Raw genomic sequence first — 128,692 nt, 5'->3', positions numbered from 1 at the left:
GCTGCTACCTGCCTATTGGACCGTCCTCTCCCATACCTAATCCTTGTAGGTAGTAAGAGAATATTCATAATGCTGTTGAGAATTTGGGATATTTGGGTCCAGTCCTGTTAGCAGTACTGACTTACAGAATCATAGAACCATAGAATGGTTTGGGTTGGAAGGGACCTTTAAGGATCATCTAGTCCAACCCCGCTGCAATGAGCAGGGACAACTTCAACTAGATCAGGTTGCTCAGAGCCCCATCCAACCTGAGCCCGAATGCTTCTAGGGATGGGGCATCTACCACCTCTGCATTACTTTAACTTTAAAAACTCTAGATAAAATTTGAGACCAGTAGGTTTTATTGGTGTCATGAATGATACTAAGTGGAGGACAAAATGTTTGTGAATTTTTTTAAATTGGGTTAAATTTTTTTGCAATCAACAATGTGGTTAGGAATTTGCAAGTGGACTGCAGGGGATGAAGTTCAAATATGCAAGATGAATCAGCTCAGAAGGTGGGAGTAGAGTAAACTTTTACAAGAGTATGGGATCCAAACTTTAGTTTGAATTTAAATGCAGTAAGACAGGAATTGTTGAACTTGATTTCTTCTAAGTGTTCTGGGATAAAAGTAATTCTGATGAAAACTGCAAAAATAATCTCCCTTACCCTTGCTGTGTAAACACACTTTATAGCTTAAAGAAGATGCGAATGCAGCATAGGAAACATACCCATCTGGGTCACGGCAGCAATGAAGACAAGCACAAGTTTCATTTCAGGTAAGGAACCATATGCAAGTAATCTGAGAATGCACACTTTGGTTGTACCAGAGCCCAGACCTCCTAAAGATAACCTGTGGCCATCCGGCATATATCCTGGTTACTAGTTTGTACTGAAACCTTTGTTCTCTCTTCAGTGCTTATCTTACCTGATGGTAAACAAAAGGCAACAGGGTCAGGAGTACCTTCAAATTGCTGGGCAGATACAACAAAGCCTTAGACCGGAGTTGTGATTTCTACTGAGACCAATATACAGCACTAATCTTTTCCTGAGTTGCTGTTTCTGTTGGTGTTATAAGGATTATTTCCAGGAGAGTTAATTGCAGTAATTTATGCAATTATGCAGCCTTCTATTGACTAACTCCATCCCTTGGTTAGACGGTACCATTGGTGTTGTTCTTGCCAGACACATTTTATCTGGCAGTATCATGTAACATATGATCAAAGCAAAATGTATAGCTCCACCTGCTGTAAATACTTTGAATTTATTATTTTTGCATTATTTTTTATGGTTGATAAGTACCCTGGGGAACTGATTTATCATTTTGCCAATATGCTTTTTCTGCTTGTTAAAATAAATAGAGCAGCTAAGTAGATTTATACATTGCAAAGTTCTATTTCTTGGTTCTTGGGCAAAAAAGGAGCATGAAAAAGTGTTTCTCAAGGACATTAGGAACTTTCGTTAATTATTGTATGATAGGTCTTTTGTACCATGCCATTGCAGCTGCTTGTGAAGTGCAGGAATTACACAAGTTGCTCAAGTCAGTGATGGATGAGGAGAGATATTCCCAGTTATGCTTCTGCTAAGTGACAGGTTTCCACAATCAGGAACCACAACATTTTTTTTTAGGCAGTAGTCATCAATGCCGAGTCCCTGCACAGGAAGAGCTAAAGAGTTCATATCCCATTTTTATGCTGATTTAAAAAGGCAGAAAAGCAGTTTAAAGAGGTCAAAAATCCACTAAAGCAGTTAAAAATACTGAAGTTCCTCTTGCACTAGGGAAAACATCCTTGTTTGGAATTACAAAGTCTGGGTCATTGAAGTGTGAAAGCATGCCCCAAAAAGATTCGAAATGGCATCTTAGGGTGGAACAAAACGTATGTGCAACCTAACACTCTTTTAAAATCCCAGCTCCAGTTTTAGGAGTGGAATCTGTTCAAAACAGGCTCGTTTGTTCTTTCTTCCAACTTCCTCCTCCATAATCATACCTGCAGCTTTTTCTCCTAATACATTGCAGGGGTTATTATTAGCATCGTGCTTTAAAGTGTTGGCAACTGCTCTTTGTTCACAGCTATGAACTGAAAAGCCTGGTAGCCAGAGTAAAGACTGTTTGACAGGAAAGTCCCAAGTTAAATTTTCGCAAGTGGACTACAGAATAGACACAACCTTTCTTGGCCCGAAATGTGAATGCAACACTCCAGACCATATGTTCTCAGTAACTGCCAGCTTGTTTCAAAGTGCATTACTGCAGTAACATGTGCCGCAATGGCAAAATAGCATCATGGCTGGTATCAACTGCAGGGAACAACAGTGGTCACCGTTGTCTCATGGGAACGACTCTCTTCAGAGCCCATTTTAGAACCCGATGAGATGCATAGAACCAAAAAGCACAAGGCCTGTTTCCACTGGCAAGATTATACAGTTCTATTGCATGAACAAAGACAATTACTTGTCACACAGTGATTGTATCTGGGTTTTTTAATGGCAATTTTGATCTTCTCTAACCTAATTTTTTTTACTTTTACCCAACAGGAAAAAAACAGAAACACCTCCCCACCCCCCCCCACCCCCCATCCCCCATCCCTTACTGATGATTTTTTTAAAAGGGGAAGGGAGGTAAATCTCTCCATTTTCTTGTCTCACAACAGTTATCCCATGGAGTAAAACACCAGTACTTCCAGTACTAAAGATATGGAGAAAGCTGCAATTTGGTACATTACTGACTCTGTTCTCGATTTTAACTAGTGGGGCTATTCTATTCTTTTCATCCAATGGCCTGTTTGCTTTGGGTTTGTGGTTCATTGTAGGGGTTTTACCAAACACTGAATGCCAAAGCAGTCCAAAATATTATTTTCTTTTGAGATTTTTTTTGAGAGTTCTGTATCATCACTATCATGATTCCATCTTATCTTTAAAAATATTTCTAAGAAATATGTGAAATCAACATAAAAGTAATTTTTTTATTCGGGCTTAAACTCTGAGCTATCATTATACAAGCACGTGACATAAAATACCCATTTCTTACCATAGGGAGAGGGTAGTTGTGATAGAGTAATATGGAACAACACAAATTTTATCCTAACTGTGCTTTTAAATGAAAAACTCCTGTCAACAGGCAGGCTCAAGGAGGAAGTAGTGTGCAGAAAGACACCCTTTTTCATATGAAAATAACTTCCAGAATTCTCCTGGCATTTGTGTGTTTTGTTTTCTGTGATTTAAGTATTCTGCTTGTGTTCTCTTTGAACCTACTTGAATTGGATAAAATTCACTATTTAATCATGGCATGCAGAGGATTAAGGAGGGTTTCTTTCTGCTCTATTTTATGTTAGAAATAATCAAGAATGCCAATTTCCTCAGTATTTCAGCTAAAATTGGAAAAATAGACCCATATGTTCTGACAGCTCCCACTGGATAAGACTGAACAGCTGCTCCTCTTCCTAAGCTTTTGTCACGGGATATAATTATTCTTCCATCCATAAAACACAGAAGGATGTTCCTTCAATGCTATAAAAATACCTAATACTGTAATGTTTAATAACACGGGCATTACAGAATACATACTTTAAATAGCAACAGTGGTATGAGCCAAGAAAACAATTTGATAATACCCTAGGCCTCCAATATCTCTTTTAATCTGAAATAATTTTTCTAAGGCTGGTTTAAATAAACCTTAAGAGTACTCCAGTTAGCTTTATCTTCTCATAATGATTTTGTAGGCATAGTTGTATTACGGAAGATGGCAAGTCCCCAGTAAAGTGCAGATGGCATGAGGGACGCTGGACCTCCAGTGACAGATCTTCCATTGCATACACTCTGCCTTTTCATCACTCACACACAACTTAAAAGGCTGGCCAGAAGTGTCTCTGCATTGCATTTATGACAGTCGCCATCATCATTTTCTTTACTAGGCAACAAGGATAACCTTCGGTCCTTGTGCAAGTATACGTGGTCTTAGGGGTAGGAGACTCCAACCTGGTCACCTGGCCTAACAAATGTAACTGGTTCTGTACCTGCACACCTTGCATGGTTTTGAATCAGGGCAAACAGACCAGCAAAATACAGCACACAACCAAATCTATCCCCCGCGGAAAGAAGGTGCCAGGAGGAGGCAGAATGGGGCTAGCAATGTACATCTGCATTACCTGAAAGATTTTCTTCCACAAGAGTGACCACATTGCCCACATGTGGCTTTATCTTCAGTCTGATGTGGTGATTTGTAAGAGCAGTCAGTCCATAGATCTGACCACTCATTAGCACCATAGGTAGGCCTGTTCTGAGCTTTAAGTGTGTGTATCCCATCATGATGGTAAACTAGGGTAAAATATAGTACTTTTTTTCTTGCGCAAAAAGTAAGAAAACTACTGAAAAGTAATTGAGCTTTTAGACATGTTTGTGAGTGGAGGACAGGGAGGAAGATTTCAGCTTGAAAACTGAATTGTGCATTTAGCAGTTAAAATGACACACCAGAGCAAACTGGAGTCCCTAACCGCAAATATTTTCACCACTTACGTCCATCTTTTGGCATAGTTCTTTTTTCTGTGCTCAGAAAAAGCCCCACCAAATAACAAAACCAGCCCACAACCAAACTCTTTCTTGTTGGTCAGCAATTTCATTTCTCCATAATAGAAATGAAACCCTAAGAAGGGCGGCATCAAGGTAAAAAGGAAGAGACATTAACTTCACGGGGAGTAACAGGAAAATCTTAACAGCTGAACATCGACACTGACATTGCAAAAGATGAGTGCAATGCACTGAAGGACAGGTAGGGTGATTTGAGCCAGATGCAGCTTTTTTCATGGTCACTTCCAGATGCAGCTCTTCAGGAGTGAAGCAGCAATTCTGCACTCCAACGCTATTGTAATCGATGACTAGATATTCAGCAGGACGATTCCTTTCTGGTTTCATAAAAGTGCATCTGGGGAAGTGACCAAATGTGACTGGCATGTGATTACTGCCTTCAGCTCTCCGACAGTCCATGAGGACTTGCACTAGGCCAAAGGACTTTCAAACTCCAAATTTGAATTTACAAGAGCTATCCATTTCATCATTTGTCCTAAGCATCTATCTGCTCCAGGCTGTGGTATGGATCTAAACCACGCAGTAATCAAACCTGGAGGTTTGGTTATTAGCTACGTATCTGTGTGGAGAGTTTGGACTTTCACCAGTTGCAATGATAGTACTGTTGGCAGGTGATGCCATGGGAGGTGGGAATGAAGGAATTCAAATTAACTGAGATTGGAGTTAAAATAAACCGTAAGGTAGCTCCAAATGTGCTAGTTCTTGTAAATTCATTCCAGTCCTATGTGACCTTAGTGACCACTTACTCACACTTTACAACTGAACCTTCTCCCACATCATGCACTGTATGGCAGTCTTGTGTGACAACCTAGTTTAGGTAGAGAATTTGTTCAGGGCTTTTGACATTGCCTTATATTTCCCCAGTTTTCCAAGGACACAGCTTCCAGGGTTTTATGTCAATCGTAATGAAAATAAAAGCTGGAAAATGGCAGCATGTGAGGCACAAGGAAAATTGTGTTCTCATGTTTCAGTGCCATGCATTTCCCCTCAGCTCTTCACTTGTAGTTGAAGGGTTTTCACTGAAAAGTTACCTTACATCAGCTGTTCAAGAAATTTCAGGACAATTTAAAAAAAAAATAATTAGTAGTAGCTAGTTATGCCAGTCAAGTGAGTGCTGGCAAGAAACTGGAGCGAGACCAGTGGTCCAGCTAGCCAACAATCTGCCATAAGCAACGGCAAAAGGTGCTGCGGCTTAGGGAGTACACACGCATCTAAGCACCCCCAGTTGATATGGAGAAATAATGTGAAATGGGGATAATGGACATGGATTGTGATTGTATGTGTCTGCTTAAGGAATGTGGGTATGGTGACTAGTCATGGGTGCGGTGACAACCACAGTTTTGAGGAGACGCCTGCCCCTCTTCCTCTAACAAAGGGGAGACGCCTGCCCTTCTTCCTCTAACAAAGGGGCTATTTAAAAGAGAATAAGAAAAGATGAGAGACATTCAAATGCTATCTAGAGGGAGGGAGTGCTAAGTCTCCTTGCTGGAAAAGATTGGGTGGTCACAATCACCTGAAGAAGATCGGGTGGTCACAAGGACATGAATCACCTGAAGAAGATCGGATGGTCACAAGAACATGAATCACCTACAAACCTGCAAGACCACCACATTCCAGGAAACGAACTGATAAGCTAATTAACATACGAAGCGGGGTTTAGGTAACAAATATGTATAGGCGTTAATTGAATATTCATTTGTTCATTGTATAAATGTGAGATGGTTCGTCACTTCGGGTATGCACGCTTGTGGAGGAGCGATCCCCCGTGCATCTGCGCGCAATAAACATACCTACTTTATAACTTTCGAGTTATAGAGTCTAATTCCGCACGTCACAGTGGTACTTCCTTTTTCCACCTTCTACGCATAGCACCAGCAAGGGCCCAGGGTGCCCGCTCCCTAGTGGAAAAGCAGCTCTTTGCCTTTAGTAGCAAGGCCAATGGAAATGACTGCCCGAGCATATGGAAAGGCAGGATTTTGTTAGCCAGCGATGAGAGAGCTCAGCGGTACTCTGCCCAGACACTGCCAAAAGGATCGCCTTTCCCCTAGCGCCTGCCTAGAACCCTACGACAGGACACCCCCATTCCCTCATGTTCATCTGTCTGTGACCGCGCTTGTCTCAGTGGGAAGAGCGGTGCCCTGGAAGCGGCTTGGCAGCCCCGCACCGCGCAGCTCTGCCCAGCTCAACACCCCTCTCAAAATGGCGGTCGCCGCCCTCGCCTCAGCGTTACCGCGCCACTCCCCGCGTGCGCGGGGGGGGGGCGGGGGGGAGCGGGGAGAGCCGGGGGCCGAGCGCCTCGCCGTCCTCGGGCGGGGGAGGGGAGCACGCACACACGTGAGCCCATGGACCACCCGGCAGCTCCCCGGCGGTTGCTGTATCCTGCTATCGCATTGGCTGCCTTGTGAACCTTTCACCTTTTACCCGTCTTTCGCCACCAATCGCCTGGCTCCTCTCATAGCGTGGGGATGTGGAGCGTGTAAACTGCGCAGGGTGGAATTCTCGGAGCGGGCTTGCGTCGCGTGCGTGGGGCGGCCCCCGTTGGTACGGGCGGGAGGGGGGGGGGAGGCGCTCCGTTTGCGTAGGGCCGGCAGCGCAGGGGGAAGGGAGGGGGAGGAGGCTGTCCCGGGCCCAGGTGAATGGAGGAACCTGACAGTTGGGGGGAGTGAGGCGGCGGCGGCACAATGAGACGCGGCCTGTAGTAGGGGGAAGCGCCGGGCCAGGTCCCATCCGAGCAGGTAGGAGATGGCGGCCCGGGCGCGCCTGCCTCTCGCCCCGGGAGCTGCATGGCGGCCGAGCACGAGTGTCGGAGCCCGCCGCCCGTGCCGGCTTGAGCCCCCGCAGCCCCGGCGCCGCCGCCGAGACGGGCGGCATGGCGGTGGTAGCTCCCTCCCGCCGCTGGGGCCCGTTTAGTTCTGCCCCGCCTGCGGTCCCAGCGGCCGTCCCTGACCCCGCGGCTCCGGGGGCCGCCGGCACCGACCTTCGGGCCCCAGCATCGGCCTCGGCAACTTCCCGCGGGCCCCGCCGCCGGCAGAGCCAGGGCCCGCACGGCGGGGGGGCCGCGCTCCGGCCCCTCGGCTTTGTCTCCTCCGGCTCCGCGCCCCCCGGGCGGCCGCGCTGGAGGCCTGCGAGTGGGCGCTGGGCGGGCCGCGCTGCGCCTCCCGGGGCCGGGGGCCTCGGGAGCCCCTCAGCCGGGGCGTGAGGGGCTCGGGGACAGCAGCGTCGGGCAGTGAAGAGTCCCCGCTCTGAAGCGCTGATGTTGAAGGCGGTATATGAAACTCCTGGCGCTTCTCTCGGCTCGCTTTCCGTCCTCTTCCAGTTTAAGTGAAGGCAGCGCATGGAGCGAAAGAGCGCCGTGGCAGCGTGATTAAGGGAGACCTTGTGCTGTGCGGCCTTATGTTGAAAAACAAAAGGTTAAAGAGACCAATATTTATGCAGTGGGGTTTGTTACTGTGTTAGGTAATCTGAAAGAACCCGAATGGGTGGGAAATGGATTGAAATCGATTGAAAGTGACATCTGAAAAAGAGGGGAGTTTCTTGTGTACTAGCACTAACCAGAAATTACTAATTGTAAAAAATGAATCTCTTAGTAGTGCAGTTACAGTTAACTCCAACTGCTAAAAGTCTGGAGGATGTTCGGCACTTCAGATGATCAGTTATGAGTATTTTTGATGTTTAGGTTTTGAACTCCCAAGTTTTGTGGTGGGCTCAGGTAGTGAAAGTGTATAGATTGGGAGGTGATTACTACATTTAGAGTAACAAAACAAAATGAATTTACGTTGCAAACAGTCATTTTATGCTGTGTTTTACTATGTTTTATGCTTTTTTTTTTTAAATGTAGTAAGTCATTTTGGATACTCTGTTTAAAGTGCAAACAGCATGTGTATATATTCAGTGGGTTGGGTGGTGCTTGCTTTAACAAGCTGATAAAGACACAAGCTGAAATTGATTTCTGTTATGCCATAATTCTTCTACATCCCTAAGAGAGTCTGTCTTTCCCATTGTCTGTCTATAAGATATGTAGTAGTCTATTTAAAAGCTTTGACGATGCTACTAGAAGTTTTCAGCTGGAAGGTGCTTTTATGTGTATAATCACTGGATTGTTATTTTATTATTTATTAATCCATAGGATTATAAAATATGTATATTTTATTCAGAAGTGCTGAACTCTGGCTTGGCTACTGCAGTTCATGAAAGCACCTTGGTGATACCATTCTGTGAATGTGGCAGCTTGGTACTTGGCAGTCAAAAAATGAGTAATGCTCTAATTAATAATTAATTGAGAAGAAAATTACATCAATATACTATTGTATAAATCTTTTCTGGGACTACTAAATACATTTTGAGTATTTTCCGTTTATCTCTCTACTGCTTTAAAAAGGTTGTATTAGACTAAGAGAGAGGTAGATTGGAAATTGACTAAGGCTTTTCACCCAGAGGAAAGAGATACCAGTGGAGGGATCAGACATTACGAAACTTAAGAGTCATGAAGAAAGTAGTTAGGTAGCTGGTTTCAGGTGTTTCCCTGGTTTTGAAGGATTTCTGTATTCTACAGATTCAAAACAAATTAGATACTTCTTTGCACCATGTATAACTGAAAGACATGGTGCAGCAGCGTGTTGGGAATGCCACAGTTCTACGAGGAAGTTGAAACAATTTGTAGGGAAAATCATCAGAGACCATCAGACACAAGAGTATCTTCTCAGACTCGGCAATTATCAAGGTGACTGGTCAGTGGAAGGTGTACCTGCTTCCCCTGCTGTTATACTCATTCATACATATCCTCCATTGGTTGGTGGTAGAGGAAGCAAATAAGCTAGAGAACTATTTTGCCTGACATGGGACTACACTAAGGTTTTTATAGAAGTTATGCTTTTTTTGAGAAGTACCTTGATCGTTTGTACCCTATAAGAAGAAAAAAAGCAGAACCTGTGATTCAGAAAAACTGTTGTCATGGGTTTTATATACTCCATAGAAGTTTCTTATTCCCCACTTGAAAAATTTGTAAAATAAGTTTTGGTTTTTCAGGACATAGTTTGCACAAAGTTGCTTCAGCATAGCTGGTTAGAGTATCACTACTTCACCCGTGTTGAATTTCAGTATGAACTGATTAAATGTGTATTGGTGTGTAACTGAGTGCAAATTACTGGCAAAACCAAATACAGAACCATGCATATCCCTCTTAGAAAAGCAAGGAGCCATTTATTAAAATGGATGTGGTAAACTTGGAGTTGAAATACGCTGATGTATCTTTAGATAAGCTGTAGAATATGATAGCAAGAGTTCAAGAATTATTTTTTTTCTAAAGGATTGTACACTTTATGGATGATGAGCATTATACTAAGTGCTAAGACTACAGAAGAGAGTTTTATTTCAAGGCATGATCTAGTCTATCGGGCAGCAGGTACAACATCAAAACAGTCTTTGAGATAGGTTGTTCCATTCTTCCGTAATGCTCTGTGAGGACGTCCAGGGTTTTTTTCCCCTCACATAGGTGGTACAAACCAGAGAGTATACTGAGCTTGACAGAGTAGCAAGAACTGGCAGAATAGCAAGATGGTTCCTATGTCCTAATGCTTAGCTGTATAACCACTGCCCATATGTATTGCATCACCTTCATATGTACAACAGTAATTTCTTCAGACTGGTAGCACAGAAGTTTGATTTATTTTTTTCCCCCCCAGAAAGTGACTCCCTTAAAGAAAAAAATATAATTGTAGTGTTGTTAAGAACAGGAGCTTGTATATAATTGTGTGCAGTATGCTTTTAGAACACACTACCTTAAAGGCTAAGAATAACTGGAGTAGAGGAGAAAGCATGATCTTTCTTTAAACCAGTCTTTCATGACTTCCATATGTATTGTGGTAAACCAGGAGAGAAGAAACCTGATACACAGTGAAAAGTTCGTTTTTTTAGCTGAAGTTAACTTCAGTCTTTGGTTGGGATTTTAAGGTTCAGTGTTCAAACTGTGTTGATCATTGAGGGGGGCAGTGGATGTAGGAATGTAGTTAAAATAATCATTATAAAAGACTTAATCCACAAGACAAAGCAATGCTCACTTTAATGTATACCATGATACTATATTAGGTGAACTCCTGGGTTTGGTAGTTCTTGCATGCCTTACCTAGTAATGTCATAATTTTTCAAGTTTGAACGTGGAGCAGTGTGTATCAAATCTGCCCGTTATTTCTGCTCTATGTTGCAGACTGCATTACTTGCGTAAATTTTCCCTGACATTTGTCACCTTCAAATTCCTGCACCTTTTGGAGTCATGGAGCAGAGAACTGAAACTAGTATCAAGGAATTTACTTGCATTGTTACGCAGCTGAAGATGTTGAAATCCTCTTCTCTGTTGGGAAGAGAAGGAAGAGCGATATTCCTCCAGCTTCTCCTTGCATAAATACACCTGGATCCAAGAGACTTTAGTATTGCTTGTTGTGGCTTTTACTTAAGTGCAACACATTCATGAATCTGTGATCCTGTTTTGGTTGGCACAGGTGGCATGATCAGTTTCTGCCCATGTTTTGCATCTTCTGTTGTTACCCTTCATAAAGGATCAGTTCCTTTGGGTTCACTGAATAAGTGTGCATTTGTGGCTGGGATGCAGCAGGGTGACTGCTGACTTGAGGGATTGGGTGCTGGAAACAAGAGGTGGTCAAGTTGGGACTGTTTTAGCTGTCATTGGGATTTTTTTGTTTTGTTTTACATTGCTTATCAGTATCCTAGTGTTTTTTCCTTTGTACAAAAAAAAAACCAAACCACCAAAACCCAAAAAAAAACCCCAAACCCCTTACTGTTAATTTTTAAAATGTGGTTTCCGCTACCTTTCTCCTCTTTTGGAATCTGATTCCTGGTAAGTCATCAAGGCATGTAGCAGCCTTTTCCTCAGCAGAGATGCTAAAAAATAGTTGGGTAGTGGTAAAAAAAAAAAAAAAGTTGGTCTCCTTGAAAGTTGAAGAACTTAAGATATTTTTTTAAAAAATCTTTTGGTTTTGAAAACTGACTTGGAGTTTTAGACCTGGCCACTTACTGATGGCATAAATCTCCTTTCCTTAGGAAGTGAGGCAAGTACAGCTTGCTTTTAAAAGTTAATTTGTTTGACTCCATTGAGATGGCTTGGCTATGCAGCAAGCATGTCTGGGCTGGCTAACTTTGCAATTTATGTTTCTCTTTTGTTTGTGATGTCTACTTTGTTTCTGATCTAGATCCAGGTTTCTTACAGGTTTCTTGCAACTCTTAGTGGCTTTTTATGGTGACTTTGGCTCTGTATTTTCTTGTTCAAGGAGAAATGAACAAGGTTTACCTATCTAAAGGTGAAGTTGCTTCACAGTTGATAGTAAAAACTTCTAGAGGTAATCTAGTGGTTAGGCCATTGTCTAGGATTCAGAAGGCCTAACTTCTCTCACTGACTGAGATTTGGCAAGTTAATTCAGGTATCTCTCTTTTCACCCCTTCAAGTGTAACATCTGAATGCCTAAGTCAAAGACAGTTTTCCAATGTTTATATTCTGCCTCTGTATGTTAAGGCATTTGGTTTAGATGTATTTAAGCTGACTTACTAATTGTGGCTTTATGAATTCATAATGTTCGCTGATCATATTGAATCATCTTTAATCAGATTATTAGTGCTTGGGATCAATCTCAAGTAACACTTTTAGTTCCTCACTTAAGCTTTGTGTTTATGAACAGACAAACCTGTCTGCCTTGCTACGTTCGTAGGCAATGCCTAGTAGGTTTTCATTTTCTCAAGAGGGCTTGAAATGAAAGAAAGTGTTTACAATACAACTGAAAGCTTTGGCCTCCCATTTTTTCCAGTGACCCACAACCTTTTGTCATCTTTACACTAAAGTTAAATGCCTATATTGCCAATTTGCTATGTAAAGTTATTAAGAAGTGATACAAGATCCGTGAAAAATGTTGGGAAAGCAAGAGGTGCCCTCCCATCCTCCTCAGTTACTGAAGATGATTTTTTGTTACTCTTGCTAACATAGTGCTGTCTCTATGAGCTTGGAGGCTTTAGAAACCCCAATTAACTGTTGGAGGTAGAGAGTGGGCAAAAAGAAAAAACATTTGAACCTCTGTTTCTGCTGTATATTATATGAGTCCCCAGGAAGATGTGTGTGTATTCTTCATTTATTCTTCTTGCTACTTAGCTTTCCTGTTTCTGTGAGGAAAAATTACCCTAGGAAATCAGTTTTTTCTGTCAGTGTAGTGAACAGCCAGCATGAACGGCAGAGACTATAAGAGGAAAGTGACAGAAGCATGTTACTAAGCCATGGGATCATCCTCTTCTCTCCTCTCTTCCTCATTATTTCCACAGTTACTGTAAGCAAATTATGCATTTTCTGTTAGCTTATGAAAATTAAACAAAATCCTATGGACTACCTTACACTTTTTTACTACTTGTAAAAAAAGTGTGCAGGGGAAGTTTTTTTTTCATTATTTCCAAAAAATATTGAGCTCTGTCAATGTCAGCCTCCTGAGTTGACTGGCTGACTCTAAAAAGCATAGCAAGCTGTAATTGATGGGGCAAGATGCAGCTGTCTGTATACTTTAAAAGATTACAAATGAAAAATTAAGAAATGTATACCCAGGTGTTCAAGTCCATAGGTTCATATGCTGAATAGATCAGTTGATTTGCTTACTGTGTAATCAGAAAGGCTACAATTTAGTAAAATCTTCCTCTGAAGAAGTGTGGGTATACCATTTACTGGGGATTTGAGAGGAAAGAATTTGAGCTGTCACACGTGACAGAGCTCTGGAGGAGGAGGTGTAGGTTTTACGAAGGTAATGGGCAACATAGGCCTGCATTTTTACCTTGAAGTAGTTCATTGAAAAAGGACTGGAAGAATGCCAAAAACATTTATGAACTCCCTGGGTTTTGAAAGACATATGATCACCTTCCAGGAGATGAGTAATTTTCCCTATGGTAATCTTTGCATAGTTAATGCTCTGCAGTTTAGAAGTTGAGAAGTGAAACCTGCTTTGATTAATACTAAATTGTCTGGAAAATGGTCTTCTCAAGACTATGTGTTGCCTAAACTGAATAGAAGGTGGGTTTTCAGTGGCAGAATTCATGATTTGTTAAAACTGTCTGCTGACTGGTTGGTATTGCAGTGGATGAGGGTCTACAAGGAATTACTGGATGATTTTAGGGCATGTAGTGACTGGCATAATGATGAAGCAGGTGCTGATTTCTGGCAAGCAGTTTGAGTAGCATGCCAATAATGCTACTAATGTATACATTGACTGCCAACTACTAACACTTGTTAAAATCTTTTAATGGTTCATCCCGTTGTTTCTATCTGCTGCCACTAGATGTTTCACAGAATGGTTTCTTTTTGCAACATTCAAGTAATTTTGGACTAGACAGTAAGAAGTTTTGCTTCTGGAATTTTTAGGTTTATTATCATTAGTGTAACACAGTTCAGCAACAGTTGGCAATAGAGAAGCTGGTGTCTGGTTTTGAGTGAGTCAAAAACCTGCTGAATCCAGTTTGCTTGTTTTCTTAATGTGGGCAGTGTAGTGGCTGTCAAAATGGATGACAACTGTCTCCTCATGCCAGTTCTAATACTCATCTGATCCCTATCAACTACTTAATTCAGCTTGCTGAACCAGCAGAAAACTTGCCTAGGTCAAGAAAAATCACTTGGTTAGTGTGCTGAACTGTTTTTCTTCCAAAAAGTCAAGACAAATGTCAAAGCTGTTTAGAGGAGGGAAGGAGCAGTGAAGAGTGGGGTTGCTTCATCTAGTGCTAGATTGCCATGGGATTGGATCAGCAGTCTCATGAAATCTAATCCCAAAATACTACTTCCCATTTGATTATCTTTATGAATATTGATTTATCTTCTTGCCTATTAATATATTTTTTCATGTTTTTCTCAAACTTCTAGTTTTTCACTTATTGTTAATAGCTGCTTTTATAAATGTGTGTTACTACAGTAATATTTTGGGTTTGTATATGAAAATTGGCTGTGGCAAGTCCAGGGTATGAACCAAAGTGGGGGGAAGCTTTTGGTGTGTTATGAAAATGAAATAAAAATGCAATTTGATGTAACTACTTTTCTTTAGTGAATACTATTCTGAGGTTTTAACAGCTTTTTAACAAAGGTAACAACCATCAGATAGTGCATCTGACTTAGACTAGCTATTAGCTTGGGAAATTCAGATCCAAAGCTGTATCTGGTTTAAAACCTCTCATTTTTATCTAGTGGTAGTTTGTAGTCGTGACCCCATAATTAGGGAGTTGTGCTTAAGAACCAGCTTAAAACTTTACGACAACTTTTCCAGTTTTCCTCAAACTTAGTGATTATATATTCCGAGATAGTAATATAATCAAATACAAATCAAAACCTGATAGCCTAAAAAGCTTATGGTTTTCTCTCTCCAGTTTTCCATTCTTCTGAAAGTGACGGGGCATTTGGTTTGTTGGTAATTGTATGTTCAAGTTCTCAGGTACACTTTGAGTAGCTTTAAAAGCTCTTGAAAGCAGTGGTTAGGCTTCAGTGATAGAAGGGCAAATCATTGCCCTGATGTAAAAAAACCCAAAGAAACAGACCCCCAGAAATCAAACAAAGTGTTGGTCTGTCTGTGCCCTGTCCTGTCCCCCCTGAAACAACTCAAAACAAAATCGAACTACGCAGTCTGTTTACCACCAACATGGTACAGATTTGTAATCCTCGACTTGAAATCAAAGCTTTAGGACCCCACAGTACCCATAACAGAAGTCTTATAAAAAATTATGTGGAAAGTTCAAAAGTAACAAGTTAGACTAGTTGAGTGAGGCAAGTTACCTTTGTGAATCAGGAAAACTTTCTGATTTTTCTTTTTTTCCCCAACTTGAGGAAGGTTTTGTTTTCCCCACCCCATACATATGCCTTCAGAGTACAACTGGTGGTAGGGTTAGGCTATACTAATTTTCCAGGCCATGTGGTGTTTTTTTTTTCTCAATAGGCTAAGCTCAGTTTTATGGTGAAAATTGTCTGCAGTTTTTGTTAAAACAAGTAACAGTATGGTGATGGTACAGCTAAGATACATTAAATCTTTGAGTAGGAATATCTAAACTGTAAACAATGTACCTTTCAGTGTTAGGAGTTCAGCATTTAAAAGTGTGGGCTAGATTTTTGTATCCCATTGGATTTATAGGATAAGTGATATTTGCAAGTTTCAATTTACAGGCATACTTTTAAGAATATTAGTTGATTTTTATGTAATTTTCATGTGAAATACTAGCCAGCAGTATTTGCCATTGATACTGTGATAGTGGGTTAATGAAAAAGACTAAAGTAGAAAAGTTTAATATAAAATATTCATATTATTTAAAAGTTTGCATTCTAATTAGGGGATATATGATCATGGAGGTACTACTCGAAACAGTACATCCTTTTTCCTGTTAGGCATCTGAGGTGCATAGACTGTATCTGGGGCTGTATGCATTTTAGATAGCATTTCTGCTAGAAAGAAAATACCTTTGTGGAATTTGTTGTTAAGCTTTATTGGTGCAAGTGTTTCAGAAGCTGTATGATGAAGTAGATTAAGGAGACTAATTCATCTAAGAAACAGTTTTATTGTGTGTGATTTCTTTACTTTGTTATGGTCTATCTCTAGATGGGGTCACAAATTACCTGGGAACATTTGTGCCAGCGTAAGAGAGGGTTGGAGGCAGCACGTAAGTTGAACAGTGAGTAAGTGGTGGTCTTGTGTGTATAGTAGTGCCATATTAAAGGCGTGTTAAGCTGTGATCTGAGAGCTTTTATCATACAGCATTCTGTCTCAATGCTGAATGAAAACAAAAGGAAAGTGATAAAATATAAAGCGACTTTCCTGTATTTTGTCTACACCAGAGAGATCATATTTCTTCAGTGACTATTTTAAAGAAGCTTGACTGTACAGCCAAGCACAAATTTTTATGAGCGTGTTTGAAAGAGCTAAAGTGAAATACCGATCTGGTGAAATTATGGTATGTTAAACCTCTGCATATGTTCTGTGTTTAATCCTACTAGAAGAGGAGTAATAAGGTCACTCTCTTCAGTGACAGCTTGCCCATAAGTGTTTAACGAACTTTTACTTTTTGAATGAACTTCATTGCCTTAGTTGATTAATCTCAGTTTCTCTAAGCTCTTGTCTGTGCAGCAAAGCCAGACTTCTAAAAACAATATACCTCTAAAATTTAATTTCAAAACTATTTTTATATTGCAAGTCTTAAGGGCCTAGACTTACAGCCTGGGATTTTTTTTTTATTTTTATTTTTTCCACCAGTTAGTTTTAGTATGTGTTTGACAGATGCTGAAGCAGTTTGAACTGTAAATTATGAAAATGGCTGGTTCTGAATTAATTATATGCAGTTTTGGAGAAAAGGAAAGTTTTGAGTGTTAGAATTGTATCCTGCCTTCAGTAAGTACATGTCAATTTGGTCTTTAAAATGGTGAAAGCTTACTATGCATTTTTCCAGATAGTACTTTTGATTTTTGTTGTGCAAGAAAGATGTAATTAAAGAGAAGTGAGATCTCCTGTTGCTCAAAGTTGAGAAAGCAATGCTGAGGAAGAAGTGGGAAATCTTTCAAATCTCCATTGAAAGTTAGGCGTGTAATCTGTTTAAATCATTCTGAAAGTCATACCAATCAATTATCTGCCTCTTTTGGCATCTTAGTGCATCTGTTCATGCCTACTCAAATATGTCAGCTCATTAGCTGATAAAAGCAAATGATTAGTCAATGCAATTGAAAGCCAGATGTATTTAAATATTTATCTTGCATAATTTAAAGTTTTATAATTATAACTTTAAGATATGTTTGCACTGAGTTGTAAAATCTTTCCAAATACACCATCATATGCATTATAGGCAGGGGGAATTATTCAATATAGTGGAATATACTAATTAATAAGCTAAATGATGTAATTACTTGAATGTTAATAATGGCTGTGACACTACCCTCCTAATTAATCAGATGCCTGTATTTGATAGTTGCAAATCAAAGTAATTAATACCAGTATAGAAGCACTTGTTTCTAAAAATACCTACAAAACCAAAATAAGCTTCTAACTGATACGGTTTCTTTTTTTCTTTTATAACTAACCGTTCTATATGTAAGGTTTCCTGGTATAAATCAAGATTAAATTAAGGGGGTTTAATGCCTTCAATTTAATCAGACTTGCTGTATTGGGCTGTTAATAGTGGAATCATTTATCTTAAAATGCTTGATTATTCCCCTGCTTTTTAACCAAATTATTTAGCACCTTAAGGCTTATAGTGAGGTGTTCTATTTTTTTTTTTTTAAGCGGAAGTAGCTCTACTATTCCAAGATGTTGATTGCATTAATGTTTCTCTGATTTGCTTCTATAAATTCTCCTTTCCTTTGATTCCCTCGTAACTGGATTGTATTCTTTGTCATTTAAGTGCTGGCAGTGTTTCTTCTGATCCTTCCTAAAAGGAAGTATGTATTCATTACAGCTGTTCTGCTCTCCATTCCCTTCTGTGCTGCTTCATGGATGTCTTCAGAGAGTCTGGATTTGGTTGGCCTCTGGAGAACTACATAGTCAGTCTGACCTGCTGGAATTGGTCACATTCAGGGTACTGTGAGGATAAATGAGGGCAAGAAAGTACTCATAATCCAGTACTCATCACTAAGTTGAAGTGTTTGCAGCACTTCCCAGATCAGAAGAATGATGTGTTGATAACTGCAAAATTTTGTCATCTCCCACTGTTTTCATGTCAGTTTCAGGATTTCTGCAGAGTGTACCTGCCAGGCTGTCAATTATATATATATTTTTTTTTTTTTCCCCCAGGTCTTAATGTATACAGAGTAGAAGCTTAGGACACCAGCAGAAAGGGGAGCTAGTCCAGGCTTTGCTAATGCAGCTGTCAGAATGGCTGCAGTTTTTCTGAAATCTCAAAACTAAAAAATTGTAAAATCCCTCATTTTTTGCTAATGATTGCTTGACGTTGGCTGCTTAATGTTGCTACAATGAAGCAACCTGTGAATTGTCTGTTATACTTTTGGTAATAAGATGGTATTTTTGGTATAATGATAAGTGGTTCGACAACTTCATGCAAACTCAACTGATGTGGTAAGAACAGGACAGAATTCTTTCGTTTGTTTCGTGTTTTCTATCTTTTGATACTACTATTATTTGATAACCAGTGCTGTGGAGCTGGTAATTCCAGGTAAAGCAAAGTTTACAGTGTTATTTTTAGAAAAGGGGCTCTACTAAAACTAGTATACTTTTGTTCTGCCCTGAAAATGGGGTTCACAACTGATTGAATTGCAGCACTATATTTTAGTGTTACAGAAGAGAAGAACTCCCTTCAGCTGATGGCTGTGGACCAGAATCCTGTAGGTATGTCTGTCTGTCCAGTGTAATATCGTGTCAGTTACTCAGACACAGTCTGGAATTGAAGGAACCATAGGAATTTCAAGTTGTGCTCAACAGAAGGGCTAATTGGCAGGTGCAGTACTATATCGCTTCTTGAACGCAAACTTGATGTCAGAAACTCTTAATTGTGCCATTCATAGGAATCTTCCTCCTTTAAAACACTTCTCAGCCCTGAGTGGTTTTAGATAATAATGTAGAAAAAGTGGAATTGTTTAGCAATATTACATTATCTTTCCTTCTAACCTGCCTCAATAGTCATTAAATGAGTAATGTCATATGCAGTAAACCACAACTGCTTTGATGTCTAGAACCATCCTTTTGTTTGCATAGCTGGGAATGCTTTTGCTCGTGTGCAGGAGTACCTTTTACTCCACTCTGAGAAATGAAGAGTAATAACTTACCTTGCCCTGCCCCGTGCTCTCCTGCCCTCCCTCCCTTCTTTTTTAATTTATTTAATGATTGCTGTAGTAAAGCAGCTTATTTCAGGTTTTGAAACTTTTTATCATTCATCAAGGAGGAGCAACTTGTATACTTTGTTTTAGCCACATAGTCCGAGTATCCATACTGTATATGTAACGTGCAGTACTAATGTGAAACGTTGGACTAATGCTGCAGTGGACTGAAAAGATTCTAACTGTAATGTAGACTTGGCATTAGGCAGAGATACCTATTAATGTGCATTCGGAGAAATTGCAAGGATGCCTATTTTATCTCCAATTATTCTTGCATTTGTTCTGCTGCTGTAGAAAATGGACAGATTGTTGAATCAGGAATGGGTGTATTTTTTGGTTTGTGTCTATGAATTGAAAGTGTTAGTGTTGCATCATTATTGGAGGTAAGGCACCCTTAATTAATGGGTTATGTCACAACTGTAACATGTTAGGCTGTTTATCTGTTTGACCTCATACTAGCTTTCATAGCTGATCAGAACAAAAAGCTTTCAAAGGAGAAGGAAAAAACATTAGAATTTAAAGTTTCTTAGTCAATGTTAAGACCCCTGTGATCCCACGTGTTGCGGAGAGGAGGCTGTTGTGTTTTGTGGATCTTGAGTGTTTTTATTTTTCAAAGTCAATCGTGTTTCCATATTTACTCTTAAATCTAAGACTTCCATTTAAGGCATCTGTTAAAAATAAAGGTTTTTCTTCAGTGATAACTTCAAGTTACATAGTACCAGATTAAGTCCTCAAATGTTGGCAAACTGTTCCAGCTTTCCTTACCTATGGTTCAGGTCTGAAAAGAGACAAAACAAGCATGTCTCATCATATACTGTTATTTTTTGCCACGTTACCTCAGACAGGGACTTAATCTTTCCCATCACTACCTTTTCACAGAGTAAATTCTTGTGTATATATATGAATCAGTTTCCATATCATGTCCGTTCTTGAAGGTCAACAGCACTACAAATAACCCGAGACATGAAAATGCTACATTCTAGCTTTATACTATTAAAATGTATTTATATCATCTCATCAGTTTTGAACCCCATGCAGCATTGCAAATCTATGTGCTTTATGGGACAATATTGAAAAATGAGGATTGATGCATTAAAATAATAAAAAAAATAATTTCTGTGACCTGCTGAAGTCTTATATTTAACTGTAAAGAATGTAAAGGAGTGATTGTTTTCTATTCTAAATGCATATATTTACATGGAGGGAAATGACACTTTATAAAATGCTGTAACTTTTTACTTTGTTGCTCATTGCATTCAGCTCGGTATGTATGATCTAAGGTAGCTGCTTCTGTGCTGAGGCCTGATGCTTCAGTAGGATGTAACAGCCTCTGCCTTAAAGATGGCAGTTCTTTTTAGCTTGACTCAAATAAAAAGTATTAATTACTACTGTTAAGTGAAAAGTTGTTTTAATTTTTGTAAGTAGAAAATTCAGAATACCAGGAAGCGATGTAAAGTGCTTCACAGTGTGCAGTTTTTCAGCATTGGTCTGTTAATGCTGCAGAAACACATTACACTTGTTGTTTTGAGATAATCATCACACAGATAATTAAAGTTGATTCTCAGCTCTTAAAATAAGAAAAGCCTCAACATAAGAGCCTTTTCTGGCTGCTCAGCACAGGAAGTTATTTAGCTGGATATGTAGGTTAAGGTGCGAATAATTTCATTTTTTAATGACCTTTTCCATTTTGGAATCAATTTGGATCATTTTACAATCAGGCACATACATTCTTTTCATGCATTTCATCTTGCTTGAGACCCCTTGCCGACGCTGTTCCTGTTCCAGAGCATTTTCATTTAGACTCTTAGACATTCTTACATGTTTCAGAAAAAAATTGGTGGGCCTGTGGAAGTGTCTTACCACTGATTCAGGTTTTTCTTCAATGACATGAAAGAATCAGTTAAGTGTGTGTGGGGGGGGTGTTTGTTGTTGTTTGTTTGTTTATTTGTTGGGGTCCATTGTTTCCCATCTATCATTTTTCCCCCACATCCTCTGTTACCTCTCTGGAGGTTGGGTTCTGTGGCATCTGAGCAGCTTTGAATGTCTTCTGGATTTGAGAGCAAAACCAGTCTCTTTATAATACAAATCTTTATGGACTTAATACTGACTTCATCCCAGTTTTACAGCAAGTGAATCCAATCCCAGCAAATTCTTTGCAGGGAGAGAACATGTGCAGACATGTAGTGCAACTTTTGACAAGCCTTTATTTTTTAGGAAGGCTGGTTGAAAGCTACAAAACCCAAAATGTAATTTGAGTAAATAATGTGCTAACCAGTACATAGTACTTCTGTATTTGAAGGCTGCATTAGGATGAGTTAGTTTGCACTGTTAAATACATTATTTTTGGGGATTATTCCTGTCATTTGTACACTGATTCTTGGGTGATACATAAATTGAAATTATGACCAATGATAGGAGACTTGAACTGTCATTTTAAATTTGATGGAAATTCTAGAGAGTGACTTAAACCCCAAGTATCTGCAGGTCTTGCATCACAGAATTGCTGACTTCACAGAAAGCCTTTTGTAATGTAGGACTCTTAGTAACTTTGGATGTTCTGGCACAGAAACAGAAAACTGCGGACAGCCCGCTTCTTGGGGAGCTTGACTTTTTGCCACATGGAGAGAAAGGATTTATGTTTATGCAAATAATGGGATTGAAATCCCCACATGAGGTTATATTCAGGGGGCAGCTGCTGCTTTTGCTTTTCATAAGCAAGAATAATTGATGCTTTGGAATTGTACTTCCCTCACAGCTTGCTCCCGATTGGGGAAGAGAGAAATCCCTGTCCTGATGTCTGCTTAATTGCCTTCCTGTCAAAAGACATAGGTGCCTGAAAAGCTTGAACATAACCTTTAAATAAACTAAGTAATTACAAGTAAATAATTTGGTACCCAAGTAAAGGACTGAATGATAAATAAATTCACAGATACGGTCAGTTATCATTTCTTGTGATATTGATACAATAATAGTGTGGTTACCTACGTAAATTAGGATCTGTGAACTTAGCTATGGCTTTTCTGTGGCTTGGTTTTCAAGCAGCAAATTGGAAAAAAAAGTCAAATTGAATATTATGTGGAATAGCTCTAATTGCTGTTAAATCCATTAAATGTGTTTCAGGGTGTTCTTACAGGGCAAATTTTTTATTTAGAGAGAGGTGTCCCAAGTGTAAATTTTTTCCTGACTTCCATGCAGAAGGCTTAATTCATTGGATGCTAAGAGTATTTTGGTTTGGAGTTAATCTGAGGCAGTAGTGAGTTTGAGCTGTGGCTTCTGACTAATTTTGTTGTTTGTACCATAATAAACCAAAGGAAAATACTTGTAATATAAGGTTGCTGGAATAACTACGTGGAAGAGAAGGATGAGACCTGTTTTATAGTCTCACACACACACCTCCCAACATCTGTGACCAGCTGTAATTACAGAGAGGCAGGATGCCAGCCCAGATGGACTTTTTCCTTCCAATCGTAATGGTAGTTTTTACCTTACCCTTCTGATGCTGCAGGACTTTGGTTCATGCCGGAATTTGTTTGTATTTGCATGAAGAAACTTCATCTGAGCTTGAGTCCAATTGCATAGATGTTATTGCAAGATAAGAACTTCATTTTCAAGTTGCTAACTGTTTGAATAATGGTTTAATTAAATAATAGCATCATTACTGGGATGGAGGGAATAGCTGTTTATTTTAAAACTGTAGAAGATGTTGAAGAGCAAGAATGTTGATAGTGTGTATTTTGGATTCAGCCTATTGCCTGTAGTGTGTCAGTAGTTTTTTTACTGTAAATTTCAGTCCTTTTTCTGCAATCTTAATAGCAACAATTAGGTGTCATATTACCATGATTATTTTAAAATACTGAATTACAAACCCAGGAAATAAAAACTAACTTGTTGATACATTCTTTTGTGTACTCTTTGATATATTTAGATACTTAATTTTTGTATTGGCAAATGTTTAAGTAGCAAGTAGCAGAGATCCTTGAAGATCTTGGCTGAGATTTGTGGAAGTAACTAGTGGTTGCTTGCAGATTTCTAGAGCACTAGAGAGTTACAGAAGTGACTGGCATGTCATTTCTTGGATGCTTCTCTTGATGTCTTTATAGGAACTGATTTATTTTTTTTCTTTTCATGATGCTGCTTTATTCTTTCAGTATTTGATATGGTTGTGGTGTGTCTAGTTAAACACTCCAAATAGCTAGTTATATTGAAACTCTCACCTTCTACCTTTACATAAAATGGGTGAATGTTGACCTTTTAATAGAAACCTTAAAAAAAAAAAACACACCCACCAAAAAAACCTGTGGCATTACTGTTCAATGGAAGACATGTTAGAAATTAATTTTTAGCAATGTCAATGTCATTAACTTTTCCTTTTTGCCCCTCTTGCTTTCTTTTAACAAGATCCCCAGGCACTGTAGAGTAAAATTAGATCTATATATTGGGTTTTAATGTGGTAAAAAAAAATCTGACAGAATTGGACTCCAATGTTATAGTTAATAAATGGTGGAGGGGTTGGTTATGTTATTTGCTGTGGTAAACCCTAGCTGCGTCCATTGTTTGGCTGGGATGGTTGGCAAGCTGCAGATGCCTTTGGCCTGCAGACAGGAAGGATTGGCCGTCTACTGCAACAGGCTTTTGTCTAAGTGGGTGCACCAACACCATTTAGATGCTAATGTGATATAAGTCCACTGTTTTGTATGAGAACTTGACTGCATCTCAGGAATGTGGCCTGTCTGGTTGTATGTTGGCTTCGGCATTGAAAGAGCCTACTGTAATTCATGTCTGCCTATGGATTAAAGCTGCAATCTTCTGTTTTACGGCTTTGATGTGCCAAAGGAAATTGTTGGGGTTGGTGGAGAATTACATACTTTTTTGGCTCTCCCACATCTTGCCTACTGATCTGTGTGCCTTTTGTTTGCTATGTACAATTAGGGAATAAAGTAAATTTGCGATGTGAAGCCATATATGGCATTAGCTTTACTGACAAGAGTTGAACCTTTTTTTTTTTTTCCTGTTCTTGTTTGTTATATGGTGGGGTGACTAAATGCTCTATTGTTCCTTTCTGGTTTTCTTGCCAATATAAAGTGTATTTCTGCATTTTTACTGGAGATGTGACAGTTTTCAGCTGTTAGGGTATTTTCTGGTTCAATGGAATACATACTGTGTTTCATGTTTTAGGGGCAGTGAAAAAATGAATAACCTAGGCATAATAAGAACATATTACAGTAAATTTAAGTTAAACTTGCTGCATCTTAGCAGCAGTTTGCTGTATTCTGTGCAGAAAAGAAAAAAGGATATGTGTATGGTACAAACACAAATTTAAAACTTAGATCCTGGGAATAAAACTTTTGAACATGAATGCAGTACTGGTCGGATTTTCTCTGCTGTGCTACCTACATATTCTTGTTGTAAAAGAAAATAACTGTTTGATTATTTTGGTTTTTGGAAACACATACATTCTTTGAAGGTATTTGTGTGTTTTTTTAATGTGTTGAATGATAAGTTTGTTAAAGATTTCATTACTGTATTAGGTGAAACATGCATGGAGGGAGCATAGGGGAGGAAAACTATAAATCTAGTTGGACTCAGCTAGCAATTACTGTAGCAGATAAAACAAAATATGCAAATACCTCCTGAGCACTTCAGGCTGATCTTTCAGAAACTGTGTGTGTTCCTAGCCAAAAAAGGACATATGATAACTAGATTTTGAAGGCCCATGTGCTGTTGCTACAGAGCTAAATATTAAAATGCAAGAAAGCAGACTACCACATGGCACAATTGATTTTTATGGCAGTTTATGTTAAAATGCTCTCTTTTTATATTGCCTTTTAGGTTACCTAGGGTGAAACAAAATTACAGGCTTGGAGACTCTGGAAAAGCTCAGCATCAGCATTTGAGGTAAAAATGAACATACTGAAGTAATCTTGGGAGTGTCCTCCTTGTTAACTTTATGCAACTGATTGGAGTAGAAATTTTCATCAAGTTCCATTTCGTATTTAAGTTTTCAGTATTGATTTTTTAAAAAAAATGACTTCAGAACTTCTCTCTTTAGATCTGGGAAAGCTCATACTTTAGATGAGTATATAATGTAATTTTTTTTTTTTAATTTAAAGCTTTGAGAACACTGTAGATCTGCTTAAATATGGTATTGGTTTAAGTTGTACTTTTATAGAATGGCTATATTTCCTAACTCCTAAATGCTAAATGGGTTTCTTATGCAAATCATCTTAATTGCACAGTATTATTACTTTTATTAAAAACCCCATATCTTAATGTACTTAGGAATAAGTGATTGTTGCTTTTTCATCAGTTTATTATTTGTGGCTTCAAATTTAAATAGTTTAAAGAAGTTTGAATTCTGATTATTTTAAATGTTTAACTCAAATAAAATGAAAATACATGTGCATGGAAGCCGTACAATTATACAGAACATAGTAAGATTATGTAGAACATAGTACTGTAATTCTCACATGAACCAGTTATTAATATTAATTACAATACCTGTAAATAGGATTTGGGAAGTATGCTTTCCTTGCACTTTTAAACTACCAAAAATTAACCTTTAAATCACACTTTTAAATTCTTATTTTTAAGACTAAACTAAAATAATTCATGGATGGACATAAGTAGTTCATTTTCTGTCAGGAAGTTACAGTCAGTGCAGGCTTGACACATTTAAATGTTTATAAGCAACTGAATTGCCACAATTGACCCTGCTGTTGTAGTTCCCTTTTCAAACTATTTTTTTAGTTGATAGGTTTTGTTGTTCTTCTTGTTTTTAAGAGCCGAAGCTTGCAAATTATGCGATTAATCTACAAGCTGATATCATGATGTCAAAATGCAGTTCAGGAAGCATAAACACAGAGACTGCGGAAATTAAAACGGTAAGACTATGCTGTGTAGTATGGGAGAAGCGGGTTTTTCTGTATCACTTCACTGTATTCTGCTATTTATGTTTAAAGCTTCTTCAGGACCACAGAGTAAAATAACTTACGTGTGTGAGGTTATAGAAATTTACTGTGAATTTCTTCGGAAAGAATAGTGAAAGTAGCTACTCTTTTTTTTTTTTTTTTTTTTTTTATGCGTACATGGTTAGATACAGCAATGGCATAAGCGGCATATGATTAGAAATACATTTAGTTTTTTAGAAGGGGGGGGTGTTTAAATATTGCTTGTGGATTTTATATTCAAATGTGGTTAAGTTGTTGAAATACAGTCAATTAGAAGAAAAACTGGGAAGAGAGGTGATATATGAAGTGTTGGAGTTAGAATTGAATTTATATGTTGTTCCAGGTACGAGATACAAAGTGAATGGTGAGGAAAGTAAATGACAGGTAAATTGTTAAGGCCTTAGTTTCAATAGTATGATTCAGTTTGAATTACAAGTTCAGCAAAACCAGGAAAAGAGGCTCTCTGATTAAGGCTGCATTGAAGAAAAAATGATACCTAAATTGATAACATAGTGAAGACAGAAATTTATCTAATGTCACTGGTCCTCACCTTGTCTTCTGTCTTAGGTGCCATACACTTCCTGATTAATCTTTTGTCCACTGTGTTAAGGAGGTGAAAGAGGAAGAACCTGCATAGCATCAGTTCAGCACCACTGATTAAGTAACTACATAGTTAGGCCTGTTGTACAGGGTCTTATACACATTGTGTTAAAAATTGAAACAGTTTGCGCCAGAATCTGGCTACATGGTCTGTATTTGTTAAAGGACAAGCATCCCCTTTCTAAACTTCTATTCTGAATGTCTCATGCACTGGTGTCACTATAGATATGCTAGAAAAAATGTGAAAACAAGTATCGGTTATTTCTGTACTGGTAAATGCCTTATAGCCCATGTATGTTATGTTGATATATAGTGGTATGTTAATAATGTATAGCAGCGTAACTGTTGGTGTGAACTGTGTCTTGCTGGCTCTGTTGGTAGAGCTAGACTAATTGCAACAAAGTGTTTATTAGGCTTTTGCTTCAAATCCAGGTTTGCTAATACTGATGACTGAACACTAGATGAGGGACTTAAGTGTTGTGCATTTTTCTGAGTCTTAAGTGTCATGTTGTATTCCTTTTCTCTCCTGTATACAGACATTTAGGAGGAGTCTGGCAGGAGTTCCAGCTTTTAACTCTTTATTGCTTGTAGAAATGCTTCAGAAGCAGCTCGTTCAAATGTAGAGCCTCAATGTAATCCTCATTTAATAAGCTCTTTAATGAAACTTCTGAAAAACAGAAAGCAGTCTTTGCTGCTCCGGTGTGCCTTGGTATGCTGTTAGGGACCGCTGTTCTGCTTGTGCTGTTAGACTGGCTCTGTATCAGAAGAATAGAACAAATAAAATACAGTTCAAGATGAGCATTGATAATAAATATTGATGATTGTGCTAGGGAAACCAGGGGAGCTGGTTCTTATAGAAATGCTCGTATTTGAGCTTTGTAAGCATTTATGCATTGTTTGCCCTTCCTGAAAGAGAACACATCTGAAATACGTTTTTTCCCTCACCCCTGACTACTGTTAGGCAATGCATGTGGTGGAGGTCTTTCAAAGATAACAGATAAGGAGTGTCTTATGCAGCTGAATTGTATGTTAAAGATAGCATAATGTAAAAGAAATTTCTGATTCATGTTATTGAGTGATTATAGTTTGACAGTATTTCCTTACTTTAGCCCTTCTGGGCCAAATTATGTTGTTTAGAGACTGAGTTTTGAGTTGGGAGCAGAAATCTCAATGCTCAAAGTATCCTAGATAGCAGCTGCTGAATGAAGGGGAGGGAAAAAACCTTTCCCACGGAAGTGCGACTTTTTCACTTGTTTTTGAGATGTTTGAGTTTTTGGACCTTTTTTTCCAAATAACTTTTTTTAACTTCTCAGAGAACTGAAGTTACAGACAGGAATAGTATTCACAAAATATGCTTTTGTAATGCTTTTGGACTTCTAAGGAAACGTCAAATCCTTTTAAAAAATATACTTTTAAAAGCAGGTATAGAAACCAGACATTGTAGGAATCTTGTATGTTTGCTTTCACTTGGGCAAAACCCATTCTTGCCACTGCGTAGGGAATGTAATTCTTATCATGTAGTGTAAGTAAAAGTCACTTTACTGCAGACTTCTGCAGTAGCTGGTGTGGAACATCATCAGTGAATATTTTATAAGCTAATATTTACATTAATTTTCTTCTCTGTATTTTATATTTGTAATTTTTTACTGTTTTTTATTTGGTCCACCATTACCCAAGTACGAATTTTCTGTTAGATCTTTCAGCAAGTTAATGTTTCGTGCCACACTCAGACGTAAAACTTGTTGTAAAGAACATGATATTCAGACTCTTTAGATGTTAGTATAAGAGAATATTCAAGTAGCAAGAGTGTGTTTGTATTTTTTGTGTAGACTATGGTTTATTTACTTTAGAGTAAGTGGATTATTGTTTGGTTTTTTTCCCACCCCTGGAGGCCAATTTTTATTTTTTTTTTGGCTGATACTGACTGTATTTAGAGAATAAGTTAGACATTGCTGGACAAAGATGAAAACCTACAGCATTAGAAATAATTTGTGTATCATAAGGATTATATTGGCTACAGAATTACAAATCAGAATTAGTGAAAAAAAACCAGATTAAACACATTGCGTATGGCAGTAATAAATTCTTGTGATTAATAGGAGATGTAGTTTTGCATTAACTTGGCATGAATATAACACATACTATGCACACAAATGGTGGTAAAAACCTGAAAATTTTATCAATTTTCAAAATAACTCAGTGGATAAAGGTGGAACATCTTAACAGATGTCTTTATTACTCACACTGGCTGAGAAGGACTAGGTTGGGGTTTTTTCAGCTTTGCTGTTAGCTAGTTTGTTAGCTATGTGCAGTTGACTTCTGTCCACAAATTCTGAACACATGTACTTGTATCTCAAGTGTTTTCAATTTGAAGCCTGTTCTTCAAGTAGATGTGTGTTTTCCCTTTTGATTTCTAGGTAGTCCTGTACTGCTTTTATTTTATTGAAGAACTTGATATTTTCCTTGCTGTTGAAATATAGACTTAGAATCATAAATTACTTCATTATTCTGGCTTACTCCCATAATAACATTGACATTGATATTGTCAGATCTTATATACTTCCAATACAAATAATACAAATGAAGGCCAGGACTAGGAAACTTCAGCACAGCAGGGAGTAGCATTGATGGTTCAGGAGGGGAACTTTTATTTTTTTTTACCTGAGTTAGCATACAGTAGGAGGGAATTTAAGCTTTTTCAAGTGTGTTGTGCCACATGCGAGCTTTACTGTTATTTTGCTAACTAATTGTGCAGAAAAATTCTCTTTTTTTTTTTTTTGTCAGATTGCAAGGTGATAGTGATGTGATTAACAGTGGCAGGCAATGCTGTTCTGCTTGTGCTTACTTTTCAAGTTCCAGTGTTCGTGTGCTTCTCCTTTGCACTTCAAAGGATATTTTTTTTTTTGAGAATGCTTTTTGATCTCTGACATGATTGTACTTTAAGGCAGGTCTTTGCGAGGATACACAGAAACCGAAATTGTAGTTTAGAATATATGTTGTTTCACAGCTCTTCCAGATCAATCTGGAACCGTAAGTATAAATCCCCCTGTTTCTTGCAGTGGAGTAGCTAACCTAGTATCACTTTCATTAAGTGAGTAGCAAGGGAGGTAAGATTATTTGTGAATATTAGTTCCTATGTAAATAAAAAACAAGCAGCCTTCTAAACTAAGCTTGGATTTCTTTCCTTAATTCCCTCCTGGTAATGTGATACAGCTATTTTATGTTCCCAAAGTTGTATTTATGATTTGGAAAAGAAACACAAAATAGGTGGAATAGTAAACAAAGATGAGGCGTTGCTGGTCTAAAGTGATATATAAAACTGAAGTTGCTAGGCTTAGATGCAGGAATGAATGAGGAATTTGCTTTAGCTTTTACTGTACAAAATATTTGTGTTTTTTTTCCTGGTCCCTTCCAGTCTTGAGCGATTACAGTGACACTGATGAGGTCTCAAACTAATAATGTTTCCATATGACTTGCTATATGTAAGTAGAGAAGCATTCCTGAGACTATTTCAGTGAAATACTGTAAATGTGATAAAGACTTTTTGTTCTTCAAAGGATTTTTTTTGTGTGTGTATTACCAACTAGTATGATACTCAATGGGATATAAGAAGAGAAGCTAGGTATATTGTTGGTGAGCTTAAGCTATAAGCTTGGGGAGATGGTTGAGTATGACGCTTTCTCAACGTTTTCTCCCTTCTCCCTGGCTCTCATACGCCTAAGCTGTCAGTTCATACAAAAGCTTCACTGAGGTTAGCAGTGCACAGTTTCCATGTGCTTTCTATCAGTGACTGGGGAAGATTGTGTATCGTGCTAGTGTCATTGCCATGTGACTGATTTAATCTGATTAGTCACATACTGATTAATATCAGTACATTTGATATGCAGATGCTCATAGATCAGAATGTCAATGGTGATCATGTTTGCTACATGCAACTGTATAGTACATGCATCTTTCCTGCCATTTGTCTCCCAGAGATGTCGAGTCCCAGTGGAGGAACAGCCATGAAGCCACTAGTTCCAAAGAGGGAGTGAAGCATAATATCTTCCAGTTGTGCCAGATTTGAACACTCTAAAGTTACTAGTTGAATTGTTAGAACAGAACCTGCGTGTGCTTGTATGCTTTGTTTGAAATGTATAAAAACAATTTAAAAATCTATAGGAGTGTTTTTGTATTACAGCTGACATGAATAACAATGTATTACTGATTTTATGATGTGTGTACACTAGGTTGTTTTCTATTTGCAGCTAATTAAAGCAATATCATATTGATCCATTTTATCTATTTAGATAATCTGAGAGACCCCGGCTGAAATTAGGTTATGTTACAGAACTGAAAAAGTAAATGAGAAGGTTTGCATGAGTTTGGAGACTCATTGAAAAGCAACTGAGAGAAGAAATCAGATAGTGTCAAAAGCATTCTTTCGTATGCCCTGTGAAAATGTACATTCGTTCATCATTATTTTTTAAAAAAAATTTGAATACAACTTTTCTTTCTGGAGTCGTCTCTGCCCAACAGTTTCTGTGAAGCTCAAATTTAAATATCAGACAAGATTTTGGCAATATTAACACAGTTCTTTTAGTAAAGAAATACTGTTTTTGATGGAGGATGAAGTACACTTATTGCTGAGCCAAAGACCAAAAAGTTATGTTTACCCTCTTTCACTAAGTAGCATTTACTACTGCATGTTTTTATTCAAAAGAGAAATAATTCTTTATAATTGAACAGAACAGTGTTACTTCAACTTAACCACGCTGTCCTTCAGGATGCCCCCTACCTCTTTGGTAAAAAAAAAATATGAGACAAAGCTTTATCTCTGACTACTTTATAGAAAGTGGCATTTCTTCTGCAAGAGGAGTGATAATCTAATTCAATATATTCAGTTCTCTTTATTTTGCAAGATATACCCGAGATGGAAAACCAGAGTGATCAGTTTGATCTCTCTTGTCAGAGCTTCCCATAGTTACTTAATATTAGTTAAAATATATATCGGTGTATAGACATGGCCTAAATTATAATTTTTAACTTAAAAATGTGAATATATGACAAAGAGCTACAATGTTATATTAGTTGAAGGCTATGGTAAAAAAGTTTCATCTTGGAACAGAAATAAATTATTATTTTTTTATCCTAAATTGTACTGCTTTATTTGTAATCTCTGAAAGCAATTATTTCTCATAACTATTAGTAATTAATGTTTTCTATTAGATACCGTATCATACTTTTCTCAGATTTTCTTCCTTAGTGCACATTTGCAAAACTTAACCAGCTTTCATTCATATAGAAAAGCAAGGACATTTCTATGCAATAGGGTGATAATTCGCTTTTCCTCATGTATTCCTAATGAATGATGAAATTTGAAAGCATTGTCAATTTTATGCATTTCTCATTTTGAGATTGATGATAACTGAATATAGCGCATCTAGGAATTCTGAGAACTAAAACTTGAAAATACTGTTTTATTGAAAAGGGTATGTATCTGATTTGAAGGAGGGGAAGTATGCAAGATTTCTTAGATTTGCTGCATTATGTTGTATTGTACTTCAGCAACATTTTTCTGTATTGTTAGGCTTTTATCTGTTTCCCTGGGCAAGGTGGAATTGATTATTATTTTTTTCTTCTAAATCGTAATCATTCCTGAGAGGTAGCAAATGTTTTTAAACCTCCTGCAGTGATGAGGACTTCATACCCTTAGTAGGAAAGTGTTTTCTAGTGCATAATTTTCATCAAGTTGAGAATGGATTGTTTGTTTATCAATTAGAATATATTTCTGGAAATTAGTGGTTAACCTGGTAAGTGTCCCTTTCCCCATTAGTCTTTATCAGGGTCATCAACAATTGTTTATAATACTTCAGCGAGTTCTTTAAACAGATAACCTTATCTGAATCTGTTGATTGGATAATGCTGAGGTTGTTTCTTGTGTAGTTCCTGTTCTTTCCCTGCTGATTAGAGTAAAGTTCCTGGGGGGGTGGGGGTGTGTGTGTGTGCATGTAAAGCTTTTTTTAACTGGTCATAGTGACTTTTTGGTTGGAAAGAAAAATGGAAAATGTGATACTTATTTATGCATGTGGTCTGGAAAATCAATTTCTTTCCTGAAGTAAAGCTGAAACAACATTATTTTAAAAAAAAATTGTTCTTAAAGATATTTTACATGGGATTCTGTCAGAACATAAATGGAACTTTATATTCAAATGTATCTGCATAAATCCAAATGCCTAGAATGAACTTTGCCCCATAAAGTACAGCTCCTCTGAATTTTTTTGGTACTTTGATAAACACGTGTCTTTAAGTAGGAAAGTTGTAAATTTAAAATTAATGTTTTCTGCTGAAAACAGTATGAGATCTTACTGGAAGTAAGATCAAGTGGTGTCTTTTTATTAGAATAAATTTTCTCTTTTTGCTTTTTATTGTGACTGTATCTAATACTGTTTCTTTTTCTTCCCATAGTAGGCTGTGCTGGAACAAAAATGCAATGAAAGAAACACTGGATGAATGAATGAAGAGCCCTGCTTTGCAATCCCTCAGCATGGCGGGACTGCAGCTCATGACCCCTGCTTCCTCCCCAATGGGTCCATTTTTTGGACTACCATGGCAACAAGAAGCAATTCATGATAACATTTACACACCAAGAAAATATCAGGTACTGGTGATAATACTAATGGATTTAATTGTACTTTTTTCTAACATTACTCTATTAACTTAATGGGGAAAAACAGCCAGAGCAGCTGAAGAATGTGCAGTGTTGTATATAGTCTAGGCATGTTTGTCTCATGGCTCCACTTGTTGGGGGTTAATTGTGTCCCTTTTTCTTCAGCTTGGCTGTGTTCTACGTTTGTAATATCCCCTATTCCTTCTTCTCAATTTGCTGTAATGAGCAGAAAAACTTTTAAGCTGAGTATTCTCCTGCTGCTCTCTGCAATACGCTGTTAGGGACAAATACAGTAAACACGACACTGTGCGTCTCAGTTGTATGCATACAATCATGTCTCCTTCCCCCCCTGACCTTCTGTCTTCTCCATAGTAAATCTTGATATTTTATTTTTTTGTTCACATACTGGTCAAAGCAGCTCGGAAATGTCAGAAACCCTATCGGGGCATTCTGATTTTCATTTTGTTAAGGAAGGTTATTTCTGAGCTCTAGAATTTCAGTTGTCTTTGCACTGCAGAGGTGCCTGAAAGCTAGCAGTTGGTTAGTATAAGCTTGGATCACCTTGAGCTAATATACTTCCTTGTTTAGGTCAATTGATGTGTGCTAGACTTAAAAGCTCTAACATCCTTCTTCACACAATGTATCTAGCAACAGAATCATCTATTGAAAAGGTATAGTTAGAAATAGCTACTTAAAATAGCAGCAAATTGTGATACTAAAGGATTTTAGATTTAGAAGCCAGACTATATATAGTGTGTATTAATATTTTTTGAAAGACTGTGACAATATGTTGTTATGAAAGGTGTGTTAATTCTATGGCAGTGGAAAGATTTCTGGAGGTATTACTGATTTGTCTGTAGTTTATTTACCACTTGTGCCATTTTTTTGTCAGCTTTTTCACTGCATTGCAGCAAGTAAGGGCATTATTATTTTTTAAACCCAGGTTGAACTGCTTGAAGCAGCTTTGGATCATAATACAATAGTCTGCTTAAACACTGGCTCAGGGAAGACTTTTATTGCAGTACTACTCACTAAAGAGCTGTCCTATCAGATCAGGGGAGATTTCAACAAAAATGGAAAAAGAACTGTGTTCTTGGTCAACTCAGGTAAGGAGGAGAACGTACCGAGTTCCCACACAGGCTGTTAATATTTCTATGGAATATTCCTTAATAGAAGTTGCGTGAAAGCAAAGTTGGGAGAAACTTTTGCATAAAGTATTCAACAGCAAAGATGCTAAACTGATTATAGAATGTGATACCTTTCATGTTTTGCTTATAATCCATTTACTACAACCTGTTTATCCCTCTGACATCTGTTTCCTGGTTTAAAATTAAGACATTGAATCTGAAGTGCAATTTAGTTACCAGTCTGTTTCCTTGCTGTGGTTTTACATGGAGGGAGTTGCTGTGTACACATGATTTAACACTGGTCTAAGCTAAAGATCATGTTATAAAACATCATGCTAGGTAATATGACACACATCTTGAAAATTAATGTGTGAGAAGACCTTTATATAATTGAGGGTGTTTTTTATTTTTTCTTAAGCAAATCAAGTTGCTCAACAAGTGTCAGCTGTCAGGACACATTCAGATCTTAAAGTGGGAGAGTATTCAAGTTTAGAGATAACTGAATCATGGACAAAAGAGAAGTGGAGTCAGGAATTCTCCAAGCATCAGGTGATGTATTAAATATAAACTATAAATACAAGCAGAGTCTACAGTAAGTTAGGCTTGATCAGAAGTGATTTCTTCCAATTATACATTAACTTTTTTTTCTAACAGACATATTGGTAGTGTTTGTATATGAATTTTGAGGCAAAACATGAGTAGGAGTTCTCAGGCTGTTTTTAAAAGGTTGTATTTTTAATCCTTTGTTTTCAGTTCCTGACATGTTGTTCATGATGATGATGATTGCAGAAGACTTTTCAAGTGTGCATAGTGTACATTAAATACCATTGAAAAAAAATTTTAAATACCATGTACTAAAAAAGAGGACAAAATTGAATGTTTGCTGGGGATGCGGTACATTCTCTTGGGCATGCATTTTTTTTCTGCCTTTTTAGGTATACTATATCTGTGTAGTTCTTCCTTTAGATGTAAAATCATGAGCTTTAATGGTGTGGGGGTTTGGGGTTTGTTTTTTTTGTTTTGGGGTGTTTGGTTTTGGTTGGTTGGTTGGTTGGATTTTTTTCCATGCTGACCTAACTATGTTGCTGTAACGCAAATATTTGTAATTTCTGGCTTTTTTCACCAGTGTTTAATGGTCTGTGAAATATGTCTGAGGAACTCTGACAAGTGAAATTGTTACTATACTTGGTGGAGTTCAAAGTTAGTGTAAAAAGAGTGCGTAACTTTATCAAGAAACTCAGCTTTTTATCTGTGATCATGTACAAGAAATGGGTTTTCCTTTAAAAAGAATTGTGATAACATCCTGCTTTTGTTATAGCTGCAGGTGGTTATGAGTTTATGAAGAGCTATCTTTCTTGCCAGAGACATGATGGGACATACGAAGGACACTAATTTGTAATGGATTTAATGACGCTTGTTCTGTGTAGTCTGGCTGATGTTGAGATCGTCTGTTTGTTGTATTCAGTTTTTTCTAGGGATGTGACCAGAGATACATACAAGATGTTCAGACAGATTACTTCCTCAAGTAGATAATGTTTTATTCTCCTTTTCCTTACGTGGTGTATGTAGATGAATAGGAGGCGATATCTGCTAATACTGTCTAGCAAGACCTGCAGAAGGCTTTCCTACTTCACCTTGACCTAAGACAGCTTGCACTTTTCTTATATTGACCCTTCTGGTTTTTTCCCCTTTCAATCTAGGTTCTGGTTATGACATGTCATGTTGCTTTGACTGTTTTGAGAAATGAGTATTTATCCCTGTCAAATATTAATCTTCTGGTGTTTGATGAGTGCCATCTTGCAATCCAGGATCACCCATACCGTGAAATTATGAAGGTGGGTTTCCATTGCATGAATATTTTAAGACTTGCTTGAGGAGGAGGAGTCAGGTGGTAGGGCTGGAGAAGTGGGAACCGTTCTAAAACAGCTTTTGCTACCAATGAAAAATATCAGTGGAATCTTATTTCAGCATATTCCAGGACTGTGAAATTACTGTAATCAGTTAAGACTTCAGTGATAGTATCAGATGAAAAAGTGTATTTACTGCATTTTCCAGAAGGGATTAAAGAAAAACCTGGCTAGAGAAGGTAAAGTTACGAAATTAGGGGAATTCACAAAATTCATTGATAAAATATTTGATTTTGGGAATGGGATGTACTAATCGGGTTTTATTATTTTTAAAATACTCATTTCTAAAGATGTTTGTAGGGCTTTTTCCAGGATGTTCTTAGGTCCATGTGGTATTTGGCTTATAAAGTATGAGAAATGTGTATAATAGAGGTCGTTCTGAAAGTCTCTTTCAAGTTTAAGCAGAACGTCTTAATTTATCAGATGATACTTTAGTTTTTACATGATGTGGAAGTATTAGGAGATGTGTATTATAAATGTAGCAAGGATATTCTGTGCAATGCTAACTAGTTATATTTTTCCATGTTGTAAATATTTACCTTTAAAGATAATTGCCATTAAATGTTAATCAATTTCTAGTTTAATCTCCAGTCAGTAGAACAGAAAAACCTCATTCAATGTGTTGTTCCTTTTCCAAGACCTGCTATTGAAATGCTAGTTTCCAGCTAAGCATCTAAGTTAGCAGTCTGCTAGTTTCGTATTAGATTTGCAGGATCATTGTCCTAAGGTATTTCATTCTGTTTTACTTCACAGATCTGTGAGGATTATCCATCATGTCCTCGAATCTTGGGATTAACTGCTTCCATTTTAAATGGGAAATGCGATCCTGCTGAGCTAGAGGAGAAGATCCAGAAACTGGAGAAAATTTTAAAAAGCAATGCTGAAACTGCAACTGATTTGGTGGTCTTAGACAGGTACGTTGTACAATTATGCCTTTTAAATTGATGGCTGCATTTTCACTTTGGATGGAGGAATAAACCAGTGGAATTATTTCCTCTTAAGTTTTAGGAGACCTTGTGTGTGTGTGGTGCCATTACTTCTATTTAGGGTGAAGAGGGAATGTTAAATTGCTTTTTGAGTAACAGTGTTGAAGCACATCTTTCCTTGAAGTTAAGTACAAAGGGTGATTTGCCTTGGTATTCAGGTTTTCTGTAGCTGTTAAAATAAAACAAAAAAGACCCAACAAAACAACTAAAAAGAACCCCAAAAGACCAAACTGAAAAGCTCAACCAAATGACAACCCAACACACCACACCACACCGCCAACCTAAAAAATTCACGTTCCACAACACATTTCTGAACTTGTAAAATGCACGTTCTTATGTTTGGATAGTAACTGGGTCATGTTCAGAGTATGCCTGATGTTGCTATTTAATTTAGAAAAAAAGTTGTTCTTAATGCCAGAAAAGTTGCATGATTTTTTTACTGTATTTTTCTCTCAAATAAGTAGCCTGGCTTTAGTGGCTGATGAAAAAGAGGGAGATAAGAGGAAGTAGTAAAAACTGTATTTAAATAGCAGAGCTGAGTAGGTGTTTCCCTCTGTTCTTAACAGAATGTAGAATTTTGTGAACGTTGCTTAAAGTAAAGGTGGTGATAGTGTGATGACTTGTAGGGGAAAATTATTGTGAAATGATTCATATGTAGTATGTTTTCCTGCACCAGCTGTACTGTGTTGTTGAATTTCAGCTAAAGGTAAAGATGGTTATTTCATGGTCTGGAACAGGTGTTTTGTGGGTGTGTTTTTTAAATGCATCTTTCTGAACTTGCGAGCCATTTGCTTTTAAGAATTTCTCACTCATAGCTTTGCCATTTAAGAATACTAGTTATTTTACTTGTTTAAGTGTATATATGGACCTAAATTTACATTATGCAAATCATTTTTATGATGAGTTATCTTCATAAATCTTGCCGTATCAGAAGAGTACATTTTGGAAAACCAACATTGAAGATGGTTGTCAAATAAATTCTGATTGCTTTGCCTTAAATTTTCCAATATTTGAAATGAAGGTAGTGATAATAACCTCCTTTTTAGGCAGTGTATTAGAAAGAAGAGTGTTTTACAATGGAGTAGCTTAGTATTTGGGGCAGTGGATATTTTTTTTTTTTTTACATTGAAGTAATTTAGCTGTGTATCTATTCATTATATTAATTCATGGTGGGGAATGAAATACACTTGAATAAGCTTCATGTTGCTGTTATTTGCCATATAACCTTAACAGGCTGAAATAGCTGACTTTCAGAAGCTGTGTTTAACTTGATCTTTGCCCTCAATTAAGATATACTTCTCAGCCATGTGAGATTGTTGTAGACTGTGGACCATATACTGACAAAAGTGGGTTGTATGGAAGATTATTAAAGGAATTGGATGAAGCACTTACTTTTCTAAATGACTGCAACATATCTGTACATTCAAAAGAAAGAGATTCTACCTTAATTTCTAAGCAGGTAAGGACATCAAGCTATGTGAAAAACCTGGGGAGCAGAAATCTTACTACTGTTTTTCTTTGCTATGTGTGTTACATTACTGAAACAGAATCTAAGCTAGCCATCCCAGACTGAGCAGAAAGACTTCTGAACTTTTGTACTCACTAACAGTGCAGGTCTTCTCATAAATGAGTGGGGCTTGAATGACAGCCATTGATTAGAACTTCATCTAGCTTGAGATTCAGATTTGCTTAAGGCAATGAAACAGTTCTGCACCCTGGTGTTGTGGGTCCTTATTTCTGAAGTCAAGAATTTGCCATCTTCGTGATCTCCTATGACCTTTGAATAATTCGGTACAGAAAAGGAGGTAATGCATCAGGAAATATATGGAAAAGGTGTACCTAGGTATGTTAAAAGATGATAAAGTAAGAATTTGGGCAAAAATTCCAGCCATAGATCTACAGTTTCTACAATTTATCTTAGAACAATATTGGACTAGTGCCACACCTTGCTGGAATGGAATTTGAACCTGAAGCTTGCCCATAACTTTCTTTGTGTTCGCCCCTATGTTTTCATGCAAGGTGAAGGGTGGAATCCAGAAGGCATGTCACGGGGTCCAGGCAGCCCTTTTTCCCTCTTGGGCTTTGTGCTTTGGAATTACCTCCTGAGATACAACTATTTAAGTATATAAATTAACAAGAAGTCAGTAGTGAGTCACATTTCTATAATAGCCTGTGAGGAAGCTGGAGAACGTACTTTCTTCAGCCCAAAGTATTCAGGTTTCCTTTAACATTCTTAGAAACCCAACACTCTGACGCTGTCCAGCAAAAGATTATTTGGGCCAGAGAGCAGGATTATACATAATGCAGCCTATCACAGCCGCTCAGGAAAAGGAAGTCCTGGTTATTTCTGTGCTAAACTTGAAATGTTATAGGGTGAAATATATAAGGAATGCTGGCAGCTAGGGGCAGTCACCAGGATTTGCATAGTCCGGAAGAGTGGATTAACTGCTGTGCTTCTAATGCATGTAACCCTCTGTGCTTTTTTTTCTGATCCAGTAGTTCTCCAAGAAGATGGAGGCACTCATATTAAGAAAAATAAATCAGTTTTCAGCCTGAGCTGCCTTTTGTCTTGATACCAGAGAGCATCAAGCCTCTATGTGCAGTTGTAATTAGTTTAGATAAATTTTGCCCCTAATTAAGTCTTACAGCTAACAAATGTCTGGGAAGATATTGTAAAAAGGGTGGTGCCTGTTTACTTCCTCACAGAAGGGAAGAAGAAAGAGAAATTAAAGCAGCAACTGAAAACTGTCATTCTGACTGTTATAATTCTGTTGTAACAGTATGTCCAGATCGTGAATCTTTTTAATGGTATTGTCATTGTACTGCATTTCTGGTTTTCTAGTTTGTTTGACCACTTGACTCTTCAGGAGGGAACAGCTTGCCATAAGATAAGATGGTGGTGGTTCACAATTGTCCGTGCTGTTTTGTCTGAGCAGGGTGTAGTTCTCTTTGGTTTTCCTATTCCATCCATGTGTACAAACCCTGATGTTGTTTGGGTTTTTTTCCTTTGAGAGACTAGACTTGTGAAGATTATCCTAAGGCCACTGTACAAGTTTCTGGTTAGATACTTTTGAAACCCTGGCAAATATCAGTAACAAAGTAGCAATGCCCAGTAAAGCATTAATTTTGTTAATTCCATGTTAAAATACGAAGGGTAATAATTTCTGCTTTGTTTATCTAGCTGTCTCAAGAAACATTCTCCTTTCTAACATAATTATCTTAAGGTAAAATTCAAATCACAGTTCCACAAGACTGCAAAATATTCTTTAAGCTTTTTTTTGAGATTCAGAAATGTACAAAGTTCAAAGTTTAGTTATAGTAATTTAGGGGGGAGGGGAAAACTGGCTTCATTAGAAACACCAATGTTCCCAAAGTCATCTAAATAACAAAAGCAGACTTGTAAATATTTTTATAATAGAAAAATTGTTATAATCCTTACAAAGATTGTTATATGAGAAACAAGATCCTGGTCTTAAATGAATAGTTCACGAATGTACTCTTTGAACTGATATTTTAATTCTTTTGTTGTAGATACTGTCAGACTGTCGAGCTGTGTTGGTTGTTCTGGGACCCTGGTGTGCAGATAAGGTAGCTGGGATGATGGTGAGAGAGCTACAGAAGTATATCAAACATGAACAAGAGGAGCTGCACAGGAAATTTTTATTGTTTACAGACACTTTCTTAAGGAAAATCCATGCACTCTGTGAAGAGCACTTCTCGCCTGCCTCACTTGACCTGAAATTTGTAACCCCAAAAGTAATAAAGCTGCTTGAAATCTTGCGCAAATATAAACCATATGAACGGCAGCAGTTTGAAAGTGTTGAATGGTATAACAATAGAAATCAGGATAATTACGTATCTTGGAGTGATTCTGAAGATGATGATGAGGATGAAGAAATTGAGGAGAAAGAGAAGCCAGAGACTAATTTCCCATCTCCCTTTACTAATATTTTATGTGGAATTATTTTTGTGGAAAGAAGATATACAGCAGTTGTTCTAAATAGGTAAAGCTTTTTATTTAAAAAAAAAAATTAAGAAAAGAAAAGCAGACTCAGCTGCCAGCATGTGGATGCTAATATCATTAATATGTGGGGGATTGTCTTGTATTTTCGGAACTCTTATTTTAAAGTTTATTTAGGAGATCATACTGAATCTGTGTAAAGAATAACAAAAAATAGTAATTTAGGCAATGTGTGAGTGGATTTAGTTGAAGGGACTCTGCTGATTGTATCTGTACTTATTCTGTATATACAGATGGAAAGACTGTCTCCTGAATAAGGAAGTCTTGGGTGTTTGAATTAGTATTACCAAAACCACTCAAGCCCTCCACTAACCCATTATGGATCATTACACAGAACTGTTAAAGCAGAATTATAGTTTTTCTTAAAATATATTTATTATGGTAATATGTAGAGACTAGAATCCCATTTTATGAAGTCAGTGATGACTGAAGAAGAGCAAAATTCATGGCATGTATTGTACTTTATGGGAGAAATGGGTAGGAATTTTCTCCAAAGCAGTAATTAGATTGAATCTCTTTCTTTAGAGACCTTTAGCAGCATCCACTGCACATACTGTATAATACTACAAATTAGTAAAAAAAACCAAAACCCAAACAAAAAAAACCCCAAACAAAAAAAACCCTTGGCTTATTCTTTGATTATCATTACACACAACTGATGAAGTGGCTCACTTACTGTTTTATTTGGTGGATACAATGGAGTTCTGTTGTCCATAAGTTCCTTTCCAGAACAGAAAACATTTTTTTAAGGCCAGTTTCCTTCTATTTTTGTTGTGGTGCCTCTCCAGGTCCCTTAGAGAAAGTCTGATAGCAGAAGTTCTTGTGTCTGTTTGAAAAACAACACCTGTTACCTACTGCTAATAATACTTTTTTAACCACAGAGTTGAAGTCTTGAATGTTTTGCAAGAACTTGCAAAAGATGTGCATAGTGAAATGTTTATTCAGATATTTTTAATTGTCTATTTCTATAAGAAATGAGGTACACTAAGAGTGTTTGAGATTCTTAGTAGGTACTCAAACTGAAGCTATATGACTTGACAGAAATGCCATGTGGAATAAGAAATATTTTTTAAAAAATTAGGGGTTTTGTCTGGTTATTAACCCGTACTTTCATAGTATGTCTGTCTCAAAAGCCTAGGCTGTGTACAGATATGTGAATTCATTTAGCCTTGAACTAATGAATCCCATGCATTTTAGTGCAGGAGGATCCCTCTCATCCATTTCCATAAGGATGGCAAGCTATTTGCCACTCTTCTATTCTCTTGCCTATGCTTCCTGTCCATTTGTTTTAAGAGACTGCAAAAGAAAGAAGTCTTCAAGGTGTTTTATGTTCCCATAAATCTTGTTTAAAACAAAGACCGGGTAAAGAGGAGAGACTTCAGTAGTTTTCCAAGGGTAGAAAGGGCAGGGAAAACTAGCATTTTCCATCTGGTTTGGCAGCAGCTCACTGAGCAGGTGGTAGGTGTGTAGCTGGGGACAGGCACAGCAGCCATTGTCTCATACATGAGGCAGAACTTCTAGAGATGTAACTGGGGAAGGTTTGAGTGACTGTCGAGTTATACAGAGGAAGGCTGTCCTTTGGGTATGAGGAGCACGTGGCAATGGACATGATGGATGTGCTATGAGCAAAGTGGTACTGGGGTGGCTATAGTGAGACATGCAAGGGGAGTAATTTTTTTGTATCTGATCCGTTGATTTTTATGGGCTCTGCTGCTCAAAAACCTGTTACAGTTGAGAAATCCCAGGTTCTGTCCATGCTAATAACTGATGAACTAAGGATGCTACAGCATACTTACTTTGTACAATGTAATTATGCTTTTAAATCTATAAATGACTAGTTCTAGATTCAGTGCATTATCTATATGACCAATCTTCTGCCACGTCTGTAAAATCAGAACAATGCACAAGCCAGCATTTTCTGCTTCTGTAACCTGAAGGACGTAGGGGAATAAACAGAGCATGGATGATCCTCGCTTTCCTGTTCAGTGTTCCTTTTACAGAATTGCATTAAATCCTCCAATTGTAGATGCATTTGGGTTAATTTTAAGAGTAGTAAACATCTTAATCTGTAGGTTGAACATCGCTCTTTAGAAAAACAGGTCAACATTTTGTCATTAGTATACCTGAACAGAATACATATTTTAACATTAAGGAGAATAACAATCAATGTTTTAACCTAAAAATTAAAACCTTATGTTGAGGAAACATACTTTGTTGAGGGACCAGTTACAGGTCTTTCTGCTAAAATCTGTCATAATTTACAGAAAATAAGGTAAACTAAATTGTTGTGAGTAGGGTGCCTTAACAACAAGGAGCCTTAGAGCAATAGATTGGTTTAAAAATAGCAGGTTTTACCATGATAGGTCTGAAATGCATGTGCTGCACATATACTTATAGACTGCACCCATACAAAGCATCTTTTGTTATCTGTACAGAGGTTTTCAGTAGAACTAATGTTTTTGGAGAATCTAAGGTCAGTTTATTTGTTAGCATGGCTTAATTATCATGCTTCCATTTTTTTCTTTTAATGTAGGTCTTGAAAACAAAAGATTGTCTTCCATTTTCCGGGTTGTGTGACTTCTAAAAACTTACGTAATATTTTTAGGTTAATAAAAGAAGCTGGCAAACAAGATCCAGAACTGGCTTACATCAGTAGCAATTTTATAACTGGACATGGCATTGGCAAGAACCAGCCTCGTAACAAGCAGATGGAAGTAGAATTCAGAAAACAGGAAGAGGTAACTTCAAGAAAAATAATTGAAACTAGCAGTACCTTCAGAACCTTTTGTTTTCTTCTTCCTTCTTTTAAAAAATTATTATTATTATTATTATAGTTTGTGTGTCTTAAAAACCAAACCAACAGGCAGAGTCATTGGCACTATCATTGGAAGTTCAGGGAATACCCTTAGTTTAACAAATACACGTACTTACTGGAGATATAGGTGTTCTTCATTTAAAAAAGTTTGAAGATACTGCTATGTCACATTGCACAAGCAGAAATTAAAACTTTCAAGTCATGTTTGTATCGGATCATCAACCATCTTTCTCTGCATTGGGTTAGTAGTACAGTAATACTGTGAAGAAGATCAGAAGTACCAGCTCTAGAATGTGCTCCACCCTCTGAATGTAGCATTTATTTTTATTTTTTTATGCTACAGCTGAAAAATTGTAAACAAACAGGTGGGATTGTCTGTATTGCTAGTGGCTTCTTGGAGTCATGTAATATGACATACCAGATGTGTTTCCTAGAAATCTGTTCTGATAAACAGTCTTTCTGTGATTCTGAGAAGATTTTTTGTAGTAGTTTTATATCTACGTATTTAAACAAGTTTTTGGAATGTCTGACTGACTCTCATTGCTTTGGGTTTGTTTTTGGGGTTTTTTTTTGCTTTCAATGAATCTGATGATTAAAAGAGATCTCGGACTAATATCTCAAATTTGTCTTCATTACTTTGACAGGTTCTTAGAAAATTCCGAGCACATGAGACCAACTTGCTTATTGCTACTAGTATTGTAGAAGAGGGTGTTGACATACCAAAATGCAATTTGGTGGTGCGTTTTGATTTGCCCACAGAATACCGTTCCTATGTGCAGTCAAAAGGAAGAGCTAGAGCACCAATTTCCAATTACATTATGTTAGCAGATACAGACAAAATCAAAAGTTTTGAAGAAGATCTTAAGACGTACAAAGCAATTGAGAAGGTATGGGATAAGGGGAATGCGCATGCTTTTGTTAAATATATCATAGTAGTGTTTTAAGGGAAAAATCTCACATGTTCTGTTCTTTAAATGTTAAGATCCTCAGAAACAAATGCTCAAAATCTGTTGATACCAATGAAACTGAAAGTGAACCCATTGTTGATGATGATGATGTATTTCCACCCTATGTGTTGAGGCCAGATGAGAACAGTCCAAGAGTTACTATTAACACTGCTATTGGACACATAAATAGGTAAGAGGCACATTCACTTTATATTTCTTGTCTTTGAATAGAAAGTTTCTTAGGCTGTCTCACGACATAGAAGCATAGGCTAGGGCATTGTGTATATTTCCTCTTGGGAAACTTGGTGGTATCCTCCCTCCTAAAGAAAGTGGTCACAGTGGTTTGAAGGGATAATTTGCTTTTTGTCTGTTTATCCTAATGAGGTTCTAGCTCTGATAACAAAAGTAGTGATACCAATTCCTTTTTAATTAAAAGCTGCCCTGAAAACAGTTTCAAAATGGGTAGGAAGTTTATTTTTTTTAGTTTTTTGCTCTTGACAAGCTAGCTTTAAAAAGACATAAATAGATAAAAGTGGCTTGTTAAAACTGTACTAAAATCTTCCAGTTCTAATATATGCATTTGTAATAGGAATCTATTATGTTGAAAAACGAAAACATGGTAAGCTGAACATAATAAAAGTTCACAAGACAGGATGGTATCTTCTAAAGGAGCTAGCTAAATATCATCTTTGTAAGGCCATGGCAGTTGGAGGAGGTCCTCAGCGACAGGAAAAAGTAAGTGTTATGACACTTCAAAAAAGGCAAGGAAGAAGATCCAGGGAGCTACAGACTGGTAAATTTTACCTTAGTCATACGTAATCTTATGGACCAGGTCCTCATGGAAGCAGTTTCCAGGCACATAAAGGAAAAGGGGGTCGACAGCAGCCAGCAGTTTTATTGAGGGTGGGTTTTGCCTGACCAAACTTCTTGTCTCCTGTGTGATGAAGCGATTGACTCTAGAAGGGGAAAAAGCAGTGAATATCATTTACTTAGGTAAAGCTTTTGATGCAACTGCCGTAGTACCTTAGTAGCCAAATTCTTGACATACAGTCCATTTTGGTGGACTGTCTGGTAAATAAAACCTGGCCAAGCAGTTGGATTCAAAGGGTGTAATGATAGATGATTGTTGAAGGCTAGCTAGCAGCTGGTTATACGTGGCACTACTTATGTCATAAGGGGTCCAGTACAGTTTAACACCAGCGCGTTTGGTTTTGACACTGTTGTGGTTTTAACACCAGCTGGCAACTAAGTACCATGCAGATGCTTGCTCACTCCCCTGCCCCTTCTGCCACAGTGGGATGGGCAGGAGAATTAGGAAAAAGGTAAAGCTCGTGGATTGAGATAGAACAATTTAGTAATTGAAATAAAATATAACAACAACAATTGTAATGGGAAGGAGAGGGCAGAACAAAATCCAAAAGGGGGGGGTGAACCCCAAAAAACAAGCAGCTATGCGCACAGTACAGTTGCTCACCACACACGGACTGATGCCCAGCCAGTCCCTGGGCAGCGATCGGCAGCCCTGGCCAACCACTCCCAGTTTATATAGTGAGCATGACGATCTATGCTATGGAATATCGCTTTGGCCAGTTCAGGTCAGCTGTCCTGGGCTTCTTGCTTGCTGGCAGGGCCTGAGAAACTCAAAAGTCCTTGACTTATACTTAGCAAGAATTAGAAACATCAGTGTGTTATCAGCCTTCTCATACTAAATCCAAAACAGCACTGTACGAGCTACTAAGAAAATTAACTCTATCCCAGCCAAAACCAGGACAGATGCAAAGTTGGGAGAGGGGAAAGTGAATGCAGTGGAGAAAGGGCTACCGTGACAAATAGGAGGAATAGGACAACAATAAATTCAGGAGATAAAGACAATTGCGAACTCTGGGACCTGAGATGGAATGTTTTTGTGCATCATTGCAACCTTGCTGGAGACCAGCTTTGTAGTAAAGGCCTTGGAGGTCTTCTGCTCAGTAGTCATTGAATATGAGTCGGTGGCATACCCTTGTAGGGCCCAGTATGGCCTGAAATCTTCTGTAGTCTTTACACCAGTAAAGCAAGATTCCACTGAAATACATTTAGGTTTCAATTTGCAGGTTTTGATGATTTGTAAAATGTTTTGTCAACTTAGGTACTGCGCTAGATTACCAAGTGATCCATTTACACACCTAGCTCCCAAGTGTAAAACCCGAGAACTACCTGATCATACGTTTTACTCTACTCTCTACCTGCCAATCAACTCACCTCTTCGAGCTTCAATTGTTGTAGGTATTTGGGGAAGGAAAAGCATGGGAATAAGTGAATAAGTTGGTGTAGATTTCTGTGCCATTTCTAGAACTAGTTTCATTGTTGTTAATGAAAATCACTGCTGCTTTTCGTACGTTGTACTCAGTAACTGTATTTAGATCACTGTTTGTTTATGTTATAATCCATTTCCCGGCAGTTACTGTTTATTCCAAAGGCAAAAATATTTAGATACTCTTCCCAGTACCTTGGTTTTTCATGCATTTATGTATCAGTTGGAAAACGACCTTTATTGGTTTTGTTCTGTAGTATGTTGAGTTCTGGTAATTTGTAACTTTGACTTCTCTGGAAAAAACACATTAGTCTGAACATCTTCACAAAACTGTCATCAGTGGTGTGTTTGTTTTTTTTAAAAAAAAAAGCTTTGCTTACCTTATATGTTTGAGTTAAGCTAAACTAATTAAATATGTGTAAGAAGTAATGTGCTAATCAACCAAAATTTTAAAGAAATGTTTGAATGTTTATAGGGTCCTCCAATGAGTTGTGCAAGACTGGCTGAGAGAGTTGTAGCTCTTATTTGCTGTGAAAAACTGCACAAAATTGGTAAGAATTGGAAAAACAACACCTCTTTGGTAAAGAATATTTTGTAATAGAGAATTTAACATGGTACAGATGTTGTACATGTATGTGCATTTCTGCTATAGCCATCTACTTAGCTTTCTTTCTCTTGCCTTATTTTGTGATATGATCATGTACTTACTAATTTAGCTTGCACCTTGTAAGCTAAAGTTAAATTTTCCAGGGGAGTCTTGTTATTTAACGTATTTTATCTTTAACAGCAAATGCAACATTAATACAAGACGTGCAGATTTTGATGCTGAATATACTTAGTAAAGGGGAGAAGAGTCTTGTTCTCCAGAAGATGTTGATTATAGGTCAGGGACTACATTCTGCAGCTAAAAAGTAACTTGTTTTTTAAAGTGAATTGTTGCAAATCAAAATATAAAATAGACAGCCCTAAATTTATTACATTCTTTAGTGTAAAGTCATCTTCCAGAAGTAGGACTTTGCAGGATTACTTCAGTTCTCTTGTCTCTATTAAGTATAATGGAGCATGTTCTTTATTGTGGAATGTTTTAAAGGGAATTCCATGTTATGGGTACTTTGAAGTACAGAAGTATTTATCTTCTAAGGAAAAAAAAAAAATTGCAGGTCTGGGGTGGTTTGTGGGTTTTTTTTTCCCCAAGTTAAACCTTTTGATGACTGAATTCATACTAATAAATGTATCCAAGAATAACACCATGATGGCTCAACTCAGTGTTGACAGTGCACAGTCAACAGTAGTAATTCCCTTTTTAGAATGATACAGAAATATAACTGTTCCCTCTTTCTTGGCATAACTCCATGTGAGTGATCTTTAAATGAGTGTTTCTGTTACTTGTTATTTTTATGGCTAAAGAGAGTTTATTTTTCTTTATTTTCATTATAGAAGTCAATGTTTTTTTGAAAATTTCAGAGATTTTTACTACAAATAAGTATTTTTGCCAAAAATCCAATCTTTTATCACTCTATCCCCAAAGTTACGCTTTTGGAGCGTTGCAGTTGTAAGCATATTTTAAAAACTTAGGTGAAGTGTTTTCATGAGCAATCACGTCTACTGTGTAGTATCTGAAAGACCAAGATGATGTTAGTTCATAATGCTATTTCTTTATGCTCTTCCATAATATTCAGGTGAACTGGATGATCATTTGATGCCAGTTGGTAAAGAAACGGTTAAATATGAGGAGGAGCTTGATTTACATGATGAAGAAGAAACCAGTGTTCCAGGAAGGCCAGGCTCTACAAAACGGAGACAGTGCTATCCTAAAGCTGTTAGTATCACTCACTACTGTCCAGCTCTCCGATCAAATGCTTTATTACTAATAAGACAAAATTTTCAACTCTTGGTCTTAACTGATAAGAATCTTTTGCGACAAGTCTTGTATTTATAGTGGAAATATTTTGCAGTTTTAACTGTATGGAAATTTGCACTATGACCATATGCTTTGGGAGCATGCCTGTAGTTCAAAGAATGTACAGTTTCTGTAAAGCTTGTTGACTGTATTTGTCTGGTATAGAAATAACTGGGAAGAACTGTCCTGCATTAATAATCTGTAAAATTGTCTAAGTTGTCTGGTGAATGTACTACAGCAAAGGAAAAAGTACTGGCTTTTTAGACAAATAATTGAAGATTGAAGAAGGAGATGACCAGGGGGTCAAAATTATCTGCCAGGTGCCTAACACAGATATTTTCATTTTTATATATGCTTGGTTTAGTTTAGTTTGACTGTACTAGTCAAACACAAAATTTCATAATTTTTTTTGTTTTAAATCTTTAGAATATCAATTAATTATATTTTCAATATTTTACACTATTTTAAAAGTTCTGAATATTATACTTAATATGCTAAAGGAATCACAGAAGATACTTAATAATGTAGAGCTATAGTAAGTAACGTATCCGTAGATCTGTTACAACAGGTTTCAGCCACATCAGTTTGTAGAATTGGACTTCTTAGATAGTATTTATGGGAGAACGTCAAATACTTGAAAAGTAAGAGAAAATGGAGAATAGCAGCTTTGTCAGAGTATTTTGCAACTATTCTGGAACCTTCCTTCTTCCCCTGCAGTTGTTACAGGTTCTGTCTAAGGTCCTTTGAATAGTAAAGGTGACTAATTCAGAATAGGTTGCGTAGTAGCTTCTGATAATCTTTGCATTTCACAGAGAAACTGTTAGCCTTTGGCCCCACATAGGAATGTCAGCATGTGCGCTCAGTAGTAGGCTGTAGTGCTGCGTTGTATGTTCACATCCAGCCTCAGTTATGGTGACAGCCCTAAAGTAATTCTATTTTTTGCATCCTCCACATGCCCTAATTTTATTAGTACTTTAAATAATTGGTTATTGGAAAGCTTAGGAGAGGATACAGTGGCATCACAGAGGATGTTACAGAGGGAACAGATGAGAAAACCTTTTTCTTGCAAGACTTCACAAACGGTTTGAATCTTGGCACAGTGTTTCTTGGTGCTTCTTGTTACAAGTGACTTTGTCGATCCTCTTATCTCACTAGTGATTGTTGGAATAGGGGTGACTCATAAAATGCACGATTATGATATCCCTTATTCAGAGGAGTTGATTTGTCAAGTGATGCATCATGCTTTCTCAGTTGTTTTTGTTGGGTTTTTTTATACAGAATCCAAGAATACTTTCGCTTGTTTTTGTCTCAACTTTTCACATCTGGAAAAGAAGCTTTGGCAAATGTTTAAGGTCTACAAGATCCTCTGGGCTTAATATAGTTATTAAACTTATGAGTAATTTTCCATTAAGCCATGGCCATAGTTTTGCTACAATATAAATTTAAAATCCAGAACTACATGTATTGCAAATTTAGTTTTAGATAAACAGGACGATCATTCTTGAGACCTACAAAGTAATGAACTCTGACCAAACATAAAACATGGTTTCTTAAGGTCTATGACAAATATGAGCAGCAGAGTTAAAAGGGCTTTTGGCTGTTGTGAGTATTAACATTTGTAAGTTACAGTTTTTACTGAAAGACTTGTATAGTGTAGTGCCTGGGTAAAGGGGCAGTGTATTGAATTTTGTTTGTGTTTGTTCCATGTATAAAAACCACTTTTGATACATTTAAAAGTATGCTTGGGAAAAGTATCCGTGTTAATGAAGCTGTAAGTTCAGCCAAGCTTATATGAAAATTTAATTACTGGGATGTAGGTTTTTTTTCTGGGCATACACTTTTTTTTTTTCTCCACCCCCCCCACCCCCCACCCCCTTATTTTTTTCTCTCTCCTTTCTTCTTCTCCTGCTAAAGTCTAAAAAGTGTCCTCCAGAGTTACTGGCTAAATATGGAAATTAACATCAAAACTTCAGTTGTATTTGTGGTGTCTGTGTCCTACAGTTAGACTTCTATTTCTAACACAGGGTGTGTACAGAGGAAGTTTGGGGATGTAATGGAAGTTGCCTCTTGGCAAACAGCAAGATCTGGGAGCATCGTGCTCCCCTGATACAAGTGTTCAGACAGATCTCATGGCTGCCAGGCCAGGCTGCTGACCAAACGTTTTTGCTTATGAAAGAAAGCATTACTTAAGTCCAGATTTTTAGCAATACTTTTCAAGTAAGCATGTGAAGCCATGTTGAAAAAAATTCTTTAGGTGAATTTTGGTGATTTTTATCACGTTAATTTTTTTTTCTGTTTTTGATTTTTAGATTCCAGAATGTTTAAGGGATAGTTATCCTAAACCTGATCAGCCCTGTTACCTATATGTGATAGGAATGGTGTTGACAACTCCTCTACCTGATGAGCTCAACTTCAGGAGACGAAAGCTGTATCCTCCTGAGGATACCACAAGATGTTTTGGCATATTGACAGCCAAACCTATACCTCAGGTAATGATTCTAACTCCTTTTCTTATTCTACATGCCTTGCAACCTGTCATTTTCCACTCTACTCCCTAACCCTCAGACTTGGGGACTTCTGGAAATGACAGTAAGTGCTACTTGTATTAATAACCTCCAGAAAATAAGCAATAATATCCATCCAGTCCAGTCAGTTTGTTTTCTGTCTTTAGTAGTGGAACAATCTGTTCTATTTTTGCCGAACTATTGTTTTACAATTCTATTTTTTATAGTTTTGCAGTGGCAAATTTAAAATGTTCCTCCTATTTTGTATGAGGTATGATAGGAGTGGCATTATCAGCTACAGAGATGGCCTGCAGTGCTACCTTGCGTGCATGAAAGCTATGATAAAAAGTCCTCTTGGCATTCCTAGTCTGCAGCAGCAGAAAAAGTAGGCTATGTTAATTGAAATTGGCACGCCTTGCTTTGGACAATTTTTAATAGAAAGGCATTTTCTGTGGATGAGACTCAGTTGAGGAAGAGTTTTTTTCAGATTTTATTTTCTGTTGTCTGCAGAAGAAAATATTTCAGGAATATTGCTGGTTTTCACATTTCTTCATGATGGAAGAGACTTCCATTTTTACTTGAACTTGCATAAAAAGAAGAGCAGTAAAACGCAGAGAACTATTTTAAATAAACCAAACAGCTATTCTTTAAGCCTTCAAAATCTCATCCATAATTGAAGGTCATCAAAGGTCAAAATTCTGATCCAGTTTGCTGTGGGGTCAGGCAAGCACTACCTCAGTATCTGAACCAAACAGAAGGTACTTTGCAAAGGTCCTACTCTGGATTTACTCTCGATTTCTTTTGGTTTTTTTCTTATTTAGATTCCTCATTTTCCTGTGTATACTCGCTCTGGAGAGGTTACAATATCTATTGAGCTTAAGAAATCTGGTTTTACTCTGTCTCTGCAAATGCTTGAGCTGATAACACGACTCCACCAGTACATTTTTTCACATATTCTTCGTCTTGAGAAACCTGCACTAGAGTTCAAACCCACAGAAGCTGATTCAGCCTATTGTGTTCTACCTCTTAATGTTGGTAAGAACAGAGCTCTTGTTTTTTAAATACTCACTTTGAATTCCTTTAGTAACATGTTCGTTAATGTTTATGTTAAATTTCAGGTGTAGAAATAATACCAAATGTGTTAGTATGAAAATTTGATTTTTTTTATTATTTCTTCACAATTCCAAATTAGTTTTAACTTGGTGATGTGAGTTGATTTGTCAGCTTGGTTTCAGCTGACTTTATAAGGGTCTGAAATTGTATATAGGTCTCCTTTGAAATTTTTATGGGAAATAATCAAATATGTGTATAGAATAAGAAAAAATATATCGTAATTTACAGCTTCCCAGAAAAGTGCAGCCTGGAGAAAACCCCCTAAACTGAGTTATGCATTTTCCTTTTTAAGTTGATGACTCCAGCACTTTGGACATTGACTTTAAGTTTATGGAAGACATTGAGAAGTCTGAGGCGCGTACAGGCATTCCCAGTACACAATATACAAAAGAAATGCCTTTTATATTCAAGTTAGAAGATTACCAGGATGCGGTTATCATTCCACGGTGAGTACTGTATACATACTTTAGGTATGTACCCATTGTATCTATACGAGCACTTGTAATAAGGGGATGTTAATATCTGCAATGGGATTGCTTGTAAGAAATGTGTGCTATTAATCTGAAGATATCTGGTGGTGTCAGAAATAACGTAAAGATATTCTTTTAGTCAGTAGTTACTCTACATAGTAGGATTTAAGTGTTTAGGCCTCCCAAGTCTTGTTACCTTTTTATTAGGAATAGTAGAGTTCACCAGAAAACTTAGGTAGTATTCTGATAAAAGGTTGCAACCTCATCAAGAACTGGCCTACTGAAAACCAATTATAACTTGGAAGATCGAGTGGGAGTCCTGTTCTCTGATTACTGCTTATTCGTACCAAAGGTCTGCTAAAGTTATGCTGTTGGTAGGTGGAGAAATTAACAAGTGAAAAAGACTGGTTAAAAGAATCTTTCTATCGAGTGGTATTCATAGGAGGAATTTACTTCATTTCACGTACTGGGTATGCAAAGGTTCTCCAGAACTGTTAGGATTTGTGGAAACTTAATTGTTTCCTATGTTATGTTTGGCATGATTTAAAAAATGAAAACGGGCTGATTTGCTTTTGCTTGTACCTAGTATATTGTAAACAATGGTAGTTGTAGAACGTATGTGGAAGATACATATTAATACTTTGCTTTGGCCTCATCTGTGTTAGATAAAATGTCTTCCCACCAGTACTGGTGAATACTGTGGTAAAAATGATAGTGTAAAAATGTGGGATGGATCGTCACTGTGTATAAGCATTGCTTCATGTGATCAGAGTTAATGCTGTAGAAGTAAGTCATAGGTGCTGCGAATTAACACAGTTGTTGGATTCAGTGAAGCTGTGGTGTTTCACCTGTCTGAAGATCTGGCTATAGTACCTAAACCAGTATTACTCTTCCCTCTCTTGTTTTAGGGGTTTTTTTGATTGGGAGTAGGACTGGGATGAAACATCTCTTCTTAAGAGAATTATTAGTAACCATCTGATTATGGTCAGACTTGGGAGAAGCCAAAAAAATTTTGGCCTTGTTTCGTACATCAAGAAATGTCAGGATTTCAAATACTTCCATTTCCAGTCAACATAAAAATGGTGGAAATATGTGCTTGTCCTTCCCTATTCTACTTGATTGTGAGCTCCTCGGGGGAAGCATAATACAGTGTCTGTATGGATACAGTTGGGATTTAATTCTTCAGAACAGGCATAATTGCGAATAAGATTAAAAAAAAAGGGACTTTCTGAAAGCTCCTTTAACCAGCATGTCCTTCAGTGAAGAAGTTCAGACAGCCTGGGAATATGGTTTTCTTGATTTTTCTCTTTGGAACAAAGCTGAAAAGACTCATTAATAGTGTGTTAATTTTATTTAGAGATGTCTATTTAGGTACCTGAATAGAAGCTTAAAATGATAGATGCAGCAGATCGAAGTATGAAATATGTTAATATGTGAATCTAAATATTGAGTGTTGATTTCATGTTTTTTAATTACTGTTTTCCTGTGCATGTTTATCACCATAGTATCCAACAAGCATCAGTAGCCACATTAAAGGTGTTGCGGCATTCTGCATTTATTTTTCTAATATTCTGCCTGTATTACCAGAATTGCATTATCCTTGGAAGGTTCATGAATTTACCTTATGTATTTGGGGATTTGCATTTTAATTTTTATTGGGAGGGTGACTTTGTTAAAATGCCAGTTTAGATGTGAGGGAATGCAATCTTTGTATACAATAGAACTCTACTTCTACTTATGGTAGCACATAGGAGACTGGACGTTAAAAAGCCGAATTATGAAATTTAATTTTTAGGGGTTTGGAATTAAGAAATTATCATTCTCAATATTACTCTTGGAGATTGTTGTCCACAGGTTGATTTTATATTAGATACTGAAGGCATAAATCCTGCATTTAATTTAAATGTTTCTGTAGAGGGAATTTCATACGTTATAGATTGATTTTTATTCTCCCTTATCTGATGACACATCTCACTTTAGTATTTGAGTTAGCTAAGCAAATGGTTTCTACAACAACAAAAAATCCAAAAACTCAAGTGTGACCTATTTAAGTTTATCATCCATCCACATTAAAGCATGAAAGAGCTTAGCACAAGCTTTATTCTTAACACTATAACATATGCCAAAATACTTTTTTTTTTTTAAATTTTTTAGGTATCGAAATTTTGATCAGCCTCATCGATTCTATGTAGCTGACGTATACACTGATCTTACTCCACTCAGTAAATTCCCTTCCCCTGAATATGAAACTTTTGCTGAATATTATAAAACAAAGTATAATCTTGACCTTACCAATGTCAACCAGCCACTGCTGGATGTGGACCACACATCTTCAAGGTAACGTATTTGTGTCTGGTGTTTGTAGTTTAACAATAAAGTCTTTCTTTTTTTAATTGTGAGATAAAGCTGAGGCCGTAAGTTTTCCATAATAATTACTGGGTTTTGTTTTTCTTGAGGGGTACTTAAGTTATGTAACAATAACCGTAACCCGAGTCCAACTTCCTTTCCAGAGGTAGCTGCGCTTCACAGTGTATTAAGGTTGAATACTAAGAATAAGTCATCACTTCAGAAAGTTTAGGCTAGTAAGTTCTATTCATTAATTATCTACTTACATTAAAGTATTTTTACATGGTTTTTAGACTTAATCTTTTGACTCCTCGCCATTTGAATCAGAAGGGAAAAGCCCTTCCACTAAGCAGTGCTGAGAAGAGGAAAGCAAAGTGGGAAAGTTTGCAGAATAAGCAGGTAAAATAGAAGTATCTAATTCAAGTTGCATCTCTCTTAACAGTGATATGTTGACTAGCTTTACAGGTAAAATTTTTCTCTTACCCCTCCTTTCCCCAGATACTGGTTCCAGAGCTCTGTGCTATACATCCTATTCCAGCATCGTTGTGGAGAAAAGCAGTTTGCCTCCCCAGCATACTTTATCGCCTGCACTGCCTTTTGACAGCAGAGGAACTAAGAGCTCAAACAGCCACTGATGCTGGTGTAGGGGTTAAATCACTTCCTGCAGATTTCAGGCATGTATTTTTTCAGTATGTATTTTTCAATATGATGTCTGACTTCATTGGAAGACAAGGTGGATACATAAGTATTACTGCATGAATTTAAAACTCATGCCCTTCGTTTAATTCGTGTCAGTTTTCAGTGAAACAGTTTAAAAAGACTTGATTATAAATGATGAAGTTAGATGCTGCAGTCACTGTTCTTTTCAGAAGAATGTGGCTTTTTTTAAACACGTATGTGCATGTAGAGACTTCTTGTCTTGTGATAATATTTTTTTTGTTAACGAAATTGGTGTGTATCTTTACAGATATCCTAACTTGGACTTCGGATGGAAAAAGTCTATTGACAGCAAGTCCTTCATCTCTATTCCTAACTCCTCTTTAGCAGAGAATGAAATTTACTGTAAGCACAGCACAATTGTAGTCCCTGAAAATGCTGCACATCAAGGTGCTAATAGAACCTCTTCTGCAGAAAACCATGACCAAATGTCTGTGAACTACAGAACATTGCTCAATGAGTCACCCAGCAAACTCCAAATTGATGTCTCGGCAGAACTTGCAGCAATTAATGGTGTTTCTTATAATAAAAATCTTGCCAATGGCAATTGTGATTTAGTTAACAGAGACTTTTGCCAAGGAAATCAGCTGAATTACTGCAGGCAGGAAATACCTGTACAACCAACTACCTCATATCCCATTCAGAATTTATACAACAGTGAGAACCAGCCCAAGCCCAGCAATGAATGTACTCTACTGAGTAATAAATACCTTGATGGAAATGCTAACAGATCTACCTCAGATGGATGCCCCAAAATGGCAGTGACCACCAGTACTTCAAAAGCTATTAATCTTTCAAAAGACAGAGCAGATTCTGAAAAGAGCCCTTCCAGTGGGTACTCCTCAAAAACTCTTGGTCCTAATCCTGGTCTCATTCTTCAAGCTTTGACTCTTTCAAATGCTAGTGATGGATTTAATCTGGAGCGGCTAGAAATGCTTGGTGATTCATTTTTAAAGCATGCCATCACTACGTACTTGTTTTGCACTTACCCTGATGCTCATGAGGGACGTCTGTCATATATGAGAAGCAAAAAAGTAAGTAGTAACAATCCGATGATATTATGTAAAAGGTATGCTGTAACGAGCCATATATATAAAAAAATTTGCTAGAAGATTAAATGGCAACGGGTTGATTTAATTACAGTCTTTACTGATTATACATTAGGTAGCATGCATATTAGGAATAAGAATACAGGACTACAGGATTAATACTGCCATAACTATGAGTGAGTGAAACTGTTTTCTACAGTTCATTTTGAAATCTAAACCAGCTGATTATCAGCCTAAGAAAGGGCAGGGCTGAACAGAACTGAAAGGTCAGGGTGAGTGAGGATGCTTGGTGGGCTGAACACTAGAGTGGTGTGTAGAAACTCTTTTACAGGAGTGCTTGAATGAAGGATTGAGTTAGCAGCAACAGACCCTTAGGTTGTAGCTTTATTTGACCTTTTGTTTGTTTCCTCAGTAAGTTACTTTCCTTGAAAACTTTCAATATGATCTTACCGCAACAATAAAAACTAAACAACAAAAAACCTTACAGAACTGTTGCATCAAAACTTCTGTAAGTATTTTAAAGTAAATGTAAACAGTAAGGAGCAGAGTCTTCACTTCTGCTGCTCCTGTTTTTAAATTCTGGAATAATCAATCATATGAAAGTTTGTTTTGTTTGGGTTTTTTTCCCCCCACATAATGTGATAGCTTGAATGGAATGCTAAGGATTTGATTGTCTACCTCTAATAAAATGCATCACTGAGAATTAAATGATTGAGTAGTTTAATCTTGGAAAATAAGGAGGGCTAAATAAATTGGACAGTTCAAATAAAGGAAGTGATTGAACATTCAAGTTCAAATTTCAAGACTTTAAAAACAAACATAGAAAGTGTGTTTCAAATGAGAAACAAAGATCAGAAGTTGGTAGTTACAAACTTACTTCCTTTTCCTTTTTGTATGTGAGTGCATTTTTCTCTACCCTTTAAAATATTTAAAAGAATTTTAAAGGCTATCAAGTAACATCTAGATTATGACTTAATAAGATTTGTTATGTGGAACTGTTTTAAGACTTTGCCAAGGTTTAGGTTGGTCTGTCCATAATAGCAATCATTTTTAATTCCAAATCTAGTCTAACTGTTGATTATTAACACTGGTAATTAATGATACTTTTACAAGTTATATTTACTGTTATTTTAAAGGTAGCAATAATTTTGTTTTGCAAAGGTAAAATAATCTGTCAGAATTCTTTAACTGAAATTGTCACACCTAATATGCTTGGCCTTAAAAAAAATAAATAAAATCTGTATCTTGCTGTGGATTGGTTGTACGATATTAAGAAAGCTGAACTCCCTTTTGAAAATGCATAACATACATTGTCAAGCCAGATCTTGTAAGATTGTTTTGCTCCTTTTGCATGTTAACCTTTTCATTTTTTATGTAAATGTATATCCAGAGGTTTATCAGAATGTTTTTTCTTGAAGGTCAGCAACTGTAACTTGTATCGCCTTGGAAAGAAGAAAGGACTGCCTAGTCGTATGGTGGTATCAATTTTTGATCCTCCGGTCAATTGGCTTCCTCCTGGTTACATAGTAAACCAGGACAAGAGCAACAATGATAAGTGGGAGAAAGATGAAATGGTAAGACTTTAATTCTGTTGAGGAATAATTATTTGTGTATCTGTATTCTCTCACCCATACATCCTCCTATGCCAAAGATATTTTGCTATGTTTTCTTAAAAAAAACAAACAAAAAAAACAAACCAACAAAGCAAATATGTATGTCTGTTTCCCTTCTAAAACTTCACTGTAACTTAACTGAAAATGAGAGGAACACTGATCCTGAATAGAACCTGAAGTAAGGAAATTCACTGGACATCATCCAATAATGACTGAATATGTTAATGGAAAAGCAGAGGAAAAAAACTTTTCTTTTGCTGCTTGTAGTTAGCATGCTCTTAGGAGTTTTTCTGAAATTTCTCATGGAAAATTTAAACAGAATTATCATTACTGATTTTGCTGTGGTATGTATAGGCAGAACACTGCCTGATGTTAATAAATAATGAGTCCGCCTTTATAGAATATATGAAAAAGAGTTGGTATTTTTCATAGGGCTGAGGCAGAACAAAGATTAGGTCTGACTTGAGAAAATGTTCAGTATTGCTTGCTGTTGGCTACACCATGGATATGACTGAGAGCTGCATCTCATACAATGCTGGCTTAGATACCCACACTGTCTATCACCAAAAGTTTCAGAATGACAAATCTTAATGAGGAATGATTCATACTATTTTCTGACTACTCTTTACAAACAATGAGTTTAGGAGTGTGTATATAAGAAATCTCACTGATCACAGCAATCAGTAACATAGCCTTTAAGTGTTTGAGACTGGTTTGCAGGGTAAAGGGGAGGAAGTTGGTGGTGGTTGTTTTTTACTTTTCCCAGTTCTGAAGACCACACTCGGTTTGTAGAACCACCAGAGGGCACATGAGAGAACTGCTAGGTAGATGTACTGTGCAAATAAATGTTTATTGCAGAATAAAACAACCTGATTATTGTAGTTCTGTATTGTGCCAAGATTTCAGTTCAAAGATTTACTGCTATACCTTTCTAAAAATAAGATCGCACATTTGGGACAGGAACTAATCATTGGTTTTAAAAAGCTCTCAGTTCTCCATAACTTTTCAGTGGCCTCTTCCTCTTTGCTAGTCACTGTTTATTTTTAAATAAAACACAATTTTAGACCAAAATGCAGACAGTGATGCAATTAAGAAGTAGATTTTTTGTGCTATGTAGATATTTTGCTTTCTTATATGTAAATTTCATTTTCCGTCCATGGACTGATGGTCTATAACTGGGGCTAGAAATCTCATCATTATGACAAATCGTTACTATAAACAGCCTAGTCAAACGTTATTTTTTGTGTTACCAAGCTTTATTAAGGGTAAGGATCTTCCTTTGTTCATTTGATTAAATAGCTGTTTTCTAAAAAGCATGCAAAAAAAAGCATTTACATTTATTTTTAGCTTGTAAGTGGCCATAAGTTATTCAAAATCAATCAGGTATTCTTTAAGAAAAGGTCTTTTCTTCTGGGGTTCATTGTTGATTTATTTTGGAAATGCTATCTAATGATGAAAAAAATCAACTATCAGAATTGCTTCCTATCTCGCTTACCTACTGTTCATTCTCATCACTTAGGATTGATTTTTTTTTTTTTTTTTTTTTTTTTTTTTTAAATACAAGAAGCAATGTGCAGAAAACGTTAGGGTAGCTCATGTAGCCGTCCTGCTAACTAAAGCTAATTTTAAGAAACTTGTGAATAAAACTGTAGTAAAAATGAAATCTATCATTTACTAAATCTGTGAAAACAGACAGCGAAATCTGTTTTGAATCATCCATGTAGACATGCCTCATTCAGAGAGTGTATTTTTGTCTCAGTGACAGATAAGACAGGTGACGTGTAACAAGAAGGAAAGAAGCACTAGCTCTAGTTGGGAGTCATTAGTCTTATCTAGAGCATTATACTGCTACTAGTATACAAAATAACTATCTCAAATGAAATTTTCCTCTCTGGTCAAAGTAGTGGACATCCCTGCTGTGTGTTTGTGAGATGGGTAATTACAGTGGCAGAAAGTCTCAACTATGAATTTCTATAGCCACTTTTTTGTCCTCTTCTCTCATTACTAAACCTGACTAAGCCTGCTCCATCCTGATGAGGAACATCGTGATCTGTTTGATCCCTGGATGGTTTCAAGTGCTGCCTAGTGCACCTTACAGCTGCCACCCATCCACACATCTGGAGAGCTGTGCATTTGGCCTAAAGGGAGAGGTCCCCAGTGGTAGCATCTGGGTCACAGACTTGCAGGATTAAGTGACAGAGACCTACAATGTGACATACGTAGATTGAGGGCAGATAAAGGCTGTTTCACTTGATGCAAAATGGTGTTGGCTTTCAGGACCCAATCCAGAAAACCACTTTGATTCTGATCTTACTCCTATCAAAACCAGTGGCAGAATTCCCACTGACATCAGTGGTGCTGGGTTGTGCCTGTGAGTAGTCCTTTCGATATTAGGAAGGTGACATATTTAGCTAATATGTTTAAAGTGCTTTCCTGGATCAGGACCATGGCAAATTGTACGGCGTTGTATAGCTTGTATTGTACAGCAAAAACTGGCCGATATATAACCTGTAATAAGCAGCAAGTTCACTTACTGAATCCCCAACACATGCAGTCAAGACTGTTACCCGCACAAGCATTAGATTCTTGCCAGCTAACTGGTATTAGACTCTCATTTTTTATGTGAAATATAAAAATCACTTACAGTGATTCCCTAAACTTACTTTCTTCTAGTTTGCCATGTAGACTGAATTAATTCGCAGCTGTGTTTGAGGGTGTGGATAAATGTATTTTGCTGCTTCAAGTGATGATTGTTGAAGAAGGGTAGAGAAGTTATTGTAGTAGTTTCATTGAAAATGTTTTCCATTTGTGTCCCAAAACTGAGATGATTGTGATAGTGACTATAGCGAACCTGCAAACCCCTTAGTATTTGCCATCAAAGGATGTAGAAAGAATCTTCGAAATTACATTGATTCAACATTTTACTTAGCAGCTAGAGAGAATGATGCACCCAAAATTGTTTCTTGTAATTCTCTACTTGTTAATGTAGAACTTTCTTTTGTTTGCTTTGATGTGCAAGTGTATAACATTTGGTGAATTTAAAGTTAATGTGCATCACATTCAAGTATAAGCACTAGCTCCTGTGAAATGCAGCACGTGTTTGTTATTTGTAGACCGTGCACTGTTATAGGTTAGTAATTAAGGGTTTGTTTTTCAAGACAATTGTTCTAGTCTTTAGAATGCTAGTGTTAATTGAGGTTGCATTGTGCATCTGATCAGACGATGAAATTGGGAACATTAAAAACCAGTCTTATTTTAGAAGACGCTACTGAAATCCTAGTCTTCTGACAGTTCTGGAATAAAAGTTTCTCACTTCCCTCTTCAGTAGCATATTTTTTGTGTTCTTTCATAGACAAAGGAGAACTTGTTGGCTAATGGTAAACTTGATGATTATGATGATGATGAAGAGGATGAAGACCTAATGTGGAGGTTACCCAAGGAAGAAACAGACTTTGAAGATGATTTTCTGGAGTATGATCAGGAGCATATCAAATTCATTGATAATATGTTAATGGGATCAGGGGCTTTTGTGAAGAAAATTTCACTGTCACACTTTTCAACCACTGATTCAAACTATGAATGGAAAGCACCCAAAAAGTCATCCCTGGGTAATGTTCAGTTTTCATCAGATTTTGATGATTTTGACTATAGCTCTTGGGATGCTATGTGCTATCTGGATCCTAGCAAGGCTGTTGAAGAGGATGATTTTGTAGTGGGCTTCTGGAATCCCTCAGAAGAAAACTGTGGTGTTGATGCAGGAAAACAGTCTATCTCGTATGACTTGCATACAGAGCAGTGTATTGCTGACAAAAGCATTGCAGACTGTGTGGAAGCCCTGTTGGGCTGCTATCTGACCAGCTGTGGTGAAAGAGCTGCTCAGCTTTTCCTGTGTTCATTGGGGCTGAAGGTGCTCCCTGTAATTAAAAAGAATGATTGGGAAGGCACTTTGTGTGCTACCAGAGAGAATTGTAACAGTGAGCAGAAAAATCTTTCACCAAACTCTGTTTCTGCTTCTGTAGCTAATTCAGAGCCTTCTCTGTATAAAGACCTGGAGTATGGCTGTTTGAAGATTCCACCGAGGTGTATGTTTGATCACCCAGATGCTGAAAAAACCTTAAATCACCTTATTTCTGGTTTTGAAAACTTTGAGAAGAAAATTAACTACACTTTTAAGAACAAGGCTTATCTTCTTCAGGCATTTACTCATGCCTCGTACCATTATAATACCATTACTGGTAAGTTGTCTTAAACAAATTAGAGTGTTTTCCTGTATTGTAAATGCAAGCTGAGCAGTTTGTGTTCTAATATATAGTCTTTCTTAGACGTACATTACTTTAAGAAGTCAATAATCTCTGTATACAAAATCTTAGAAAATAATATCTTACCCCTCATTTAGAGGGAGATACTTGTTGAAGCTGTAGCTCAATGATTATTTGTATTTTGACATGATACAGATAGATTTACTGAAGCCTAACCAAATTTTGGGAAAGGGCAATGTTTTTCATCTCTGATGCTGTATCACTAGTTATATATGACTGATAGTAGATGCTCATTTAGCTGAAACAAGTTCTTGTAGAATTGTGGAAAATTGCAGTGTACTTCTAGAAGTAGTATCATGTTATTTAGCAAATTTGGCCATAATTTAATTCCAAGAATATTACCCTTTGTACTTCTGAAGAGTAAAAGTAGACTACACAATTGTTATTAGCTGAATAGTCTATAGGGTAGCAAAATACAGAGACTTCTCTTTGTAGCTGTGAATTGAAAGGCTTAATTTAAGTCTAGGCGTGTTACCGAGTAAATATTTAAAGTCATGAGTTGGAAGCAGTTGACTAAATCAGACTAAATATTAATTTCAGGTGTTAACTGCTTAATGTTTCTGTACATGATTTCATAAAAGATTTTACGGCAGTACAAATTTGTATTTCTGTAATCTTACTGAATTGCTTATACTAATTAATTTAGAATTCATTCATTCTAAAACTTTAAATATTTTCTATGATAACATGCAATTAAAACAAACCATGGTAAAATTCCAACCCTGTTTGAAGTGAATGGCAAATTCCTGTGCAGTCAGCAGTCAATTTTTCTCCATACTGGGGGAATTGGTTCCTTATTCCAAGAAGTAAGCAAGCTTTGCTTTAATTAAAGAAATAAGTAATTTTGAAATGTTAGTACATAGAGATATAGTCCCAACAAAACACTGAAATGTTCCTTTGATTTTTTCATTTGAGGTAATATTACCCACATAATATATTTAGTTTTTACGATATTTCCCAAAACATATAGAAAGGGAGGTAATTCCTTTTTATAGATACACTAATAAACAGAAACCTTGAGTCACAGTGTCTAGATGAAATTACATTTTTGGTAGCAGAAATCTGATTCCATTTCTGTTTACCTAGACAGAAAACTGTGAATTGCTCTCACTTTTTCTCTTAAGCGGTAGCTAGCAGTTGAGATCTGGCAGCATCTTGGGTTCAGCTGCTATAAAAGCAACTTAGTACTAGCTTTCACTCGCATGTTATTTCTGTAGTAATTTTGCCTGCCTTCTTTCTTTACCCACCTATCCCCGTTTGCTTTCAAGACGGTTTTTTGCTTTCATTTATATTCTAAAAATAGACCTCCATAGCTCTGCATTCCCACGCCCTCTGTCAATTTTCCAAACAGGAAAGGCTTGGCAATTTTAGTTTCCAGTTTAAAAGATCCATTCTGAATGGGAATCTTTGGTCAATGCTTTTTGAGAAATCTGTATGTGTGACAAATTAGATGAAAAATCTCAGATTGTATGTGTACCCCTGCTTTTTAATACAATGATTTCTTTATTGATTTTTTTTTTTTGAGATTTGATACCATTTTCAGAGCAGCCTGCTGGTGAAATTTCTTGATTGTACTTTTTTTCTCAGCACAATGTGGTGATCTTGAGCAAAAGCATTAATTGATTATAAACAGAAGTGTTTTGCTAGGCTGACAAATTAGCATTGGTTCAAAGGTGGCTATTATTAGATATAACTACTGTTTTTTCTGATTTTTTTTTAATATTTCAATAATGATCTGTTTAAACACAAAGATACCTTTAAAAAAAACCAACAGATTGACTTCTCTGAGCATTGGTTAGTTTGTGAAATTTATGGCAGTGTACCAAGCCTCTTACCCAGAAGGGCCTGGAAAGAATGTGTGTGTGAAACTTAACTGTGTTGTTGTACATTCTTTTATTTCCAACGCTTTAAGATTGTTACCAGCGCTTAGAATTCCTGGGAGATGCAATTTTGGACTACCTCATAACCAAGCACCTTTACGAAGACCCACGGCAACACTCTCCAGGAGTTCTTACTGACCTACGATCTGCTCTAGTCAATAATACCATTTTTGCATCATTAGCTGTAAAGTATGACTACCACAAGTACTTCAAAGCTGTCTCTCCTGAACTGTTTCATGTTATTGATGACTTTGTGCAGTTTCAAATGGAAAAGAATGAAATGCAAGGGATGGATTCTGAGGTTAGTGGAAGTAGAAGAAATGTGTTCAGTATCTGATTTGAAGCATGTCACTGGATTTCTTAGCATGATGCACATTTTTGTAATGTTTTAGTTTTATGTACGCAGCAGCCAAAGAAGCAGGCTCCCAGTGACAAAACGTGCAATATGCAAAGTAAAATACAGTCTTCATAAAGTGTAAAGTCAGTAAGAACATTCAGAAGATAATTAAATCGAAACCAGTTTGCCCCTCTAGGTTTTTCTGTGATGCTTTATTTCAGTCACTGTTTTGCTTTTGTGTTGTTAGAACAGCATGGGATGGAAATTAGCTTGCTTTCTTCACTGACTGACTGGAAGCACAGCTATACCATAAAATTATGATGAAGGGTTACTAAGTCACATAGTGTTGACTCAGGATAGGCTCTCCATGCAGCATCATGAACAATACTACCTTGGCACAATGCTGGATTATTTAATGTAGGACAGACGGAGATTTCTACTGTTTTTCTTCAGACTATTTCTGTCTGTACTCATGTGTTTGACATGCTCCTAAAGGCTTTATATCTGCTAGGGAAATACATGCATCTTTCAAATAAGCCATTTGAAACATAGTTTAACTGAAGACCTGCAAACACAGATCATATCTTTGCTATGCAGGGAAGCTAATGATAATATCTATTTGCTGGAGAAAGGACTAAAACTAATTCATTTAGATAAGCTGTTCTGAAGATACATGAGAGCAAGGGCCTTGTGAGTCATACTCTAATAGACTCCTGGGAGAGGTGGCCTTTCTTTAAAAGTGTTAGCTAATAGATATCCTTAATAGTTGATCTTCTGAAAAACTGTGATCAGTCTTTTAGAAAATACTCTGTCTGAGAATACTCCAGCACTAAATAAACATGTTATCTCTTAGTAATTTCTTCTTTCTGATACACAATTTAAAATCTTGGGAATCAAAATGTATCAGTTACACGTATGTGTTTACAGCCCTTGCGCTCTTGTTACAGAGTGAAATCCTTATGTTTTATGGGAAGATTCAGAAAACATTGATTTTACAAATTTATCACTGAAATTTAGATAATATAAATTATTTTATATCAAAAGATCAAACTCTGTTATCTGTCTTGTTCACAATATGAATGAAAAGGCTAAAAACTTACTTTAAGAGCTCATAGTAATGATTTTTAGCTTTGCTCTGTTTTTGCTAGTATGCAAAAAGATTGCCTAGAAACTTCCACCAAAGTTGTAACCAAATTGCGTGATAGCTGTTTCAAATAAAATTCTTGTTTCACTTTCCCTACGCCTGCTCCCTATCTTGGTCTGGCACTGAATTACTGAAACCCTTATTTCTTCAGAGTTAATGCAAGAGTCTTTGTTTCTGCAGTTCATGCCAGCTAGACTCATTTCCATGTGTGTTTCCATGTCATCTGCTTTTCTTTTTTTTAAAATCTCACTCCTGAAACATCTGTTGTCCCTTGCCTTATAGCTCTTGGTTTCTCTCTCCGTTATTTCAGTGTAACTCAAAAGTGCTTCAGTTTGTGCTTGGGATAAAATATGCTATTCAAAACAGTTGAATTTGGGTTTTAACATGAAAATCCCCGTTTGGAGTGTGTACACATCAAGTCTGACTTCTTGTTTGATTTATTTTAGGTAGAAATATTGGGTGGGGCTAGTTTATGAAGTATTATGGTGACTCGTAAGAGGACTGAATTGGGTTTTAAACCCCAAATAGGGGCCAAATGGAGTGAGAGGGCAGATACTGAGGAAGAGACCAACAAACTTACTTCTCTTTAGGCAGAGGAGCAATGGTCAAAAAGTTTATTGTCAGGTTACTTTGTTTGGACTTAGGAGAATGTAATTATATGTATTTGAGGTATTTTTAGTAAAGGATTAGATTAACTCAAGACGTTTAAGACTTATACTGAAATTTCAGTTTTAATAGTAAGAATAGACTATTGTCTTAAATTAGTAGCATAGAAAAAACACTGCCTCCTACATTTGAAAAATACCCAGGTATGCCTGTTAGCTCAGTTTAATGTTGCTAGTTACCAGTTATTAATGGCTTATTCTACTAATGCTTGTTTCATGCTTGTCTTCTGGGATAAATGAGGTAAGGAAAGGTACATCCAACTTCTGTCCAGAGATTGGACTTGAAGATTTTAAAGTCTCCTCCTAGGAGATGTTTGGTGTATGAACTCTTCCTTTCTTATGAGTACTTTCTGGCATTAAACTGATAGAGCAAAGTCTGTTTCTTATTGGAAAAAGCAGATTCATGGTGAAGTCCTACAGAATTATTACAGGAGGAATTCACAAAGCATATAAAGTCTCTGTACACAGTGGTGTTCAGGATTTTTTTTCACATTTGAAAAATGATATATCCAGCAACTTGGTTTCATTGGGGAACAAAAGAACAATTTCACTGTGGAAAGTTGTCAATGAAAAACTTAAAGGAAGCAGCTCAGGATAGGATGTAACAGAGCTTACATTTCTGAAGATCATTGTTTTATTTTAAAAGAGGCAATTGTTTCTCTCTTCTCTTCCCCTTCTCCCCCCTTCCCACCCTGCCTTGGCTTTTTTAATTGCAAACAGCTCAGAAGATCTGAAGAAGATGAAGAAAAAGAGGAAGACATTGAAGTACCAAAGGCCATGGGGGATATATTTGAGTCCCTTGCTGGTGCCATTTATATGGATAGTGGAATGTCTTTGGAAATGGTTTGGCAAGTGTACTATCCGATGATGAGGCCATTAATAGGTATTTTCAGCTTTCAGAAAATAATTAATAATTAAGTGCTATCTGCTGTGAAGAGAACAAACCTAAATATTGTATGTTTGTTTATTTTCCAAATAGAAAAATTTTCTGCTAATGTGCCCCGTTCCCCAGTGCGAGAGCTGCTGGAGATGGAGCCAGAGACAGCCAAATTTAGGTAAGAATGCACTTCCTTTGGTACACACTGCTATAGTGTGTTAAACTGATTCATAAGCTACTGAGGATTTTTATATATCACAAATTTACTTACAATTTCTTTTACACTAAGCAGCTATCATGATCATTGTGTTTGCTGATTTTTTTTTTCCTTGCATAACTTTCTGAGAAAAGATTTCTGTTTAACTATAGTGCTTTAACTTCTGTAGAAATGAGAAAGTAGATCTCTTATTTCACATTAACTTGCCTAGGCAGTAAGTAATTCTCGTGTATATTTTTGCAGCCCTGCAGAAAGAACTTACGATGGAAAGGTCCGAGTAACAGTGGAAGTTGTAGGAAAGGGAAAGTTTAAAGGTGTTGGCAGAAGCTACAGGATTGCCAAATCTGCAGCTGCAAGAAGAGCACTACGAAGCCTCAAAGCGAATCAACCTCAGGTCCCAAACAGCTGAGACTCCTCTTAAAATTAAGTAAAATGGGGGAAAAAAACACATACAGATAAAGCAAATTTAAAAAAAAATGTTGGTGTTGAGAGGAACAAATTGGAAGACAGCATTTAAAGTTTGTTTGATAACAGAATAGATAAAACATTTAACATGTATAAAATTTTGGAACTAATTGTAGTTATAGTTTTTTGCGCAAACACAATCTTGTCTTCTTTCCTCACTTCTGCTTTGTTTAATCACGAGAGTGCTTTAATGATGACATTTAGCAAGTGTTCAGAATAATTGTTGTCAGGTCTTTTTGGTTTACTTTTATTGTCAGTACAGCTTTGCTTAGTGTTAGAAGGCCAGGGAGCTTATGCCTAATGCAGTTGCTAGATTTATATATAGTAATCTTGAAGTTCTTCAATCTGTGCACTAGTGCCAGTCATAAAACAGTTGATAAACTGTACTGGATGATTGGGTATAAGAAAGAATAAGTGTGCCAGTATTCTCCTTTTTTTTTTTTTTTTTTTTTTTTTTTTTCTCTCTCCTCCTTTCTCTCAATGTCATCTTTTTACATTAAGATGACATTCCCAATCATTGTTGCACTTATTTGTTAGGGACAGATTTTAATTGAAATGGCTGGCATACTGGTAGAATAAAACTTCACTTCCCTTATGCCACACAGTCTTGCATAAAAAAAGGTTCTTGCCTTAAAAATAAATAAACCCTCATTAACAATCTTTAATTTCTGATCTTTTTTGGAACAAACTGTTTTACATTCCCTTCATTTTGTTATGCATTTTACAATGATACAGCTCTATATTTACAGTACAACTCATTACTATAGCTGTGACTTGTTACAGGATTATAATAGAAATTGTATTCATATATATGTAATTAGGTTATTTTTAACAATTCTGAGGAGGTGGTTAGTCTACAGTTTTTTTTATACCATAAACAGAATATGGTCTTTGGCTAAAGTTCCAACTTTACACAAACCTGCAAGCTAGATAGTTCCAATACTGGAAACAGTAATTAATAATTGCACAGTGCAAACTGTCACTCTAACAAAATAACCTTAGACATATCACACCTAAAATATGCTGCAGATTTTATAGTCAATTGGTTACGTATTTAACAAACAGAGCACCTTTACACTTAGAGATATTTCCACGTAAATTTCTTACTGTACTTTTCAGAGTTGCATGCATATTTCACCTACCAAAGTTGTGCTGTTAAATAACATGAAAGTTGATGTTTGAGATATAACTGCCGTACTTTTGATACATCTGTGATTTAGGTCCTTAATTTAGAGAAACTAGCTCATTGGTGTTTTGTTTTACTGGGGGTGGGGAAATCATACTTTTATTTTTTAGGCCTTGCCTATACTTCTTTAATTAGATTTTTGTAGGCACTCTTCACTTAAATACCTCAGTTCTTTTTTTTTTTTTCTTTTCTTTTCCTTCTTTTTTTGCATGCATTGTTTTTTTTCTGTTTTGGTGCTATGTTTATATATTATGCTTGAAATTTTAATTTTTTGCACTGTAACTATAATACCTCTTAATTTACCTTTTAAAAAAGCTGTGGGTCTTGTATTCCCACCAGTATCAGTAGAGGTTTGCTGCAATTTTGCCCTGTTAATTATGCTTGAAGTTTGAGAAAGCAGAGCAAGGTGTTTTAATGTTTTCCAGCACAATTGTTTGAACTTGATGCTGTGTCTTATGTATTAAATTACAAATAAATACTGTATTTCCTGCTTTTAAACCCTATTCCTTTCCTCACAAATGCACACTAAAATAAAACAAACTGTCAGCTCTTGCTTTCTTAACAAAATAATAAAAGAAATGCCTTAGTGACAAGGGATAGACATTAAGCTTTTCTGAAATACAGTTTTCAAAAGTTCATACATTTTCTATCTCAGTCATTTTTCATTCTGCAAAAAAGACTGTTCTTGTATTTGAAAGCAGCATTGTTATTGTAGTCAGACTGAAAATTAAAATACTAACTTATAAAAAATTCTAGCATTTGTTTGGTACTTCAGTCATGAAAATATAACGGAGAAGTATAAGACCTGCAAGTCATGGTGTGTATAAAACAGGTGTAAATGAGATGGAACAGAAAAACATGCAGTCTAAATTTTCAAAGGTAAATTGCTTTGAGTTAGCTGTTTAAAAAAAAAAAAAAGTTGGTGATTTCAGTTTTAGCTCTTTCTTCATGGTAGGAGTGGAGTTTGTTAGTGAAAATACATGATTACTAATGTTAATAATTCTGTGTTTCTGGCCAGACGTCAATCAGCCAATAAAATCAGACCATCTAGGAAATCCTAACTAGTTTTAACTGCATTATGAAAAACTAAATTTTAAGCTAGCCTTTGAAAACCTAAAATTTCTTACTGATTGTTACAAGGTCATAGATTCTCAGGGGTTTCAGGTAATTGTTAGCAGTGAAGTGCTATGGAGTGTTTTGCTGCAAAGAAAATTAACTGAACTTGCTCTGTGTTTCAGAATAGTTTAATGATCACTTTGTTACTAGATAGAGCCTATGAATTGGAAATCTGAAATGTGTAGTGGCTGACTATAAAGTAGTTTCTGCTGCTGATGCGTTTTTAAATGCTTTTTAAATGCCGTAATTTTTTCCAGTGTGACCTCATTGAAATATTTTTTTTATCCTTTGAGATAGAAAATTCGTATTAGTTTCCATGTTATACATCTGTGTGTTTTACCCTACAGCTGATATAATTTTGATATTGGACAGTGTATGCTATTAAAGACCTAAATCTGATCATTTGAAGGTTGGGACAGAAATCACTTGACATGCTATAAGCACAAGTGTAAGCGGACTGTTGCAACCCATCTTCAAAAGCAACCACACAGGCTCATCATAAATAGTGTGGGGGTTAGTTGGCATGAACCTTGGTTTTTTTATCTTAAGTCCTGTTATACTGTACTTTAAACAGTCCTCCTAACTATGCTGCGTTTTTATTTTTATGGCTTTTTTTGCGCTGTTCTGTTCATGTAGCACAAATAAGCATTGCACTTGGTACCATGCTTTACCTCATTTCAAGGAAAAAAATGCTTAACAGAGAGGAAAAATGTGGTTTGGCCTTGCTGCTGTTCTGATTTACTGAATTTGAAAACGGTAATTATAATGCCTGCAATGTGTCATTTACTTGCACAACTTAAATAGGTCATTTGTAATGTCTGTGGCATTTTTACTGTATGTGGAAAAATACAACAAAGATGTGTAACAACTCTTGATTGTATTTTGAAGCTATTGTTTTTCTACTACATCATTTTACTGTTATGTGAAGTAATTAAAATTAGAATGACCTCTGGCACTCCAGTAATTATCTCTGAACAAACCAACGTATTGTACATATAATGTAGTTATTGCAAGAAGACAACCCCTAGTAATTTGGTCAACCTCAACTAAATCTCCGCTCAGTCTTAATATTGAGTACCCAGTAGCGACTTTGGAAATGTTTGTTCAGCTTGATGCTGTGAAAGTCTGTACAGAAAAAAAGCATACTATTTTTAAGTCTCATTACACAATAGGATGTTGTGACTGCAGAGTACAGAACTTGGACAAGAACCAGTTTCCGTGCTGGGGAGGAATATAGTAGTGGCCCAGGGATGAGGTGCCAGATCCTCAGCTCGTGCAAATTGGTGTGGTATCATTTTAATCACTGGAACTGCATTCGCTTACATACCTGAAGATCTTGTGCTTATATGTATGTGGCAGAGTTTGGGTTTTCCTCCTTGTAAGCAAATACAGAACCATAAACTGGAAAATGTGGGGTTTATGCATGGTTACTGCATATAACATAACTATGCTACATGCATTTATCTGTATAAAAAGTGAAATCTTTGTATCCCAGTCGCAGCAGCACACGTAATCAAAAAATGACGAATAGCATCATGGTCTGCTGTGATACTACACTTGCCTTTGACAGTATTCTGGGTTTGTATGTTTTGAGTGGGGTTCCTTACAAAATTCTTGTGGAAATCTCTGTATTTATTACATGAGTGAGGCAAAAGGGTTTTGATTTTTTGGTACTTACCGACATTGATCCTTTTTCAGTTCTCTAATTTTCAAGAAGTTAGTTAATTTCTTTCTTTCATATTAGGTTTAAAACTTAAAACACTACAGTTCATGACCATGAAATGTAATCTAAATATCAACTGAAACTCAAGCTGAATTATGTTAGCAGATACCTAGAGGTCATTGTAGTATACTCCACTAGCAGTTAAAATTAATTTCTGTCAAAGCTAGCTATGTTTCCTAAAAATAAATTTTATCCAATAAAGTTCTTTGGGTTTTTTTCCCTCTTTTATTTGAATGGCAACCACAGACTACTTTAATTGCTTTGTAGATGCACTCAGAATTTACTGCAGCAGCAAGTTGAAGAGAAAAATGTTTGTGAACAAGAATTGGAAATTGCAGGCATTTTTATTGTAAATAGTTTGACTGAAAAGATGGTTAAAATCAAGTAGAATGAATAACAAATATAATTTGATGGACAATAAAATATTTACCATCACATGCTGCAGCTGTCTTTAAGGGACATAAAATGTAATTCATTCATACTGTAATCATGCTGCAGAAGTTTGCAATCTGCACCTTATGGATCACAATTACCTTTAATAGTTTTTTGTAATAATTGTAGCTGAGTATATCTCCAATAAAGTTATGGTCTGTTCACCTTGTATTGTCTTTCTGCTTTTGTTTTTAGTTCCTCTTGTCTTTCCATAAATCTTCTAGAGTTTACAAAAAATTACTTTTCAGTCTCAGTCTAAATAAAAAAAATAATTTGTGAAAACATTATTTCTTGACCTTGTTTAAAGACAAGTCTGCTTGTCTCCTTCCTCTGATGAATGAACTGTCTTCATAGCTATGTGAAGACTCTTAAGGGACGCTCAGGTTAAAAATGATGGTGTACATGCTACAATTTGATCTCTGTATTGACCATTATACCTGCAAAATTTGTCAGAGCTGGGAGGCCCCAGAGCACAAGGGTTCAGTAAAACAAGTTTGCACAATTCAGCACATGGTTTAAGAATAGGATGTTTATTTTAGCTAAGTCTCAACATTATTAACATTGATTTTAATTATGTTTGCCAGTTGCTTTCTGCTAGTATTTCACTTACTCTGAATATTGAAAATATGCGTGTAGAGCATTCTGACTGGCACACCAATGTCATGCCTATGTTTTACAGTGACGAGGCAGGCATGCCAGTCATCAGGAGTGTTCTTTTCTGAAAACTTCCCAATGCAGCAGTTTCTTGACATCTGCAATGGGCAACTTCTGCTACACGTTGTGTTTTAGGTTACAGAGAAAAGCCTGCTGAACTGCTGATAGGCATGGTGGTATCTTTTTCTGGGACTTGAGGGAAGAACTGAGTCTACCTGTTGTTCAGCAGTGTCAGTTTGTTCCTTGTCTTAGCTTAGCTGTGATGAGGCAAGCAAATCTCAGCTGAGAATCCTGAGGAACCTTATGGATCTTCTGTACCTTTCCAGCTCTTTTTTTTAATTTTTTTTTTCTTTTCCCCCTCTAGATTCCACCCTGAGCCTGATGGCGCTGGTAGGAAAGGCCCTTTAATGTGTAGGCCAGTAAGCCATAGTAAGGTATGACAACACAGCCCCCACCCCCACAAGTTCTAACAAGTGGGTCAAATCGGGAAAACTTTTTTCTGGAATTTTCTACAGGGAAATAGGCCTGAAAAAATGATTAAAAAAAAATAAAATAGTTCAAGATGCCATTATCTTCTTGTTCATTGTGGAGGAATGAGATAAGGCATGGCTGTCAAGCTTGAGTTTCGAAGTGGTCCATCCCTCGCTGGGTAGTAACGTGAAGCATACAGAGTTCTCCAGAAAGTCAAAGTGTAAAATCAATAAAAGGTTCTGCTTCAGAGACAGGTGGCCAGATTTTTTGCCAGTAGGGGAACATCACCTACTTAGCATAGATTTTCAGTACAGCATATTAGCGATGGTGTTGAAATATAAACCATAAAAAAACATAAAGATCCTTTTAGTTTTTTAAATTTAGGCTACTCAGAATGAAGCAATGACTGGGTTCTTTTTGCCCCCCCCCCCCCCCCCGAGGGAACATCAGGCTTGACTTAAAAAGAGAAATTAACTTTAGTAAAGCTATAACATCAAGGCACAAATTTTTAGGATAGTTACCATTTGTCTTTCAGACAATCTTCAGTGGTCACACTATAGGAATTGAAAGGAGAATATCTCTACGTCTGTCTGAAGAAGAGTTTACAGGTACTGGTTTCTCATTTCCTCATAAGAATAAATGTGTGTCGTAATTGTATAAATAGAGCTAAGATATGTATATGGTTAGCAGCTATTCTTCTTAAGTAAAACCATACATAAAAAGGAATTTGAGTAAAAACTGAGGGGACCAAGTTTTTGAATACACATGCCCTGAAAAGGGGTAGTAACAAAGCTAATCATAACTTAGTGACCAGAAAAAAACACAGAGAAGCAGATTTGCTGCTTGGCTGGGCTTCCCTTAACACTTCTGCTAGAGTCCAGGTGCAGGTTCTGTTCCTTAGAGGAAATCTCCATGTCAGTGGACACAGGCAGTACTGACATGTAAGTGGGTTTTATTTTTCTCATAGCTGTGATTATGTCCTTCCTTATTGTAGAATGTGAACAATACTTTCATTCTGGTGAATCAAATAACTGAGGACCTTCCTTATGTTATGAAAACAATATAATTTACTTTTCAGCTTAATCACCTCCACTTACCTGGCTTATACTCTCTCCCTTTTTTTTATATATATTTTATTGGAAGCCTCATGCTAACTCTTAAATGGAAGTAATTTTCTTCTGTTAACTTGAAAATTTCCTGTAGTTTTGAGTTCCTGTTGAGCTCCCACTGAAGTCACTGGGAAGACATCCACTTGGGCTCTGTAATTCATGTGCATTTGAACTTAATGCAAAAGTCCTTCAGCCATAATATGTGTAAATTCCAGATGTCAAGTAAAAGTTGAGAAACGCAATGATGTGCAAAGGCAGCCTCTTCTGTTTTGCTTCTATTTTTTCAGGCTCTTTAGGTAAAAAGGGTGGCACATTCACCAGCTACCTATTTTTGAGATAGCCCACCTCTCGAGGCAAATAGCCAACTGCTTGCTCCATTTTCTTTTGCCATATGGGCAAGATTTAGAGGGGAGGAACAAGGGCCGTCTTCCTCAGAGCTTTTATTGACATCTAGGATGCTTCAGCTAAATTCAGATTAGCTGCATCTGGGCCAGCTCCCACCCATTGCCTCTGTTGTCAGCGGAGCCATGTCAGCAGCAGTGGGGCACCGCTGGGTTTTCATACCCTTGGATCATCCTTTCAAAATGAGATGAATGAGAGAAAGGCTCCTTCCTCCCCATCTGGGGCTGGCACCCAGCTGATAAAATGGGTCCCACACGGTAGCTTGAAGCTGGAAGTCTTCATTCAGGGGAAGTGATGGGTCCAGAAGAGATTTCATGTAGCTGCAGCACGGCCAGGGAGTCAGTAGTTACTCCAGGGTCACACTTGTCTCTTTGCTGAGGTGAGGATGATCATGATCCCCTCTTCTTTACTGCCACATGTCCTGGAGCAGGGGATTGAGTATGAACTGCTGCAGCTGTTCCAGTCTTTGTAATAACCTGGTGCTAAGTTTGCAGCCTTTACTTGCCTAACTGTGAAGCTCTGAGCTCCATGAGGGGATTGCAGAACCACCAACCCAGTCCTCAGCTATATATATTTTAAGAAAGCAGTTTTCACAGAAGTACTTGAGTGTCACTTTGGCATCAATTTTAGGGTAAGGTTTTTAACTTTGTTTTATAAATGAGAATAAGTAACATAGAGGAGCAGTGCTATGGTTGTACAAGCTGCCAATTTCACAGCTACCAGCGTTAGCACAAGTACCAGTGAACACAGATATCGTTAAGCATAGGTATCTCTTTCAATGTTCTTATACCACAGCCACCTACACCAGTCACTTTTGCTGTCATGTATTCAACCTCCAGTACCCTGAATTTAGGCAAGACCCTGGTGTCAGAACAAAACCCTCCCTGATTTTAGTGGAGCCTCAGTATCTTGATAGCCCTATTCTCACACATCTGTAGCAATTAATACAGTATTTTGCAGCACCAGTTTTAAGAAATTATTGCTTTCAGGGTGATTCTGTCTGAAATAGCAGGGCATTATGGTCCTGCCAGCAACGTTCACCACCTTCCTCCTAGCTTTACATAGTGCATGTGCTCCTGGTACAAGAGATCTCGTTATACAAACGAGCATGGCACAGGCAGCTGCCCCCCTTGTCTGGCCAAGTGGCTGCTGTGCAGGGCCATGCCAGCAAAAACCTCACTTAAAACAAGGGCAGAAGTTCCCAGGACTGTGCCTCAACCACGGTGTTGAAGTTGCTGGTGGTGAATATGGGAACAGATCTATGGAAGATGTAGTAACCAATTTTTTGTGGACCAGATGCCTTTTCTGGGCTTTAAAAAGTTGCCCTGTCTGTGGAATCCATCAGCTCGAAGCATTCCTGCACTGAACACTACTTGCCCTGAATTCCCAAGGAGTGCCCCCGTCTCCAGCAGGTACAGCAAGGCAGAAGAGAAGGGCAGTTCAGACCTTCCTGACCCACCTTGCAGAGCCTTGATTACAGAGCAAGCACACATCCTTGTGCGCGTGCATCGCAAGGGTACTCCTTATTTTACGTAACATTTAGTTGCGAGTCACTAAGTTAACATAAAATAACCACATAGCAACTTCTGTGGAAGGTTTCTTGTAAAGGAACATTGGTTTATTGGCAGTTTAGCTAAGGTGAAGAGTTACTTCATGCAGTAGCTAAATAAATTGCAACAGAGCCTATGGCACATGGGCTACAGGAACTAAACTAAATGTGAGTACATAGTCCATGCTAGATATATAGCAACTGCTTTTTGTGTAGGATATGGTGTGTTGATGGGTGTCAGGAAATCCCAGAAACTACGGTGACTGTACCAGGCAGTGGTGGGGGACCTACATAAACACCTGAGATGTATCAACAGTTAGAGAAAGTTGTAGGCTGGAAATATTTCGGAAGAAATGCCAAGATCAGAGACACTTAATGTACAGAGGAAAGGAACAGACCTGGGCAACTCTGCTCACAAATCAGCTCCCCTGAGAGGGGTGAGCATTGTGAAGGAGGGCTGGGCAGTGGTGGAGACAGGCAGAGCCAAAGTTTGCTTATTCCAGCATCAAGTTCTAAGGTGATAGTGGGACATGCAGGAGGGACTGGGAAAAAGAGACCAACTGAACCAGAGCCTTGCAAGGAGTAAAGGTTGAGCTTGGTCACTGGGTACCGTGGAAGTCACCAGGTTTTGCCACTTCCAACAAACTTTAGACCTCTGAGGTCTAAAACAAGTCCTGTGGAGTTTGTGACTGCTTGGACCCCTGTGAGGACTCCATGTCTTAACTGCAATAGTGAAAACTGCCTTGCATCCAAAGCAGGCTTGTGGTGAGAAGTGCTGCAATTTGTCTGCTGTGCCAGCAGCAAAGGTACAGGCCCTGTGCCAGCCATGCTACAGACAGCCCGCACAGTAGGGTTGCATTTGGTAGGTGGGAAACTGGTTTTGCTGTTAAGAGATAAGACTGTAGTTATGACCTGGCATCACTCAGCTTAAAATCCCCTTCTGTTTTTCACCTCATTGTGATCACTCACGTTGAGAGCATCATTTGCTCATCCCCCACATTGGCACAGTCTTCTGTCTGCTTTGAAAAAGCATCTCGACCCTGAGCGTTCACCGGGACGATATGTCTCAAACTAAAGAGAAGCAATTGCAGCTTAAGGTTTCGGCTCTCTGGTACAAGAGAAACAATAATAGGTAGGAGTAAGCCCATCAGTGATGATTTTCAGGGGACGGCTTTAAGCTTTTGATGGATTTCCTAGTAAAGCTAAATCTAATCTAATGTTCGGAAGTTGATTCCTTGCTATGATCAAAGAGGTTCTGAGAAGGCCCTGAGTGAGCCCAGCTGGAGAGATTTGGGGCTGGCATGAAGCCACAGGAGACCAGGAATTGTGGCAAGCATGAAGAAGCAGATGAAGCTGCAGTTGTAGTCAACTGAGGAACACAATTGTTTTTCAGGGCTGTAGGTAACAGCAGTATTTGACAGCCAAGTTCTAACTGGGTCAATGGCATAGCCATAAATCCATGCATCTGCCTGATTTTTTCTAATATTGCAGTATTTTTGGACAATTTCACCCAGCTGCCCACCGCAGAGGTCTCTAGTCGCTGGGCTCCCGTTGTCCCATGGCTTCCTGGAAGCACAGCTGGAGTTAGCTTTGGGGAATCTGGGCAATGCAGCATGGCGATACTGGAGATGGAGCCTTTAAGCCTTCAGCTTGACTCCCTCAGCAGCCAGGGGCTGCACCACCAGAGGCTCATCCCTTTCCCTGACCCACTGCCTGAGGGCTGGCGCCCAACGCTGCAGCCTGGCCGTACGGCTGGGACTGCTCACCAGTGATGGTTACTGCAAGAACACCCCGCATCAGCGCATACTCTGCCACAGCTGCCTACACACCTCCCTCACCTGCAACTGGGGTTATGCCTTTTATATGATGCTCCTGAGACTTCGGTATCATTTTCTCCGCTCCCCGTCCCCAGCCATCTCTCTCAACTGTCAGTGTTTATAACCGCTGTGCACAATTACTCTCCTCCCCAACCCCTGCTCCACCCCAGAGGCAGCTGTATTTCCACAGCGAATGAAGCAATTCCTGTATGTATGATTTTTAAAGTACTTTGGGACCCTTTGGGAGAGAAGGTGCTATTGTACAAGTACAAGATATTATTAAAACAGGAATCTGCGTAATGGGTGATAAATTTTGATACTGTATGTTTAATATAATATGACGGTTGTAAATCCAGTGAATTACCATAGGTATTTGCTGTGCAGTGTGTTTATGAATTGTTTGGGCAGGTGTTTTTCAAGTCCCAGCTTTTCACACGAAATGTGAATTATAGGACAGTTTAATAATAGTTCATACTAGACTCCAATATGACACAATTAGCTGCAGAAATATTATCACTTGATGGCTGAGCTTGGTTGCTGATTAAATTCATGTATAAGAAGGTAAATGAAAAAAGCAGCACAGAGAAAAGAGATCTGCAGAAGGAAAATTTTTGATCTGTCTTTGATCTCTTACAAGCAAATATCTTTTGAAGCTGCAGAAATCTATAGTTTTGGTATTGTCCAACTGCATTATACATGTGCTTTCAAAGGGGTTAAAAGCAGTTTATTTTGATTGGAATAATGAAATAGTTCTTTAAAAGTTTATATTCAATAGTTATACTACTAATATTTATTGATGTGAAGGGATATCTGTAGTGCACATGTTATTTGAATCAAACCTTGCTAGGTAGTTTTTAAATCAGATCCAAAATAATGTAATTCAGGATTACATAGGGTCGGAATTTCTTATTTTTATTTTTTACTGACTTCCACATAAAACAGACTTATAAGACCTTGAAAAAATGTTTCCCTTCTCTGAAGAAGAGAGAAGTACTCTATTTCACTTTTCCATCTGCTTTTGTACTATGAGCTGAATCTCATCCTGAGCTGACATTGCACCAAACAGCACAGCAGTAAACTACCTAGAGGTAGGGCTGGGTAGACGTTTTAAAACTTAGTGACTGAAGAACACATCTTCTCCATCACTGTAGAATTTTCTGACTGTAAGTTGGGCTGTCTTTAGTTTTATTAAAGCCTATCAGTGTCCTTTGGGCTGTGAAGCCCTTTGCTTTTCTTGTAGGCGTTTGCAGCTCCCAGGGGTTTGCTGTGACTTACGCAGCTCCGTAGCCATCGCTGACACCTTCCAGCCAAGCGAGGCTCTGGGCTGGGTTTTGGAGGTGCTGTGCTCCCACCACTCCAGCTGACATCCAGGGCGGCTGAAGGTGCTGGGCATCACCAGCTGCCTCTCCAAGCCCTGTCCCACCATGGCTCGTGCCTCCCTGAGCACCTGGGAGCAGGCCCATCATTGGCATAGCTGAACCTCACCAGTGCAACGCTATGAGCTGGTAGCTCGGCTGGAGGTTTAGTTAAACATTTTCCTTCCCCTTGACTGGCGTGAGGAAGGCGTCTGCAGCCCACCCCCCTCCCCGCGCCGTGGCTTGTGTATGTGTAAAAGCTGCCCTTGGCCCCAGATGATATGTTTGCATTTCATAATTAATGCTGAACTCAACTTGAGGCAGATACAAAAGGACGATTTTTTAAACAGATGTTGCAGGTCACTTGTAAGTTATTTGTCAAATAAGTTTCAGAGCGCAAGCCGCTGCTTTTGCCATTGTAACCAAAGGCGTATGCTGTTCAGCAGCAGTAATTACAAAGCCAGGGCAACGCAGGGAAAATTCATCTTATTTAAAAGTGTTTTAGTGTCACCAAACAGCTTGCTATGCCATTAGGCAAGTTTTGCTAGACACGTTTAAGTTGAGGGTTTTAATTTGTTTGAAGTATTCTCTAAAACAGAATTATGTTGGAGTTTACATAAAATGAGAGAATGACATGAAAAGTTTTAACTTAAGCAGCAAAATATAAAGGCTAATCTTATTTAAAAGTAATATGTGTGTCTTGATTGAGTGCCCAGATACACTCAACTGGGACATTTTAGTGGAATCGGTTCTAAGCTGTTACACTGAGTTATACAGAGTAGGTTTTCCTGAGCTCACATTGCCAGACCTGAAATACTCTTGTGGCTGCATTTAATAAAGAAACGAAAGTCTTGGGTAAGGGGATATGATTTTTTATGACAGAAGGAATGCAAATAACTTTTAGTCTCATTGCCTAGACCGGGTTTGGTCTGATTTGATGGAGTTTAATAATGACTTATAACCTGTGCTGACAATGTGCAGACCCGCACAACGTCATTTAACTCATTTATTCTGCTTGCTGTAAAAACAAAGAGATGGCAAATAAATATATGGAAAGTTCATTGTTTGTCAGAGGGCCCAAGCCAAAAGTTTTCAGTGACCTTTTAAAATATGGTCCCAGGCTAGTACTAAAATGTCTGTCACTCAGCGCACACACTTGCACAATTTGGCCTTTTAACCCGTGCATCTTGTTTTTCTCTCTTTCAACTGGTTGTATGAATTTCAAATCAGCTGCAGCTATTTAAGTTTTTGCATTGGAGGATTACTGTAAATTGCAGTCTGACAATTACAATGTACAGCGCACAGGAGAGTTATTAATGGATAGGCCTACTGATGGCCTTTCAGCGCTGACGAGGGCCTGGTGTTCCTCACCCATAATTAGATCCAGTGGTTGGGGTCTGTGCGGATGAGGCAGAGGAGGGGGTCGGCCATGGAGCGCCGCTTTATCAGAGGAAGATATCAATTGATCAGAGATAGTTACTATCGGCAACGTCTAAATCTCTAATTCACCTTCTTCTTAATGACTTGTATTGGCTTAAGAAGCTAAGTTATTTGACAGCACGGAGCTCGGCTGACAAAGCCGCGCAGGTGGTTTTAATAGAGGATTTCTGTTGCTTGAGATTTCACTAAAGACAGAGCAACAGTTCAACAGACACAACAGAGGCCAGTAAAAACCCCGGCCCACTGCTCTGCTCACCGAGGATACCAGCGGGGCTCAGGCTGCAGCGAGCTGCTGCTCCCATTGCTGCGGCACTTTTTCCCTTTGCAAACCCCGCACAAGGGTTTTCTCTGAGGCTGCAGTATTTATTTTAAGGAATTAACCTTATGTGGGCATAAATTATACTCGACAATGAAAACCCTTTGCGGGGAGGGGGGTGGTATTTGTTGGGTTTTTTACTTCCCCTTGAAAAAACATTTTCCAGAACATAATGCTCCTGAAAAATTAAATACACTTTTTAGGATTAAGAGAGAGTCCAATGCACAGGAAGAACCAGTAAGGTTTGTAAAGGTTAAAGACGATGGTCATTGACCATTGATAAACCCAGAAAATAAACTGACTGTAAGCCAAGTGCTTAGATTAGATGTGGCATCATGAACAAAAATTTCAGCTTTTTAATGAAGTCACCCAAGAAGCAACAGTTTTGTGCTTAGATTATCACAGTGTAAATCCAATAAGAGATGGGCACCTAACTCCCCAAGGCGCTGCTGATCCAGCCCTGGTCCTTTCTAGAAGGATTACAACCACCTGCCCAGAATTTTTCCGTGCAGTAAAGCTTGTAGCCAATCTGATGCTCTCAGTATGTCCCAGAGGTTTTTTATTATTATTATTCAGATTATGTATACCCATGGCAAATATAGATTTGGGTCTGTTAAGGCTTTTTTGCAGGGTAAACATTTGTTTAAAATCTTGTTCCAATCTCTTAACACATATGGAAGTAAAATCTAATTGAGTAGATCACTGGCACAGGCAGAACTTTTCTGTTGTTGTTCTTGAGGGAGAGCTCAACAGAAAAGCAGGTCTGTGAGACTTTGCATTTTAGCCTTGAATGGAAACATATTTATCAGTACAAAGCGTGCTTTTTAAACCATTCTGGAACTAGCAAAATTGACGGACCTGTTTTCTGGTTTCACTGCTAGGTTTGTGACCTCACTCTGGTACCACTTCTGGGTTCATCTCATGGTTTTTACTTGTGAGCGCTAATTTGCCGTTTGTACTTCCACTGAACTTGCGACCCATCTCTGCGTGTGATGACTTCGCAGCTCCTAGGTGAGGGACCACTGACCTGAAGTGTTGAGAATAAACACTGTGCACCTGTAGCGTGCTGTGGTCTCAAGATCTCAAAGTGCCTTTGAAATTTGCTAATAACAGTTTATAAAGCCTTGAATGTTATCCCTGTCAGAGGAGAAAACAAAGGCAAGGCAAAATAAGTAACTCTCCCAAAAGCAACAGATTGTTAAATAGTTCATGAAGTGAATTTCCCAGCCAGGGATATAGACTGAGCTACATCACGGATTGAAATCCTGATCCTTTCATGCTGATGGTGAGAGTCCCATTGGGTTCAGTCTTGTCACGAGCTCACTGGCATGTTTTTTGCTTTACGTGAGGAGAGCAACCCAGGAGCCCAAGCCACAGATGAGTTACCACATAATTATATATAAACTTTCCTCATTAAAATGAGAGCTGTCATTTTGGAGCTGACTGGGCTAGCTAGCTGGGGTGTCAGTGTCACCCTGAATTTAATATGGATGTACCAGCAGAAACCTAACTGGAGAATGGTGCTGAGTTGGAGGGCTGCTGCTCTGTACTGTGAAGCAAACCGAAAGCATGGTGATAGCAGTTGTCTTCAACCCAAAATGTACCTGTTCTGCCATGGATAATGAGGGATGCCAAACAAGTCCTTTTTGGAACAGGAGTGTTAGTCAGCTTCTTGTTATAAAACAATTTTTTATTTTGTAGTTGCATGTGCTTATGACCTTAGACTTCTGCTTTTTTGTGTTTGAAGTTACATTGTGCAGGGGAAGGTTTCTTCACTTACGTTAGTAGCATAACCTGCACAGTGAAAAGCTGTTACTGACATCTTTGGATGCTATTATTTATCCACAGATTACTAGCAGTGGTGGGGCCAATAAGCAATATGGCTCTACAAGATCCCAGTGTACCACAGGAAGGTGTTTTCCTCCTATCCCACGTCTTGTGTGAGCAGCCAGGTATGGGTGCTGGGGCTGGCCTGAGTCTCCGCCGTGCTGTCTGCAGCTACATGCCAAATCAGCAAAAGTTAAACTTCTCACTGAGGAAGACTTTGGAACTACGAATCAAGCACAATCCTTTCTCTTGCTGTAAGTCTGTCTTTTTTATTATTTAATTTTCTTTTAGGTATGGATTGGAATGTTTCAATTACTTTATTTTACTTTACCTGTGTTCAAGGACTTGCCAAAAGAATCGTTTTGGATGCAAAGAGCAAACCTTGATTGCTCAGCCCTTAAAGGTGACAGTTTTGGCATGTTTGGAGGGTTTAAAGCAGGGGGACCACGTTCTTTGCTTTTGTAAAAAGGGTAACCTCTGCTGACTCAGTCAAGCTCTGTTCATTTACACAGAGAAGATAGTGCCCAACCGTTTGCTCTGTAATGGTTTCCATAAGACACATGTCAGCTCAGTCCCCATAACAGTCTGTGTGGTGTGAATAATCGCCAAGCTGGTTGCAGTTTTGAGCAAGTGGGTTTGCACCATGATCTGATCAGCTGAGTTTTGCAGAGAGACATCGCTGAGCCATTCTGTCACTCACAGCCGCATTGCTCTTGCAGTTCATGTCTTCCTATGGGGCAGCGTGACACAGGAGCTGCTGGTGTTACGTATTCTTCCCCCTTTCGCTAGCCAACGATGGCTGTGCCCCACTATGTTGTATTTCAACTCAAGCATGCTTATTCAGTTCAATTACTTTGAAGGTAGTTGCTGTCCGGCTTAATGCCCATTATCTAATGACATTGGGGTAAGCTGGTCAAAAGAGGGTACATGGTGGGTGACCTTATTCTACCAGTGTGCCCAGGAACCAAGACCAAAATATGATTTTTTTGTGCATTGGAGCGTGTATCTATACCTCATGCTTCTTCACCAAATAAAAAAGTTTACTAATTCAATCTTTAGTGTATATATATATATATATATGTATATATATACACTATAAATATGGGTGTATATGAATTGCTCATATATGACTTGCATGTCAAGCCATCTGACGACAAAGAAAACAACCAAGTCCACAGCTTCTGACATGAAGCACTGCTGTGAAAAGCATTATAATGAATAACTGACTTCTGTCTTAGTGGTGCCTTCATCTTTTTATTCCTTCTTAAAACAAAGTCTGTTTTGACTGCTTTGCTATGCTGTTAACAGACAAATACACTCAAAATGTTGGCAGTTACGTTCAAGGCTGGATTAATATAGGTTTGTTTTTCTACTAGCGTATCCAAAGGCAAATACTCCTACTGGACTCCACCCTTCAGCTGTGAAGCAGGTTGTAAATCAGTTCCTTTTTTGTTGTTTTTAAAGTAGTTTAGGGGCTTTAAAATGGTATTTAACATTATTACAGTCTGCTTGAATATTGTACAATTTCTAACTACTTCTTCGTTTTCATATCCACTTTTCTGCCACTCAGAAGCTTCTAAAAAAACAGTGCAGTCACCACTAATGCCAAGGTGTAGCAGAAGTGTTCTCAATGTCTGTTCTCCCCCAAGTATTTAGGTGTCATAATTTTTAGCTTGCTAAAAAAAGCCAGCATTTGCAGAAGGAAAGAATGAAGACCAGTTTTTCAAACTTTGTCCCTTCGTCTTTGAGGCTGGAACAGGTAAATTTGTCCTTGCTTCTTTCCCTAGGAAAGCTCCAGTAGGTGCACAGCCAGCGGTCCTTGTCCTCATGCTGCCCTCCTTAATGTAGCACTAAGACTATGGAAAAAACTTTCTGCATCTGGAAATATGGAAGGAAATGGCTACTGGATCAGGAGTCAGCAATTCTGATGCTAGCACACGTTCAGACACATCCATCAAGCAGTCCATGACCTGTGAAAATTAAATCCTGTAATACCCTTTTTCATTTGTTTCTGTTTTGAAATTGTGCTCTCTGGGTTTATTCTCTTTACTCAAAGTCAGAGCAGTGTAATCTGAATGCTGGAGAAAACTGTTTGAGCTGATCTTCTTAGATTCTTGACTGGTTCTAAAAATAGGGCCCTCCTATCCATTAAGATAAGACTGAAACACTGGTGACATTAAGCACAGCTAACAGCCTTGGTGTTCTGGTCTGCAAAAAAATGTCCATCCTGTCTAGTAGGCACATTGTGTCTGTCTGGTCTCTCAGACCTGGGTGAGAGGCTCCAGTCTATCAGGTGCCACCTCCCACCAAGTCCTAGCGGCTGCTGTCCCCAGAGGGAGGGACCCAGAGAACATATAATGTTCCAGAGCTCTTGTGATAAAGCTTGTGTACCTTGTGTACCCTGGAAGGCAAATCTGTTTCTACCTCACCTTGTCCTCTTCTGATTTCATGTCTCTGAAACCCCCTGTGCTGTTTGTTTTAATTTTCTTCGCCAGGCTTCCTTTACGTGGACTCCTGCTAGATCTCACGGACCCCTCCACAGCCTTGCCCTGTGCTGGGGAGGGCATGGGAGAGTGGTGCAGGCTGTGCTGGGGAGCGCTCAGCCTCACTGATGGACAGACTGGCATCTGTGTGCAACATGCTGTGCAAACCTAAGGCTGATGGCTGTGTCGGAAGCATGTTTAGAGCTTCCCAAATGTAAAGACTAAAAGGTGAAAAAAATTATGATTTTTCAGTCCCTGTAAGCTAACCACTGTGTGAACTGACATCCAACCTTGCTTTCCTGCCCTCCCCTGCCCTCCCAGCACCATGTTCCTGCCTCTCCCCCAGCATCAGCAGCGACGTTTGCAGACTACATCCTAAGCTGGGCGAGGGACCTATCCCCATCGCAGTGTGTCTTTGGTTATTTTTCTGTTTTATGGTCATGCTAACTTCCAGTCAGATCAGGTTCCTTATCTGACTTACTGCGTAACTTTGGGAGCACTGGCATCGACACAAGGGAGAAGGCAGGGCTGCTGAAGATGGGGGAAGCATGGGCTGACACTAGTCTCCGCTTCCGCTGGTTGTAAGCTGCCAGGAGACCACCAGCCATTTGCTCCCAACCCTTGTCTCCTGTCACACCAACCGTGGGGGCACCACCATGACCTGGTGTCCAGGTTACTCGACGAGCTGACGCATCTGTGTGTGGCTGCACGGTCCCAGCACAAAGAAATCATGGGAAATGGATGATGGTGAGCGGGAGAGGGAGAGCTGGGCCGCTGCTCTTGGGAGCAGCTGGCGGCTGGGTCAGACTAGGTGTGGTGTGAAACTGAGCCCGCGCGGAGGCACGGATCAAAGCACCATCTCAGGGTATTCATGTCAGACACAGCAAACGTTTAGCAATTTACTTCAGTGGCGAGATACAAGAAGTTTACTTAATACTTCTGGAAGATACCAGTCTGTGTGCTGCGGCTCACTCCCACTTGCTGCCTTCCCCATTCGCTACGTGCACACAGACACGCACACATGCACACATGCACACACACGTGCGTGCGCGCACACACACACACATGCACACACACAATGATGGCTTTGTTGGCATGGAAAAATGCTCCATGGGGAGCTGCACATCCCAGAACACAGCTCTGTTTGCATCTAGAGTCATGATGGATCACTGTGGGGAACCTTAAATCTCTGCAGCTCTCAGATCTCTATCAAAAATGGGAGCAGCTGGAGTATGCTCCATTTAATGCAAACTGCATGCGTAGCTGGATTCCTTACCACCTTGTCAATGCCACCCCCAACTGCCAAGGTCTGAGAGCCCCTGAGTCTACTGAAACCAAAGGGAGGTGAGGATTTTCTTTGACTTGGATGCAGGTTTTTTAAAGGGAACTTGGGAAATAATTAACACATAATTAACCTGTGGAACTTTCTGCCAGGAAGTATTACTGAGGCCAACCGCTCTGCAGGGTTAGGAATTTATATGAATAATAAGAGGTCCAAAGTGGAAAAGGTATCAGCCTTCAAAGTAGAGAGGACATCATTAACCAAAATGAGTTAAGGAGATGGTTTTCTTATGGATAAATTATTTCTTAGTGCTCTATTAAGGGATGTTTTGTGCCTTCCTGTGAAGCCTTTGGGAATAGCTACTGATGAAGACAGTAGAACAGTGGTCTGATCCACTCTGGCAGGCATGTTTCCTATTAAATATACAGTATTGCAGATGTTGTGCTCTAGAGCTAATAGAGCAGCACTCACCCCGGTTCCTACTGTGCTCCAGAAAATAGTCGCTTGTTCAACTGATTTAAAAAATATATCTTATTTGATCCCAGACCTGTCACTCTTGTAGACTGGCATTATTTGAATGATTGTCGCTTCATCTCACTGACGAGTTGTTCACTAGAAATGAAAAAATACGTGTGGACGCCAGTCTGTTTAGGGAGTGAACTACGTAAGGGTGGCATAAAAGTGTCCGACCAGGTCAGGCTGAAAGGCCACCCTGCCCAGGATGCAGCTTTGCAGTGGTCTATAGGTGTCTGGGGAAAGAATATAAGCAACGGAGTAAGCAGAGTTATCCTTCCTGGTAGACCACCTGATTGTGGTACTTCATGCCTTCTGGATTCCTGGAGCTTGAGGCTGTGTCCCCACCACAGGGCTTAAGAGCCATTGAAGTTTTTTATTCCTTCTGGAACCTATCTTGTATTTGACCTCCAGTACATGCTGTAGCAGTGATACCCAATGCTGTAATAACCCCTGGGTGAGAAGGTGCCTCCTTTTGGCCGTCCTGAGCTTGCTTGGCCCACTCCCATGGGGTGGACAAGAGTGAACAGTCATTCCCATAAGCTGTTATGGCCCCAGGGGCATTTCCTATACCTTCTGCCTCCTGCCTCCTCCCAGCTTATCATCCAGCAGATTCTGAGACATCTCAGAGCCTCTGGTTGCTCCCTTACTCCTCTCTTCCAAAGAAAAACTGAAGGACCTTTTCTCAGATGGGCTCAGCAAGATACACTGAAGTTTGGAGATACTGATCTCTGGTTTGCAAACCCTGTCCCTAAAGCGTAGGTTTGACTTTCTTTTCTCCTTATCCTTGCAGCAGATCTAAGCTTTTGCTTTCTACTTTCTCTGTAGCATTTGTGATTTTGCACACTTCTACTGTACCCCCTTATCCTCTACACCCCCAACACATTTAGTCATTTCTTTTCAAAGTACCTTTTCCACCGACTGCTTCCATGTATGAAAGTTCAACACATCCTTGTTTTTTACTGCCCTCGATGGAATTTTCGCCAGTATGTTTGTTGCCTTTCCCTTCTGCAGTTCTGCTGCATCCTGCTAGAGACTGGGCAGCCGAAACACCATCAGGGGTTCACAGTGTGTGGCACCACACACAGTGGGGAGGCAGCACTGTAGTTTTGTTCTCTTAACTCTAAGATTATGTTTGCTCTTCAAACGACTATGAATCCCAGAACTGAGAATGTCATAGGACTAACCACAATGAGAGCCAGTTTTATTTCCTAAATAGTTTTAAAGCCTACTTAAGGAGCACAGCTCCAGGAACAACTCCTTGAGACGACTCCTTGTGGGTATTTTCTCTTCACTGGGGAAATGAAACATGGTTCTACCTTTTTGACAAGAATGAAACTATGGCCATATTGGATTAGACCAGAGGTGCCTCTTGCCCACAGCCCTGTCTTTCTGATAGTGGCTTGTGGATGCCTAGCTAAAGAAACAGGTGATATACTGCAATATTTTCTGTATATATTTTCCATATTATGCCAGTCTGTGGCTTGGAAACTTCTTGGCTAGGAGGTTGCATCTGTTTTGGTTCTCACAGTCCTTGGGGCACCTTTCCGTTGTTCGCTTTAGCATGGATTTTTGAATACCTTTTATTGCAGCCATTTATTAACCTGCAAGAGGAACTTGCCCTTATCCTTGAAGAGCCTAGGTCTAAGGAAAAGTGGGGAAGAATTCTTGGTTTCTGACCTTTTTTTGAAACTCCAGACTCATTCATCTGACAGCCATAATAGCCCTTGACATTTCCTTGAAAAGTATCTTTTTCTAATATAGTCTCCTTGTCCATTTGTCTATCCATGTCAGAAACCCAAGGGACTGCAGCCCATGAAAGCCCTCCAACCTAGCTTGAAACTAGCAGCCTCAGACCGCGGCGAGATGCACAGCTCTCAATGGGCAGCAGCCCTCTGCTGCCATGGCTGAACTGTTATCAGTACCCAGCAAGCCAGATGAAAGCTAGCTTTGCTGTCTGCTCAAGTTGCAGTCACACCTCCAGGTTGCCATATAGACACCCCCGTCTGCCTGAGAGTGTTACACTACATGAGTTCTTCCAGTTATAATAAATTTACCGTGAAATATTAAACACTGGCATATACATTTTTTTTGGCAAAAAGAAGCAAAAGTTGGAATCTGAATTTAAAACTGTAATGCAACAAGTGAACATGCAGATTTATGGGCTTAACAAACACATACAACTTTTGAGACAGGCCTAGCAGACATCATGCTTTTAAAATGTCACAGTTCATGTAGCTGTCACTTCAAACACTAAGGAAACTGGCACTCCCAAAGTGCTAGCAAGCTCTGGCTGGACAGTAACAAGACTCAGAGGTCTAAAATTAAAAACTGTCCAAGAAAACGTATAACTGCTTAAAGACCTCATTCTGAATGTTTTATACCACACTCCAGTTTGCAAAGAAATGGTTGTCTGATCGGCTAAATAGAAATGAGATGTTTCCACCACACCTTTGGTAGAGGAAACAGAGCTGTTTGTAATGGAGCAGCTTCCATGGGGAGCGTCGGGAGTCCTGCTGATTGAAGAATGTCTTCTCCTATGAGGTTTGCTTGCCTTTCTCTGGCAGATGTCTAATCAGTGATGCTGACATATGTTTTACACAGTGGCCCATCTGAATGTCAATGATAAATAGGATGTATTCTAGTTCTGCAGTTATCAAAAGCCTCATTTCAATTTACAGGTCAGATAATTTTTCTTTCTGCTACAGCATTTTAGTAATGTCAGCTTGGAACTCTCATTGCAGCCTGTTTCGGCAAACGAGGTACACTGACCTAATTGAGACCTCTAGTATAAACAGACAAAACTCCCTGAGTTTTGAGACCTGCTGCCCTTCTCCTCCTAACAGCAGCAGACAGAGACCCCTATGGAAGCAGCTTTCTCCCACTGAAATGCACCAAATCATTTAATAAATGAACCTTTTTTCTTCTGGTGCTCCAGAATGTTAAAATAAACACTAGGACTCAGAAAACGAGAACACATATTATGAATTCCAGTAAGACTTCACTCTTCGAAGAAACATGTTTGTGTTTGAGTTTGGGAACTTAAAAATACAAATTTTCTGGTGAACTGAGTCAGGAGAACTCTGGAGTGAATTTATTCTCTGTTAACAGGATATTCTGCTGATGCACAGCATTAAATAATCGTAGATCAGATGTTTTAAATGTTATTTTCCATATACCTGGGTGTAGTTTTAAAACCAGTCGCCCCCTCCTCCTCATACCAGAGACATCATGCTTGTGTTGGATTTTCCTGTCCTTTCCCTTAGGGTTAGTTGTCAGCCAGATCAGCTCCCTCATCCAGCTGACCTCACCCCCGGAGTCCTGCTGTGAACACAGTGAGAGACAGGTACACGTGGCTGAGCATGAAGGAAAGAACAACTCATGTCCTTTCAGCTCCAGGTTCAATATTACCTTTCTCAAACTTCTGATGCAGCTGTTGGACACTAATTAGTGCACTGACTACCTCATTCCACCGAATTCCTTGTTTCCCTCGATAGCTCCAGTCACGCTTCCAAGCCAAAGGTTTCTATTGGGTATGGTGGGACTTTGAACCTTGGCTTAATTAAAGCATATAATAGAAGCAAGCTAAGTCTCATATATAAATGTGGAACCATGCTTGAAGCGCATTAGGATGAACAGGTTGGTTGTAGTTTCTTCTTTCTTCTGAGTTCCTTTTGTGAGGCAAATGGAAATAAAACAGAAAGGAAAAGAAATACTCTTCCTTGCGGGGATGAAGAAGAAAAACAGGGAAGTCCATTAAAATCCTAAGACTGAAAAAAAAAAAAGTCAAGGAAAGAAACAATTCCTGTGTTACCACCAAGGGACACAGCAAAAGTAGTGTTGTCGTTTAGTGTTGGTCAAGCTCCTTTTCTTGTCTCCCCTTAAAGAACTGCAGACAGCAGCAAGAACCACGATGCCATTGCACCTCTCCGGTTTACTGATCTCCATTCTTTCCTCTGCCAGACTGCCAGGCTCCTCAGAAAAGCCTTTTAGCTCATGAAAAGTTCAAGGATTGCTAGCTTGTACAATGAATGTCTCAAAACAAGACATTATAATTAAATTCCAGACTTGTTACTGAGTTGAGTAATGTTACAACAGACTAGTTTGTTTGGAGATTTTTTTTTTTTTTTTGATATCCAGCACTAAACTAAGTAAGGCAAAAAGAAACTTCTTCAAGAAAATGAGGAAAAGAGGAACCTCCAGTCTCTGGGTTATCAGCCCCCTTTTTGCCCAGAGTTTGTAACATGCACGTGGTGGGATAAAATGCAGTACAGTACTTTTTGAATGATACTAGACAAATACTTGCAATAAAGTAGTTCTTGCTTTCTTAGATAACTGTCTCCTCATCTGAGTGGCAAAGCTCCTTGCTCATGACTGCAGATGGAGGGTTACTGCCCAAGACAAGGTAACAATTTTATCAACAGGGCAAGAGGGGACAAACTGTACACAATCTCAGCTGAACTAAAGGATTTGTCTTTCCTGAAGCAGTTACCAGGAGAGCCCATCACAGGCTTCTTAACATCTTTCCAGTATTTAGGGCCACTTTTCTCAGACTGAGTCCCGTGCTTAGATCCTTGGGAACACAGCTGCCAAAACCAGGAATTCTCCATGTGTGACCACATGTCCTGCATGTCCTTCCCCTTCCAGTGCACGTGTATCGCAAGCCTCCTGCTTCCAGCCAGGCTGATTAGGTGTGTGGCTAGAGTGGACCGGCTAGTTGGGATGATTTCTTTAATTACTCCACTGGGAAGATTAAACTATTTCCCTAGCTGTGTCCAATGAGCTGGCCATGTATTTGACACCCTCTATTTACAAGGAGATGACAAGGCAAAACATTTGGTATAGGGTGTAATGGATGGATGGATTATGCAGAAATTTGGAGGCTGAGTAAGCAAGATATTTAAGAGAGGTATGAATGTGTAGATTGAAACACTTGGATTAAAAGCCTATGAAAGATTTGAGTCCTTTTATTCTTGTGCTGCCCTAGATATCATCACAAGAGTAAAATGAAAGATTGGCTCATCGAGAGCACTTTGGGTTCCTGGCGTATCTTCCCACAGACCAAAGGGATTTTGAAAGTGGCCTGAGGTGAGAAGAGAAACTAGTGAGGGGCAGGATGTGCCTCACACACCAGTGGCCCTTGTGGTGTCATAAGCAGTTTCTGGAGGATCTGAGGTCTCTTCTGACAGCTCCATGGGGATCTGTGGTGGCTTGGTTGTTGGGTAGGTCAGGGTAGGTATTTGCACTGGCACCTCCCAGCATCCAGTGCTGTGCTCAGATCAAACCTCCAAAGGTGTACAAAATCAGCTGCTTCTCACCAAAGCTTTTGTCTTTGACTAAGGGAATTAATAAGAAAGACAGAGAGAGAGAAGGCCAAATGCCCAGTGGGGCAGCATGGTGTGGGCAGGCTGCGTGGTGACAGCTTCTCCCCTGGGCCATCACGTGTGCCTGGGCAGATCCAGCAGGTAACATGGCCCCTGTTACCCTCTGCTCAGCAATGTACATTTTTCACCACAAGGTATTATACATTTAATATCTCACAAGACTTCTATGAATTCCAAGGTCTACATGTCATGAATGAGATGAAATATTTTTCACAGCATAAAAAAAAACCCTTTCATCCCAGAGACAGCAGTCCTGGACTTTTGCATTTCTTCTATTGTACGTTTCTCCTCAGCCCAGAAGTCATCTGTGGTTTCTCTGGTTTGTCCGTTAAGCTCTTTCGTGACCGCTTTAGTGGCCCACAGGCTGCCTAGCAGAGCTTGGTCCTTGTTCACCAGGTGGAGAGGCTGCAGGTCCTGCTGGATGTGCCCGCTGAAATTAATGCAGAAAGCTGCCCACACTGTTTTAAGTTGTAAAGCTCTCCCATCCCTCACCTACTTAATCTAACAGCTTCTGCAAGCCACTTGTAGAACTTGCCTATGTGTACGCCTGGTTGGCCCATTTTCTGAAGCAGTTTAACCTTGCTCTGAATGAATGCAAGCTTTCTCTGCTATGGCCTGTCTTGATCAGAAGTTACGTTTAGTGCAGCTCTATTAATTATTAGAAAAGTAGACTAGCATAGATACAACACCATGCTAACATGACCCCATTGCTTGTAGCATGCTCTGAGCATGTGCAGAGTGAGCTGATGTTTGCCTGGAGGATACTGTGTAAAAGTTTTTTAGCCTAAATTAAAAGGAAGGCTTGTATAGCATCCAGCAGAAGGTCTTGCTCTATGACAAGGTCTTTTATCTGCACTGAAAAATAAACAAGTATCTCATCCGTAGCTAATAAATATCTTCAGGATTTAGTCCATAGAAATGATAAATGGGATACGTCTGTCAGATTAGGAGGTGTACATAAGACTTCTCAATTTTTTTCTTACTGTGGCTGTACATTAATGGAGACACTATGCCAAAAACTGCCCAGTATCGTGATATGCAGTACATTGCATAATGCCCCCCCTTGTTGGGAGAAAAAAAAAAAGCAGCAAACCTAACCAAGCAATATTTTTTCTTCTCTGACTGAAGATATGTGAATTTTTAGATGTCATGGTGACACAGAAAGCTTAAAAAATGAAATCAAGTTCACTATTCAGGATTGAAGAGCAGGAGAGCAGGCAGTAGTTGCCCTACATTTTTAAGTAAATCAATAACACAGAATGTTTTAAGTCACTGTCTTGATTTTGTGGGGCTGCACTGCTGTTCTTGCACAAAGGTGCATCCCACCGTCTGTTGCCCCCTCTCTGCAATCACATTGCCTCCCTGTGGTTGTGTCCACAGCAAACACTTTGATGTGGAGAAAATAATGCTGCACACAGTTTCACATTTTTTTTATTTCTTTTAATGCAACATTGGATCTGGAAATAAAGGGGAAAGTGAGCCTGTGTCAGCAGGCAGCAGGTGCCCCCAGATAGCCAGTGGCCAGCACAATGCAGTCTAGTTGGGTTCTCACCTACAGATGTTTCAGTAACATCCCATTGTAGCATCCTGCGGTGTTAAACATCCTGTGTGAACAAAGGTTCTACCACAGAGACATTCGCCTGCTAAGTCTCATACTGACAGTTTTCAGGAAAATTGCAGTTGTCCAATTCACCCCATTACAAACTGTTTTCCATCAAAGCGGTCAATGCTCAACTGTAACCAAGGTTGCTGCTTGCATTGCTGGTGAAACACTGCCTGTAGGTGTGTGCAGTACTGTTGCAGTGCAATGCCTGACTGTATCACTGAAGTTCAGTCTAGCAAGTGCTTTCACCACCCTACCTGCTCTCTTATTCATCCCCCCACTTTATACAGTTCCTGCCCTCCAACTACGATGCCAAGGCTGCCCGTATGGCTGCTTTGGGCTTGAAGAGTTAACTGATGTGTGTAAGAGCAAAGTCTGAACATTAGTTTTCATCTGGGGAGTGTACAAATACAGCCTACCACAGCTGTGCTACACTGAATGTCTTCCAATCTTCCCCTCCAGTCAGGTTTCACATCTCTATCAAGGGACGCGTAAATATTTCTGAATCTGGCTTGAAGTGATGAAGGTGCCTCAATACTATCTATTTTCTCTGAAACAGGTCATATTCCTCCTGAATTCTTCATGCTGAGGTAACACAGCTGAGTATCCCAGTCCCACGCCGTCCCACGAAGGTGCCTCTCCAGTATCTCCCAAGGTCCATAAGCCCTCCTCATCGCACTCCCTCCCGCTCCCCCTGTGTTGCTCTGTGCACCAAGCCTGGCAGCCTGCGCTGAGCAGCTGTGCGGGGCACCGTAACCCTCCAGCCCCACACATGGCATCTCCCTGGATGGATGCCTGAGCCTCACATAAAACAGGCAGGACCTTCCTGCCACGGGGGCCATCTCCTCTCCCCGCACTTTGCTGTTGCCCCTTTGTCCCTCCCCTGCCCGTGGCCGGTGCTGAAGCTGCCTGCCTGCTCCCGGGCAGCCTTGTGTTGGTGGGGCACCCCTCGCTGTGTGGTTGTTCATAGGAGACCTTCAACACCGTATGGCAATGCATGTGGCTCCTACTGCTTTCATCAGTTGCGGTCTGTGTAAGAACAGAAGTGTGTCCAGGGCTCAGAAATGTCATTCAAGATAACTGCGGGCCTGGAATGAGTCAAAACCTCAGAGATTTCGGTTTCACATTAATGCCTCCTGGCGATGCACCCAGAAACTAAGAAGTCCTTTACAGGTCCTGTGCTCAAGGAAGACTTGCCCTGCTTTATACTTTTCAAAAGCTGGCTATATTATGCACTAAAATGGCAAAAATACTTTGCTGGATCTCAGCTGTTAAATCTTCCTGGCCTGGCATTTTACTCAGATGTTTGAGTTCTTCCTTCCCTCCTCACTCGCACCCCCATGACTTGAGTAATCAGGCGTATGGGCACTTAAGAAGAGTCCTCTTAAGGGTCTGTCTATTTCTCCGGGGTTTTAAATACTTACAAAACTCTGGCCTGTTGGCACCTCAACAAGTTTTATCTCTACATATTTCATTTATTTCCTGGAGCACCCAGAGTTTGGGAGCACAGAAGTTGGTTGTGTCTCTGCAGATTCTCTAACCAAATAAACTGCCATACCATACTGAATGACTAAGAGAAAATTAACAGCCTAGTAGTATGGCTACTTTACATCCTTTTAATGGTGTCCTTTCATTTCCATTCGCTTGGAAAGAACCTGACTACACAGCAAAAATAAATACCTGTAGGGTCACTGGGCCAAACACATTCCTGATTTAAGGCCAATGAAGTTACACATAGGACAAATTTAGCTCAGTGGGTTTAGGTATGCCTCTGTTTTCCATGTCAAAAGACTCACAGCTGATAGAAAGCACATCTCAGTACATTCACGCCATGAAATAAACCCATGTTTCATGTCATTTAGATCTGAAGACATACTGTATGTTTCATATTTCATGTCATATAGCCCTCAGAACACTGCATCAGCCTACTTCTGTCCTTCATGATGCCATCACCCATGCCAGTTGATGCAGCTGGCCTTTCAGGGATTTCTGCCCCTTCAGGCATGCCCGTGAATGGAAGAGAGACAGGGCAGGGGATAGATGCCCCTTCCTGCCCCAGCACAGAGGAGTGTAACACAGAGAACTGTGAAAAAGGATTCAAGCTCAAAGCATCCAGGCTTCCACCCGGTGCCTCCCTGTGGAAGGAAGTGTGGGGGCCACAGGGAACGGGGAATGCACCGGCGCAGAACCACTGTGGTTTCTCTTTGGGCCAAGCACACGACACAAAATCGGTTTGCAGTTACCTTTCTGTTCCCTCCTTTTCACACACACCCTGTACTGTTGTGAGCCCAGTGTGTCAGATCCCACGGATCTATCCCAAAATATTTAGTTCATTTTGTACATATTACCTTCAAGTAATCATACACCACTGAGTCATACATCATGGGATTAACAATCCTACACATAGTATAAACAGAACCTAAATAAAATCCCAGATAAAGGATATTGCCTTTTAAATAAGTCCTGACAGCTGTGGAAAATATTATGCCCCAATACGACCCTCCCATACGACATACATTAATATGAAGAGAACCCCAAACTGTTCCTCTGGATATTTTGTAAGGTTTTATTTTATTATGGATTGGACATATTGAAGTAAGACTATAATCTTATTGTGCTCTGACCTGTGTTTTTACTGCACTGTATAAACAGCAGTTACTATGTTAGATGGAGAAATGTTTACAGAAAGAAGAAATAAAAACAAACGGATTTATTGTGTTGCAGAAATTTGAAACAGGGCCGAAAGGCTGCCCATGTGTTTTGTGCTTGTAAGACCTCTCCCTGATGGAAACAGACAGCTTAGACATGACAGAAGCACAGAGAGGTCCTGCACTATCAAAAATAAAATGTAATATCCGCACAGCACCGACTCCTTCCAGCCAGCCTCACCCACAATCAAAGTCCTCGATACGGCTCTTGCTGTTGTCTGTTCACATACAGCAGGTTTGGGATCTAATTTTTTTTATAGATTTTGAAATTGTTTTTCAGTGCTAGTGTAAAGTGCCAGATTGACAGCTCTGGAGTCTGGAGTCTCCTTTTAACCGCAGAAGGAGTGCAGCACGGGAAATGGCAAAGCAAACTTCCTTCCCTATCTTGCTCCCCATCCCCACCAGCACCAGGGAGGAGGAAAGAACAGCAGGTTATCTTCCCCGCTGGCTTCTCCGACATGTTCAAACACCCAGGGCGGGCAGCCACCAGCCTTCATGGGCTTCAGGATGAGAGAACCCATAAAATCAGAGCAAGTACGCAAAGCACTGGGGAAGGTAAGTCTTGGGAAACACTTTCCTCCTCTCTTTGAAAAGCTGACGTTTTCTCAAGACAAAGATTATTAGAGAAAACTGGACTTTTTCACATCGTGAGTTGGCTTCTTTTTTCTGTTGACATTTTTATTGACAAGCATTATCAAGATCAATGCCAGCATGATCATTTAGAATTTTCATTTTTCCAAATTTTGTGGGTTTGGCACAAAAGAATGCTAATAAACATGTCAGTGATATCCTTGATAAGAACATTGATTAAAAACATCGTATGCAAAATCTTCAGCTATAGAACACAGAAGTGAAAAACTGGCCTGTTTTCAACTCTACAAAATGGAAACAATTTTGAAATTTTTTAGGATTTTTCTGTTTTACATTTCAACCAGCCTTGTGATCCTCCAAGTCAAATCTCCACAGGCTGCTCAAAAAGGAAAAAAAAGGTCTCTTAAAATGAGATCCTGGCCCCATTGAAGTCTCTGCAAAGCTCCAGCTGAATTCAGCCCAGCTAGAATTTCACCCCTTATTTGTATACTAAGCAAATCTGATCTGGAGTCGGTAACACATAATAAACATGGGACCCTAGGATGCCATTTTTAGTCATTTTTCAGGGGAGAGCTGTGCTTTAATTTATTTTGTCAACTGTTTCCACTTAGGCTTTTCCTATTAATGCTTCTGTTACCCACTGCACAGTAAGGTTATACCTCATAGAAGTTCTTCTCCCTTAATAGTTGTGGCACTTTTGCAAATGTTAGTCTCTTTAATATGTGATTTCAGAATAACAAGTGCTTGTCAAACTGATTTTTTTGCTGTCTTAAAATGAGTGGATGTGTAAAGCAAATTGCACTAAGAAACAGGTATGATATGACTTAAAAAATGGCAGTGGCACCACAAAACGGGCTGAATTACCCAGAGCATCTTCCCAATAATAAGATGTCAGCTATTTGGCTGTTAAAAGGATGTTTCAGAATTTGTGGTATTCCAAATGAATTCTGCCCATTTCAAACCTCCATTCAACAATGTCTGTGTATATATGAAAAATTAATTTCTGAGATTAAGTGTATATCAGATAAAACCCTGAAAAAATCTGACAGCCACCAAGTAGGATAAAGGTGATATTCTTTCACCTTCATAGAAGAGGAAATCGTCATCCAGGTGCTATTCTTAGGAACATCAAGAATAGTTCATAATGTTAAATAAACCAGGGATGTGAGAGGATTATCCTGAAATAAGAATTAGTCAGAAAACAGGAAAAAAAGAGTGATGAAGAAGTTTCCTTTTTTTTTTTTCTCTTTTAGCAGTGAACAGTACAAATCTTCCCCTTACAAAATGCTTCTTGAGAAGCTAAAGGCTAGACGTTCTGAAAAAGGCTCATAACAAATTCCACTTTTTGGGTGAAAATTTTTGCTAAGTAATAAAGAAACAACTGTATCAAAATTAGCTTTTCTAAAGCTAAAACCATTCAGATTTTAAAGTCTAATCCCTTGGTTGGTCCAGGGCTGGACAAGTACTGGATGACCCTGCTGTGCTCCAGCTCCATCCTTCCAGCAATGCAAGGCTCCAGCATCTCACCCTGCAGGCTGTGAGCTGTCAGCCTTTCTGCTTGCAGTAGTGTTCACATATGGAAATGGTGTCACTATATCACAGTAAATGCTGAAAAAAGTAGATGTTGAGAAATCATATTGGTATAGAATCCCAAATTTTGGAGGAAAGAAAGAAAATATTTTTCTAATATTTGTATATATGTATGTATTTAAAACGGGTGCTTGAAGTGGCTTGGAGATTGGGAAAACCTGAGGGAGATGCCTAACTCCCTGAATGCAGGTGGTGGTAGGTAAACAAACATCAATTACACAGTCTTGTGAATTTTATGCGGTTTAGACTCATGGAAAAAAAAACCTGGAAAGCAACTGAAGAAGTTAACTATTCTAACTTTCTCTGCTGAGATGGCATCAGCTTTATCTGTTGTGTGGAGTCTAATCCACATCTTCCTAGCTTGGTGAAGGGTTTGAAGTGATTAGAAGTGTGTGATCTATGCAGATTGCCATCTGTCCTTGCTTTCAGACAGCAGGGTTCATGTATTACTGTGATACAGGCAGGAACTAAGTGATTCACCCTGATGCTGGAAAAGGTTCCTCAACCCAGCAATGAAAGTAGTTTGAGACTCCACAAAGTCTGTTAGGGAACTATGACTGGGAAATGTCCAGAAACGTATGGGCTGATAAGGTCTTCAAAACCTGCTTTATAGCAAAAATAGAAATAAATGTAACCTATTTATTTTGTCAGACAGAAACTGGGGCATGGTTGCAGGTGGTAGAGGAACAACTCTAACAGCTCAGTGTTGCTAAAAAGGATGGCCCAGATGCATGCCCTCTGCTCTGGGGGCCACCGGCACATCCAGGATCCCTTATGGGGAGGAGATTTTGGATATCAGATAGGTCTCAATTTTATCAGCGCAAAGGGAATAAAGATCAGTAGCTAAAAAGGGAAACTTTACAAGGCAGCAGTGTTTTCTTCACAAAAAGAAGCCAGTTACTTCTGACTGCTGGAACAACTTCTCCAAGGCTGTAGTGGATTACCCAAGCTGGAGATCTCTGTTAATGTTCTCCAGCTCAACCAGAAGGTATCGGTTTGGTTGAGGAATCGCGTCTTGACCTTTGTTATTTTATGGCTTTTGCTATATCAAAAGTCAGACTAGATGATCATAACAGCCATCACATCTTTGGATCTATTATACAATTTTAGAAAAACCCTACCCTGGTTCCAACGAGTTACATGTGGTATGAGTGAAAGTGGAGAATATTGCCTGTTGAGGTATGAGTACAAATAGGTACTGTGTAGCAAGAGAAAGTTAGGTGAGGGATTGTGTGAGCATGTGAATGAAATAAGACGATGCACTACAGAGCGAATGAGAGCTTGATAAAATGATTCTATATGTAAAACCAGCCATCTAATGGAAAAAGAGAGAACAGATGGTGAAATAACTCTCTAAACAAGCTGCTGCTTTAGGCTTTGGCCTTCCACAAACAAGTTGCAAGTATTTCTCATCCATGGTCCAGTGATGAAAGAGACAAAATTCAAAGGAAAAATGGGGGAAATCAAAGAGGGGGGGGAAAGAATGCATAAAACCCCAACCCAGTTTAAGTTTCATAGTGGAATATCAAAGCAATATTGAAATATAGGAATATCAAATACCAATACTTTATTTTTATGTTTTGCATTTACTGAATCAGTTTCAATTGTATGAAGCCCTCTGCCCTTAAGCCCTATGATATAAATTTTATTGGATTTAAAAGAAACAGATTGGGAAGCTGGGACAGAAATATATATAATTTTTACCAGTACAGATTTTATGGTTTTGCCAGGGGAAGCTTCAAAACCATTTGAAGTGCTGCTTATTTAGTGCTAGTAACATATTCAGGAGTTGGGGATGGGAAGAGAGAGATGTAAGGGAAGGCACAGAAATCTGTGCAAAGACCAAGTAACGTTCTCCCCCTGGAAGCAATAAAGCGATCAGAGGCTGCGAGTGTGCCTGGGAATGTGTGAGGGAGAGAGTGAGGGCAGTGGAGTGGAGGTGGTGGAGAGAAGAGGCTCTAGCTGCTAGCGAGGCCAAATAATGTTTCTATCTATTTTTTTCTTTGCCAGTCTGAGAGTGAACACTCTAACCTCATCATCAGTCAGCTGAGATGATGATGTCCATTAACACCTTGTTGCCAAATGCTTGCTGGCAGAACGGCAGCCAGATGCCCCTTTGTGGGTTCTGTCCAGGAGGCTTCATCCCTCATGCTCAGGATGGGACAACCATCAAGCATCTTCCATGTCCAGCCAGCAGGCACCTAGCCCAGCACCTCCCGAACCCCTCGGGCAAAAAGTGGTACTTAAGTGTGCATTAGTCAACATTTGAGTTGTTTATTTCTGTCTCATGGTTGATAATAAAGAGAGAAAAGCAGCAATAAAACACCGTGTCTCTGGCTGAAGCTTTGCTCTTCACTGGGTGTTGCAGGAGACCTTTGCACTTTGCTCAGGCAGAGGTCTTGCACAGGAATTCGGCCTTCGAGTCACGCTGGAGCAAGTCCAGGAGAGGTACTGGGCACAGAAAGGGGGCTGGTCACCACCTTTGCTTCCCAAATATTTCCTGGCACTCTGATGAAGAGGTGCCTGAGGCACCTCTCCAGTTTTCAGAAAAAAATGTGTGTTGAATTGGAATCTGATCTATTTGTAAAACTGACAGCCAGTGATCTGTTTGTCTCTTAACAGTCCTTGTCACCATGCTGGGGAAGGGGTCATATGTTCACGTTTTCCAAAGACTGGCTGTCTGCTTGGCCACCTCCATTTCTGTCTTCTACCAAGCCCTTCTGACCAGGGATGGAGGCTGTGCTGCTGGAGGGCTTAGGCTGCAGCTTCCTCAACTTCAAAAAAGTAAAACTCCATTCCCTATGGGCAACTGCTTTACTGAGGGGATGAGCAGCTCATAGGTCATCACTCCTCATCCTGCCTACTTCAGCTGTGGGGCTCTTGAACTGGCTGGTGGCAGAGCCAGCTGATGGTGATCACCCAGATGCCTGAGTCACACCATAGCAGGAGTCACCGTTTAGGGTGTTAATGAGGAGAGGGAATTAGTCCCTATTTTATTCTGTCAGCTCTGGTATGTGAGAATGTAGGAGAAAGAAAACTTCTTTCTTGAGAATATAAGGAAAGGTGGAAGAATGTGCAGAAGGTAGGGGAAGCTCTAATATTTCCTGAAGGTTTGAAATATGTTGGTACCTCCTGGCCATGGGGAAGCTGAGGAAGCCACAAGCTCCTGGTGATGCAGGTATGGGTGAGGAGTCTGTTAGTCAAGGTTGCGTCGGCTGTTGATCTTGGACACTGCGGAATTCAGATATTTCCATCGTCATCGGTTAAGTAAGGGGCCACAAATGGACCAGCCTACCATAGGGTAGGAGAAATTGTTTCTGAGGGAGGGGAAGGTACTTGGAGGTATTTCAAACTGAATGCAGAATGGGTGTCAAACTGCCTTTCTTGAAACATGTGGAGCTGGGTATTTAGTGCTGGTGTCAGTGACTGATCTCCTTCATGAGTAGCTCTGTTTCCTGAGTATCTTCAGAGCTGCTCCAGGCACAAGGGAGGAACAGGAAGGCAGAATAGCTGGTGGGAAGTGAAGACTATGGAGTCTTGTTTGTGGCCTCTACGTACATTATTCAAAAATATTCCAGAAGCTCTGCCAAAAGAGGTAGGAGCAGGCAGTTAAATCCTCTGCCACGGATGGGAGGTCATGCTAGTCTGAAACGTAAGGTTTGTATCTGAAGTGCCTTAAATTCACCAAAATGAATATTTGTATAAACATACTTACTTCACAGTAATCTGATTTATTTGAGCATTGGTCATTGCAAGTGTTTACTGATGTCTGTTTATGTTGCCATCGCTAGGTACTGTTTTAAGTCACTCTGTCCTCAGAGTTTACACTCACCCTTACGCTAATGTGTCACTGCTTCCTTGTCACTAAATTACGTTATATATGTAGTGTCTTGAATAAGAGAGAGTCCCAGCAAATAGTTTCTAGAAAAATATTTTTGTTAAGCTGTGTCCTGAGTTCACTTCAGCTGTGTTTGTTTTCTGTGAATGCTGTAGAGAGCAATTTTGCTAACAGTGATGCTTTCAGGGAAAAGGACTACTCAACAGATACTAAAGAATTATCCAGGGAAAGTAAACTATGTACTAGTGCACAGTAACGCCTATCTTGTGGTAATCCGAACAGAGGCAGCAACGTGTTTAAGAAATTTAATGTTGGATTTTTCTAACTGCTTACTAGAAATATTTTTTGCACTGAAATTTGTTTTCAAGAGAAAAGATATTTAGATTTTTTTTAAATTTTCTCCTTTTTCCGAAGGAAACTATACTAACCAGGAAATGGTTCTCTAGCCTGGCCTTTCCTATTTCAATAACCAAACTTCATCTGTATAAAGTGTTCAAAAATCTGAATGAATTCTCATGACTTTCTGTGTAGGACCTGAAAAATCTAGTGATCAAGAGTCAAAATAATTAATCTGAATAAACATATAGTAAAAAATTTTATTTGCCGATTCTCTAATTTGAGAACTAAAAATATTTCGTGGCATGATCTGGAACAAAAATAAACGGGTAACTTATACTCAGTTATTAGTGGAATTTCTCAAAACCACACTGAATGTCCCCTGCAGATTTCATGATAATGTGAAGCTAGAATAAAAAATTAATGTTTTCCAGTGATAAAATATTTTTCTTCCTTTTGACCTCAAGGAAAACTTTAACTGAATTCACTGGACTATGGTATCTCGGCTTTGAAAAGAGGGTTACTGCTATCCAATGTGGAAAATCCTGTGGGAAAGGAGGGATAACCATAATACCAGTAATGCTGGACAAAAAATCATTCATGTGGCTGCTGAAGAAAGACAACTATAATATTAAAAAAGAAAGATCTTTACTATTAAATTACAATGTGTACTAGAACTTACACTCTGAAACAGACTTTTCTTGTGCATAATCCTGATTAATAAAATGGTTGAAGGGTTTGAATATTTTTTAGCTGATGGTTCTGACAAGTTAAGACTAAATATACATTGCGGCAACCGCTGTTGTATATACGTTTCATGCACAAATGGAGAAAATAACATGTTGACTGTAATTTCATAAGACCAGAGGGATCAGTCTCAGATTCGTATCTTAAGATAAAATTGTGCAATTACCATTGCAGTCCATCTTTCTGGAATATCTTCAATCAAAGAAAAGTCAGCCATAATTGTGGATTTCAATGGAATATAGATGTAGCAAAAATGTTTCAGACCACTGTGATTACATCATCTGCATCTTGAAGATCCTGAGCTGCTCACTCCCAAGCCCAGCGCAGCTGCAGCTCACTCTGTGCATTGTAAAGATCAGTGATACTGTACAGATTAAGAGAAAGCAAACAAAACCCGATCAGGGTTTACAGGGATTAGTGTGCCAATGTGTGCAGGTTTGCTAACATGCCCAGGGTGTGGAGGGTAAGGCTCAGGGGTCTTGACCGTGGTCCCACCCAGCAAGCCTGTGGTGGGTGGTGGAGGTACCAGGGTTGATAACATCACCCGTCAGTGGGTCCCTCTAATGAGACCATCAGGCCAGAGGAAACTGCCTCTTTTTATGGGCAGTGACCTCAGTTTGGGACACCTGGAGGTTTGATGAGGCGCAACTTCTTATCCTTGGGGAGTCGAGTAAATGCAAACAGACCTGATAAATGAATGCCCATGTTTGCAGTGCAGGGTTTAGCACTTGTCCCCTTTCCCTCTGTTGCACTGTGGATGGACCTCACTAGGATGCTCTGGTTCTGGCACCTCCTGCCAAAAACTTCTGCCTGCACTAGGGCACAGAGAGTTGGACCCATCGCCTGCAGTACGGTCAGGTCCATGGTGGATGGGAGGGGGATGAAAAGCAGGAAGATGGTAGGGAGCAAGGGACAGGGCAAGAAGGATCCCCTAAAACCATTACCAACTTGAGCTTTTGGTTTCTTTTTTCTGTCCCACAAGGCACTGTGAATACACTGTGTACCCTGCTTCTTAGCCATAATAGACCACTGTGACATGCCACATATGGTGCCATGGACCCCTTTTATTTAATCCATCCTTGAAAAAGAGTGCCGTGCCACTGCCATCTCACAGACTTATGCAAGTTATAATAATCACCATTTTCATTTTTCCCACAACTTTGAGGCTTAATAGCTTTAAAATCTTACAAGTTGTAAAAACAATTAAAGCAATAATTTTAAAAATAAGCAGAATGGGACCTTCAAAAGAATGTGAACCTTTAACACTTCACGGTTAAATAAGGGCCTTGTAATACAGTCACTTGAAGGCCAGCCCTGAGAAAACGCAGAAGCATCCTGTGAATTTGTTGATGCTAGTTCAGACAGACTGTTTATTTTCATGATTTCATGGAAGAATTTTAATTTAATGAGTGTTTTATACATTAATGTAAAGCATAGTTTCAACCCTATAATTATAGTGTCAAAATATTTCTGCTTAAACAGCAGCAGCTGACTACAGAAATGTGATTTACATCTGAATTGTATCAGGGGGACACTGCTAAAAATAATCAGCATGTGCTTCTTAATTGAATAAAAAAAATTAACAAAGAATATCAATGTATCTCTCGGCCTAAGTCTTTCTGCCTTTCATTTAAACACTCTGATTATTTGCTTATTGCCTTTTTAGGGCTAAGGTTTCCAGAAAAAGTATAGGAACAGAATGGCTGTGTGTCATTTTGCCCACCCGTTTCTCCCTATTGCACACACAGCAATGGGAAATTGCATGAGCAAATTGTCGGTTCCTGTCACTGGGAGCCTACATTTTTTGAAAATCTCACCATTAATCTTTCAGCTCAGTTTTAAAATAACCAACCACCATCATGAAACAGGTTTCTCATGCTGCTTAAGTCTGTCAGCAGGTTTTGACCAGTTCAGACCACATTTTGCTCCTGGAATGGGGTTAGAAATCTTTTCTCCTTTTTTTTTTTTCTTTCATTTTTTTGTTTTTTGTTTGTTTGTTTGCTGCTGTTGGAGAATTAATCTTTTGAGGTAGTGCCTAGGCCACTTCAGATGGGAGAAATCTTAGTTGTGCACTCCAAATCTGTTTGTACCAGGACACCACTGAAGATGGGGACCCGGCCCTGCTGCAGCTGCCCTGGTCTTTGTCTAGCCCTTGTCCATCTGTTAAGCAGGATTATTCTCTGTTTGTCTTACAGTACCTTCTAGAGGCCCCGGTTGAAATGGCATGTCGTTGCGCTGGGTGTTCTATGCACTTCCCAGGGAAGGATAGTGTCTTCCCTAAAGAAACTACAATCTACAAACCAAAGCACACAGAGGAAGGACCTTTATCCTTAGTTTGGAAACAAAGGGGTCACGTTGAGTCTACATCCACATCTGCTGTGGGTGGGAGGACATCTGAATATATGCCTCTGCCATGTGCTAGCTCCTTACTAGGGAATGCCAACAACCCCCCTCTGAAACCTCTTGTGCTCGCAGTTCCTATTGTAGGAGAGGAGAGGTGGTAAGTGCGGGCACTAAGGACCATGTCTCCAGTTAGGGCAGCCAGGGACTGCAATGCAAACCCAGGAGCTCATCATAGTGTACATCTGCCCTCCAGTCTAGAAAACCTCCACGATTATGTTCAAATTCAACCAGGAAATCTGTGATGAAGCAACCGCTCTTTGCCCAAGGTGTTCTGTTTCACTCATGCAGGAGAATTTGGTAGGCCCATGTTTGTCGTGTCTTCAATGGATGTGATGATAACCTGCTCCTCCTCTTCTGTGCTGCCTGAGCATTGGTGGGTTTAGGTTAAGCAAATCTGTCTTCCTTCTTTAGAGAGGGTTTAAGATAGCTAGCTAGTATGCAGAAGATCCTCACTCTTTTCTCTCAGCTTTCAGCCAGCTCCTTTGCACGTTAACAGTGCTTACAACCAGCACTTTTTTTTCCAACCAAGGCAGCCTCAGCAGACCACTCCAACAATCATGCAGCCAGTGTCAGCAGCCCAGGGTTTAGAAAGGGGCAGCACAATGCAGCCCCAGCGAGTTACTGAGCTCTCGATAGCATGGACTGATAGACAAACACTGTCTAAATCTGGTTTGTGCTCTTTGGATGTTATTTTCTAGCCGAAGATTATGGCCTTACACCACTAGTACGTAATCATGAATGCATCTGCAAGTTAGAAGGAAGTTTCTGTTATGTGTGGCTAAACTGAATAAACACTGCATACATGCATTATATATTGTGTATGGGCATAGAGGTATATGCATGCATACGCATGTGTATATGTATAAATATTATGCTTCCTTTATTTGATGAAGCACAAATTTGAGGTCCTCAAGAATTCAAGGCCTGATCCTGATATATGTATTAGCTTTAGTTCATTGTATTCCTGCAGCGCCAGATGCTCTCCAATGCCAGCAATGCGAAATGAAACCTTTTTCACAGGGCAAGAACCTGAAGTTTTGCTGTGGCCTTTCATGACACTAGTATCAATGTATGGATGATTCTGGTGTTCATATAGGTTTCAACGTGTCTGTGGGAGCTGCATATGCTCTTTTTATTTTATACTAAGATTCCACTAAATTGTCCTTTGGATTTATTTCAAAGTAGGAAGGGGGGGGGGGGGGGGGAGGGAAGGCAGTAATGATTACTCTTCTTATGCTTTAGTTGTTTTTTTAACTCAATTATATTTTGACAATTCTGTATGAAACTTTGGAGTATGTCTTTGTTTAAGCAGTATACCTTCCATAGGAATAGTCAGTTAAATGTATATGGCTAGTTTCAGGCATAACAAGCTTTGACAAGGGCATTTAGCGGTTGTAATTCAAATCTAATTCAGAACATCTTAGCGCCAGACCTGTCAAGCACTTGAAATGCACTGTAGCTGCAAAACCAAGGGATATGGTCCCAGTCGTGCTCTGTGTGGCATCAAGTTGATGTGTCAACAAGAGCAGTTACAATTACAGGTTCTTTCAAGCATACTAAACTAATTTACAGTACTCTGAAAATGTGGGAAAAGGCCTTGCTAACACAAAGGTGTATGGGACTTTTAGACTGCAAAGCCAAAGCAAGTGGCATGGCCATTTCATTCAGGAGTTTAAATATGCAGCTTCAGTACCACCTTGGTATTGGGGTGCAGATGGGGCGGGGGGTGAGAAGCAGGGTGTGTGTTAGGTTTGTAACTTGATATTTTGTAGATAATAATAGATTTGCCTTGCAGCTATCAAATACCCTTGTCAAATCCCATTAGAATCGCTTTGCACATTTATTTTAAACCTCAATCTACAATGCATGCATTTGTTAAGTGAGGATGGGGTCCTAATTGCACTGGCAATGACTGGTCCTTTTTGTTTGTCTCTCTTGTTTACCTGATAAATGCCATTTACACAAGCTGTAAAACACTTAGGCTTCTTCTGCTTACAGGGATTAGAAAACTTAGTGTGAAGGGAGAGGTCTTTCCAGAAGCAGATCTGATTCAAGGATGTTCCACAAAAAACAGGACAGAATTACAGTAACCAACATGTAATTTTAACATCAAGATATAAAAAGACTTGATTTTAAAGTGCACCAGTGATTTAAAGCAGCTGCACACATTTAGAGGGCATTGCTTTAATGTGCACACAAAGGCTAATGGAAGCTTTTACAAAAGAAAAAAAAATATCAGGTTTTATGATTTATCTACTTTTTATGCACAACATTATAGGCCCTCCCCCCAGAGACTCATAAATGTGATTTTTACTTCCCAAATTACAAAGCTAGTCAATTATTTGGGAATGAGTCATTCATTCAAAAGTGTCTGTAATGGGATGTGTTAACCATCAGGAAATTTTACACCAATTGGAATTATAAACACCAGGGTAAAAAAGCTCTCTTGGCCAACCAGCTATGTCTATTTGTGAAACCTTGAGTATGTAGTGCAGTGTAACGCATGCTGGAGAAGTCCTGAGAAGCTGGTTTGGAGGGGAGGAAAGGAGCGGTGAAATTTTTTTTCTTTTCATTTTGATTATATAAAATGTGTTTATTTTATTTTGAAATAATGTAGTTAGCAAGTCTGCAGCAACTTGCAGTCAAGGCTCCTAAAGCACCTTATAAACTTTTGTCGATTAAGCCTTGCAGCAATAGTACAGAGTGAGGAACTATTAGCCCCATTTTATGGAATCAGAAGCTGAAGGACAGAGGTGGCTGCCAGTGGGCAGACACACAGGCGTTTGCTTTGGTGGCCAAAACTGCTCCTTCCCCCACCACGACTCCATCAAGACCAACAAGAACCAAAGGAGCTGGCTTTGATTTGCATCTGCTTCCCTCCATATCTACCTGTTGGCCCCCGAGGACTTGCATTGACCCACCCAGAAGTCATGTGTGGGGTTAACAATGAGCCCCAAGCATGGATGTGACTGATGGCTTGTGCCTAAACTGGTTGCCAAAGGATGTACTGTTGAAACAGAAAATTGTTCTTTTGGCCACTGTGTACTCTAGCTGTAACCCAGGCCAAAATTAGAAAACCTCTGGGGATCTTCATTAGACATGTGTCCCCCAAAGAGGACACCGGGTGTCTGATAGAGAGGAAAGAGAAGGATGTATGAATAAATAGGTATGCCCCTGCTGACATTCCCTCTGCTCCAGTGTGATGAGGGAACAACCTATTCACTCCCTCCTCGTTGTTGGTGCACTTCTTTTCTGTGGAAAACATTCAGTCTTTGTTCTCAAAAAAAGAAATTTATTCATGCCCTTGCAAGCAGGTGAATGAAAAATGAAGGGTGGAAAAGTAAGGATAGTGTGTTCATATTGCTCTTAAATTTTAAAGTATCATTAGGACCTAAAACATTATTTTTCCTTTTTCTAAAGGAATTCGAATGTTATAAATAACTTCAGTGATGGAAATGTTTGTTGTGGTTCTGCACAGAAAGCAAAGAACTGTCACTCTGCTTGTGTGACAGCCTAGCTTTTTCACAGAAACTTCTGAAATAGTATGAAGCAGACTTTTAATTACTATATGTAGTCTTCAGACTTTTAGGTGATACCACATCTGAAATTTAAATCTCAGCTCTTCATACCCAGAGGGACCACTGATTGCACGTGCAGAATACCTGAATACCAATGTAAGGACAGAAGTACAGTCCATGGAAAACTTGGAAAAAAGAGAAGTCCCCACACAGCAACATCCTGATGAGGTCATACACAGCAGGTACTTTGGGGATAAGCCGTACAACAGGTAATTCAGACTTGCAGAAATGGCCCACAGGGCCTTGGATAAATATTGTCAAGGATGGCAGAGCTTTAAGTACAGGAGCAACTGCCACAGATCTCGTCTGCAGGCAGATGAGGAACAGCGAGAGGTGTCATGGGACCTGCAGAAGGAAGGTGTGTAGCAAGGGCTGCCACTTTATGAGCTAGAGAAAAGGTGGATGGCAAGCCTTACCCCCTCTTAGACCACTTTCATAAGGTTCATTTTCTAAGGCTTTGCACAATGCTTTGTTTCCTTTTTTTGTACTTAAATCTAGACCATTGGAGTGCAGAACCAGGTACTTTGCATCAGGTATTTCCCTGCAGCTCCATTTCTCCTGTCGGTGTTGCGAACACTGTGAACTCACAGATGCCATGGTGAGCTCTGTTTTCTTTTTGCTGGAAATGGAAGAAAAACAAAACAGTGTCTAATGAGTCCTCTAAAAACTGGATGTTCAGAATCTGTGTCCAGTTTGGAATGATGTGATATAAACCCATCAAAATGACAAAGGGATGTAGGTTTTTTTAAGACAGTAATAAAGCCAAAGCATACTTCTAAATAATCAAGTTCATTCCATAACCTGTTTGCAGGTAATGCCATTATCCAAGCAAAGGCTGGATCCTAAAAGGACTTAAGAATGGCGTTACCATTAAGTGTGTGAGCAGATACATTGCCTTCAGAAAAGCTATACATAACATAAAAATTAAATATATATTTAGATGTTCACAGAGCTGATTTCTAATAAAGCCAGTTATGGGTTGCTGAATCAGGCCCTGAATAGTTTGGCAGTGCATGATGAAAGCTTTCCTTCTATAAATTACTTTCTGTGAAACACTTTAACTGAGTTCCAGACAAGTGGGAAGATTAAAAAAAGAGGTGGAAAATCTTGGAGAAAAATAGATTTCCTGAAGTCTTAGTTAATACTTCAAGAACTTATCTGCTACATGAAGCTAAAGGGTCAGTTGTTAAATTTTTAAGAATTTTCCTGATGTGTATTTTTCCAAAGAAATCCCAAAAATGTTAAGTAGCTTGGGCTCAGGTATTATTTACAATGCAAATCAAGAATCCTTTTTTTCCCCTCCACCAAACCCACATGCCAGGAATCTGACATAGGATCTGAACCACAACGATTGAAAATTAGGGAAAGTAAAGGCTATTCTCTTTGTCATCACACTTCCACTTATAGTGATATGCTCTTTTGTTATTAAACAGGCCCAATCAAAACAAAAGGGATACTGTTTCTTTTATGAGTAATGCACTAACCCACCAGCAGAAAAAAGTTCACGTAAAGCGTATGGGTTCGGACAGCATAAGATTTATTACGATGGCTACAAAAATTATTCCTTCTTAACAGCACTTAAATTGTCTAATTATTCACAGCTGTTTTCAATTTGTTTCAGGTTCTTAATTAGGGGGTAGGGTCCTCTGCCCAAATCCTAAACTAGCACTGCAAAACGCCAAGAATAGCTTCACAGTGAAACAGCCCAACCCTGGGGCTGATTAGTGGAATCCACTGCAAGATAATTTGTTATTCATACTTATCCATCCGCCTCCCACTGGGCTGAGATAAAGATTAGGGAGAGACACGATTTCCTTCTTGTTTGTATCATTATTTTGATCCACCAAGGCAATCACGGTCTCAATGGGGGGAAAAAAAATTAAACAGTGTTTGCTATTCTTTTAGAGGAGCAATGCAGGGTAAACAGATATGCTTGGGAGCCAGCACCTGATAATCTTAATCAATCTCTGGATCTGGGTTAGGAGATCCTTGTTAAAATTTAGTGTACCAGCAGGAGGCTGTGTGCCTGAGGGGCTCTCTGAGAGCACATAGATGTGCAACTTGCAGGTAGAAGTGAGTCTTAGGGGTTTTCAACTTCTAGCCAAGATAACTTTCCTGAAGGATGGTACAGCAGGGCACAGCTGGTCTCTGCTGATTTTGGATAGGTAGCTAACAGTCTATTGTGAGAAGAGCATGCCAGTTCTCTTCATATATATGGGGCCATTAAAGTGGAGGATTATGTCACGTTTAGAAAGACAAGGACTCAATTATTCTTTCCAGGTTGCCTCAGATTTTTCCTAGACATTTTTTTTCCTTTGAATAGTGTCCATGCTTCAAGCATTACAATTCTAAGAAGTCAAAATCTGGTGAAACTCCTTGTTCTTTCTCTGCCTGTGAAATGGTTGCGCATTTTGCAGCAGCAGCATATACATAGGTACAATTCCTGCCCTTGCATGCAAGAATTTGCACTTGGGTTGGGTGGCTTACTGGGAACATGCAGTTAGTGGAGCTTGAGCTGGTTCCAAAGGAAATCTTACTGGTTTAAATAGGAGTGAGATCAAGACCTGAATAAATCTTTGAGGTCACCAGCTGCAGTTAGCTGGCCTCATTAAGAGTCAGCTCCTTAATATCTGAGGGTGAGTGTATGAAAGGCGGTTGTGGGGTGAATTGGTCAACAGATTTTAGGTTTGTTTGTGCTCCTTGTGGACTCCCCTACTGAAAAAGTCCTAAAGAGGTTAATAGGAAAAAAGAACCTATGTTGTGGGGGGTTTTTTAAGTATCCTATAGGATTTTATAGGGAATTATATCCTGACTATGGACATTTTTTTATGGTTCAGATAACTGTAGGCAAGACTGATTTGTGCATTAATGCATTTTTCTAGTGTGTCTCAATTATAGAAACATCTGCACCAAGTGAACTTGAAACCTCTTTGATTCCCTGTGCAAATTCTCACTATTCAAAAGTCCTCATGTTTTCCTATTTCTTGCCTTTAGCTTCATAGTTTCAGAGTGAGTTGCAATAGTATGTAACTGTGTCTCTTACAAAGGAAAGAGGCATTTTTTAATATAATTGCTTAAATCCTTCAAATCCTGCATTCAAAAAACATACCTAGCTCAGCACCGATTGCGCTCCTGGAGTTTATTAGCAGCATCTGTTATCTCTGGTAGAGACAAAGATTTTCATCCTAAATAACAGTACTCACCCCATGCAGCACTTTATTGGGCTGAGGAGGTGATATGAACCCCCTCTTACAGTCGTGGCTGTTTAATGGAAGAGTGAAGATTTGTCTGTTTTTCAGCCTGGTACACGGTGTGACTTTCTATTACTCTCTGCTGTCATTTTACGTCCGTGCAAAATTAGCCTAAGCTGCTGCCTCAGCCTTTAGGTGGGCCATTTCACAAGGTGTGGGACAGCAGAGAATTATTTTTTTCCAGCTAATTGGAAAATGAAATGCTATTACCTTGAAACACATTGTTAAGTTTGTAAAGTCCTTTTCCAGGTTCACATAGCAAGTTGCTCTTGCTAGGAGTGTGTTGGACAGCACAGGCGAACTTCTGCAGGTCTGTTCAGTGGTGAATGGTTTTGATTCACCATTCGCTGCATGGTACCTTGAAGCACAGCTGATACCAGCAGCTACAGGCCACCAGCACTAGAGTCGCAGTGGGCAAAGGCTGGGTCCTACGGCCCTCTGGAAGAAGTAAGGAAGAATTCCATTATGGTGGAGAATCTGGTGACAGGCTAAGCAGGTTGCCCGGTGTCAACCAGGAGCCTGTGGTAGACTTCAGAATTGAAGTAAAGGTTCATAGCTCACAAATAAATTTTCTGGGTTTTTTTTTTTTTTTGCTCTCTGAAACAGCTCTGCCTAAGCCTTTCTATCTAGGTTACACATGTTGACACAGCTTTCCTACTGGGGCACAAACCCCTGCTGAGTCAATGTATGCTAGTTATCATAGGTGAATATCTGCTGATATATACACAGAAGTGTATATAGGGCCAATTCCCACTGAAATCAATTGAAAGTCTATTATTAATATCACTGACCTGGAGTAGAAGTGTTTGCACAGTTATTTGAAAACTTAACCTGTACTGTGACCATTGCTGCTGTTTGTTCTCTGCCCAAGCCTGACAGCAGGTGGATTTTGATAGGAGAATTGGCACTGACAGTTTGAGATAGCCAATATCTGAGCCTTGAGAAGGTTTGGTCCAGTTTTGGACTTTTGTGATAGCAGCCTGAAATCTGGCTAGTAAGCTCAAATAATTCTGGAGAGACTACAGAAAAATTTGGACTAATATAATTTTATGCTTGTATGAATCATCTCAGTGTTTTGTTAAGTCTTAATTTAGTTTACATTTTAGTTGTTCACTGGGACACCAATAAGAAAGAAATATCCTTAAAGACAAAACAGCTGGTGACTCAAAAATCAAATTCTGCTAGTATTTCTCTCCCAATAAAATTGGTATCACTGATATGAAAGCATATTCTTCACATTAGATATAAGATTATATATTATAGCATATAATAGAATATATATGCACACATAAAACCCTAATGCTTTAAGAGCTAGGATTTAGAAAATACATAGGAAAACAAAATTACATTCACTGCTGGGCATGCTATTGCCAAAAAGGATCTAGAAAAACTGGAAGGACTTCAAAAAGATGTTAAAGTCACTGGGAATCCAGGAGAATTGACTTATAAGGATTAAAGCACCTAAAACCTGTATCTAGGAGTTAATGAGGCAGTGTCTCAGGGCTAAGACAGAACTGGCACCGTTTTTGGCTGCTCTATGAAGGCAAATTGAGGCCAGGGCTGGTTTACTCTGGGCTGTAAACTGCCATGGCTTCGGTACAGCTTCACAGGCAGCTGAGTCATCTCCACAGCGGGGTTACAAACCTTGAACCACGGGGCTGGAAGTGGCAACTGGGGGCCAAAATGCCACCACACTGCCCCGGAAGGCTGCTCTGTCCTGAGAATGCGGTCAGTGATTCCCACTGGCATTCTGTTTAGGAAACTGCACCCAACCACCTAAACAGCAGGAGCTCTGCTTTTCGAGGGTACTGGTGTCTGCAGGGTTGGACCTCAAAAAGCTGCCATGCCTTGTACTGCTGACAAAGTCCAGGGGCCTCTTTCTAAATGCTGTGATCCCCACATGTGGCAGCGGTGTTACCCCGGGGGCTGCGGTCCAACTGGGATGTGCAGGGACGCAGCAGGAAAATACAAGTGTCCTGCAAATGGCTGAGACATGAGAGGAACAGTTGTCTGCTCATGGACACACAGACAGTTTCCAGCAGAAGCAGGGATCCAGCCCTGACCCTGAGGTTCAAGCACATAACCAAGCCAAAAATTTCCCTTCCCTTGTACCACAGCCGAATTAGAGGGAACACCAGGAACATATATATGCATGAAATCAGAAAAATAGGAATCGCATCAAGAAAAAGTAGTGCGTGGATTACTTGCTCTTTTCCCCATTTTCAAATTTTATTTATTTTAAAACAGACATTTTTTTGCAAGAACACGTTTATAATCTTTCTCCATGCCCCCTCAGGTTCTTGTGGGACCCAAAGGGCATGGTTCCTGTTACATGAGATTTATATATTTAGATGCAGCAAAATCATGTAACAGGAAATAACACTGCTCACTAGGTTTATCTTTGTCCTTTCAGACAGGTTGGCTGATTCAGCACACCTTTTTCGCTCCAAACAAGATTTCCTTTCAGATATTGTCTAACAAATTAGGGTATATTTTTATGAGGAAATCCTACCCTTTATTTTAATCAGTCACAAAATGATGTCTACTCCTGCAAGATCATAAAAAAAATGTCTTCAAGATATTGATATTATATTGTAATTTTACGTGTGAGAAGATCCATTTCATGACTGTAGCTCTCTTAGTAAGGAACTCTGACCTGCACATCCAGGCACATAAGACACAGCACATCAGATGCTGATACCACTTCACTCCAGTGTGGGTTTCATGGGGACTGACTGATAAACTTTTCAAAAAGTAATGGACTCTGTGTATAAATTCTTACTGAATCAGATCACTGATTACTGCTGTTTCCCCCATATTTGGAACTTCCTTTTCTTATTTTGTTTAGAAAAAAAGTGTACTTATCCCACTTAAAACCATTTCCTTTTTCCTCTTCACAAAGTGAAAAAGCAGAGATGTGAATTTGTAAACATAAAAGAGCTGTACATCTGCTGCAACAACTTATTGTTGGAAATCTTGAATCCTAATTAAGGGAAAGAAGAGAAACTGACCTTTGGAAAGTGATAATGTTGTAATATTTTACATATACGAGCACTTGGAGAACTGCAACTGCTTTTGTATTTGAATTTATAAGTGAAAGGTAAAATATTATTAATGTAAGTGAAGCATGCTTCTAGCAAAGAACAAAACAATGAATCACGTTAAATGAATTTTTAAGTGCAAAGGTTGTGTTCCTATTCCTGAATGTTTGGTTTCTTGCAAACAGGCTGTTAGGTTGAAACCATATCTGTGGTTTGCTGTTTAATGAAAGAGCAAGATAAACTGGGGAGACTACAACAATAATGAAAAAACAGAAATCCATGAGACAGGTTTTGTAGAGCACTTCCTCAGGGAGAGGAAAGGCAGCAAGGATGGATTGCTAATGACTAGAAGTAGAACATTTGATGGCATTACCAGGCAATGTAAATATAGGCTAATGGCCTCATCCTGCAACACCTCTCCTGAGGTGCTGAGTGAGCAACCTCAAAACTGACCACAGCCAGTAGAAGCCTAGAATATTTTAGGATGAACCTGAAGTTACTGGGAATACAGAGAGAGATTTCAGTCCCTGCCAGCTCTGCTGGTGGGAATGCAGTGTCTGGTCCCCAGAGTGCACAGACTGGGAGTCTTCGTCCCCCCTTCACATTTCTGTCTAGAGTAGCCTAGATTTCATGGGCTTCTGTACTATTTTCTGCTTTAAAAACTCCCACCCTTACAATTACTTAAGGAGACATTCAGCTCCCTAAATATAGGTGGCTTCCAGGCACCACTCCATAAGGGCACAAGTCTCTTGTAGGGGTCCTCTGTCATCTCGGCTGGCCTTGTGCTAATGTCCTAGGTACCCTCAGAGGTCCAGGACGTCACTTAATACCTACAGCTAGCCACTGGCACTGTTCCCTTAGTTCCAACAGGAATATGTGGGTGGAAGAGGTAGGTTTTAATGTATTTCAATAATTTCTCTGTAATGTTCCCACTGCATTTGTGCAGGTGAAATGTTTCTGGCATAGTCTTCTGGAGGCTGGTATTCTCTCTGGACAAGAATCGATTTGGATGTAGCAACTTTTTACAGAAGTATAAGGGATCTTAGACATTGCAAGTCTATGAGAAGAAGAGTACCCATGGTTATTGTTGTCTAAAAACATAAAACTGGCAATGTGCATCAGAAAACAAAAGCAGTAGGTCTGGCACTGGAACAATATTATACGAATGTCTTTTTTATGGGTCCTGGGCCAAATTCAGCTATTGTTTATATGCAGGCGCTCCTTTTGAGCTGCTGGTGTTCTTCCCATGGACATGAGGGCACATTCTCTCTTGCCATTTTCCCTTTAGCTGCACTCCTTCTTCAGGTACGGCAGCTTTAAAACAACAAAAATGTGCTCTTTAACCTGACTGTGCTTTTAAGCACATGGCCTGTGAAAACATAGTCTTCTTTCTATCTACCGTACTCTGCATATCCAAGCACACATTTGACATTTAATTTTTCCTGAGGCAGTAAATTTTCCTTCTGCTGACATCGAAGTAAATGCTTTAATCAGAATAAAACTGACTCTTTAAATCAGCTAACTACATCTATAGCAAATTAATTACTAAAACTGGCTGTGCTTAAGGAGGCTGGATATTTCTAGTATTTATTAAGAGCATGGCTCTTTTTTTCACAGTTTCTCAAGAGATTTAAATCTCTGAAAAAGTGAGTAATTCAAGTTCACTTCAATGGGACTAGTATGTGGGTTAGGCATTACTAGTTTGAGCCCTAAAATTAATGTGAAAGCTCCTGCAGGCAGCAAACTTCTGCACTCCCAAGGGAAAAGCAGGACTGGATGAGGATGAGGGGAGTCATCTTTAACTCGCAGTGTCTACAAAATGGATATTTCTGGGAGCAGGTGATGTTTGAGCCCTTGCTGAAAGGGCCCTGGACTTTGTGGTCAGCCTGGGGTTGGAGGTGAGATACGGCTGTGCCAAGCACAGAGCCCAAAGCACAGGCTGTGCCAGAACATCTCTCTCTGCTACCAGCCTTGGCTCCAGGCAGGCACTGCACTTAGCCCCACCTCTCACCTACTCCTAAAATACTCTGCGGGTACAGCCATTGAGTCCAAACTGAAGCCTATAAAAAAACTTTCCTGCAATTTTTAACGGGAAACGCGTCTGGCCTCCATAACAACAACTGTCATAATTAAAGACACACTTGAAAATTTCCTTTGGTTGAGAAAGGAAGCTTGGAGGCAATGCCAACCCAAACGCTTTTGTGAAAGGAGCCTTTAATGACTTTCAAAACCTGCTGTAACTGTCCAGGATAGCTTAGAAATTCAAACTTCTGAAGACCTCTTCCATGTGGATGATCAAAGCAAACTCCCTCTTTTTGTGTTTTTCACATCTTTCACAAATTTCTGTCAATTATATTGAAACCCAGGCAAGCCCTTTAGCTCATACTTCATTATGAAAGAATGTATTTTTCAATTTTTCTAGACTTTTCACTGTATCTTTCCCCTAAGTATGACTGCTGCAGCTCAGAAAGCAGTGAGTTTGGCCAAACCTCTTTCATAGAGGAAAACTATCAAGGGAAATAAAAACAAGAGCTTCCTCCACCCTCACGGACTCCCATTATTTAGCACTTTGTTTCTTTTCAAAATACTTGAAGAGCAGAATGGGCTGTATTCAAACCCATCTGCCCAACACTGCCTGCAGTATGGTGTTGGGCTGTTTCCCAAGACACTATTGAACACCCAGTTTGTGGTGGAAGCATCTTCCCATCAGATCTTCCACTCCCTTGGTTAAAATGATGACCCTCCATGGTAGTGGGTGTGGGGACACATGTCCATGATGACCTGCAGCCCTGCAAAGGTGTAAGGGGCCAGTGTGGTGTAGCAGAGCTGGCTGCGGGGCTCACAGGGAGGAGAGTGGGATCCTACCACCTGAACATCACACAAATGCAGAGGGTCTCCTGGCTTTTCCAACTGGAATTCCTGTGAGAAGCAATACTAATCAAAATTCTAGGGCATTCACCAGAAAGCTGGCGTTTGCCATATGGAAAAATACCAATTTTTCCAAGCTGCTACTTGTACAGTGCAAAGGTAGAAAGACAGCATCATGAGGCGTTTCTCTTTGCCAGATTTTATATGGCAAAAAAAGAGGTATGTCTGAACCCAGGGCATCCCACGCTTGCTTCTGGTTAAGTCTGAAAGGTTTGGACTAACAGAAAAGCCCAGCATCACTGAAGGAGCAATGTGTACAGTAACTCTAGGGGTCCACTTCCCTGTTCAAACCTGTGCAAATCTGAAATCTTCCTGCTAGAAGTCAGTGACTTACATTTCAGATGGACATTCTTCAACTGAAAGTTCTGGCCCTGGGGACTTCAGCTCTTGTGAAATCTGGCTAAGGGTGTGTTTCTGGGGTAAAAATACCATTCTCTCAGAATTCATGAGGACCCGAAGCAATTACTCACTGCACTCAAAAAAAAAAAAAAAAAATCACAAGCTGACTAGGTAAAGAGCAGATTTAACTGGATAAAAGCAACAGCAGTTGCAGACTCTTCATAAGTCTGATGAACTAGTGATTTGACACTTGCTCACAAAACCCTGCAAAATTATTGAGGTTTTCCCCTCACTGTTAAAATGAAAAGCAAGTCAAAGATTAAGCCACTGATCCACCAAAGAGTTCAATCTCTGCTTAAGGGTGGAAGCCAGCAGAGCTGCCAGATTCATGAGGTCATGTTCAGAGATAACTGTCCAAATCTTGTTCTGAACAAGAGTTTGCTTTCTGGTATGCACATGAAACCTTTCAGTTTCTCCACTGACTTTAATTTTCAGTCATTCTAAACTTGCTAGACAGGTAACTTGGACAAAGATGTTAAATAAATAAATAAATAAAAATCTTGTTTGCCAAAGAGATGATTTTCTGACTTTGTCTGCTCAGACAAAAACCACTAAAAAAAGGCAATACTGAGCCAACCAGTACTGCAACGTGATTAAGAAAGATGTAACCAAACAAATGTTCTGGATTTAGCATCTCTAAGTGCAGGAGGGTCCACAAGCTGCTGTGAATTCCATCACTAGCTTGTTTCCTTTTCTGACAAGTTCCATACACATCCTCAAATAAAAGCAAATTTGGGGTAATTTTGGTCCCAAACTCTTCAAACTGGAATCTAGCCCGTAGACTAACCTAAGCTACAAAACAATGCAAGAAAGTGGGAATTTGAATGAATGAATGTCATGAATTTCTAAGGATGTCAAAAATGGAGCAAATAGTAATCATAGCCCCTGATGAAAAGATAATTAATAAATTCACAGGGTATTCCCACAGTGTGCCACTGCAGTGATTCCAGCTAGGTTTTTTCACCTGTGGATCTCACACTATGTAGATGAAATACCTACATTTCATCATGCCCATTTCATTGATGATGAGGTTGAGGCACTGGGCGTGTCTCATGGCCAGGGTGATCCCTTAAAAATCTTAAGAAAAAGCCCCTGGTGGTCCAAGCTGTGTCCCTGTGCTGGGTTACTGAGGGGCACTGGCTGCGTCCAGCTTTTCCCACAGATGACTGAGGCCAGCAGAGAGGCCAGGTGAGGGGCAGGCACCCTGTGCCAGGTCACAGCATGGATGTCCCCTCTCAGCCCTGCTGCTATGCACAGCTACACAGACTAAAGGCTTTTCTAGAGAGCAGGGGTTTGTATGTGGTCTGTGACACAGCTCCTGGACAGGCCACCACCCCTCACCATCCTCAGGGACTGCACTCAGTGTTCCCCAATCAAAGGGGAAGAGAAAATGGGAAAACGTGGTAACAGAGGCACAGGGATTGGTGAAGGGCTTCTGAGTAGTACGTGAGACGATAGTTTGGTTTAGCTTCTAATTAACTGGATATCAGGTTAATTGAATTTCTGAGGCCGGAGGCAGGCTGTTCTCAGTAAATAATTCAAGGCATTTGCACTCTCCAACAGGTTGCAATAGCACAGAGTTGGCAGCTGGCTTTGCAAGTGACCCCTGCAGAGTGTGCAGCAAGTCTTTCTGCTGGATTAAAGCAGTGTGAGAGTAATGCAATTATAGCTGCAGTGAGGCTGTGCTGGTCTGAAGCATTTCCAACTTATAGACCCACGGAGTAACCCTGAGGACATGTCTTGACATATCTAAACCTGAAAGATGCTGAGATACTATAGCACACTGATACAGTTTTTATGTAGCAGTAAGACACAGACCTAGGTACTCAAGTACCAAACATCTACTGAAAACACGTAAATCTGGCATTTAAATATCTTCGAAGGTCTTAACCTGAATTCTGGAGCCTTAATTGAACCAAAAACCTTTCACTGACTGCAACAGGAGTTTTGTCAGAGTAAGGACCGCAGGGTTTAGTCTTAAATCAGAAGGCAAGTAGTTTTAAAACCATTGGTAACTGGATGAAGCTGCTTGTTTGAGCAACTCAGAGCCACTTTTGTATAGCAGTAGCAGAAATGCTAATGCCTTTTTTTCTCGCAGATTAGTGACAGAAACAGAAGTATTAAAAAATCAGGTTTTGAGTAAGTTATCTACGACTTTTATGTCTCAGCGTAGATTTGTGGCCAGGCTGAATTTGCCTGTCTGTAATCATTATTAGATAAAAAAAAGACTTTAAGGTAACTATTTGGGTTAAAAATGATAACTTTCCAGTGATCATCTGCACCCTGTCATTTTGACTTCTTAAGCCTGAAGTTTGCGGTGCCTCAGGCAAAAACATTACTGTTACCGTACCTCAGATAAGATGCAGCCTGGCTTCTTTTATATAGAATATTTATTGTATATTGGGCATTGCTAAAGGGGATCTTATTTTAACTGAGACCAGATTTTCTGTAGTTAATAGAGTTAGGAATGGTGTATTATTTTTCCAACTTGGACGAGTTATTAATACTTGTAAGTTGTGAACATGGAAAGAATTCCCATAAATCTGCACAGTGCACTGCAGTTTATGGCAGAAGAGATAAAGATGTATGAAAAGCTGCTGAGTGCCTACATGTTACGTTCAGCCCCTGTTCAAGGGCCTGATTCTGCTCCATGGCTCTGGGGTGCTGTGGAGGACAGGATGCCTGCATGGGGCTGCCAGCAGCTCCCAGGGCCGGCTGGACCTGGGGTCAGCCTTCCTCCCCAAATGCTGCTCTTTAGCTCTGCGTGTTTTTCACATGCGTCATGACAATCTTCTGCTTCCCCAAAGGGTGTGGTTCAGCCAAAAGTGGGAGGATTTAGCAGGATAACACAGAAATGTTAAGGATTGATGACTGATTATTTCCCCCCCTCTATTTTAACAGGCAAAGAGGGCAATATATTTCTTCTGTGCGGCTTAAAGGGACAAGCGTCATTCTTAAGTTGAAAGCCCTCACTTCAGTTAACCAGAGCTATCCGATTCAGACTTCAGTGTCCTATATCGGATTTTGGATCTAAAGAAAGTTATATACACCTGTATGTGTAAAGCTGGCCTTTTTGCCCTGCTCTGTCATATATAATTAGTGGTCATTTTTATTCAGGCTCCTCTTTTCAGTTGCACACATGCCTCCCTTACACGCACAAGCATGGCCTTCATGCAAACCAGGTGCATGCAGAAAAGAATTTTGCTCTGAATATGTATTTAGGCAGCCCTTACTAAGCTTTCCAAATTCTTCTTCCAGTGTGCACAGAGCTTTCTGTAAAACCCGGGACAGACTCTCACTCTTATCTTTAATATCTTGGCCACCCTGTTCAGAAATTCAGAGGAGATATGCCCATGATACAACCACTCTGCTGCTGCTTCGCTGCATGGCTTGGGCAATACAGGGAGCGCAGAGCCCTATGAGTTGCTGAGGGCTCTGGCCCCCTTCCAACAAAACACTTAAGCATGTTATTGAAATCAAAGGAAGGACTCACTGGCTTCAGTGTAAGCAGTGCTTGTGCTTTCCTTAACAGGGTTGGAGCATTCAGTATCCTATTGGATCCAGTCCCTGAGGGTTTTGTTCCAGCTCTCTCTTTCCCTCACTGTCTATAAAAATGCAGGTAATGGTACTCAACTGGAAAGGATTTTGTGGGGCTACACTTTATGTAGAAGAAAAATCCACAAAAGTGAATTATAAATGTCAATGTACTATTTTGGGAAGCGTTGGTAGGAAAACAAATGTGATCTATCCAGTCTACTTGCACAATAGCAGTTAACATCATTCTTTTATGTCACCTGTGCATTTATTTTCACTGCACTGTGCAAAGTCACACTGGTACCCCCAGCTTTATGGATGTTCAGAAAAAGGAAGCTAAATGACTTGTATAGGTCACAAAAAATTTGATGGCCATGCAAAGACTCAGGTACCCTACCAGGTGGTAACTTCTGAATTGCTTTAACTCAGTGCTATAAATAACCTGGATCCCAATTTTGCTTCCATCGACACTCCTGTAACTCCATCCCATCCATTTATATGCCACTGCTCTATGTCTCTTGCAGGAAAGCTTACAATTCAGCTTCAGGTTCTCTGCTGCCGTATCTCACATTTTATAAGGAGATGATAGATTAGATCACTAAAGCTGAGGTTAGGTAACTAAAGTAAGGCTTGCAGCAGACATAAGTACCAAAGTAAACAGCCCTCTCTCAGAGATTTATGGTTGTGTTCTACACAAATCTGAAAGTGGTGTCATATGTGTCTGCATATGCATTAAGCACAGATCATATCTAACAAAAAAGCAAAAATGGAAACCTCCCCTAAGGCAAGATCCCCAAATGCATAATTAAGGCACAGGATGTGTGGACAGTCACATCGCTTACACTGGGCACTGTGGGATGCACAGCTGCAGTTTTGTCCTTTGCAGCACTGACAGCTTCCAATACATGGTGGTGGTATAGGGGGAAAGTTGTACCTTGCTCTTTCTTAGTGTACTTCACAACAAACTGAAAAATCAGTTTTCAATTAAAAAAGTGACTTTCTAACAATTTTTGTTATGAAAAATGTAACTGGCTGGTGTTAAAGACAGGAATGGGTCTGCCTGGACCTTTGGACCTGGTACAGGTACTGTTATGTTCTCATGTCTTTGTAATTGTCACATCTAGCACATGAACATGGTGAGGAACTATCCAAGCCATCTGACAGTGGAATTTCTGTTCTTAAAACTTAAACCAGGGTGCAATAGTACTTTGAAAAATAATTATAGTTTCCAGTTGTACCATATCAAAGATGTAAACACTGGCCTTTCATTTTGTTTTCTGATGAGTCAAAAATACGGGAGCTCTCTGGGAGTTGTTATTGAAATACTTGCTCTCAACCAAGGTGGGGCAATCACACACCTATATAACTCGTGTCACTGGGGGATATCTGTGTGATAACTTTGTTGACATCAGCTATGCTGAGCCTACCCCACCAGGCAAGTCTTAAAAGACAAAATTCCCTTCCAGGGCTCTGATTCACAAGTGCTGTTGGGTTAAGCTGTGGTGACTAAGAAGTTAGTTGGATGGTGCCTTCATCAGCCAGAACAGCTACACCTGATGGGGATTTTCAGTTAGTCCACAGACCAGCACAGTAACATAAATTGAAAAAGACGTTGACCTTTTTTTTTTGTGTACCAGGCTGTGAACACTGAGGGCTTCCAAGCAGGGAGGCTGCCTGGTACCCCACCTTCATGTAGGTACCGTAACTCAGGTAAATAGTCTGGCCCAGCGGGGAGCAGAGACTTCTACCCATCACTACTTGAATTGGCAGAACTTGTGAGCCACAGACTGCTCCTCTTCTTGATGAATTGTATCCAATCCACGTGGGTGTAATGGAGGGAGAACTGGCCTCTGCAGGTCTGCAAGTGCATTGTAAAACTGCATTTCAAAGAAAGCAGCATTGTGAACTGAGTGTTTTGATTAAGGGAAATCCTTACAAGAGGTTTTCAAAGCATCTGGATGGTTACTTCACTGTTTTAATGACAAGCGAGGCTGCTCCAAAGGACTGTCCATGTATAGGGCTTTGGAAACTTGCTTTCAATGGGTATTTTTGATGTGGTGGGTTTGCCTTTGTTACTAGATCTGGTTTTCTCCTGGACAAGGCTCAGCTATGTGCTCTGGGCGTGAGGCTAACAAGTTTGACAAGGTGGGTGTTATAAGATGGGTGACAATGTAGCTGGGAGGGCACCCGATAGCCTACTTTGCAGTAGGCTTCGTAAACTGCAGAGGCATGCCTTGAACTACAGGGGGTAAAAGACATGCTTGATGATTCCAGCTTGCCAAGAAGGCTTTAATAACTCACCAGCACTAACAAAAAGAAACACTGCGAGTACCTTTATGTGGATGAGTCACTCATTGCAAGCACCGAGCTGGTAGGTTAGCATTTTCAAGAGTACCCAAATGATTGCAAAGCTTGTAATGTCTCAGACATCCAGAATTGCTGTTTTCTTCTGAAGCTGGAGTTAATTTTTAAAGGTGCTGAGTATCTACTTACACAAGAAAATCTTAGAAGTCTAACTCACGTGATGCAGCAGCTTAAAATCAGACCTCTGCAAGGGATTGCTGCCACTGGTGCTTACTGCACAGCACTAAAGAAGGTTGCTACATTTGCATAAAGAGCAGGTAGAAATCTCATGCAGGGGCTTCTGAATCTTTACCCCTTTTGTTCTGGGATACTACGGTGTGCTGAGCACGCTTTCAAATGGGAAGTGGAAAGGAAACCCGTTCTGGCTCTGAAGCAGTATCATCTATCCAATGCAATGGACTTCATAGCAAAGCCTGATCAGAAACTGAGCTGGCTGAGAGGAGAAGTTTCTTGACTACAGACACAGGAGCTATATGCCTGCTTTTGGGAAGCTGTATGTGAGGCAGAGAGAATGGGAGGTAGGAAGGCAGAGAAGGGAAAGCCAGCAGAAAGCAAATGAAGGGGTTGCCGCTGCCTCCCTTAGGGGGAAGCAACACTGAACTGACTCCAAGGCAAGTTTGTAAATTATGAGCAAGGATAGTGCATGCTGGTTGCCTCTCCATTGTTCAGAGAAATGGAAATTTATGTACAGTCACGTAAATGAACCAGAGTGCAGCAAGAAATATCCCTGAATTTATCTTCCTTTTTTTTCTCTAATAATTGCTTCAGAATCTCACACCCCAGCAGATAAATATATGGTTACCCTTTTGTCCCCAGTGGTTAGATAGTTTTTAAAGAAGGATACTAAATATTGAAAGACTGTTGTGTACACATGTGCATGCCGTCTTGGAGATCTTGTATATGCATGTGTATTTTTCAAGCCCATTCCCAGAGAGAACAGCGTTACTCCACAAGCTGTACAATGACTTAGTTACTGGGAAAGGCGATCCCATTGTGATTTGAATTGCGCCTGGAGTTATTAAAAAAAATAATCAAACATGGTTTTAATTGCTACGAAGGTTTTAGTTGCTTATAGCCAGGAATTTAGCTCAAAATGTCTGCACTCCTGAGTTTAATTTGTGCAAACTTTAATATCTTCATGCGACAAACCACTGAGGTATTTCTGTTTTTAGAACAATATACTAAACCATTCTGACTTCTCCAGGCAGGATCAGTTTAAAGCTTTGATTACCTAAGCTTTAAATCCTTAATCTGCGCTTGGAAAAGGCAGGGAAGGGCAGTCAGTGGAGAGGGGCAGGATTTGTTGAACCTCCAGCCAAATATTTCCTAACAAAACCGAAATAGATTTTCTGTGGCACAGATACATGTGAATTTTTGCCACGACAAAAACACACCGGCATGCTAATTTGGCGGGTGCACACACGTGTGGCAAACGC

General features: G+C 39.3%; 1 protein-coding gene and 1 long non-coding RNA gene across 6 annotated transcripts; both read left to right on the top strand.

The window, feature by feature from the left end:
- The first annotated feature begins 7,152 nt into the window (after positions 1-7,152).
- On the top strand, positions 7,153-73,912 carry DICER1 (dicer 1, ribonuclease III). 5 transcript variants are annotated; one of them, XM_055815857.1, is made up of 31 exons: positions 7,153-7,292; positions 16,161-16,221; positions 18,004-18,890; positions 25,208-25,273; positions 26,159-26,259; positions 33,373-33,565; positions 34,518-34,680; positions 35,120-35,250; positions 36,402-36,536; positions 37,362-37,522; positions 38,885-39,053; positions 41,126-41,598; positions 44,221-44,353; positions 45,075-45,317; positions 45,413-45,567; positions 47,506-47,638; positions 48,146-48,221; positions 49,350-49,489; positions 51,880-52,059; positions 52,896-53,109; positions 53,480-53,633; positions 55,812-55,994; positions 56,297-56,402; positions 56,502-56,677; positions 56,971-57,754; positions 59,188-59,343; positions 62,735-63,617; positions 65,614-65,882; positions 68,448-68,610; positions 68,707-68,782; positions 69,065-73,912. In XM_055815857.1, the coding sequence occupies exons 6-31, from the start codon at positions 33,422-33,424 to the stop codon at positions 69,228-69,230; spliced, it is 5,766 nt and encodes a 1,921-aa protein (XP_055671832.1). In that variant the 5' UTR covers positions 7,153-7,292; positions 16,161-16,221; positions 18,004-18,890; positions 25,208-25,273; positions 26,159-26,259; positions 33,373-33,421; the 3' UTR covers positions 69,231-73,912. The 5 variants fall into 5 exon arrangements, with proteins under 5 accessions (XP_055671832.1, XP_055671877.1, XP_055671771.1 ...); XM_055815902.1 differs by lacking the exon at positions 18,004-18,890; XM_055815796.1 differs by lacking the exons at positions 16,161-16,221; positions 18,004-18,890 and having other exon boundaries at positions 7,155-7,292; positions 33,376-33,565.
- A 1,489-nt stretch (positions 73,913-75,401) lies between these two features.
- Positions 75,402-86,666, top strand: LOC114014003 (uncharacterized). The gene is made up of 4 exons (XR_003557330.2): positions 75,402-75,476; positions 83,738-83,867; positions 84,705-84,937; positions 86,471-86,666. It is a non-coding gene; the product is annotated as an uncharacterized LOC114014003 (long non-coding RNA).
- The last annotated feature ends 42,026 nt before the right edge of the window (positions 86,667-128,692 follow it).

The sequence above is a fragment of the Falco peregrinus genome, chromosome 1 (assembly GCF_023634155.1).
Source record: "Falco peregrinus isolate bFalPer1 chromosome 1, bFalPer1.pri, whole genome shotgun sequence".
Lineage (NCBI taxonomy): Eukaryota > Metazoa > Chordata > Aves > Falconiformes > Falconidae > Falco > Falco peregrinus.
Note: the sequence above shows the minus strand (reverse complement) of the source record. Positions and strands in the feature narration are given on the sequence as shown.

Coding starts and splice junctions, on each gene's coding strand:
- DICER1 (XM_055815902.1), top strand. CDS start 33,422: ATGAAGAGCCCTGCTTTGCAATCCCTCAGCATGGCGGGACTGCAGCTC. Junction 48,222..49,349: donor TGAAAAACTGCACAAAATTG/GTAAGAATTGGA, acceptor CATAATATTCAG/GTGAACTGGATGATCATTTG. Junction 53,110..53,479: donor TGTTCTACCTCTTAATGTTG/GTAAGAACAGAG, acceptor TTCCTTTTTAAG/TTGATGACTCCAGCACTTTG.